At 36.6% G+C, this 139,308-nt stretch overlaps 19 protein-coding genes, 1 long non-coding RNA gene and 1 other non-coding gene across 38 annotated transcripts in view; 6 read left to right on the top strand and 15 right to left on the bottom strand.

Moving 5' to 3' along the window:
- Window positions 1–2,170: 2,170 nt before the first annotated feature.
- LOC113728580 (nudix hydrolase 9-like) lies at window positions 2,171–7,332 on the bottom strand. Of its 5 annotated transcripts, none has more exons than XM_072077612.1 (9): window positions 7,026–7,332; window positions 6,851–6,925; window positions 6,632–6,688; window positions 5,732–5,814; window positions 5,244–5,302; window positions 4,374–4,522; window positions 4,087–4,227; window positions 3,162–3,243; window positions 2,171–2,532 (listed from the first exon to the last, which is right to left on the bottom strand). In XM_072077612.1, exons 1-8 carry the CDS (start codon window positions 7,110–7,112, stop codon window positions 3,208–3,210), a joined length of 687 nt encoding a protein of 228 aa, XP_071933713.1. In that variant the 5' UTR covers window positions 7,113–7,332; the 3' UTR covers window positions 2,171–2,532; window positions 3,162–3,207. The 5 variants fall into 5 exon arrangements, with proteins under 5 accessions (XP_071933713.1, XP_027108774.2, XP_071933700.1 ...); XM_027252973.2 differs by having other exon boundaries at window positions 3,162–3,320; XM_072077599.1 differs by lacking the exon at window positions 2,171–2,532 and adding an exon at window positions 2,551–2,876 and having other exon boundaries at window positions 3,162–3,320.
- Window positions 7,333–11,289: 3,957 nt separating this feature from the next.
- On the bottom strand, window positions 11,290–12,988 carry LOC113728585 (3-ketoacyl-CoA synthase 12-like). The gene has a single exon (XM_027252977.2). The coding sequence runs from the start codon at window positions 12,804–12,806 to the stop codon at window positions 11,397–11,399; it is 1,410 nt and encodes a 469-aa protein (XP_027108778.2). The 5' UTR covers window positions 12,807–12,988; the 3' UTR covers window positions 11,290–11,396.
- Window positions 12,989–16,609: 3,621 nt separating this feature from the next.
- LOC113728595 (exocyst complex component EXO70H1-like) lies at window positions 16,610–19,025 on the bottom strand. Its single transcript, XM_072077616.1, has one exon. The coding sequence runs from the start codon at window positions 18,787–18,789 to the stop codon at window positions 16,825–16,827; it is 1,965 nt and encodes a 654-aa protein (XP_071933717.1). The 5' UTR covers window positions 18,790–19,025; the 3' UTR covers window positions 16,610–16,824.
- Window positions 19,026–22,704: 3,679 nt separating this feature from the next.
- On the bottom strand, window positions 22,705–24,916 carry LOC113728605 (large ribosomal subunit protein uL29-like). The gene is made up of 4 exons (XM_027252995.2): window positions 24,776–24,916; window positions 24,509–24,644; window positions 24,225–24,381; window positions 22,705–22,947 (listed from the first exon to the last, which is right to left on the bottom strand). The coding sequence occupies exons 1-4, from the start codon at window positions 24,777–24,779 to the stop codon at window positions 22,873–22,875; spliced, it is 372 nt and encodes a 123-aa protein (XP_027108796.1). The 5' UTR covers window positions 24,780–24,916; the 3' UTR covers window positions 22,705–22,872.
- A 4,685-nt stretch (window positions 24,917–29,601) lies between these two features.
- On the top strand, window positions 29,602–31,458 carry LOC113728614 (uncharacterized). 2 transcript variants are annotated; one of them, XM_027253010.2, is made up of 3 exons: window positions 29,602–30,558; window positions 30,702–30,777; window positions 30,930–31,068. In XM_027253010.2, exons 1-3 carry the CDS (start codon window positions 29,782–29,784, stop codon window positions 30,998–31,000), a joined length of 924 nt encoding a protein of 307 aa, XP_027108811.1. In that variant the 5' UTR covers window positions 29,602–29,781; the 3' UTR covers window positions 31,001–31,068. The 2 variants fall into 2 exon arrangements, with proteins under 2 accessions (XP_027108811.1, XP_027108804.1); XM_027253003.2 differs by having other exon boundaries at window positions 29,609–30,558; window positions 31,023–31,458.
- Window positions 31,459–41,922: 10,464 nt separating this feature from the next.
- On the bottom strand, window positions 41,923–43,703 carry LOC113728628 (dirigent protein 25-like). The gene has a single exon (XM_027253017.2). The coding sequence runs from the start codon at window positions 42,953–42,955 to the stop codon at window positions 42,035–42,037; it is 921 nt and encodes a 306-aa protein (XP_027108818.1). The 5' UTR covers window positions 42,956–43,703; the 3' UTR covers window positions 41,923–42,034.
- On the bottom strand, window positions 43,583–45,174 carry LOC113728638 (uncharacterized). Its single transcript, XM_027253026.2, has one exon. The coding sequence runs from the start codon at window positions 45,168–45,170 to the stop codon at window positions 43,728–43,730; it is 1,443 nt and encodes a 480-aa protein (XP_027108827.2). The 5' UTR covers window positions 45,171–45,174; the 3' UTR covers window positions 43,583–43,727.
- Window positions 45,175–45,990: 816 nt separating this feature from the next.
- On the bottom strand, window positions 45,991–48,597 carry LOC113727866 (cytochrome P450 93B2-like). The gene is made up of 2 exons (XM_027252281.2): window positions 47,634–48,597; window positions 45,991–46,775 (listed from the first exon to the last, which is right to left on the bottom strand). Exons 1-2 carry the CDS (start codon window positions 48,552–48,554, stop codon window positions 46,083–46,085), a joined length of 1,614 nt encoding a protein of 537 aa, XP_027108082.2. The 5' UTR covers window positions 48,555–48,597; the 3' UTR covers window positions 45,991–46,082.
- Window positions 48,598–51,786: 3,189 nt separating this feature from the next.
- LOC140005977 (uncharacterized) lies at window positions 51,787–53,054 on the top strand. Its single transcript, XM_072047398.1, has 2 exons — window positions 51,787–51,804; window positions 51,987–53,054. Exons 1-2 carry the CDS (start codon window positions 51,787–51,789, stop codon window positions 53,052–53,054), a joined length of 1,086 nt encoding a protein of 361 aa, XP_071903499.1.
- A 4,501-nt stretch (window positions 53,055–57,555) lies between these two features.
- On the bottom strand, window positions 57,556–62,738 carry LOC113728648 (DNA repair protein RAD51 homolog 4). 7 transcript variants are annotated; one of them, XR_011839995.1, is made up of 11 exons: window positions 62,597–62,738; window positions 61,973–62,052; window positions 61,761–61,876; window positions 61,600–61,681; window positions 61,329–61,463; window positions 60,609–60,719; window positions 60,399–60,480; window positions 59,762–59,832; window positions 58,664–58,800; window positions 58,327–58,403; window positions 57,556–58,162 (listed from the first exon to the last, which is right to left on the bottom strand). XR_011839995.1 is itself a non-coding variant. In XM_072077648.1 (11 exons), exons 1-10 carry the CDS (start codon window positions 62,682–62,684, stop codon window positions 58,368–58,370), a joined length of 951 nt encoding a protein of 316 aa, XP_071933749.1. In that variant the 5' UTR covers window positions 62,685–62,738; the 3' UTR covers window positions 57,556–58,162; window positions 58,327–58,367. The 7 variants fall into 7 exon arrangements, 3 of the variants coding, with proteins under 3 accessions (XP_071933749.1, XP_027108835.2, XP_071933746.1); XR_011839993.1 differs by having other exon boundaries at window positions 57,556–58,218; XR_011839994.1 differs by having other exon boundaries at window positions 57,556–58,222.
- Window positions 62,739–63,233: 495 nt separating this feature from the next.
- Window positions 63,234–65,196, bottom strand: LOC113728658 (glutelin type-D 1-like). The gene is made up of 3 exons (XM_072077662.1): window positions 64,824–65,196; window positions 63,744–64,464; window positions 63,234–63,628 (listed from the first exon to the last, which is right to left on the bottom strand). Exons 1-3 carry the CDS (start codon window positions 65,017–65,019, stop codon window positions 63,478–63,480), a joined length of 1,068 nt encoding a protein of 355 aa, XP_071933763.1. The 5' UTR covers window positions 65,020–65,196; the 3' UTR covers window positions 63,234–63,477.
- Window positions 65,197–67,730: 2,534 nt separating this feature from the next.
- On the bottom strand, window positions 67,731–67,802 carry TRNAH-GUG (transfer RNA histidin (anticodon GUG)). The gene has a single exon. It is a non-coding gene; the product is annotated as a tRNA-His (tRNA).
- An 879-nt stretch (window positions 67,803–68,681) lies between these two features.
- Window positions 68,682–76,398, bottom strand: LOC113728667 (UDP-galactose/UDP-glucose transporter 5B-like). 2 transcript variants are annotated; one of them, XM_072077665.1, is made up of 12 exons: window positions 75,986–76,398; window positions 75,748–75,890; window positions 74,910–75,023; window positions 74,512–74,604; window positions 74,274–74,339; window positions 73,505–73,603; window positions 72,589–72,668; window positions 71,387–71,499; window positions 70,333–70,421; window positions 69,591–69,677; window positions 69,371–69,439; window positions 68,682–69,285 (listed from the first exon to the last, which is right to left on the bottom strand). In XM_072077665.1, exons 2-12 carry the CDS (start codon window positions 75,862–75,864, stop codon window positions 69,172–69,174), a joined length of 1,041 nt encoding a protein of 346 aa, XP_071933766.1. In that variant the 5' UTR covers window positions 75,865–75,890; window positions 75,986–76,398; the 3' UTR covers window positions 68,682–69,171. The 2 variants fall into 2 exon arrangements, with proteins under 2 accessions (XP_071933766.1, XP_071933768.1); XM_072077667.1 differs by lacking the exons at window positions 74,274–74,339; window positions 74,512–74,604 and having other exon boundaries at window positions 75,986–76,291.
- Window positions 76,399–78,232: 1,834 nt separating this feature from the next.
- On the top strand, window positions 78,233–81,176 carry LOC113742621 (monofunctional riboflavin biosynthesis protein RIBA 3, chloroplastic-like). Its single transcript, XM_072077670.1, has 6 exons — window positions 78,233–78,867; window positions 78,966–79,184; window positions 79,435–79,760; window positions 80,062–80,191; window positions 80,281–80,577; window positions 80,717–81,176. The coding sequence occupies exons 1-6, from the start codon at window positions 78,493–78,495 to the stop codon at window positions 80,978–80,980; spliced, it is 1,611 nt and encodes a 536-aa protein (XP_071933771.1). The 5' UTR covers window positions 78,233–78,492; the 3' UTR covers window positions 80,981–81,176.
- A 3,424-nt stretch (window positions 81,177–84,600) lies between these two features.
- On the bottom strand, window positions 84,601–86,983 carry LOC113728676 (uncharacterized). 2 transcript variants are annotated; one of them, XM_027253050.2, is made up of 2 exons: window positions 86,825–86,983; window positions 84,601–85,710 (listed from the first exon to the last, which is right to left on the bottom strand). In XM_027253050.2, exons 1-2 carry the CDS (start codon window positions 86,858–86,860, stop codon window positions 84,790–84,792), a joined length of 957 nt encoding a protein of 318 aa, XP_027108851.1. In that variant the 5' UTR covers window positions 86,861–86,983; the 3' UTR covers window positions 84,601–84,789. The 2 variants fall into 2 exon arrangements, with proteins under 2 accessions (XP_027108851.1, XP_027108858.1); XM_027253057.2 differs by lacking the exon at window positions 86,825–86,983 and adding an exon at window positions 86,390–86,667.
- Window positions 86,984–102,947: 15,964 nt separating this feature from the next.
- Window positions 102,948–104,276, top strand: LOC113728692 (aquaporin TIP1-2-like). The gene is made up of 3 exons (XM_072077675.1): window positions 102,948–103,197; window positions 103,342–103,592; window positions 103,709–104,276. The coding sequence occupies exons 1-3, from the start codon at window positions 103,065–103,067 to the stop codon at window positions 104,078–104,080; spliced, it is 756 nt and encodes a 251-aa protein (XP_071933776.1). The 5' UTR covers window positions 102,948–103,064; the 3' UTR covers window positions 104,081–104,276.
- A 542-nt stretch (window positions 104,277–104,818) lies between these two features.
- Window positions 104,819–108,908, bottom strand: LOC113728703 (uncharacterized). Of its 2 annotated transcripts, XM_027253074.2 has the most exons (9): window positions 108,766–108,908; window positions 108,607–108,692; window positions 108,438–108,485; window positions 108,252–108,340; window positions 107,959–108,012; window positions 106,432–106,499; window positions 106,265–106,314; window positions 106,030–106,127; window positions 104,989–105,275 (listed from the first exon to the last, which is right to left on the bottom strand). In XM_027253074.2, the coding sequence occupies exons 1-9, from the start codon at window positions 108,822–108,824 to the stop codon at window positions 105,171–105,173; spliced, it is 657 nt and encodes a 218-aa protein (XP_027108875.1). In that variant the 5' UTR covers window positions 108,825–108,908; the 3' UTR covers window positions 104,989–105,170. The 2 variants fall into 2 exon arrangements, with proteins under 2 accessions (XP_027108882.1, XP_027108875.1); XM_027253081.2 differs by lacking the exon at window positions 107,959–108,012 and having other exon boundaries at window positions 104,819–105,275.
- A 1,393-nt stretch (window positions 108,909–110,301) lies between these two features.
- LOC140036327 (uncharacterized) lies at window positions 110,302–114,679 on the top strand. The gene is made up of 2 exons (XR_011839996.1): window positions 110,302–110,512; window positions 112,240–114,679. It is a non-coding gene; the product is annotated as an uncharacterized lncRNA (long non-coding RNA).
- LOC113728720 (transcription factor MYB48-like) lies at window positions 112,852–114,295 on the bottom strand. Of its 2 annotated transcripts, XM_072077687.1 has the most exons (3): window positions 114,066–114,295; window positions 113,869–113,998; window positions 112,852–113,733 (listed from the first exon to the last, which is right to left on the bottom strand). In XM_072077687.1, the coding sequence occupies exons 2-3, from the start codon at window positions 113,922–113,924 to the stop codon at window positions 113,178–113,180; spliced, it is 612 nt and encodes a 203-aa protein (XP_071933788.1). In that variant the 5' UTR covers window positions 113,925–113,998; window positions 114,066–114,295; the 3' UTR covers window positions 112,852–113,177. The 2 variants fall into 2 exon arrangements, with proteins under 2 accessions (XP_071933788.1, XP_071933787.1); XM_072077686.1 differs by having other exon boundaries at window positions 113,869–114,295.
- Window positions 114,680–129,738: 15,059 nt separating the features above from the next.
- LOC113728730 (protein SOSEKI 5-like) lies at window positions 129,739–133,125 on the top strand. 3 transcript variants are annotated; one of them, XM_072077694.1, is made up of 5 exons: window positions 129,739–130,099; window positions 130,208–130,452; window positions 130,569–130,638; window positions 130,740–131,648; window positions 132,709–133,125. In XM_072077694.1, exons 1-5 carry the CDS (start codon window positions 129,957–129,959, stop codon window positions 132,905–132,907), a joined length of 1,566 nt encoding a protein of 521 aa, XP_071933795.1. In that variant the 5' UTR covers window positions 129,739–129,956; the 3' UTR covers window positions 132,908–133,125. The 3 variants fall into 3 exon arrangements, with proteins under 3 accessions (XP_071933795.1, XP_071933802.1, XP_071933797.1); XM_072077696.1 differs by having other exon boundaries at window positions 129,795–130,099; window positions 130,755–131,648; XM_072077701.1 differs by having other exon boundaries at window positions 129,742–130,452.
- A 3,267-nt stretch (window positions 133,126–136,392) lies between these two features.
- The window catches only part of LOC113742640 (methyl-CpG-binding domain-containing protein 7-like), a 3,463-nt gene continuing 547 nt past the window's right edge, over window positions 136,393–139,308 (bottom strand). The window contains exons 2-7 of the mRNA XM_027270524.2: window positions 138,962–139,084; window positions 138,759–138,797; window positions 137,771–137,917; window positions 137,368–137,532; window positions 137,039–137,268; window positions 136,393–136,585 (exon numbers count right to left, since the gene is read on the bottom strand). Of these exons, the coding sequence (XP_027126325.2) occupies window positions 136,582–136,585; window positions 137,039–137,268; window positions 137,368–137,532; window positions 137,771–137,917; window positions 138,759–138,797; window positions 138,962–139,084 (708 nt within the window). The 3' untranslated portion in view covers window positions 136,393–136,581. The remainder of the gene's footprint in view (window positions 136,586–137,038; window positions 137,269–137,367; window positions 137,533–137,770; window positions 137,918–138,758; window positions 138,798–138,961; window positions 139,085–139,308) is intronic.

Genomic DNA, 139,308 nt, shown 5'->3' on the forward strand with positions numbered 1-139,308 from the left:
GGTAGTAACCGTCCTAACTAGGTACTTCTGTTTAGTAATAACAGTAAAATTAGCATTGACTAAGGTTTCATGTTGACCAATGACTCAACCACTCAAAAGGGATGAGGCTTTCTCGCGCTGGCAGTTTGGCAGTGGGCAATTTCGGCATGTTTGGCCGCCAGTCTCCGTCGTGACTCTGGAGTCAGAGACTGATCGCCGATCCTGCTTTGCAAAGAAGCAAAATTTTCAGTCAAAAAGAAGTAGAATACAGGTCTGATGAGTGATGATGATGAGTCACATCCCTCCGTTTATTATTATGGCTCCTTCTTATCTTTACTTTTTTTTTTCTTTTTTTTTTTTTTTAAAGTGAACGGGTAAGGGAAGTCATTATTGCTTTTCGGACAACACTTGCCATGGTGTTACACGAATCATAATAGTCTAAACAAAATGTATCTGTAATACTTAATTCAGATTATCACTCTTTAGTTATTCTTAATGAGGTTTTATCCTGTCTCTACATCATATTTACTTGTTAAATTTGTAGTGAAATAGAAAATTTGACAAGATTTAATAGAGTGACAGAAAAATGATAACGGATAAAAGATTATTAGTAATCGTAAAACTTTGTAATTCACATTTCTGAAATCAAGGAGGTCTTTATAAATATCAAAGATTGACACTAAATACGAAAATGGGAAACAAATATAACAACTACACTTGTCAATTAGATCATGTAAGTAAGGTTTTGACATGTTCAAACTCACCTCACATAAAAATATCATTTTTTTAAAACCCAAAATTTGTTCAGCTAGCTTCATATTTTTGTAAACCATGCTTGGGCCAAACCCAAAAAAAAAAAAAAAAAAAAAAAAAAAATTCAAACATTGAGCCTAATTCAGGCAAGCCTAAACAATCCATTAATCCATAGTCATTCTACAATATTTTGCCAAAAAAGTTTTAATTTCATGAGAAAAAATAATATGTTTTACCACAACATCCGTAAACCTATCAACTAAAGATTGAAAAAATATATATCATAAAATGAGCCTTCTAAGTTCAATTATTTACTTGGATTTAGATAGATTTTTTTAATTCTCAAATATGACCCTAGTGTGTGTGTATATATATAAATTATTCGAACTGAGCCGTAAGTGAGGTGAACTCAGTGCAACTCAAGTTTAACTCACAGTTAATTCTAATAAAATAGTTTGATCCACACTTATGACTTAACTCAACTCACACTGTATAAGGCTCAATGCACTGGTCCATTTTGAGCCGATCGGGCTGAGCTCAGGTCAATTCAACCCAATTGACAGGTGTAATAACATCTATGCGTTGATACTCGTCCACACGAAGGCAACTACAATACTGGCCGGTTTATAGCCGAACCAAGGTTTAGACTTTTCCATTCGTCCGACCAAAAAAAAAAAAGAAAAAGAGGTTTAGACTTTTCCACTTTGGTTCCTCCGTTTGATACCAACATGTAATGTAAAAAGTTGAGTGCTCCAATTTCATTTTCACTCCACTACTCTCCACCGACTCTTTAGTTGGACTTCTGAGTTGGATGACATCCCATTTCCTGGTTCCCTTTCACCATCAATTATTATCGCAAAGCTGTATATCTTATACACCGGAAAGCAAAAGGACGGCAAACAAAACCCCACCCCAGAGCAAAGCTAGAGACAAAAGGCACAAGCTTGAATTCTCGGGAGAGAAGAGGAAGTTCAAGCAATAGTAATAAGACACTCAACCAGGGTTGGCTCCACCGCACAGCCATCAGCACAAGCTCTTTAGAGGCTTTCACATTTCCATTAACAAACAGCCCCTTGTCAACCTCAAAACGGGGTAATAGCACTGACAACTGACCATGGCTAACAAAGTGCAAATACGACCAATTCCCAAAAACAACACTAGGAACCACCATTATATAACGCGTACGCGGGAAAGAGGCGTATTTCGTGCATGTATTCAATTGATTTTCCATTCCTCAAGAACGCAAACTCCTTGAATTTCCTGTCCGCATTCCCTTCCCCGGGGGGGGGGGGGGGAATGAAATATTGTCTTCTGATGCAACAAGTACGAATAGTTTTCGAAACAGCCAAGCACGATGAATAGCCAAGAGGTATAATCTCAAATCAAAACCAAAAGAGGACCAAGTAAAGAAACAAAACTTTACGCTAACAAGAGCATCTTTGCGTGTAAAATGGATCCTGTTTATTGATTATTACATATTGCTCGTCTTGAAAAGGTTTGACCATCAAGTGCAAGTCACGGAATCAATTGATCCAAATAATTATATTCTCATCACCTATCAAAGTACAACCAACGAGCCACGACCGATAGTCTGACAATTGAAGCATATAATAACATAATAGACTGACCAATAACCATTTCCTTTTCAATTCGATTTCAAAACAACCTGAGGAAAAATCATCAAGAAGCAATCGCATATCACCATTAGGCATCCTTTGCAGCATCTATCATCAACTTAAAAAGTGCAAATCCTCCTTGGTGACAACCAGGCATTTTTTTGGCCATGCTCTCCAGGTCATCCTGGTAGATTGAACAGATAAGTCAAAACTTTGTGATCCCCCTCAAAACAAGAACAAGAAGCAGAAGAATGTTAGAAATACAAGAACAAACAATAAGAAGAAATAATTAGACTAGGTGCTGTCAAACCATTTTGCTTTTAATGGTTTGCATCCTGAACTTCAACTTGTGACTAATCAACACTCAGACATAAAGAATCTTCCAATATGACCAAATTTTAACAAGATCTTCATACTCAAATGTTCCATCTGAAGCCCATTTAGATTGTTTTGTCAAGGCATAACAAAACCAACTGTGGAATGCTAACAAACCAGACAATACTGGACATTTTCACCAAGATCCTGCAACTGCATTTCATATGAAACAAGGTCAACTCCTAGCAAGGACTAGCCACTTGCCATAAGGGGGGACTACAGGTGTTTGAACTGTTTAATATTTATTATTTGCAGTTATAAGATAATGACACTAACACAGATGTAACCACATCTTGTGGTGGGGACAATGGACTTATACAATTACATGATTAAATAGCTTTTGCTGGACAATTAGTATGCAAGGCTGCAAAAATATTGGAACTTTGTAGGACAACATTGAACAGCAATACTTCATGGTTACAATTACGAAAAACGAACCATTGATGCAGCATAAAGCTGGGTCGACTCATAGCCATCTGCTGCACTATGATACAGTTGTTGAATTTCCATAGACTGAAGACTGCATGTCATGAAAAAGAAAGCAGTTGGTCTGACATTCAACACTCTACGGGATATACCAATAAAGGCTGGCTTGGTCTGCATGAACGAAGAGTAAACCATCTTAAACAAACCAGAAGACAACTTTTGGAGGTGACAAAATTCAGCAAAGAAGAAGCAATCAGGGCATGCAATTTTGACACCCCATTTTCCACTACATACATGCAAAACACCAAGAGTATAGAATGAATTATAAATTCAAGAGCTAGGCCTCAGGCCAGTACTTTCAAAGCAAGGGTCCATGTGAAAAAAGATTTACCCTTCATAGACGCCCAGGGAACCGAACACCCATGATGGAACTTAAAGCTCAAGTGAAAAACATATATTGCAATAAGAAGCATTCATTATCATTATTTTCAAACTGGACCTGAAAAACGGTACCTTAAGATAACAGAGTAAAAGTGTTTGCACATACTGCATATGAATGAAGTAAACATGCTTTGAACTGGCATTTTTACCTATAATAAACTCAAAGGGCCATGTCATCTGATGGTTGGTCACATGTCACAAGTTTCTGTTTTCAGTTTCCATTTCATTATGCTGCCTAGACTGGTCAGAGTCACCAGGCTTAGGATATATCTGAACTTTCATTGAGAGAACATTAATCTTTTGAAGATGAGATTTGTTAAGTAAAAAACACGAGGAGATGAACTTCTGACTAAAATACCAACAAATATCTTGTCAATAATTTCTCTAAATCTGTTTTCCACGAAGGAATTAGACAACAAAGGCAAACCAACATTACACCAGCCAAACAATTAGGAAGAAAACCTTCAAGAATAAAAAGGAAACAACAGTCACTTACTAGGCTATCTGCAGGAACTCCAATTTCTTCTACTACTTCACGCGTGATACTGTCAAACATTTCCTGAGAAAGTTTTTCCTTCATTATCTGATGGCTGTTATCATCTCTATTATCATGAGATGATATTCCAATTTCTTCAGGCTGTCGATAATTAAAGATGTATTAAAAATCAGAATGAGTTACCAATGAAAATGTTGAAGCTGGAGTTTGTAAGTATTCATATTTAATCATATCATAGATGTTCATTACTTCCAATTCTACAAATTTGAAGGTTTCCAGGTAAATACCTCTGGATGGCCTCCTGGGAAAACATAATGTCCAGGAAACTCTCCAACATTTTTACTTCTTTGCAGCACTATTATCTTTTTATCAGATGTCTCTATAACTGCACCATTACCGAGAGGGCTGGAAGTATGCTGACATTGCCTAAAATCATCTGAAAAGAATTACATCAGTCATAAGATGGTTAATACAAGGAAATAGTAGAATTCAGAATATCGACCAACACCATTGCTTTCAGCAGTTCAAGTTGGCAAAAATTTTGAAACAATATCATCTCTTAGACATGAATGACTATAGTATTTTAGCCCTCAGACCATTTCCATTGAGAATTCACATTTTCACAGCAAAAACAGTGACAAAAAGTTAAAGACTTAAATAAGAAGTGTTGATCTTTGCATCATCAGGCACTTGTGAACACTGGACAGATCCTGAAAGCAACTATATAGCAAGTGGTGCAATGAAAAAAATGTAATGTCCTAGAGGTGAACAGGCAAGGCCTCTTCCACCTCTGAGTGTCCAAAGCAACTGTTTTATAATTTAAATACAATCTTCCAGATCACAATTTCTGCATGCCATCTAAACATGAAGAAGATCTTCAACTAGTCATCATGATGCCAGCTCATACTCTACATGTTTCAGAACAACAAGTTAAAAAGTATTAAAGAGCAGATACTTAGAAGAAAATATTAGCCAACCCCAATGTTTATTAATGCTAGGCAGACTTTAACCACAGCAAAAGCATAAGTAGGATGAGCCAGGAATCTTGATGTGACCAAAATTTTGATAGAAAATCCAATTGCAGTGGCTTCTTCAAGGATTCGGTAAACAAACAAGATGGCACTTCAGTCACAACTTTGACAAGATAATGACAGCACCTTCAGATGGAAGCAGAAATCTTTCCCACAAAGGATTCAAATTAGTGCCAACAAATGTCCTGAAAAGAAGCCAGGTGGCATGGAACCATCAGCATTTTCTTTGTTACTTTTGACAGGCAAGTGGAAGGGCAAGAGACATGATAAAGGCATATAATACTGTAAGACCTCAAAGATTCCATGATGATTCTCAAAACCTTTAACTCAAGCATGAATGTCATATCATGACTTTTTGGGTTGCATTTAATTTCCCATAACCCCTTTTTTAAAAGTTATCATTGATTTCATGTAAGAAACAGGAATACACAGACAGTAGTGAATTACATCCCCACAGATGCATACTACCAATTGAAGTAAAGTCACTGGTATCAATTTTTAGCAAAGTAACAGAATTTCAGATCTATAATCAATAAGCCTGTAACATCCAAGAAGTTGGTAGTACAAATATATGAGACAGAAATAAGAGAGAGGGAGAGCGTCAAAGAGAAAACCTATAATCTGTCAAACCAAGGTGAAGGCAAACATGGGGCTCTTGATCGGTACCAGCCCCACCAGAAAAACTGTATCCGCCATACTGAAAGTCATCAATTTGATATAACTGTAAGGAACTTAATATTTGAACTGAGTATATTGCATGGCAAAGTAAATAAGCGAGGCAAAACATCAACTATTGTTCTTAAGCTTTCAATTTTTTTTCTCTCTCTACACTGCCGTAAATGCACAAATATTTACATGTAATCATTGCTTTTGCAGAAAATATATACTCTAGACGTAAGCCAAAGAGACATTGTAGTGGACCCAGAAGCATCAATGGAGTTGCCTCAGCACTGCCGAAGTCCTATGGTTTTTAACATGCATCAGATTCATGGTTTGTATTTTATGATCACCTAAGCAGACCTTCCTGGACTTTTTATGAGCTTCATCTCTACAGTTTTCCTAATTCAGGTTGTATTAAAATTATTGTCCAAATTTGCTTCCTCTACATTTGTATCTTAAGCGATTTGTTAAGTCTACCACAAAATATCACTAGAAGTATATGCTATATATTCAAACTCAAAAAACTTAACAACTCAAAATAACATAAAGAGCACAAGTCTTGTGATTCATCAACCAAAAGATTCCACGATCCAATTGTGAAGCCAAAGAAAAAGACTGCATAAAGAACTCATATTGTCCCTGCAACTAGCAAAAAACGTGATCCACCAAAGTCTCTCATTAGTAGCTAGACTTGTTTGTTTTCAGACATCTTAAACTAAAAGGCCCACTATAAATCACAATGCCATAAAACCTGCATAAACGAGGAAATACTACATGAAAAACAACAAGTATTTCAGTAAGAATAGAAAGCTTCTTCATTGGTGACTTTGAAGAAAGCAAGACTGCTGACATACCCTGAACTTTAATCCATTGAACAATGAAGCATTCTTTTGAACTCTTTGATCCCATATCTAACAAAACAGCAGAAAAACAAAAAAAAAAAAACAACGTTCAGACATATATGAGCTGATTGAACCAATATGCCGTATTTTGTATGATTCAAGAAAGAAAACACTTCAGCTAACATACGATGCAAAACTATTTAACTCCACAGGCAAAAATAAGAGTCTGACCTCAGAAATGGAGTTCTCTAAATTGACATCTGGATGAGGAATTCTATCATACACTTGACCAAAATCAACTGACACCTTCAAGTTCAGAGTTCAATTACCAATCAGTCAAATTGAAAAATTACAGAAAATTGAATTATAATATCATAAAATATGTTAGATTCTTGCATTAAGAAACCTGGGAGGAAGAGAGACCGGTGGGACAAGAGAGCAGAATCTTGAATGCAGGCTGATCTTGATTGCCGATTTCCATATTTGCTTTCATTGGTATTGTGTAAAAATGCAATTTTTTTTCAAAAAAAATTCTTGTCTGAGACTAATTTTTTGTAAAGTAAGTTAGACCTGAAAAATGTCCAAAGATGTCCTGAATTGGCGTCCAATTCAATTAACCAACCGTCTTCTGTTTTCCCTCCTCGGCGACTTAATAACTGGCACTTTTCGTCCATTTAACGCCAATCCTTTTCCTATTTGTGAATGGTTTTCTTTTCTTTTTTTTTTAAAGGAAATTTAATCCCAAATGGAGCATTAGGCAAGCTTACTAATAGATGATTGCACGAAGCAAGCCCATTTCGTGGCCCAATTTGAGATACACTAATGTACGGCTAAGTTACTTAGCCGAATCGATATGTCTGGAGAACATGAGATCGTGATCGGGTTGATATCGACCCAAAATTGAAAGTCCAAAAGTAAAAGACCCAATAGCCCAAATTATGTCACACCATTTGTTAAGATGGTTTGGCACAATTTGGCTGATTGGGTATTTGATACCCAAATATCAGTCAAATTAAAACGGTTGCAATTGAAAAACAGTGAACATCTACTCATACTTAAATAGACCGGTCGATCCAAATATGAGTCAAATTAAAACAGCTGCAATTGAAAAATGGTGAACATCTACCCATACTCAAATACAATCTCCCACACACAAAAAAAAAAAAAAGAGAAAAAAAGCTACTCCAAGGTCGATTCGTAAATATTTTTTTTTTTTTGGGTTGCTGGATTCATCAATTGAAGTTTAATAAACAATTAATGTAGGCTAATTTCCTAGATTCAAATCGATATGGGTGATCACGATTTGTTCAGCTTGATATAGAAAATTAAGGCCTTTTTTGTAATGCCATTCGACTCCAAAAAATTTTTCTTTTTCTATGAAATATTTTTGAATCGCTTTTATATTTCATATACATTAAATATCGCTATAGTATATAGTATATTTTTCTACAAAAATTCAATCCAAACGGGCTCCAAGAATGTCATGAATGGGGATTGGCAATATACGCTGAAGGTTCAGCTTCGATCTGTAGCCTGGAATCATGTTTTTCTAGTACTCCCAGGTTCAGTTAAACATTTGTTAGCTACCAATCTCAAAACGATGCGTCCTATAGCAGAGTAGTATCATTCTAGTGCCCTTTCTTGGCCTGCTTTCAGCACTGAGCAACCCCCCCCCCCCCCCAACGAAAACACCCACAACAACAACAAAAACACCCACAACAAAACAAAAAAAAGAAAAAGAAGGGACAAATGGTCGGTTCTTATTTCCCGGTGATGAGTACGTAAAGCAAATACAGAAAATTTACTTCACAGAAGATGAACTTCTCCATATCTTGAGGGAGAGTGGTGTACGTACACCAGGTCGAGTAAGTGGAAAAAATCCTATTGAATGTCACATGTGCCTCTTGATGGTACCGGACCACTGAGACTTCATAACTTAGTACAACAAATGTTTTTAGGGGAAGAGATGCATGAGCAGCCAGGTCTCGGTTTTTGGTTCAACTTTTGATTATTGAGAGTAGCATTTAGTTCAACTTATAAATCTTTGCAGCCTGGCCCTGCATGTCTTCTGCTGTTAATTAGTTCCTGGCTACTTCTGTATCAGAATAGTTGTTGGAGAGACTACTTGGAGCTTATTGGTTTGTCAAATTATTGAGGCCTAGGTTTGCTTTGCATGGTTCTATAACCTTTCTTTTTTTTTTTTTTTTTTTGAGAATTTCAGTTCTTGATTTGGTGAATTTGCTGAAATTGTTCAATATTCTTATGTTGATATGAATGAGTATTTACTATTTAGACATTTAAAGAACAAGTTTGACATAGATTTTATCGAAAAAATCCATTCAATAAAAAATCCATTAATTTTAAGAAAAAATTAATTGGCTCTGGCGTCTGAGTTAGAAATAGAAGAAAATGAAAACAAAAAAACCCATAACAATGTGCGCTTAAGGTAGATGGAAAAAAAGAAAATAACAAAATGCTCGGAATAAAATTCCTTCTATAATACCGCAGATTAAATTTGTCAAAATTCCAAATTTCATTAATCATGGGAAGATTCTTGTCTTTTTTTGTGGTCCTCAGTTGCAACTCCGCAGTTGGAATGATTGTGAAAGGAGATCCATAACAGGTCACTCAAGTCAAACGATTAATTGAAGTTCAATGGCCTCACATTTCAGCCTACAAGTATTCCGTGTATTTACAAGCTCAAAATACATAAAAGGGAAAGAAGAAAAAAAAAAAACCCACGTAATCGTACTTCGGTCTATACAGTTCAAATGTTAAATTATTGATTAGAAAATTTGTACAAATGCACGTACAGAAGGATAATAATTGTCAACTTGTGCGTTCACATAATAGATTAAATGTATAATATAATTAGCAAATATCATTAAGCACTCATAAGAAAAACCCTTGTGCTTTTGTTTCTTTTGCTTAAGATGGATTTGTTTAATTTTCTGTACAACATTTCTTTAGCATTCATTCTTTGCATCCATTCGAACCTAAGTACCTAGGCTTTACTCATTTATTTTGCTTTTCCTACAAGAAAAACTCAATCTTGTCAACCAATATTATTTATTGCTTAGCAAATTATATTAAGAGCTAGCTTTTCTTGATTGCATTTTTACTTCTAATATTAGAGCTTTGAGACATGAAGAGAATTGTGGAGTGCCAAATACAATGAAAATTGGCGAGGACCATTGCATGTTTGCATGGGCCACTGCCGAGAAGAATAGGTCTTATGAGAAACTGAGAAAGTCACAATACCACAGCTTTAGTTATCTTGAACTAGTGAAATCACATGAACAAGACAAATAATAATAATGTTTCGCCGGACACACATATTTTCTCGACACATTCTATTGTTAGCTTTGGTGAGAAATCACGTGGTGAAGACACGTGAGGGGTACGTTTCACATTAATCCTACAGCTAGAAGCGCGACAAAATCATTATGAGATCAAACCTACCATTCTCTGCCAATTTACACCTTTACGGTTCTTCAGCCCCTTTTACACTTTTTTTTAGTTCGAAATCTTTTACCTTAATTTTCTGTTTCTTGTCTTCATACTATGGCCTAGTAATCCGTGCCGTGTTAACTGGAGCCACTAGCTAGTCCATGGAAGAAACATATAATCACGGAGCAAAATCTTGATTACCCGCGACCTAAGTTAAAGTGGCTTTTAGATACTAATATGTGAAGAAGTTGCAGACTGGAGTTCCTGCATGTCTTGCTCACCTGTGATGGTTGTATATATATCAATTGGCAAAACCTATAATTCAAGCCTTTGAGCATTGATCTTTGCTTCGAAAATTATATGTATGTGTATATTCTTTCCAAAGGGAAAAGAAAGCTAAATTTTAGCCAAAGATTAGAAGCATGCGCACAAGTATTTTATCACTTGGCTAGCAAATGTAAGAAATTAATAGGCAGGAAAGTTTATTAAAAAAAGAAAAGAAAACAATAGAGATTAATCATGAATAACAAAAAATTTCAGCTCAGGAAAGACATATCTGTTATGTTCATGAGTAAAGGGTTATGTCCCGCATTGATCCGAGAGATAGAGAAAAAGCGGTTAATATGTAAGAACGAACCCAAGACCTAATAACTCAAATTTTTAGGCCAGAGTTGGGTCCCTAACTCACATATTGATCTTTTTGATGGGTTTTCTGGAGATGTTTCCCCTTATCAATGTCCAAGTAAGTAAACAAGGCATTAATTTGCTTACCAAACAAGGGAAAAAATAGAAATGGCACTCTTAGCTTGTTATTATGAGGGCGTGCAAAGTGCAAGTAACACGGCACACGGGAAGGATAGTTGGCATATTAAAGTTCTCTAGATCGATGTCTTAATTGCCCGCACTGGACAGATACAAGTTCATGACCACAACAGTTCAATTTACACTCAACAATTGACATTCGACCAAATTAAAGGGGTAGCCATAATCAGTAACATGTCGCTTTATTTGCCTCTAAGGACATGATGATCCTCTGGTTCCCTCTTCAATAATACCAAGAACTACATTCCAGCAGAAAATGGAAGCTATATATCTATATTTGTACCACATATACTGTATACAAGTCGAGAAAATATGAAGCAAGAATTATAGCAAGCTTCTTGCCCAAATACAAGGAGCCACATCTCCTACGTACTATTTGATGAGAAAGAATCCGGAAATGAAAATAAAACTGTAAAAGCTTTTTGTTTGACATTCATGCAAAAAATTAAGAAAGGAAAAGGAAAATAATTGAGAAGTGCTAACAATACAATGATCAAAAGAAGAGTCATGGGATGACAAAGTCTTCAGGAACGTAAAAGGTGTCTGGATCCTCATTTTGGAGCCACCCGTACATCTCCAAGAAAGGGTTCGTTAGGGTTTTAGGTGGATAGCTATTAATGCAGTCTTCCCATGCATTTCCACCACCCACATCTCTTACCACCTCCCACAAACAACTGTTACACTTAAATCCAGCTCCAAAGCTAATCATAAAAACTCTATCACCTTTCTTCAGCCTCTTTTTAGCCTCCATGTACCCCAAAACATACCACAAGCTACTAGCAGAAGTATTCCCAAATCGATGGAGAGTCATTCTTGCTGGCTCTAAATCGTACTCGGTCAGATTCAGACTCTGCCCTATCCCATCGATCACCGCCTTTCCTCCGGTGTGAATGCAAAAATGGTCCACACCAGTCTTGAAATTAATAACAGGTCTGCTGCTGCTGCTGCTTCCATCTTTGGTGTTACTTCTCATCCTCTCCCAGATGAAAGAAACTACCGTGAACCGTAGAAGCTCTCTGATAGGCAGCATCTTGGGTGCTATTTCCTTCAAATTATCGACGAAAGCACGTGTGGCTGCCTTTGGCAAATTCTTGCCGAGGTGAAACCCTACGCGGCCTTGATCATCCTCCTTCTGTATGCAACAATCATAGGCTTCATCCCTTGCTCCATGATGAGTTCTCACTAGACATTTCAATTTAAACATGGCTTTGTTCCTCAAAGCCACCTTATTAGTCAAAAGAATCGCACAACCGCCTGATCTGAACAAACAGTTTGCTAGTATCATGGATCTGTCATTTCCTGGATACCAATTAGGACTCAACGACTCTGATGTTATGACAAGGGCATACAAATTCTTTTGTGTCTTGAATATGTTCTGGACAATGTTGACCGATATCAGACTTGCACTGCATCCCATACCAGTGAGATTGTAGGTCTTGATGTTGTCCCTCATCTTATAATGGTTGACAATTCTAGCTGATAGAGATGGGACCGCAGCTAACATGGAAATATTCACCACTAGCACATCAATCTCGGACGGCGAAATGCCGTTCCTCTTCAAAACTTTGTCAATGCAATCATAGAAAAATTCCTCCATCTCTTCGATCCCATCATCTTGAGTAGGGCACTCTTCTCTATTGTGGAAGACCATTCTTGGTGCATATGTTTGTTCACCAATGCCGGAGCTAACAATGGCTTTCAAGAGGAATTTGTACTCGAGGAGGCCGAGGTTCTTGTTTCTTCTTATGAGTTCACCACAGAACCGAGTGCTGAGCATTCTATCATCGGTTGGTTTGTAGCATTCATAGTCTAATATGTAACAAGACTGGTGTCTCATTCGATCAATAATTTTCACGAGAAAGAGGAAGAAATAAAAGAGAGGAAGACAGTATAACAACATGAAGTAAACATCCATGAGAAATATGGGAAAACTAAGGTTAAGTGAAAAAGAGAAAACCAGAGAGAGGAGAAGAGGGGGGGAGGAGGAGGAGGTGTTGAAGTTTAGAAGCTCAGGATTACTGATGAGAAATTTAGATCAAACGCTTGAATAAAAAGGCGTCCAACATGTACACATGTGACTTTGCTTTAAACCACCCTTATCTCTCAACCCCCAACAACACCCGATCGATGCGTGACTTCCCTAACAATCTTTTTGTCATTAAAATGGGCAATAGTCATGCCTTAAGTATGTACTAATCTGAGATTAAGACCCCTATTAGATGTCTTTGCAGTCTCCTAATTAACTTCATCACCATAAATGAAAAGAATTTGCTATGTGACGCAGTCTCTTACATCCACCATGCCTTATGATCATACTTGCAGTGAACTTGATATTTCTTACCATAACTGCAAGCAAGTTCCCCAGGAATTTCTAGCTGTAACCTCAACAGTACGTTGTATTTCTTACGGGTCTACCAGCATTTCCTCAATCAATTTCGTTTTGAAGTTTGGTTGTAAAAGAATAACAAATTTCTTGAAATTAATTGGCCATCCTCCTTTTCTGTACACGACCTTAATGGAGATACCATAATGTTGCAGTACGGTCGGTGTACACTTGCTTACTTTTAAGACTGGCAAGGGCAGGTCGATGGAGCCATAAAGCCAAAAAATTTTGAAGATCACTGTTGACAAATTGACTCAAAGCTCTCTTATCTTAGGAACCCTGAAATTAATTTGCGTGAACAAGAATTAGGAAAAAACCAAGGTATTCCTCTCAAAAAAAAAAACTACCTAGGTATATTTCACTATCCCTATGGAAACTAAAGAGGCAGAAAAGGGTTAGATATGTGACAATATTTTGCAGCCAGATGTGTGAAGGAGAAATTTCCTGATATCAAGAGAGTCTGTGAAAAATATTCACCAAGGACAGCCACTCTCATTGAAGCTGCCACCGAAGTAGATGTACTGATATTATTGAGCGTGTTTGGACAGCCAATTATTTGGCCAAATATATTTGCTGACATCACCATTACAATTTCCAATACACCTTTTTATCTTCTCAATTACCTTTTTATCTCACATACATCACATCACAAAAAGTGCTACAGTAAAAATATTTCACATAACTTACAATCCAAACACACTCATTATATCCTTACATGAAATTTCTGATCATTATTTGCACGCTGGACTGCAGATCCCTCCTTTCATATATACCTCCAACAAGCTAGGATTCGACATGCCTACCGAGAAGTGAATAGATGTCTGACTTTATTTATGTATGCAACTACTATTTTGCACCAAGCAAAGAAAAAGAAAAAACACAAGGTTAGCCACCCTACGGGAGCTCAAGAAGCCAGTTCTTAGCCAAACGCAAACGTCCGTGCGTGTGGACCACTCCCAATCTAATGCTGGTCCCTAGTGGCTACGAGTTGATGTATTAGTCTCATAATGATATGTAGAAGAAATGAAGAGGATTAGGTTTTCCAAGGTCAGCATTTCATTTATAGCGTCCGCGCCACAATCAGCATTGACTTCACTTCTTAACCAACTGAGAGCTCAGTTGGGCGCGTACGATTAGAAGGGACAAAAAAATCCCTCCCTCTTGGGTGCATCCCTATTCCCCTCCCTCCCCTACTCTTATCAGCAGAATGTATCTCAAAGCATATATATAAAAAATAATGTGATTGATGGATGACTGAAGTAATTCACCAATTTGGAAAGCCATATATAGTTGATTAGCATTAGATGTTGATTAGCTTATCCAAAGAGAACACATACAATGTGGCGTCACCCTTAACTTCTAACTAGATTGCCACTTACAGATGAATTAATTGTGATGACTTATGAGGATCTCTAACTAGATTGAACGATAATAATCAAACACACTACTTGTTTTTGGTCGCAGTCCAACCTAGGCCACAGTTGGAGCCGCCCCTTGTGGCTTAATTATTAGTACAGCGGGAGGGAAACCAGTTTCGTTGGCTATTCAATGGCCGAAACTCAATTGGATTGCAGACATGGCTCAAACAACCTTATGCTACTCGATGATCGAAAACCCTTTTATCAATTCAAATGATTAATTTCTTAATTTCTCTACTTCACTAATATTACTTTTTTTATGTTCGTTATCAATGTAAAAAAAAAAAAACGAAATTTCGACATTTTTTTCCCCCACAATGTTTTGCTGCGAAGGTGTAATTTCATTCACAATTCAAATGAAAACGAAAGCGCTAAGAATTATTGCTCATCAAACTTACGTTGACGTGAAGCCCTTAGCCAGCGAAATTTCAGCATTGAAAGTAACAGCCTTCAAGTACATCTGCCGCTTTTGGAAAATAATAATTAATAATAATAATAATAAAGTAGCAACCTTCAAGTCAACTTCGTTTATCAATGTGTAGATATATAATTAAATGCCAGCACTTATTAGCTAGTCCTTAATTTGCCCCAACCATCACTTGAAGTCAATTAAGAGTACGTACTACTTTAGTTCTTCCCCCTCCAACCCCCCAAACCCACAAAAAAAAAAAAAAAACACACACACACACACACACATACAGACACAAATTATGCAAAAGATCCTTCTTGTTGGTTGAGGAGACACACAAGAAATTGGTGCTTATGGTAGAATTAGCTACGTACAAATTTGGTACCGTGTGCGCTTGGATCTATAAATTCTATAATAGCTTTCATCTAAAACGCAGAAAACTTACTATATCAGTCATTACTATCTTTCTGACATTTTCTTACTGAATTAAGAACTTACGTAAATAAACCTAATCCCCACAGTAACTTCAAAAGCCGGTAATTAAGTCTAAATCCCCACAGTAACTTCATTACTAGATGCTCATTTTTCTTACCCCCATTAATTAAGTCTAAATCCACATTTCTTAATTTTGAATTTATACCTTTGTTGAATTCATGATGACCCATATATAGTATTCAAATATGTATAAACTGTGAATTACCTTTGCTGTTACATTTATTGATCAAGTTGACTCCCCTTGTAGAACCCACATATTTAATTCCAGAATAATGCATATATATATAAATATATATATATAATGCCGAGGTGGACACACCCACTGAGTAATTCCTGAAATAATTTCAGATCCGTTGTCATAATTGACTCTGTTAAAAGTTTGTCGTAGTTGAAAATTGTAAGCATAACTTAAAAAAAAAAAAAAAAAACTTAATGCAAGCATCAATTGGGCCGTTGCTCCTCCCAAGTTTCATGTGAGATCGGTGTTGTACCTTTGTTCACCTAACCTAGACCAACGACAACAGCCGACTAGGATCAGCCCACTCTAGAGGTCCTTTAGCCTAGCCCACGTAGTAGTTCAAACCAGGTTTCCGCAAAACGATTGGGCTACCTGCGGATTTGACATTTTCCACCGCTAATATGGGCTCTTTGATTCCCAAATGCAAATTCCTAATATTTGGGAAAAAGAAAATTCAACATGACTTGGTAAGAGTTTTTATTTTATTTTCTTCTTTTTATTTATTTTTTTTAAATAAAGAAACTTGTTCTCCATGCGCATAAATCATCTTATGGTTTTAGAGAAAAAAACATCACCAATTAAGACTCCACATGTTGGCACCGCCTTCAAGTACAACTTTCTGCAAGAGGCATAATTTTAAATTTGTTGATAATTTCAGCTAATGCATACGTAGGGTTGAAAGATAATATAAATCAAATTACCTGACACGAAGTTGAACTCTAATAATTGAACTAAGTTGAGACAGAAAAGGAATACTAAACGACGCAAGACGGCATGAATAAAATGTTTTTTTATTTCCATGTCCCCATAGTATGCGAGCTCAATCAAAAGAATTCTATAAGCAGTTTTCGTTTTGGACATTTCTTTACAATGAAATGGGCCTTTACCATCGTGGGCCGGCCAATACTAAACCTTGCTGTTTCCTTTTTTGCTTTTTGAGGGTATAAGCAGGCCAATAATATGATATCTGACTAACCCCTAATTTGATGGTCAATGCCCGGTCCATGATGATGACGGTGACGTTGAAACGGAAGAAACCCGGTACGACGTCGCTCTCGAACTCCCCATACCTTCACTCCTCCCCTGGAACAAATCACACAAGCAATTCTCCAAGTCATCGGGGGTAAATCTGACAATTGATTCATCTCCAACTTCTTCTCTGTGGTTCTCATAAAATACCCGATAACCCGGAACCATCTTCTCCGACAGAGAAAACTTAATCTGGTCCCGGAGCTTCGAATCCGGTATGACCCACGAACTCTGTACCCGGTATGCCTCTTCAAAACCCGAATTAAATTTTCTGAAAGAATCCTTTATTTCGGGTAAAGAAATCTCCACCGTCGGGTCATCGGGCAATGACGTCAGCACCTTTGCCCAACCCATCCTTTCGTATTTTGCTGAGTACTGTTTGCCCTTTGACTCGTGCTTTGACACCCAATCGGGCCCCATCAAGGGCATCAGATTCGAGGTTTTAACCTTCGAAACGACGTAGTTCAAGTTATTCGCCAGGAACAAATAGGAAAGCGCCACGTGATCCCCGTAGCATCCCGCTTTGCCATCCAGTTTACAGAGGAGAACAAGGATAATCCATGCCAGCCGGACGGAGATCGTCGACGCTGGAGAGTCGTCATCGACGTCGTTAGCCGAAATCGGACTGGACAAGTAAGACTCCGGCAGCGACGTTTGGACCGACGTAGGCCAATCGGCGACGATATCAGCCAACGCACCGCTATAATCTGTGAGGAAAACCAAGTAATTCATGACATAACGAGCGAGCGGGTGGACTCCCCCGCCGGGAACCGCCGTCTTCGAGGAGTCCTTCTCAATCGCCGACTCGAACTGCAAGAGCATCGTCCGGACAGCTTCTCCGAGCTTCAAGAGCGACGTCATCGCTTGAGCTCTAACTCCAGAGAGCGAATCAAAAGAGAAAATCATTCCAATATCAATCCAGAGCTCGGAAACAGCCTCGTAGATATCCAAAAACCTGAACATCTTCTCCGGCGAGAAAATCTTCTTACACCTGGCTACATTTTCGGGAAAGCTGAACAGCGTCAATGCATTACCTCTGGAAATCTCGGTGAAACACGTCTCTCTGATCTTTTCAGAAGCACAGAAGACATGATCGCAGAGAACTCTTTCGCCGTGAAAGAGAGTTTTGACGGCGGTCTTGACGGCAGCCAGCCACTTCTTTATTTTAACTTCTATGTCATCCCACGCCATTTTCTGAAGTTGCGAGGAGCTCAATTGCTCAACTCCCAAGTAATACAGAGTCTCGTCGATTATCGATTTTCGGATAAGATTATAAATATGCGTGCATTCTTTTCCGTATCCGGAACTAATCATGCAATTCGCGATAACTCTGAGGTCGCTCATGACATCTTCGTATACTTTTTCAGTTTTGTTGCTTTTGATATGAATTTGATCGATATCAGTTGTAATTTCATCATCATCATCTTCTCCTTCGGAAGTTTCTCTATTTTGGAAGTCAGAAAAGGCAGACCAAGTGGAGGAGGCCCTCGAACTGGATGACCGGAGGGAGACGGATTCTGGGTGGAGAGCGGTCATGTTGGTTTTGAGAACAGAGTAGAATTCCTTCTCTAATCTTTTCATGGCAATTTGCATCAGGTTCTGAGCCCGGATGAGCATTGGTGAGCCGGGGTCCTCACTGACGAAGAAGTGCATTGCAGATTGCAAGTCGTTGACGGACTTGATGAACTGCTGGGCTTGACTGCGGTGATCTTGCGCGAAAAGAGAAGGGGTGTTGGAAGAATATAAACGAGCGGAATCAGTGGCATTGAGGTCCCATTTTCTGATGATTACTTCTGCGCAGTCGACATTTTCCTCCATGATTGTTGCGGAGAGAGTGTGTGGGGAAGTCTTAGAGCTGTGGGAGGAGCTGTGTGATGATGTCGGGCTTATCAATGGAGACAAGAAAATCTTATTTCTCATCTTCATTTTCCTTTGTACTGATTTCTTTCTTTCTTTTTAATCTAGCTCAGGTTCTTTGTATGTGGACGGTATTCAAGAGGTACAAACGAGTGCAAATTGATGCAATCTTCTTGTTCAAAGAGAACCAGGAAACAGAGATTTGTGAGTTTGAGAAGGTCACTAATACTAGGTTAGTTGAGACTCAGAAGAAGAGTTAGAGAGAGCAAGAAGTTGCATGACCAAGGAGAGGAGGGGAAACACATATGATGATGTATATATAGAGTTGGGTGAACGCGGTTTCTTTCTTGTTTTATCAGGTCCCCAAGCGATGTGGCTTTTTGGGTGATCATTTTCGCTTTCGTTTGTTCCTGAGAAACATCATCGCTAGCTATGTACGTACACCATTCTTTTATTGTACATAAAATTTTTTTTTTTGAAACAAAAATTTTCATTGGATACGCACAATTTATTCTGCATAGGAGATTTATTGGATACGCATTCATTTAAGGAGAAGGGAAGAAAACAACGTTGTCAGTTTGGATCAACCCGCCCATAATTAATGAGAGATTTTATTTTTTTGAAAGACTAGTTTGACAAGTAATTAGTATAACTAGCTTGCTTCTTCCAGAAGTAGCAGAGAGCTTGGGGAGACTTGCAGACCGGTGGAGGGGGAAAAAAAAACAGTGGAGCTTACTGTTTAGTCCAAATTTATATGGATAATTAATCAACACAGTAGATTACTTAAACAGAGGTTGATCCACAAGTAAGAAATGGAGAAAATCGTACTCATGATTGATTGTGACTACAATTTTAACATGATGGTTTTCAGCGTCCAAGACTCGTTCGTCTTGTCCAAGACTTCTTTCCTTTTTTTCTTTTTTCTTTTTTTTCTTTTTGCCTGAATTTTCTGTGGTATAATACGACAATGGCAGGTACCATAGCCAAGCCGACCTGGTGTCCAAGAAACGCGTTCGAATATATCTTTGAGTTTGTGATCGAAGCAAAAACAGGCTAGGAGTCCTCGCTCCCGTAGTTGCCAAGATGAATACATCTTTTGATAAGTCAAAATGATCGCATCAATATGCCAGCTACGAAAGTGTCAAAGTTTTTATAATCTAGTAAGCTTCGAATTATTTATTTATTCATTTATTATACTTGACATGCTTCGGATGGCACTAAATGTTAAAACTCTCGTATTCCCTCCGTCGTTTAACCTTCTCATTTTATTTACTTTTTTTTTTGTTTTTCAGATGGATGGCTGCCGAATTATATTATTGTTGACTAAGTAGCCTTCTTGCCTCTTGCATGAGTCTAATCAAAGCCCCTTTCATGATCAAAGCCAGCAGTAAAAAGCACAAAAGTACGTACTTGGCCTTCTTCATTGAATCAACGCGTCCAAGACCGCAAACGTCTTTATAAGCCGGTGCACGTACTATCGCCCGGCCTGGGAGAATCTAATGCATGGACCACCCTTTTCTTTTGGGGCATCAAAAAATTAACGTCATCTGATCAGAAGACACCCAGAAGGCATATGAATTTGGGAAGGAGAAAAATAAGTATACTTGCATTAATTGCATCTTCTTGTTCAAGCACTGCTTTTGGGAGAAATTTGGCGAGTATTAGATAAAAGTCTGCAAAGGCAACAGATGTGGAAATTTCGCACCATGTCAAAGGAGGGTTTAGTGTGTAATTATGAACCCAGAAAAGAGGGTTTAGCGAGCGATGTATCGCCATCATTTTTTTTATTTATACGCGGAATGGATCTTTCCTTCCCACAATCTCGCATTGGAAAATTTAATAAATTTATGGGGGATGGATCTTTCCTTTTTATTTTTTAATTTTTGGTTCATTTTTTCTTCCTTTTTTGAATGGATTCTTGGACGTTTCTTATTTTCATTTTCAAGCTACATTCATTTAACGCGAAAGAATTATTTTTATGATGTTGACCACCGAGTTACAGAAGAAGAAGAGAAAAGGTCCTGTGTACGTATGTCCATTAAAAGCTTCAGTACCTTTTAACAGTTAAAACTAATATTAATGTTTCGTCCCTCCCTTTTCAGATAAAAAAGAAAGCAAAATTCTCGAAGAATTTTAGTAACATGAGTCATATTTTCAGTTCAATTACTAGTACAAGTATCATGATAGAAGACAATACTGACTAGGGATGAAAAATACGTATATGCATGTGTGTTCATAATCCTTGTGTCTTTTTTCCGACAAATGCAGATATTCTTTACTTAAATTTCGCCCAATTCTTTCAAGTCATCAGGTATAAACTTGGCCGAGTAAGCCATAAAGAAATGGAAAAAATCTATATGTTTTGACCAGTCTTAATCACACAGGTACTAGCCCCCGGGGGTTAGCTCGGCCGGTCCTGTAGTCTCCTCTTTAGGAGCAAGGTCCAGTGTTCGACTCTTCCCCGTAACGTGCTGGAATCCTTGGGGCGGCTCTTCCAGCCTGGGGGATTAGTCTGGTCAGAAATGACTGGGATACTCCCAGTCGACAAAAAAAAAAAAAAAAAAAAAATCACACAGGTACTAGCGTGTTATAATTATCTTAGTTTATTACGTAAAAAAAGAAAAAGAGAGTAAAAAGTAGGCAACCCTGCTGGATCTGGATGAGAGAAACTAGAACCATTCTCATAGATCAACAACTCTTCCGAATTATTTACTTGTGTTTTGAAACAGGAAAAAAAAAACAAAAAAAAAAAAGAAGCTATTTACTTGTGGTTTTCGTTTAATTGAGGCGGTTGCTGAGGAGACATGAGTTGTCCGTTTTAATTGGAGTCAGCAGCTGGAAGAATTTGCCGTCTAATAAACAATCAACAAGCACACCAATTCATTCTTTGGTGAGGAGACATGTGTCTGCTTTTCAAGAAGAGAACGGAGAAAAGGGCAGATTGTATTTCGTCCATTTTAGAAAACAAATTTGTTAACCCACCACCGCCTTTGTTTGAATTGATCTTGGACCCCCCCCCCCCCCCCAAACAAAAAGAAAAAATGTCGACCTTTCCAGGCTCATATAACATTTGGATACTTAGAAGATGAATAATAATAATATTAATGGTATTGAAGAATGCCGACCAAGACTAGATATGGGAAAATCAACGATATAGCTGGATCAGCTGAAGAACTTTACCAAGTTTGGGGCGCGAAAAATCTTTGTACTTTGTGGACATAGGTGCCTCTGGTTTTTGCACCGTGTAAGGTGAGATTGGAATTTATGCTTGCTTTGGAACAGAATTTGGGCTTAGCGTTTGCTTGGACACCGTGTCATCCTCCTCTCATGTATGCAATTCACTTTCTCTAAGACTCTTGACTGCTTTTCTAAGCAAGATCGAATTTTAATTGCGGGTATCTCTTTCTTTTGTCTCATGATTGGAATTTAAGCATGACATATTTAGGACATTTACAGGCCGGGCCAAGTAAACATACGACTCTAACAAGGCCTCTGTGCTCGGTAAAACCAGATGCACAATGGCCCATAGATGAATCTGGTGGACAATAAGCATCAATCCGTACACACACGGAGACAGCAAAACCAATGCCACTTCCGGGGCGCTTGGTAAATGGATTTCAAGCACATTAATGGCTATCTAATGCAATGATACCCACACCGTCTGTTTCGTTAAATGTCTATTGGAATGCGTTAATTGAAATGATTACCCTTTACTGTAGGTTTCTTAATTCCTTTATCAAAATTGGGATCTTTCAAACTCATTCGCCTTACCTTTTCTTCTCCTTTTTTTCCCTAAAAAGAATTTTGAAATTTCTCACTTTTTTTCACACAAAAGAAAATAAATAAAATGAAATAAATTTAGAGAAATTTCAATCTTCCGCATAATCACCAAACGGCTCCTTACCCATCACCACACCACCCACATAAACATGGCTCTTCAGCCGTGCCCCCAAGAAAACTATGAGAAAATGTGACTAAGAAAACTATGAGAAAATGTGTGACTAAATAAACAATGGGCTACCAACATGCTTAAAGCTTTGTTCACAGCGATCCATATATTCCTTAGGCTAGCAACAGAAATGAAGCAAAATATGATTTTTCTTCGTGTTCAGACAGGTTCAAACACCAAAATCAAATCCAAACATGGTCGATCTAAACCTTAATTGCATATTTCCTCAGGGGAAAGTACGTCTCTTTCTTCTTCTGTCTTTCTGTCTTCAAAGAAGCCTGAAAAATAGCAAGCAAGGAGATTTAACAAACTGATTGAAGTACATCAAAATCCAATATAATCAAGTCAGCAAGAAAGAAAATGCATCTGGCGCTTAAGTGCCATAAATGGTGAATTTACATATTTACAACTGGGAAACCACATAAATGTTACACCAAAATGCCAAAAGTAATATTATGCTGAATATTGTCCAAGGTACAGGGGAACAAATGTAATATTATTCAACAGTGGTATGCAGCTTTTGTTGTCCAACCAGAACACGTGATGTATAGAAACTAGAAAGCAAATTTTTGTTTCTCATTTTATGGAGCAACCAGCCCAGATACATCGAGCTAGTAATGGCAGCTGATGTTTTCTCCAAGTCATGGCGGAGACAGAAGGAGGCTCATCTAGACACCACTAAAGTTTCATCTCAATGCCATAACAGACAAAGTGAAGGTTCACCACAGCTAAACAAAAGTAACTGATTGAGAAAATGATGCATATTTATTTCATTTGATTCCACCTTTGTTATGAGATGCACACTCTTTACAATGATGATGCAGTATGCTACATCAGGGGAAAAACCAAAATATGAAGTGAAAACTGGTTAGCAAGAGTATCAAAAGGTTGATGAAGACTGGAGGCATTCAGGTCGCCAGTAGGTTCAGTAATCCAACCGTGCAAATGCATAACATCACCAGATGAGTCGCATTCTGTTTTAACCCATCAATTTCCAGCCTATGACTATTCACGCATAAATTTCAATTTTTGGAGACTTGGAGACGTTTGGCATAAACGAGATCAAAGTATAAAGCACAGGACCAACTCAAGGGACTCAACACTAACGATGGCAATGCATGCAACTCAATGGCATTCCGATTCAAGGCATCTGATGGTTAACAAGATGTTGCTGCAGACTAACACACAGGAGACCATGGATCACTACCTTACATCCTCCTTGGTTGCATCCCACCATTTACGGTCTAATACATTTTCATTATCCCATCTTAGCCAAACCCGCCCCTCATGCCCGGACTTAAAAGAAGGGACATTCTGCCTAATCCTCAGCAAAAATATCCTATCCTTGTTAAATTACCAGGAGCAAAGCCGCAAAATGCAAATTTTTCAAATTTGAGGCAATTATCACACAAAGATTCATTCAGAGAGATTAATCAAACAACAATTAGACATAAAACTAAAATCTAGAAACCCATGAAAATCAACACCAAAGATTCAGATGAGTACACGTTCAGAAAGAAAAAAGGACAAAAATTGAATGAAAACAGTAGCGTACCTGGTGTTTGGTGAGGCGACGGCGGATAGCTCTGGTCTTCTTAGGGCGGAGGTCAAGAGGCAAATACTTCTTGTTCTTGTAAACCTCCCTCAATGCTGCCTTCTGCTTCTGAGAAATCACCGTCAGCACCTGCGCTATTGACAACCTAACTACCTTTCTGCAACAAATTAACAATATTTATCTTTTTCAATACTCTCTTCTCACCTAAACTTCATCACTACATAAAATAAAATGTTGAACAAAAAAAACAAAAAAAGTAGAAGATGAAACTTAAAAGAGCGTACATCTTGGAAAGCTTGTTGGCGGCGCCGCCGGTGACTTTAGCGACTCGGAGGAGAGCCAATTCGGCTTTTAGATCCTTCAACTGAGCCAAAAGCTCGGCTTTGTTTTTCTGCCTCAGCTCATGAACCTTGATCCGGGCTGTTTTCCCATAAACATTTTCGCAAAAAAAATAGATGATATATCAAATTAATTGCGAAATACACAAATAAAATAGTTTTCCGAATAATTGGAACAGAAATACAACAGAATGATTTGGAATCAAAACTTACCCATGGCGCCGTCTCGTATCCCTCACCTCTGTGTGTGTGTGTGTGTGACAGAGAGACAGCAGATATGAGCAAGGCGGAAAAACCCTAGTTCTGTGATGATGATATCCCTCAGCTATGTGACTGACTTTCTGGCTTCCCTGTACGGGCTCACTAATGGCGCACGTGCTAGAGGTACTTGGGATGGGCCAAATTTGGAGAAGTCAGTCTTCGATTGCTCAGGATGTATTGGGTTGGGCCAAGTAGTCCCAGCTTAGCTAAATACGGTTTGAGGTTTCTTTTCCACTTATGATGCTCCTTTTTCGCTTTACTCCTGTAATGCTTGGAATAAAAACTGTTACCGCCCGTTTGGTACAGGGTAATCACCACTATTCAATGGGTTTCAAGCTCTCAAAAACCATATCTGGTGCTTGGTTGGTATCTATAGGTATACAGCTACCACTATGTAAGACCCAAAAGTTGCCAATAGCCATTACCGACTAAATTGTGCACTTTAGCACTAATTTCGGAATTTGAAGCTGGGCTAATTCAAGCCTGACTCACAGCAGATTATTTTTTTTGTTTTGGTTGACTGTGGATTAGATCAAAATAATGAGATTATCTTTCGAAATTTAAGGTTGATCAATGGAGGTTGTTGAGATATCCATCACCAGCAGTTGGTGAGAGCAGACAACGGAACTGAAAGCATGAAAACGATAAGACAAAAAGAAAAAAGAAGAAAAAAAGTTGATTTTTAATCCAATGCAAATACTTCATTCTTTGTCAAAGGGAATCATCCTACACAAACCCATTACTATTGAGGAGTCAAAGTCATTGCGATTCCTTAGCAGGAACCAAACGGGTGGTAAAAGTATGTAAATCCAAAAAAAAAAAAAAAAAAAAAGTGGTACATTACATGTAAAAGTTGATATGTCAAGTCAAATTCGGTTAATTATTTTAAAAATCATTCCAAAAGTTTTTTTAAAAAAAAAAATCACTCTCAAAGTATATGCATCTACCTTAAAATTAAAAAAAAAAAAGAATTATCTGTTAGATTCCCTTAAAAAAAAGGAAAACAACAAAAGTATGCAAGTGAGCATGTAATACATTTTTGTTGCCTAATTAAAAGACAATAATACAACTTATTGCTGTGGTTAATCCAATGTGTTTGTCCTCCCTTTGTTCTACAAGTTGCCACTCTCAAGGTATATGGCATCTACAAGTTGTATTCCATGGTCTCACTTCAGGCCATGCATCATAAATCTTTTCTGCACGAGGAAATATTAGTGAATTTTGGCCCGCATAACTAGAACTTTGTCGTTCTTTCCCTTGATCCGCTCATTGGATTCACCAATAAAGAATACAACAAAACGGAACATCATATTGCCTTAGCAGCAACATAATCTGATGATCACGGTTTAACGCACTGAAAGTAGTTTGAGGTTACAAGCCCAACTAAGGATTAACTTAGTTCTCTGTCATTGGTTGCTTGAACTATATATTACTGGGTTTCAATTCTGAAGCAAGAAAAACGTTTCTTCTCCTAGCTATGAGGACAGGACAATAAGAAGCAGCCAACTTTCCGACGCAGTGCTTTTTATTTGGGATGCACTCTTCAAAATTTGCCCGTGAAAACAGCATATTTATCTGGGGATGAAACACACAAGCCTTTTATTCAAAGCAAAAGCTCCCCCAACATCCGGCAAACAAAAGGGTTTCTTTTTCTCGTAAGATCCAGGATTGACTGAAGGCACAACATGGCACATATATATATACAGACTCAAAATCATCATCAGGGATCAAAGGAATATGAGATGGAAAGTTATCTTCTTTTTATAATGTTGGTTCTCCGAGACATACGCAGGAAAAGAAAAGCTAATTCTGGCACACTGCATTGCAGATCAAGCAAGCACGTAACCAACTCAATAAAATCAATTAGCAAGGAGTACAAAGAAAGCTAGCAGAAGAACTATGTTTAGGCGAAGATAAAAGTGAAAATAACTAAAGCCACCACAATTAAACTAATCCTTCCACTAAAATCAAAGCCCCACCTCTTTAAGCGCATGTCAATAAAACAATAGCTTTGAGTAAGACCCACACAACGAATTCAGGGAACAATGGATAAAGTCGTAACAGGAAAAGATTTTTTTCTTTAAAGGAAAAGTGTAAAATGCATGTGTACTAGAGTTTCTATCGTTTTGGATCCCATGAAATTTAATTTTTCATTTAGAAAGAAAAAACCATTCAGACATGGAACCACTGTAACAAAATTCTTTAAAGCAACTCTCCAGTCTCTATATATGTATAGTGGAAAATTTTTTTTTTTTTTGGCGAAAAATATTCTTCAATAATCATTTCCTTTTCAGCCCAACTGAGTGGAACTGGAAACAAGTACAGACCTTCATTGTAATAATCATGATAAATGGCGCACAGAAAAGTTTAGATCAATTCTAAAGGGCAGTTAAAGGCTGCTTAGTGCTAGTTAGTTAAAATTCTTCACTTTAGTCAACTTGATGCTGTCATTCTAACTAATCAGTAAGCATTATCAGTGAGTAATTATGATAGTATCTGCCTTTAATATCCACTTAACATTTGACAAAAAGGAATTCGACCTGCCAAAAGGGGACTCATTTCAGCCATTTCACGAAAAAGTGTAATCATTGCTCCCATTTGCTCCAACCGTAAAGTGTGGGGGGTTTACATGGCCATTATCTTCTGAGTGCAATTATATGTGAAACCAGCTAGATTCAAGCCTTGTCAGCAGTTTGAAAATTGTAATTTGATTGATTAAAAGACGTAATTAACAAACCAGCACCAGAAAAAGGAAGGAAAAAAGAGAGCGAATTCGAAAGAAAAGTGAACAACAGCAACTTCCTACATGATATGATGCCAAATCTATCTTGAAGCATGCACTGCGTGAGAAGGGGATGATTTTTCCATTGTGGATTGTGATTTCATTTTCCTGTACGTGTGCCGGCTCTCTTTAACGAATCCTAGGTTGTAATTACAGTGGGTGCCATATTCATCATTAACCCTTAATAAGTCCTTGTTAAAAAGCACATTTTATTTTGCCCTTTACTAGAACGAAATGGTCAAAAAAAGAAAAAAAAAAAAAAGAAAAGAAATCAGATCATACTAACGTCTCACTTTCATTTTCTAGTTTTCTTAGGATCACAACTTCAGCAATAGTAAGGAAGAAAATAATGGACTGGCATTACAGAATTAATGGCTCTAATCAACTTTTATTATTTTTTGTTTTGGGGAGCCCTGATTGAATCAACTACTATCATCCTCTAGCACTAAATACTTTTCTTCAATTGAGGAAGCTAACACCAAAATATTCAATGAAAATTAGAGATCGAGTTAATAGCAAATTCAGGTAGGTAGGTAGGCATTTTTATCCAGTAAAATTAATTATTTCCCGGTAAAGAGTAGTTTGGAAGAAATCCTTGGTACAAGTACCCAGAGGTACAATTTCACGTGCTCAACTGTTTAGGAGCAGTATGAGTTTCATTTCATGTCCGGGGGCCCCTTGCCTCATCGTCCTTTGTCTTAATCTTTAGCGATTTGTCACGATTTTGTTGCTAATTTTGACCACGGATTTGCCTCCTCCTATCATATTCCTGAAATTTGGGTCCCCAATCCGGGTCTTAACAACTCTGTTAAAGTCACTTTGGCTTGATTTGTTTAACATAATCAGCGCTAAATTCTAGGAATGCTTGCTAATAGTGCGGTAATACAGTGACAGCCAATCAAATTTGCCTTCCTTGAATTAAGATTCCATTGGATGGATTCTACGTGAAGACAATTTTTCTTTCAGGCTCGTGAACCTTAGATAAATGATAGTAGTATTAATCACTGAATTCCTGTGTTATAATTCTCTTGCAACATGGTATGCGAAAACAAAAAAACTGCTGGCGAGCATCAGAATTAAAAAAGAAAAACAAGGATAGTTTCGCCAAAGCCAAAATGGCCACCAATTTGTGTTGGATCATGCTGGCTGGTTATGCATCGGTGCCACATGTTGCAGTAGTTTTAGCGAGCTTTATTTAACTGAAGGTTATGGTCAAAATTAGAAGGTATAGGAGATTGGCTTGAAAAGGGTTTGTACTAGAATTTTGAAGATTTCATGTACGTTTACTGATTCTAGAACTAAAATTTCTCATTTTCGCAGGTAAAATCTTTATAAACTTGTATCAATTTCGCATCTTTGGTAAATTCAAGACCTAGCCAATAATACGTTTAGCTGGTGATGCTGGCTACTGTTAGTCGCCGGAAGGGGGAAAAAGAAGGGCTCTAGACGAGAAATTTCAGGCACAGTATAACTAGTTACGCTACAGATGAAAGGACTTGTATATCCTACTGATATAAACGAGATCATCCAACGAGGAAGCAAGAAATCAGAAATAAACACACTTCAAACAGACGGGATTTTGTGTTTTTCGCTGCTAGAAAACTTTTTTAGAATCAACCACACTTAGCTAAGGAACGGACATCGAAGAGACTAGAAAAGGCTGCTTTCGGTTAACATGAGATGACTTTGCTGTCTTGTTGCTATGGCCTTATACTGAAATCAGACAAGCTCACGCTAGTTTTTCAACTTTCAGCTATGGAGTAATGATATGGCAATAATAAGGCTAGTAAGTTTTCAAACTTGTAACAGTTTTGCGGCCTACCCTCAATTGCACTCTCACTCTGGGCTTAGTGGTCAGCATTTCCCCTTTTACACCTTGTTCTGACTTCTCACTTCTTACCCTCCCGCTCAAATACAAAAAGCTACCAGACTACCAACTTTTGAAGGTCTAGATAAATCCCGTATCCTCTAAGGTTTGGATTTGTTAATTCGCACAATTCTGCTTGCTGGGGACCCCTGTCCTGCTTCTTTTACTTTTCTATCTCTTCCCCTCTTGCATCTACTACTTTATAACCACATCAATTGGCATCGTTTTGAAGAAATCTTTCTCAGTTCTCATAGTCTCTTCCTCTGTCCATAGCTCACCAGTTTTGACATTTCTGTTCCTGTACAAAAAATGAAGTCTGTAGAACTATTTTGTGCCTCCCCAGCATCCACAGCCATTTGTTCTAGCATGGACCAACGTAGCATGGTCCGGCAAGGAGGGATTAGGCGGATCGATCACCACGGTCACCGCTTTGGTGATCATCACCACAGGCATAAAACCAGAACCCCAATCCCTTGTTCATCTCAAATTCCCATTAGTCCAAGAGCTTATTTTGATAAAACCAGAAAAGGCAATTCTTCTGCTAAGCAAAATCTTGAATCTCTTCGCAGAAAAAGCTCTGCTGATATCAGTGACCTCTCCAGTCCTCCTCCTACTGGTTCCTCTAGACATTTGTTGAGTGATACCCCGTTACTTGAGCTATTATCAGATTCTGAGCATTCCTCCTCTGCACTTGTACCTAGCCAACCTCTTAGGAGTTTAAAGTACCATAAATTCAATGAGTCAACAGTTTTCAGATCTTCAATGTCCAGCACGCACTCATATGACAATCCTGTATATGAATTTTCTTGGGCAGGACGCTCAAATGATGATTTACATGCTTATAAATCTTCCTCACCTCGCTCAAACAATGATTCCAGTGTTCAAAACTCTTCAACACCTCGCAAATATCATGATCTCCATGCTCGAAAATCTTCACTGTCTCGCTTAATTCATGATGATTTCCCAGCTCAGAAATCTTCATTATCTCGGACTGATACTTCACTTTCTAGTAAATCTTCATTAACATGCAGGAATGACGGGCATGCTTACAAATCTCCATCAACTCCTGGCCGACCCCGTCATCAGGTTCATCATCGATATCATTATCCCTTTTCTCTAATTATCATTTCTTTCTCTAACTAACATAGTACTTCACGATCCTTCATCAAAGTATTAGATCATCAGTAATGTAATTTTTTTTTTTTTTTGGTTATTTGCATGGCCTGCAGATTGTAGAATTGAGGGTCTCAATTCACTGCAAGGGTTGTGAAGGAAAAATAAGAAAACACATTGCCAAAATGGAAGGTAAACACTGAACACCCCTAATTTTATTCTTGTGAAACACTACGTATAACTGTTATATAAGTAATTAGATTATTAGGATCATAGCTCAACTCTAGTTAATTTCTTTGGTTATAAGTGAGGGTCTTTTCAATTTTTTTATTTTTATTTTGTAGTGGTACACAAGTTCAAAAGTAACAGTTTCAATTCCCTCCAGTTGCTGATCCAAGCACAAGCAAAAAACTAAGCAAATTTGAAAAATTGTGCAGGAGTGACTTCATTCAGCACAGATCTGGCCACGAAAAAAGTAACTGTAATAGGGAATGTGACACCTCTAGGCGTGCTAACGAGCATTTCCAAGGTCAAGAATGCTGAGTTCTGGTCATCACCAGCTTCATCTTCTTCATCATCATCTCCTACGGTGGACATGAGCCTTGTTTCAGCTTAATATCTTGCGAGGGCCTCTTTAATTTTTTAGCGAAAACTCTTTTGCATAAAGAGTTAATTAACTTGAAATTTAGCATTAATACGGGCTTGCTTGAAATGACAACTTTTAATAGTGAATTGTGTCTGTTTTCATTAGTTAGTACTGTGTGAATATTAGTGTGTTATATCATATCCTATGTGCTGGTAACAAAACCCGGCATGCATGTTAATTTTTCCTGCAATAAATATGTAACACTTGCAAAAGAGTTCGTTTGGTTCTGTCCCCTTCCAATCTTAGCATTAATTTATTTCTCGGATTAAACAACGGCCCATTTGCATGCACCTTTTCCTTTGTTTAATTTGGAACCCCCCTAGGGCTGGAATCTTTGCCCTGAAAATTCCTCCAGTTTTACCACTTTCCAGATGAGACGTACATTCGTGTTTTGTAGGGGTATTTTCCCAACACTTGACTAGTCATTTCCTTCATTATGCTGCTCCTATTATATAGTACTCCTGCAAGCTTACCATCGGCCATCAGGAGTGGCCGGCCACTAATTACCCTTCGAAATCAACCAGGGAGGATTTGTTTCTTATATTTATACCCAATAATTATCAGCATCGTATTCAACTTTACAACAGTTAATAATTTGTCTTTTTCGTTGATACAGCCCGTAATTGTTCTAGTAGTTAGCTTTGTAATAATGACTATCTTTGGTTCTTGTTGAACAAATGATATATACGATCAGAGTTTTCAAATTTGATACAAGTAAACAGACAATTTATTTTACGTACGCTAATCAGTACTATTTATTTTCTGATATAAAGTTACAAGTACTAAATTTAAAAAGAAGAACAAGAAGAAGAAGAAGAAGAAAAATTGCATATCCGACATAAAGGACTTTTTATCAGAGCAACTGGATCAGGGGTCATCATGTTCTCTCATCCATGAGCAAACACACACAGCTTATGATGCATTATTGAGTAGGAAAAGGTGGAGCCATGAGAATGAAATAACATAACCACACCACTCATCATAGCTGATAGAAACTGAGCTTTGCATGCGGTGTCAATGGTCCGCACTCGAGGTTTATGCGGGTTGGGTTGCAGGTACACAGGTATTCTAGAATTCTACTTTTTCCATTTCTTCTGGATATTGTCCAAACCTTTGTCTGTGGATATTCTATCTTTCCCCACCGATAAATGAATTGAATTTTAGTTGTCTACTTCAAGTTGTCACCTATTGTATTATCATTATTACTACGAGTTTAAAGCACATCAGGATCATCTTGATTTAGGCTTTTCAAGCACCCAATAATTTATTGCCATCTAGCCTTCTTTTCATGTATTCTATTCTTTCACAACTACGCCATCACCTACAATATTTGGATACCAATTTGAGTTAAAAGTGTAAAAACAAATGAAGTACTCCTTAAAGCGCCAATTTTTTTTTTGGGCAATCATAATAGCACGATTCCCTGACCCCAAAAAAGAAAGAGTGATGAAGGAAAGAAAAACCCTAGATGAAAGTACAAGGAACAATTTGTTGATCTACCACTCTCTTATATACTTGCTAAGGTATTCACTTGTATAAGCAAATGTGAAGATTGTGTGGGAGGAGGAATGGGTTACTCTATTATTATTATTGCACCCCTTAATTTTGCCTTTAAGACTAGAGACTTCTAAGCTCCAAACCTAAAAGGAAGAATAATTGATGATATATTGATCGGTTTGAAGCAAAGCCAAATCCAATATCAGCTCACGCTAATGCTTTTTATCTAAAGATTTGAAATCCTTGTCTCCTTAATTTGTCTCGACCAATTATAAGTTCAAATATGCAACTTTATATTCTTTGACCAAAACCATGGACGGCTGGAAAGAAATAACACCCCGTAGAAGTTGCAATTTAGTCCCTCTATCAAAGAATTGCCATTTCTTATTTTGATTAATGGACAGATAATCTTTTTCTGCTTTCGGGCGGCGCACCATATATTAGTGGTGTTGGCTTGTTGGCTATAATCGTCTGCTTTTGACCGACTCTTTACTGGGGAAATCTGGCTGAGGATTTATCTCTTTTTTTTTTCTTCAATTTTAATTTTGAGACATGAAGAAGTTAAATAATATTAAGATTGGTGCAGGTAACCCGTAGCTCAGACAAGCTAGGATTTGGAGCATTTCTCGTTTCAAACTTTCAGTGCCTAAAGTAGAGCTGTTAAGTCAATCGAGTAGCTCGAAAACTCGTTAGAACTCGGCTCGTTAATTTTAATTAACGAGTCAAGCTCGAGCTTGAAATATGCTCGTTTAGTTAAACGAGCCGAGCTCGAATAGTTCGTTAGAACTCGTTAATGAAGGGCATATTTGTCATTTTAGAAATCAAAATTATAAAAATTAAAAATTATAGATTTTTATTAAGGTTAATTTGCACGAGCTCGAGCCACATGTACATTTAACGAGTCGAGTTCAAACACATTTTAAAGCTCGTTTTTCTAACGACTCGACTTGAACTCGAGTCGAGCTCGACAGCCAAATACTCGGCTCGATTCGACTCGATTAACAGCTCTAACCTAAAGTTCACATGCCGGAGCTAGTAGATCAAGATCTCGGATGCATTCTTCGTATCAAGAAGTAGAGGTTTCTAATTTCTTGTGGTTCCACACATGGGAGTTTAAAACAGAAGGATAAAAATGACGGTAAACACAAATAAAAAGAGGGAAATACTTCATAGATAAATGAACCCATATAGAGCAACTTCATCAGATTGCTATCCAATTTTGATGTAATAATAGACACAGCAATAATTATGGAGGGCCAGCCAGAAGTTGAAGAACAGCACACGACTTAGAATCGGAACTGTTCCAGCATATGCAGCCAAACGAGCTAGTAAAAACTGAAAATGATGGACGTGATATATGGAATTATGGATGGACCAAGGCATAGAAATGATCAAAGCCCTTTTTGTTTGGTTCTCCCACAGTTCTACTTTGTGGGACATGATCCTTGTTTGTTTGAGGCAAATATTTATTACTTCTTGATTGTTCGAGGAAGTATTCACGAGAGAATAGATCCTGGTGTAAGACTAGAAAAAATTCCATTCATCTTTATTGTCTAGCTAAGCAACTCTTTTGGTCTAAGGAAACTAACTTGAATATTTGTGCAAGTTATACCCCATATGTTACATGTTGGTTGAAATCTGCGGCCGGGAAAGGTATTAACAGCTGCAAACCCTTGGCAATAAAGTACTTTTCAATCATACCAAAGACGGCAAGATGGATGATGCTCTCTGCGTTACTATTTTGTCCGGGTTAATTACATTTACCTCCCTTGAGGTTTGGTCAAACTACAAACTAACTCCTGAGATTTGGCCAAACTACGGAAGAACCCTCTGAATTAACAAAAGCTTAACAAAAAGCCCCCTAATTAGTCAACAAACGTTGACTGCTTGATGTTAGACGAAAAGGTCAGTGAATGTCCTAAACTACCCACAAGCTATTCCCTTTGAAGTCTTCAACTCTTCTCTTTCTCAGGGAGGGACTGAAGCCAATGGAGTTGCAAAATTGTTAGCTGCACAATAGTTCTTCGTTGTTCATGTAGAATGGATTCAAATGGGCACGCATTCACTAGTTGCTTATCAAAATCACTCCTTGCTGCTTCTTTTTTCTTTTTCCTTCTCCTCCTTCCATAAAAACATTATATTATTTCATCACAAATTGCAATACCTTTCAAAATCTAGATCTTGTAATTTCAATACCAAAACCAACTCTTTTTCTCCTCTAGACATGAGATTTGAATGATAAACGCTGTTTATGAGGTGCAGGAGAAGAGATTCTCTGAGCATTGCTCGTGGCTAAGATGGGTTATGGTTTTGCCTGCGATTTTGGTGGCTCTCCCTGTATCAAATTTTGCTACTTTTTTGTTTCTATTTTTCTGGTTTTGCCTCACCTGAATGTGTACAAAGAATTGGGTTGGCACGATTTGGTTTCGTATGCGGCAATTATATGTCTATTTTTGTGGGTTTTTAAAGGGGATGATAGAGAACGCAAGCTATGGTGTTAAAAGATGAATGCATTTGCAATAGTTTGGAATTGGGACTGTGTTAGAGATGGGTGATAGATAACTTGGAAGATGGGAGGAGGAGCAACTAAGGGGCTTGTTTGGCACCCTAGTTTTTTATCAAGTTTTTTAGCTACTAGTTTTTTAACAACTTTTACTACAGGAATCCCAAAAAACTTTTCAAAGTTTTTTACCTACACACTTCAAAAATTATACACAAAAAATTTCTCAAAAAATTTTCTTCCTCCCTCACCCAACCCACCACACCAGACACTGCCTCCACCACCTCTCCCGGCGCCGATCACCTATTCCGGGGCCGCCGGCAACCTCAAAAATTTTTTTTTGAATTTTTGAGTCCCCCACCCTCAAAAATTTATTATATATATTATATATTTATAACATTATATATTTATATATTTATTTAAACATATTATAAATATTTTATTTTATTTAAAATATATTTTTATACATTTATATAAATATTATATACCATATAAATTAATATTAATATAAATATGTAATTATACATTTATATAAATATTATATATTATATATTTAAGATATATAATACATATTATATATATTACACATTTATGTATATTTATATACAATTATATTATGTATTATGTATAACATAATACATTTATACATAATATTAACACACAATATTAATTATACATTTATACATAATACTAATACATTTATACATTTATATTAATTATATTAATACATTTATACATAATATTATATATTTATATATTTATAATATATTAATTTATATATTTATATAATATTCATTTATAATAATATACAATTATTACATTTGTAAATATATTTATATTATGTATTATATATAATATAATACATTTATATATTTTTATATAACCATATAAATATATTTATTTATAAATGTATTATAAATGCATAAATATATATAAATATCTAAACAATATAAATTATAAATTATAAACAATATTAATTATACATTTATACATAATATTAATACATTTATACATTTATATTCATTATATTAATACATTTATACATAATCATCATATACATTTATAAATTATAATTTATACATTTATATAATATTCATTTATAATATATATACATTTATATTAATTATACATTTATAAATATATGTATATTATGTATTATATATAATATAATACATTTATATATTTTTATATAAATATAAAAATATTTTTATTTATAAATATTTATAAATGTATTATAAATGCATAAATGCATATAAATATTTAAACAATAAAAATTATAAATTATAAACAATATTAATTATACATTTATACATAATATTAATACATTTATACATTTATATTAATTATATTAATACATTTATACATAATCATCATATACATTTATAAATTATAAATTATATATTTATATAATATTCATTTATAATTTATACATTTATATTAATTATGCATTTATACATTTATAAATATATGTATATTACGTATTATATATAATATAATACATTTATATATTTTTTATATAAATATATAAATATATTTATTTCTAAATATTTATAAATGTATAATAAATGCATAAATGTTTAAGAATATAAAAGTATAAAAATTATAAATTATAAAATACTCAAAAATATGTTTTAAAAATACCTCTAAAAATAATCCAAAAAACGTCTACAGTAACATTTCAAAAACTTCTACAAAAAAGTTTTTCACCTTACAAAAACTTCTACAAAATTTTTTCAAAAACTTCTACAGTGCACTACAGTAAAGTTTTAGACAAACTCCCAAAAAACTCAGGTTCCAAACAGGCCCAAGGTTTTGAGGCGTACGATTCGTAGACAGCAAGAAATTTTTTTATTCTTTCCCGCCCGTATCTAGTACTAATGAATTTCCTTTTTATTATTTTATGCAATTTCCATAATTATCTTTTCTTTTATCTATCAATTTGTTAACTTTAGGCGTTGGGATAAAGATTTATTTTTTTTTTCAATTGTCTTTATGTTTTCTCTATCAAACTCTCACAATTTTTATTTTTGCAACTTTTTTTTTTGTTTTGTGAAATTTATTTACTGTTGTGAGTAGAGAGTAAATTTGTCATTTTATTTGTTCTATTTATTGGCTCTTGACGGTGTTATTGACAAGGGAGTCAGATGTAATTTAGTTAAACTTCAAGGTTTGATTCGTAGTTTGGTCAAACCTAAGGGGAGGTAAATGTAATTAACCCATTTTGTCTTTCTTCTGTCAGAAGTGATCAAAATCTGTGCTCGCTGTTCGAGTGTGTTCCGCTTCCAACCAGACTTATGTTTCATTTACGGTTAAAGGGTTGGGCACTTTGTTGCTCGAGGAAAGCTCTTCCTGCCGTTTCCACAACATTAATGCTTGTCGTCCTAGTTGTTTATTTCAACGTTAACCAACCAGTCCATTTTCCCCCGAACGAACTATAAGCAAGCTTCGAAGAAAAAAATACATAAGCTTGATCCCTGCTGAGAGTTTTGCACTCTCAACTCTTCTAAGTAGCAGCACTGAGAGTTACCTGTCTGTTCATGGGATCGCGATTGAAGTGATTGATGATACTTTTACTCTCCTTTCATACATCTCTTCCCATATACTATTCAAGAACGCACATCATATAAATTAATCAGAATAGTATCGGTAGACTACGAGCAGTTTGCCATGTGTATCCCTCTGTGTTTACAGTGGAGGGCGTGACTCCTTATTGTTTGTTTGTTTGTTTAAGGTTGTTAAAGTACCGCTTCCTCCTAAACTTATAATCTGGCTGGGGCTCACATCCATGGTAAACACAACCAAGAAATATGTTGAAACTGTAACACCTAACAGACCAATCAAAATCCAAAATTTCGAATCTTCAAGCACCGCGAAGGTAACAACATTAAAATTTAAAGAATTTTGGAGCTATAGGAACTAACATCACAATGTCAAAGATTCTAGTTTGTCAAAGACAAACTACAAATTATTAACATCTCGTTATTTGCCAAAACAAAAAACTAGAACTTCACATGCTCCGAGAGCAGCCTACCTGACCATCTCCTCTTATGTAGGTAGTGTCGTTCACAGTGGGTGAACCTAATTGCAGTAAGTACTCCTCACCGCAGTCTGCAGCCTGCAGACTCCTTACATACATGTTATTGTTTTAAGGTCGTTAAGTTCCTGCCTGGTCGGTCTTATAAATCTGGCAGGATTTTAACATTTCTTTGGGGTTCACCGAGACCACTGGGGATTCCATTGTAAACGATAGCTCGGAAAGTTGTATCTTCAGAATCAGCAGCAGCTCGAAAAGTTGGTTTCCCAGCATCAGCAGCAGCAATGCCAGGATCCGTTGTAGCTGTAAAGGTGATATAATAGTTAAAACCAGCACAGGGGGTCCTATTAACCTTGTCAATATCCCAGGAATAGTAGCAAAACAATGGTTCATCATCACATCTTGATTGAACTTGTCAAGGGCCAATTTTGCCATGTCAACGATCTCAGAGCAAAATCTAGGATTTCTTTTGTGATATGTAACCGGCATTAACGAAGAGCTGACAACAAGGGACCCGGATAAACCTCAGGGTCCACATCAAAACCATCGCAGTCGCGAATCTGTCGAAGGTACTCAATCCATCGGTTTACATTCAGCTCCCGAGAGCCCAAAGGGCAGAAACTTGCAAGGGGATCAATCCCACTAGATGACTTTGCAGGACCGGCAGCCTTCAATTTCTTTTCAATCCGTGCATCTTTCATTCTCGGGCTTTCCGGATACTGAATATCCTACTCCTCCCCTGTCTTATTAACGGCGCTTGGTTGGTTATTGTAAGATGATGGACGGATACAATACCATTCATCAACCGTCAATATGGTCTTCGGAATAGCATCATCCGTTGTCAAAAATTGATATACCATTTTTCAATGGAAGTGTGATAATTCTCTATTGGTGTTTCTTATGATGAATGGCAGTGGGCTTCATGTTGTTGTTGATGAATTCTGTTGTAGTTCGATGAGTGTCTTTCTTATGTAACAGCTCCAGCCATTATCGAACTAGTAAGCTTAATAGTTCCCCAACTAATCCACAGATAGATATATACCAGACCTTGGCTCCAAGTCTCCAACACATGAAGGAAGTTCACCAGAGTAGAAGTTTCATGTTTTCTTGCTCAACTGGGGGGGCCTGATGATTAGCGTTTTTGTTTTTGCTGCAACATGGTTCCGTTTTCTTTCTTTACATATCCCCTTTTTCTTTTCCATTCTTTTTGAAACACCTGTTTTGTATTCCTTTTCTGGTAATAGGGGTGAGCAAACGGTGCATATTCAATAATTCGGTTATATGAATTCGGTAAATTCGATTATTGAATTTACAGAAATCTAAACCGCTTTCAAATTCGAATTGGAGATACCCGAATTCATTCAATTCCGAATAGTGTATACACTGTTATGTATTGTTGTATATTTGTATTAGTATAGTCATATAAAAATTAACAAATATTAAAATAATATATTGTACATTATTATATATTATTATTATCATAAGTACATGATGATACCATATACTAACTATTATTAATAGCATTTATCTATATAATATAATAATATATTAGTAGTATATACTAATACTAAACCAATTCTTTATAAACGAATTCGAAATCGGTTCTTACCAAATTCATAATCTCATTACCTATTTCATATCATATTAGAATTTGGTGAATTCGACAAATACCGCTTTTATACTAAATTACCAAATACCTGATTTCAAATTACCAAATTGCATTTGAATTTGGGTATGAATTTGGTACGTATCGAATTTGCTCACCCTATCTGGTAATACTGAATCTGGGATTTTGAAACTCTTCCTAATAATTTGAATTATTTCCTTGCTAGGTTTCCAGAAAGCGGACAGACTATTTCTCCATATAACTTCAAACTTGTCAACGAACCGCATGTAGCCATGTAGGTGTACTATAGGTATCCTAAAAAAGTCATTTTCTAAAGCCTGTTAAAAAAGTTATTACTTGTTTATACAACTTCACATTGCAACAGCTCCAATCACCTGTAATGCACCAAACAGCCATTATCGAACTACTGTAGTAGTTTATTAGTCCCCTAACTAATCCACAGATGGATATATCGCTGACCTTGGCTCAACCTAACCACCCCAAGATATAAAGGATTTTTTTGTGTGGGTAATATAGTGCATCCGATATTCTGTCCTATCTCTTATTCCACTCCCTATCTTATTTTTATTATATTATCATTTCTCCGCCATAAATATTATGTTTTAATTTTTTTTGTTTTCTTCATATCAAATACTCCCTCCGTCCCACTTTTATAGTCTTGTTTTCCTTTTTCGTCTGTCCCAAATTGTAGTCCACTTTCCCATTAAGGAATGTAGTAATCTTTCAAATTGTCTAAAATACCCTTATTAAATATCTTGTTATTAATACATTGTTATTAAATACTAACTCACTACATTGAATACATTGAGCTTTTCCAATGCACTCTTCGTGATTAGCATAAGGGTATTTTAGAAAATTATTAATCTAAATTTATGTTTCCAACCAAATTAATTACACTTTCTTAATCTGTGTGAAAAAAAAACCAAGACTAAGAAAACGGGACGGAGGGAGTAACTGTTAACTAAGTAATACACTCATAGAGTAATTGGCCACCAAGAAAGCCTTAAAGCTCCATTTGGGTGTAGTTGGCCACCAAGTTTTAACTAACTACTTCTAGAGTAGTTGGTCATCCAGAAAGCCTTAAAGCTCTACTTTGGTGTAGGTCAAAGGTTTCAAATCTCCTGACCTACATTCTGAATCCATGATTCTTGGCTTCTTGCCTTAGTATAGAGTAGGAATAGGTATAGATTAGAATCAATCATGCCCAATAAAAAAAAGAGTAATACATAATATTTAACAAACTCGCAATATCAAAATACACAGAAAAATGAGATTTTTTAATGAATTTTCTACTGTATTTGTGATTTTTATTATATGTTATTGTTTTTGAGACTGTTGTATTTTTTTTATTGTGTTAGTAGTTATTTGATAGTAAGAAAACAAGAAAGAATTAAAACCCACAAATCAAAATACACAGAATGAGATTTTTTATGAATTTTCTACTGTATTTTGTGAATTTTCTATTATATGTTATTATTTTTGAGACTCTTGTATTTATTTATTTTTTATTGTGTTACTAGTTACTTAATAGTAAGAAAACCAAAAAAGATTAAAATGAGATTTATTATATGATGTTTATGATGGAGGTGGAGGAGAAAGTGGGATAAAAGATCCGTTGCGGTAATAAAGGATTTGCATAAATTAAATAGAAATAGCTCTTCTCGGCTAGCGCCACAGAATAATGTGTTTTCTTTGAATTGGGCCTAATTTGTGTTTTATTTTCTTGTGCAACATGGTTCAATTTTCTTTGTTTACATGTCCTTTTTCTTTCGATTAATCTTGTACCTAGTATATGCAGTAGCGAGTATGAATGCAATCGTAAGATTAACCCCTCTCTTTTGCATATACAAGATTAACACCTCTCTTTCTTTTCAATTTTTTTAGGAAACTCATGTTTTCTACTTTTCTTTTTCCTGGTACTGATTCCAGAAATTCAACCCATTAATTCGAATTTCCTTATTAAAACAACAATGACTTGTTTATAATCAAGCATGTATTCAATAGTTATATTTGGAAGCAATTTCACACCACTGTAATCCAAATCAAATATTAAATATTTTTAAGCACAAATTTCAATTTCAGTTTTCAAATTCTCCGACTCATCAGCAAATACACACCAAGCAATCAAACAGAAAAGCTGATACACTAATAAGCAAGATACACAGTGATCTCCAACACAGTCTCCACCCCATCTGTTGAATGTTGGTTGAGATTTGCAGGGAAGGTCTTTACAGTTGCAAGTCCCTTGGCATTTACGTACTTTCCAGTCCCACCCATGATGGCAAGATGGGACTCCGAGACAGCAGTTCTATGGACCCCAAAAAAGCTCAGGCTATCAGCATAGCTGCCACTTGCAAACATCACAGTGAAAGCCATGGTCTGGCTAGTACCGTCCTCTGAACTAGCAATGTAAAACCCTTGTGCTTTGCCTACCAAGCCTGAACCGAGCTCGTGCCCTTCCGTTAGCTCATCATCAAACACTGTCATGGTACCAAACATGAGTGACTGAAATGTAGTTCCTGTAGGGAATTGTGCAGGATTTAGGGCTGGGAAACCAAACCCTCCTCCAATTATTGAGTTTCCATTCTGCTGAACCAAATTAGGTGCAGTTCCGCTGAGGCCAGTGAGGAAGGGGATGTTGTTATTGTTGATAATTCCACTATTCGCATTGTTTACCGGGATGCCGTTATTCACGGGCAGGACTGCACCATTAGGCTTGGCAAAGGGGACTTGGCCGCCCACGGCTGGATTAGTTACCACTCCAGTTACAGCTATTGCCGAAGGGGTTGATCCGCCTAGAATGTCATGCATGAAAAAGGTCAGCATGTGATCGGGACTCTCAGCACCAACTCCACTACTTGCTACTGCAGCTGGAGCAGCAGTACCCCCGGGCGTTACATTAGGAACTGGTGGGTCAACCGTATCAGTGCCTTCGGGTGGAAGTGTGGGGGCAACTACCTCCTCATCAAGGATTCTAGCTGAGGTAGCACATGTGACTGCAAGTGCTAAAATGAGGAGGGAGAGTATTGCTTTGAGCTGGATATTGTTACACTGCACGGGAGCCATGAGTTGGAGACAGGCTACAGGAAAAGTTCAGAAATGTTTGCACACCTTCTTACAGACTCGTTCTGCAGATTGGTGAAAGGATATGTTTTTGAATTGTTGGATGTATCAGGTTAGATGGGAATATATATATATGGTCATTCAAGTGCCAGAGCCAGGTAGAATGGAAATTGGAGTTGATAAGATGGATTAGGTGATTGCTAATTCCACCAATCTAGGTGTATTAGTTGGTGTTTCTAAAGCAAAATGTATTGGGTAGTTAAGTGAGCATTTTGAACCAAATTGCAGATCTTTTGGCAAAATAAATGTCCAATGCATCAATTAAGGGCACCTTATGAAGATAATACTGATCACCACAATGGCTTTCTTAGCTAATGCAGTAAAGTTACTGATCATTACCTATAAGAAGGATTTCCAGCAGAACCTCCAGCCAAATCAGCTTGTAAGCCTTACCTTGTCCGGACATGTCAATGTGATTTTAATCATTGCACTTTTTCATGTTTCACAAAAATATGCAGTTATTGCTCCAGAGGCAATCCATTCATCCACACATTCTCACTTCCCTTGCACTTAAAAAGGTTTCCAGCGGTCTATAAAGAGGATAACTTGTCAGAGATCCTGCAGATAAAATTTCACTAGGCCGCAATATTCTCTTTCATTTCAAATCAAAAGTACAGTGTAAATAAGATCCTCAAAACTAAACGATAACACCGGGAGACCACTTTCAGATTGATCAAGCGATGCTAAAGACAACAATTAGCAAACACTCAATCACTCAATTCAAGACTAAGATTTTGGTCATAATCCTATTAACATCCATTTCCTCCCCACAGGACTCCACAACTAAGGCTTCCCATGACTTCAGGTCAATCATTATCTTTCTTTTCAACATCTCTTCCAAAATAAAGCATGCATTATCCAAATTCCCACTCTTGATTAAGCCCATAAACAAGCAAACAACTGTTTCTGGTCGAGGAAAATGCCTACTCCTTAACATTGCATTTAACACCTTTACACCACTCTCAAATTCACCTGCTCTACAAAACCCATCAACCATCATTCTGTAACTAGCTGCATTCGGTTCGCACCCTCCCACTTGCATTTCAATTAATAACTTATAAGCCTCTGCAGCCCTGCCTACCTTACACAAACAGTTGATTAATATGTTAAACATTACAACATCTGGCCTCATCTTCCTTTTCTTCATTTCAATCAGCAATCCTTTAGCCTTGTCAAACTCACCTCTCTTTCCAAGATCAGTCATCAGAACTCCATAATTCATGGGCCTTGGTTTACAACCTTGATACTCCATATCGAACATCAGCTTCTTGGCCTCTTTAAACTTCCCCACAAAGCAAAGGCCTTCCATCAGCAGAGCATAAGTAACAGCATTTGGTCTTTTCCCCTTCTTCATCATATCCTTAACCAAATCCTTAGCTTTATCAAGCTCGCCCCTTTTACACAAAAACCCAATTAAACTATTATAAGTCACAACACTGGGCTTCACCTCTCTCTCAAGCATTTCATCAAACACTTCCCGAGCTCTATCCCATTCGCCCTTTTGAAGCCACATTTTCATCATAATATTGAACGAAACCGAGTTCAATCGCAAACCCATATTCGCGGACTCCCCAAAAATCTCATTAGCATCAGACAAACAATCATCATCAACCAAAGCATTAAGAATCGCATTAAAAGACTGAAGTGTACGGACACAATTGAATGACGTCATGTTCCTAAAAAGTTCAATGGCCTTGCAAGACAACTTGGCTTTGCAATAAACCTGAAATAAGGCAATAAAAAGAGTTTCTTTGCATCGAATATTGTAATTCTTGAGGGAATCCAAAAGGGTTTCGACGGCTTCAAAGTTTCGAGCTTTGGCAAGCTTGTACATGAGGGCGGAGTAGGAAGGATAGTCATGTTTGAAGCCCTTTTCTTTGTACTGATAGAAGATACTAAGGGCTTCCTCTGTATCCCCGCAACGTTTGATTTCATCCAGGTATGGTATGGGTTTACGAATTCTTGAGTTGGAATTTGAAAAACGATGATGGTGAGTGCGGAAGGATCGTGTCTGACAGTGATAGTGAAGCTTGAATTTTGAGAGCGCAAGATGTATTGATTTTGATGATCTTAAGTTCTGCATGGAAGAAACGAAAACGGACATGCAGAGAATATCTGTGAAGTTGAGTCCTTTATTTAACACTTCTGATGAGCTCATTACTTTCTTGTTTTCCGTTTTGTCAGTTCGATATGATACTTGAAATTTAAATTGATTCCATTTCCCTTGGATATGTTTTTTTTTTTTTTGGCATTTTTGTCTTTTCCCGGAAAATTTCATGATACAACAACTGAAGGTATTTCTTCCCTCAGCTACTTCGGAGTAGAAAATTATCTCTCTGTTTATTTTGTAACTTCTTCGAATCATAGGGAGTTTCAAACAAATTAGAAGACTCGCATATAAGTTCATGTAGGATGTTCAATGTTTCTCCTGGCTTATGGGGAAAATTTGAACCCCCTACAAAAAAAAAAAATTATGACATTCAGAATTGGGACTTCCCGTGATGAACTGATTGTTTTTAAGACATATAATAGTTCTTGATATGAATAAAGAATATTCACCGATGTTGGATTCGCCTATGAGCAAAATATATTGAATATTATAAGGCTTTACTGTGTTTAATTATAGCCAAGAATGTATCAATTGATTAAAGTAGTGAAGGTTATCATGTTCAAGCTCTGTTTAAATTCTTACAAGCTCAAAACCTTGTGTTTGCACTGGACTTTTCGAATAAATTTCGGCTTTTATACTCATTGATTCTTGTTCGAAATGAGATAAAGTGACTTTAATTTCATTGAGACATAAGCAAATTCGTGCCAAGTTAATTTTCAAGTAATATCTACCCAGACAAACTCGAGCCTAACGCTAAAGTAGCTCTTTTCCCCGTTTGCCCTGTTTGACAATCAAAATTAGACCGAAAATAAATGCGGCATTCTTATTCATTATAATAGGAGACAACTTGGAAAATTATGCTGGCGTTACATTTACTCTCTTCTCAAACAAATCTCATGATGCTTAGAAACAAGCTATGCTAAATGATTGACGAGTCCAAAGCTCTGGCACAGATTTTAATTAGAACATGTCTTGACTTTGAGGACTGGAGAGGATATTAAGGGGATGATCAATTCGTGATCTAAGGCGGCAAATTAGATCATTTGCCCTTGGAGCTGTTAATCCTGGTCGTTCAGCCATATCAAGAACAGCACCCTCTGTTTTCCCTGCATGCAAAGTTGGCACCTCGAAGTCGAAGCACTGTAAAATAAGTGCAAGAATGTTTGGCAGCTCCAGAATAGCCAAGGACATCCCAGGACAGCCTCTTCTTCCAGTCCCAAAGGGCAAAAGCTCAAAATGATGCCCCTTGATGTCCCTAATGCGTGATGGATCGCCGTCACCATTAGGCTCCAGGAATCGCTCAGGCCGGAATTCCAGCGGATTTTCCCAGTATTTTTCATTTCTTCCGATGGACCAAATGTTCACAAAAAGCAAGGCATGAGCAGGGATTTTGGATCCGGCTACATTGCATTCATTCACCGATTTTCTTATGAGCATTGGGATTGGTGGATGAAGTCGTAAAGTCTCCTTTATAATTGCCTGAATATAGGGCAAATGAGGAGTGTCTGATTCTTCTGCAAGCCTTTGATTTCCTTCCACTACTTTATTGATCTCCTCTTGCGCTTTCTCGAGCACTCTTGGATTGTTGATGAGTTCAACTAACGCCCATTCTATGGCAATGGATGTCGTATCCGTGGCGGCAGTGAAAAAGTCCTAAATGTTTTGCGTACAACTTTGTGTGTTAGTCAAACCACTGTCTCTCATAAGCTACTTGTTGAGTAAATAGCCAATTAATTCACCTAATAACTGATGTGAACAGCAACTCGTTACGAAGTTAACAGTAGCTTTTACTTTGCCTACGGATATTTTCACCTACCACGCTAACCCTCCGGTGACAGCTGAAATTTTAAGATGATGAAAGCATGGATTTGGTTCGGTTTTTTAAGTTTAAGCGGCAAGTCATGAATAGCTAAGCAAGCAACCATGTTGCTCCTTGGTCAATGTGGATGGCCTTGCTTGTTCAAATATTTTCAAGTTCAGATATTAGTATATGCAACTAACTGTGTGCGTGCAAGAACCAACCAGACAAAGTGAAAATGTCTGACAATATGATAATGGGTCAATTTTTGAGATCCAAGGTATGCTCGTACTTGTGCAAGTTTTAAAGACTCCTATGATGTTTGAGTAATTTCGACAGTCTAGAAAGTGGTGTTTACCAGCAATAAAATCAAAAGGAAAAAAAAATGTAATATTTACTTAGAAAAAACACTACTATTTTGGACAAATTTCCACTAAAACTATAATCCCTGATATGGTTAGTTAGTTGCAAGAGCTTTCTGAGGAAGATGTGGTGTAACCAATTCCAAAAGCCATGTGAATTTTGTATCAAAGTTCAAAAATAGTAACAAGTCCTAATATATATGGATGCATTGAAAAATCTAGTGAGGTAGACAGTGTGTGTGTGTGTGTGTGTATATATTTGCTTGTTAGTTATCCACACTTTCTAACAAGTTTTGCATTTACGAGAAATCTGCAAGAACGTGATTAATGGTATAGTTTCAAAACACTTACCAAGATTACGGCCTTGATATTATTTCTTGTCACTTTCACTTCGCTAGTCTGATTCTCCATCGTGTCAAGCAACATGTCAAGAAAATCATTTGCCTCATTGCTTCCTCCATCTTCTCTGTTTTGCAGTCTTTTAGCACTCCTCAGTATTTCTCTATCTGAGATGATCTTCTCCAGCAAAGTATCGTACCTTGTGTGAATGTTCTTGGCTCTCTTCCTTATTCCCTGCAAATCGAGGCTTCCACCAAACCCTATGATATCCGAGACATCAAATTCCCCAAAAATTTCTGTCACCTCGCGAATGACGGTCCTAGCCTGCTGAGCCTGATCACTTTCTCCATCCGAGCACCTTAAACTGAACATCATTTGGGAGATAATATTGTTGGCCAAATTCATTATTTCTTCAGTCACATTGACTTCCTCGCCGACTTTTGCTTTTCTCATTAGATCAGAGAGAAATGCATGCACCTCCATTTTCCTTATTTTTTCAAAATTACGTAGGTTCGTCGAGCCCAGGAGCTCCTGAGTGGCCAATTTCTTGATGAATTTCCAGAACGGACCGTAGGGTGCAAAAGCGAAGGAAGCATCATATGTAACTAGTTTAATTGCAGGGGTAAGCTTGCGGGACGAAAACGAAAGTTCATTAGTTTTGAGAAACTCTCTAGCTAGCTCGGGAGTGGATGCTACCACACAAGGGACAGAACCAAGGCGGAGATGAAGTAAAGGACCATAGTGGAGTGAAAGTTGGTGAAAAGAGCGGTGAAGATTGGGGCCAAGGAGATGAAGATGGCCAATGATGGGTAAGGCCGAAGGGCCCCGTGGCACCTGCTGGTCTTTGGAGGAAAATATCCATCGATATACAAGGGTTGAGAGAAAGACGAAGATGGTCGTCCATAATAGAACTACAACCAGCATAAACTCCATTATTGTCTTACAAAAGCCAGAAAAATTATACAAGAACGAGGATGGTGAGTTTGTGAAGTGGTGAAGAAACGCCTGAATTCTTCACAGCTTACTCGAGCTTCATATTTTGATCTGAATAAGAAGACGCACATCTCCCCCCGGTCAATATACGCTTTGGAGAAGCTTTTATAAATAGCATACGAGCTTGAAATTTTAATCAATGTTATATTAGCCAGGGCGGACAGTGGAAATCGAGGGGCAACAGGCCAGTAGCCTCGCCTGCAACAGCAACTTCCAAAAACAAAAAGACAAAAAATATTAAAAGGAGTTTCGTGGGCACTTGGATCTAGGGATGTAATTGAGCCAAGTCAAGCTCGAGTATTGTTATACTCGAGTTCGACTCGACTCATATATATCTAGGTTCGAGCTCGACCGAGTATAAAAAGGGCAAATTATCCAATTGGCCCTTTAACTCTTTGTTTAGGTAAAATTAAGCCCCTCATCTATTTTTTTCTGACTTTAAGCCCTTGAACTTGTAAAACTGGTAAAACGTGGCCCTTTTAGCCAGTTTCTCCGGTTTTGCAACCGGAGAACCAATTCACACGAATGCAACTTTAGTTCTTCAAAGGGCATTTTTGTCCGCATATTGTAAACAAAAAGCGCACAACTCCTTCACCTTCCCTCCATTTTCCTAACCCAACCCAACTGCAAACTTCACAGCAACAGCCTTACCCATTTTCATCTTCTCCATTTTCATCTTCTCTTGAGGATCTTTGCGGAGGGAGAAGAGCAAGAGAGTTAATTCCTACTTGTCGGGTTTGGGTATCATCGACATTGAAGCAACAATGGAGGGGTGGCAAATCAGGCCAGAAAATGAATACTTTGATCCTGTCCTCGCTTATGGTATGTATATTTGTTGGAACCTTTAAATGTGAAATAGGTAGCATATTTAGTGGTCAGATGGGTGAAAAGAGTAAAATTTTGGTGGTGGGGGTTACTGAAAGTGACGTGCCAGTGGTCCTAGATGTGGGGGTATGGTGGTGGGCACCAAAGTTTGTTGTTTAGATGTTCAAAAAGTGTAGGGATTGATGAATAATTAGCATTTCATTAAAAGTTGGAACTTTTGTATTGTTTAACTTCGATTTAAGCATTACATTAGGGTTTCCCCTTGATAAAAAGCATGTGAAAAAGAAATTGAAATTTTAATTAATTATATTTGAATTTGAATAGTATATTTATCTGCATTTGTTGTAGCCCAACTTGTATTGAAACAATATATTCATATTGATATGCAGATCCAGAATGTGAAATATTTAGCATAAGATTACACCATGGGGGAAGAATAAATTGGGAAAATTATGTCAGTTATGAGAATGGAGAAGTGGCCTACATAGATATGTGTGATGCTGAACGTATGTCAATGCATGAGTTGAATAAAATGGTTGGAAAAGTTGGTCATCGTAATGCAACCATTTTATACTATTACCTTGAACCAGTTGCAGACATGAGAACTGGTTTGAGAGAATTGTCTACTGATACCCATGTTAGGACATTCTGTGACTGGGCATATAAATTCAAGGTGATGGAAGTGTATTGCCATCATCTGACAGACCCAGAAATTGAAGAATTGAAAAATGCTGTAATAATAGAGTCACCAGACAAGGGGAAAAAGAAAACTGGAGTTGTCATAGAGGAAGTAGATGAGGAAGAATGCATAACTAGATATGTAGGTACTGGGAAGAGTAGTAGAAGGGATTGTATGGTTGGGAATGTAGGGGGTGAAAAAAGAACAAAAAACAGTCAAAGGGATAGTAATGTTAGGCCAGTAGAAGGTGTAGATACGGTTGAAAAGGTAGGGGGTGCAAAAACAGCAAAAAGCACTCATGCAGCTAGTAATGTTGGGACAGAAGAGGGTGTTCATGAAGCTGACTATGGTGGTGGTGAACACGAAGGTGAACATGAAGCTGATGGTGAACATGAAGCTGACTATGGTGGTAAACAGCAAGGTGAACATGAAGCAGAGGGTGAAAACATAGATGATGAATCTGAATCACAAGTAGAGGAAGAAAATGATAGATTCAGTGGTGCCAATGACTATGGTGGTGAAGAGATTATGCTGCACATTTTGAATTCGAATGCTGATGGTTGTGGTGAAACTTCACAGCAACAGCAGAGAGATGAAACAATTGACCAGACGCAATATTCAGAACAGGAGAATGTTTGTGGAAGGCAAACAGAAACTGACTTGGAAACACAACAGCAAGGTGCGAGAAAGAAACAAGTTAGGAGAAAGAGAACCAGATCAGCAGAACAAACTAGCCAGGCACCAGAGGATATAGATTCACTCCAACAAGATTACATCCCTGATCACCTGAGCAGTGACAATGACTCTTCAGATGATGAATTCAAAGGGAGATACAAGGACTTTGTCCTAGAGAAATTCCTCAGGGATCCCAAATTCGAGATTGGGATGAAGTTTGAGTCAAGAGCACAATTCAAATCTGCTGTGACCGAGTATGGGATTAGGATGGGTAAACCTGTTTGGACTAGTAAAAATGAGCCCACCAGGGTGAGGGCCAAGTGCAGGGAACCATGTAAATGGTTTGTATTTGCTTCAATAGAAAAGGCTCTGGGCACAAAGGACTTGGTAGTAAAGAGTCTGCATGATGTCCATGAAACATGCACCCATGCATGGAAAAATAAGAATATTACAGCCAAGTGGCTGTCTGACAGGTATGTAGAGAGGATAAGATCAAATAACAATCTGCCAACAAGAGAGTTAAGGCAAACAGTCCATGAAGACTACCAGGCAGAAGTATCTAAGCATGTTGCAGCTAAGGCGAAGACACTAGCTATAGAGAAGATCAAGGGGTCAGCTGAGTCACAATACAAGAAAATATGGCAATATTGTGAAGAAATTAAAAGGACTCATCCTGGCAGTACAATGGAGGTTATGTTCACTCCATTTAGAGAACCTGGATGTAATCCAAGGTTCATGAGGATGTACTGCTGCCTTGGCCCACTGAAGAAAGGCTTTAAAGATGGGTGCAGACCTATTTTGTGTTTGGATGGATGTCATATTAAAGGTAGGTACCCAGGCCAGCTGTTGACAGCTATTGCAGTGGATCCCAACAACGGCTTTTGGCCAGTTGCATGGGCAGCTGTTGAAAAAGAGGCCACGGAACAATGGAGATAGTTCCTAACCCTCTTGAGTGGCGACCTGGAAATACAGAACCAGGGACATTATACTTTCATGTCCGACCAGCAGAAGGTAAAAGTTTAATGAGAGATCTAAAACTTTTATTCTATGGTTTTATAGCAGATTTTAAGCCCCTGAACTTTTAGTGTAGGTAAAAACAAGCCCCTCAACTTTTAATATAGCATACTTGTTGCCCTCAAACTAACCACTTGGCTGGTATATCTAACTTATACCTGTTGTGATATTTTTTGTAGGGACTAGACAGAGCACTCGCAGAGGTTCTACCAAATTCTGAACACAGATACTGTGTTCAACACATGTATAGGAATTTCAAAAAGAAACATCCAGGATTAGGTTTAAAGGATCGATTGTGGCATATAGCAAGCACCACAACAGTGGAACATTTCAACCAAGCCTTGGATGACCTTGAAACCTATGACCAAGAAGCACATGCATGGGTGAAGAAGGGACCACACCCTCAACATTGGTGTAAGGCCTTTTTTTCCAAACATACACAGTGTGATATGTTGGTTAATAACCTGTGTGAATCATTTAATGCCCATATTTTAGAGGCTAGGGACCAGCCTATTATTTCTATGATGGAGGCTATTAGGGAATACCTCATGGAAAGGATCCAAAAGAGAAGGGCAGCAATGGAAAAATACAAGTTAGATGGTGGACCACTCATTAGATCGATTGTGGAAGAAAGGGTCAAACATGCAGCACAATGGGAAATAACATGGAATTCAAGCTCAGGTTATCAAGCAAAAGGGCCACGGGGAGCCCAATTTGCTGTTGACCTTGACAAAAATGAGTGCACCTGCAATCTGTGGGCATTGAGTGGCATTCCATGTTCCCATGCAATTGCTGCTCTACATAGAGCTAAAAAGGATCCCTACAAAATGTTGGCTAATTGCTATCATAGGGAGGTATTTTTTACCATCTATGATAATGTGTTGCAGCCTATTAATGGAGATATTCAGTGGCCACAGTCAGACATGCTGGAGTTGGATCCACCAGCAAGTGTCACTCAACCTGGTAGGCCAAAGAAAGCTAGAAAGAGAGATGTTACAGAAGGAAAAGATCATGGCAAAAGGTTACGAAAGAGGGTTGTAATCCACTGTAGAAAGTGTGGAGGGATTGGACATAATGCTAAAACTTGCAAGAATCCTCCTAAGTCATCTACTGAACAGCAACCTTCTCAACAACCAGCACCTACTGGACAACCTTCTCAACAGCAGCAGCATGAAGCACCAACAAAAAGACGACGTGTGCGTTTGCACTTCATTATAACTTTCAGCCTGTTTGTGACCTTTTTTTGAGATCTGAAATGCTTTCTTTAATTTGTAGGTAAGCAAGAATCAGGGACAAAGAAATCAGTCCCAGCCTTCTCAGCAGCCACCAACACAGCAACCTCAGTCCCAGCCTTCTCAACAGCAGCCAACACAGCAACCTCAGTCCCATCCTTCTCAACAGCAGCCAACACATCAACCTCAGTCCCAACAATCCACCTCAAGGCCAGCAGTTCATAGGAACAAGAGAAGTACATCAAAAAGGCCACTGACAGAAGCAGACAAAGGTTTTATTAATCTCAACTATGCTTATTTGGGTAAAGATCCACCTTTCAATGTTGGAAACTGGCAGGGAAGAGGTGGAGGAAGAGGAAGAGGCAGGGGAAGGGGAAGAGGAAAGGGTCCATCTGGAACAAGTTCTTGAAGTATTCTTGGACCTGCAAATATTTTTGTGTGATTTTGTTGACTATAAATGGATGAAACTAGAATGTTGAAACTATAAATGATATTTTTTTGAATAGACTTTTGTGGGGAATCAAAGCATGTGCCTGTGCTTGGTATCTAGTAAGATGGACACAGGTCACTGCTTTTTGTGTATTTGTCTGTTTCCTATGACAGTGATTGTTGACTGTATTTACAGGCAAACACCATTGTAATTTCCTTTTGCTAATTATATTCTAATGTTATGCAGTTGCTCTCTTATATTTGTATGGTTTGGTATAGTAGTTTTTGTTGACTAGATAAATCAAATAAATCCAACAAAGCCCATGACATGCGAATTGGGATAAATAATTCTCATCACATTACTTGCCGAAAATTACAGTTAGCATTGATTGGGTTCAACCATACTTTCACACTAATCTGTGGGTACAACAAAGACTTATTTAAGCTAAACAATACAATATACTTCTCCCTAACCATATGCATCATACACCATAGATCCATTTGCTCCATCCATGGTTCTCAAAACTGACAGTTCCCCTATCCAATATGTTACACTTACACACTGCCCTTCATGTATCCTCTTCAATTTGCATAATCCCATTACATTTATTCCCAATTTGGAGCATCCCAAGAGAGACTCCACCTGCAATTTTTTTCTCTGTAAGCACCATTATTACAGCAACCAACCAACTTACCACAAAAACCCTTACAAGCAACTTGTTCAACCATTTTTGCCACCGCAGCTGCTTCTCTGTTTCTCTCAATTTTGCCTTCAACTTGGCAGCTTTTGCCTCGGATCTCGCGGCTGCAGTTTCAAATTCGTCTTTTTGCTTTTCTGTTGCATTGATCCTCCTTAGAAGGCCTGGTATCACCTCAATAGAACGACGGCACATCTCGTCGTCAATCCAATTCCAATACCCGCAGCCACCAATTTCTTCTGAGCAAACGGCGTACCTTCTTCCTGGATTTCTATCAGTCCAAGAAGTAATCATCTTCGTGACTTTACCGCAACGACAAGTAGGAAGCAGAGGGCCGCGATATTTGCGCATTTTTTCCTTCCCTTCACAAAGCTTTTACCTTCTCCCCCTTTTTTTTCCTTTCAGCCTGCTCTCTTGCTTCAATGTCGATGATTTTCCGGCCTGATTTGTCACTCCTTGTTGCTTCAATGTCGATGATACTCAAAGCCGACAGTGCTGATTCTCTCTTGCTCTTCTCCCTCCGCAAAGATCCTTAAGGGAAGATGAAAATGGATAAGCAAAATGTAGGAAACCTTTTCTCTTGCCACTCCATTGTTGCTTCCATTGTTGCTGTGAAGTAGGGTTGGGATAGAAAAATGGAGGGAGGGAGGAGTTGTGCGCTTTTTGTTTACAATATGCGGACAAAAATGCCCTTTGAAGAACTAAAGTTGCATTCGTGTGAATTGGTTCTCCGGTTGCAAAACCGGAGAAACTGGCTAAAAGGGCCACGTTTTACCAGTTTTACAAGTTCAAGGGCTTAAAGTCAGAAAAAAATAGATGGGGGGCTTAATTTTACCTAAACAAAGAGTTAAAGGGCCAATTGGATAGTTTGCCCCTCGCGAGTTACTCGATTATGACTCGTCTCGCGTACATCCCTACTTGGATCCATGGGCGGAGGTAAGAGTCAATTGCAACCCTTCGAAAAATCTCGAGGGAGGAGCTAAATTCACGCCCTCCGTACTCAATTCACACCCTATATATTTATTAGATGCTAATGCCCTTAGTTTTATACGTTAAATCACAACTTTTTGTAGCATTTTAATTCTCTTTCTACATAATAAAAACAAGAACAATAATATATCTTTTCTGAAGAGAAAAAAATTATATACCCTAATCTTTATGTTAGTTCTATAGAGAAATTTCTTTTTTCTTTATATCATTCCAATATTATGTTTCTTGGAAGTTGCTTTAAAATAATTTTTTCTCCTTTTCTTTTATGAACCCACTACCCTACTACCTTTATTTTATAGAACTGTTTTTAATACAAATTTACACATAATCAAAGGATAAATATTTGTATGAAAAGTTATTATGATTTCATGTTCCATCTTGAAAGCGACTGAGATTTTAAGTTTAGAGACTTGAAACGCGTAGATATTGCAATGTACATGCTCATTTGTAATTGACAAACCTTGATTGCTAAATTAAATTTTAAATTAAAAATTAATATTCTTAAGCACTTGTAAGATGTTTGAAAAAATTATCTTCTAAATGGAAATTTCCACCTATTTTTTGCTATCAATATATGTTACGTAAAAGTGACGATAAGAAGCATCAAATAAACTTAATAGATGAGGACATTGTTGTCCAATAAGTATCTGTGGTTGTGGACTTACTATGGAGGAGTGTGGAATTAACACCTCCCAAATTGTATAATGTAACCTATAAAAATTTATCCTTTTTACCATTGTCCCTTTTGCATCTTCCTGAAAATAATTTTCAAAATATTTCATCTAGACCTCCAATTGCGCCCCAAAAGTGTTGTTGTTGTTGTTGTTTTTTTTTTTTTCTACAGTTTTCCTTACCATTTTTGCTATGGAATTTTGAAATCAAACATGTTGCCTTTTTTCTATTTTCTTTCTAATAAACTTTTGTTTTCAGAAAATTAAACTTTACTTATACGTCCAGCCGTTTGAATTAGAAGCAAATCAAATATTCATTTGACAATATGACTGTGTACATATTATTTGCATATATATATATATGTAATTTTAGCAATGCTACAGTTTTATAGTATTAGATGATATGATAACTATTGCATGTCATAAATAACAAACTTTAGGCAATTTTCTAATTCTATTTTTGTAACATTGAATAAAACTTAACCAAATATTATTGATTTGACAATATGACTGTATACATATTATTTGCACATATGCGTAATTTTAGCAAATCTACAGTTTTATACTATTAGATGATATGGTAACTACTGCATATGATAAATAACAAACTATAGATAATTTTCTAATTCTATTTTTGTAACATTGAATGAATATTTTCATGCCTATTAAGCGTATAATAAACACTGAATTGCATCAAAACCACATGTTTAAGTTTAATTTAAAGTTGCTGCACTCCCTGAACAAAGCTCTTAACTCCGTCACTGGAATCTTGATTACTTTAAATATCACAGTTAATGAGGAGTTACCATACCATATGGGAAGTCGCTTATCTTTTAGCTAATAATCATATTTTAACACAGAGAGGAAGGCTTTTTTCTTTTCTCAATCTAAAATCCATTTGAACAGGAGGAAAGTTGCATGGGAAAGTGAAGTGAAGTGAAGTGAAGGAAAATGAAAATGAGCTTTTTTTATGCATTTGGGTACTAACAGAAATATTGAGAGAAAATAGGAAGTTAATAGCTGTTAGTATCAGTTATTGAAACATCTATGAGTAACCAACTATTTTCCTCCAAAATCCTGCAAATTTACAAAACACAAAATGCAAGAAAGTGCGGGAAAATGCAAGAAAACTTTTCAACATTCCTGCAAACCAGCCAAACACGCATGAAGGAAAAAATAGCTAACTTTGCTTCACTTTTTCATATTTTTCCCTGCAAACGAACACTACTACCTTAGGGAATCCTCAGAAATAAGTCGGCATCAAATAGCACATTTTTATCCGGTAGAAATCAAAATGTAGCCATAGGTCGGCACCAAATGGAGCATGACTTTTCAGCGTTTTAAGTCAGGCCAACAAACATTTATTTGCTTACAGGACTCTCAAGTCCTAACCCATTGCCAACAATGCTCTTGGATGCTGGACGATGATGTTTAGTTGTGCCTCTCTCTCTCTCTCTCTTCTTTATTGTTTCTCGTTTTCCAAAAGAAAAAGTTGGTTTTTTATGTTTTAAATACGGGGTTAAACAATAAAAATCTGTACCATTCGACAGTAACATTTTTTTTTTTTTTTGGTTGCAAAAATCGATAGTAAAGCTTGAATTTGTGAAATGATGGGAAATAAATCTTTTTTTTTTTTTGGACCTATTCTACTCTTACTGATATCTTGCCTTGATTAATAGAATACTTAGGTTGGAAAAGCACAAAGGTTGAAGATGTACAAACTGAATCGAAGTACAAACAAAATTTCAAGACAATTTTAATAGAATTCTAAACTTTTGATCAAGTCTTTTGGAACTTGATCATCAAGTCTAAACTAACCTTATTTAATTCACTCCTGGTAGAGCACTGAGTTTTGACTACGCCATATGAACAGTACTTCTATAATATATGCCAGCATTAAACATAAACTGTGATTTAGGTATCTATTCAGGAAGTCTACCGTGGACTAGGTCGGAGTCGATGGATGTTAGCAAGGCCGGGGGTTAGGGTAGGGCTATGGATTAATACATATTGGACCAACATGAACATTGACCTGAGAAATGCATTATTTATTTAGCTGTGTATATTCATTAACCACCAACCAGTACCGCCACGCAAGGAGAAAAGCTTTGGCACCATTCTACAGCGCCGCCAGCCAGCGGCCGGAGCATCAAGATCCAATCAGCCAGTGCTCCACTCCGGGGATTTCTATTTGCATTATTCAATCTCAATCAATCAAAACTCTTCTGAGGTGATGTGTTCAAAATCTAGTCCAGGCTAAATATTGATGTTGAAGCAATGGTTGAGGCCCTCCCCCGCAGTGACATGCACATCCGATACACCTACATGTCTCACACTGAAGGTGTAGACAAAAGCAAGAGTATGGAATCCATATCATCACTCAAAAAGTTCCTGTCTTTCCAAATGAAAAAGAACAAAAGCAAAAGCCCCCTGAGGATTAGAACTCTTCTTGAGTTACATCATTAAATAGCTTTCTCCATATAAACGACCTAAGCTTACCTGTCTTGTGCAATTCCCAGGCACTATGCATGTACCACCCGTCACAAAATTGCAAATTCCACTCTTTCTCCTATAGCCTGAAGGGTCAAGAAAAAATGGTGCATAATAAGCAAAAGGCATGGCATGCATCTTTTTTCATTTTAATTTTTCCTTTTCTTTTTCCCCCAAATGTGTTACAAAGAAACAGATAAAGTCCTTCAAACTATGTTACTTGGACTCGGCTATGACCATTATAGATATCTTAGAGAAAATATAAACGTCTAATGAGAAATTGACTACCGCAATACTGAGACACCAACAGAATCAGTAAATGAAGGGGCAAACCATAGAGGGGTGCCTTAATATGGACATGCTACAGATGTTGTTTAAGACGCCTCGGGATAGCAGAAGCCTAATGTGTGGAATGCTCTTCCAACTCTCACCCAGCGCTGGCTTAATCATACCACCATCACCAGCCACCATGTGATTGGTCATCTAAACCAACAAGAATTAACCATTCAAGAATAGTAAAATATACATTAGTTTCTATGATAATTTTTAATAAACCAGTTTTGGATTAAACATCCATTTATAACTAATATAATAAGTTTGACCTATTTGATACTGTCACATACTGATCTAAGGACAAAAAGAGTTATGACAATATCCCAGGTCGACAAATAATGTAGCATTTGCTGTATGTAAGCCAAATAGAAAAAGATAATACCATTTGCAGATAGCATAATTAAAAATCTCTATAAACAAATTAGTACAATGGTATGAGCTCTCGACCAGTCTACTAAAACAACAAAATAGAACCAATCTTGTAGGCACTTGTCTTTGAGTCCACATTTTGATAAGAATGCAAATCGCATGCTTGACCTGTTGACTACTCATGGCATTTCATACTATTCACAATCCTGACACAACCAACTGATCTTAACCTCAACGAAAACTCTGTGACATTTCATGTGGAGTAGTGGTTTTTGTCACGATTTACCACCTATATATATAGGTAATATGTCCATAGAAGATGACAAAGATATTGTAATTAAGGGCATCTCTATGCCTGGGATTGAACAGGTTCAAGAATATTTTCATAACACTACAAAGTAGATAGCTTCAGCAAAAGACAAGTGATTGGATGGGTTGGTGGTTTGGGGGGAGGAAATATCAGTGAGAGGTCCCAGCTTCGAGCCTCCCATTTACACTATCAAAAAAAAAAAGTGATTGGAATTGCAAAGCAGCATCATGCTTTGATCCCTGAAAACTGTAAAAACAAGAATACAGGACCAAATTTTTTGCAAACTGGTGCTGTATTTTTGGAGAAAGCACCAACTAACACAAGACATAAGTTGTTTAGCAGAATTCATCAGATGAAACAAACCTAGTACATTATGAGAACCACAGAGAGGATTCATACAAGAGTTTCATTACCAACAAGTTTACCACGTACCAAAACAGACAAGTTATACTCGTATGCTAGCTTCTTCAACATAAATCCTGCAGAAGCCATCAAAGCGTGACCTGTGTTTCCCACGAGATGTGACCCATTTAGTTTCAACACCAGCATCAAGTCAAATTAATATGGTTTACTACGTGAAGAGACTTAAACTCATGAATTCACCAAATGATGAAAAGTAATTAAACTTCACATTTGTTGGTTTAAGAATTCTTTTTCCTACATTATTTCCAAGAAAACGAGAATAGGAATACCAATTGTTTCAAACAGAAGTCCATCTAGTTGGTGGAACACACCGATAACATATGGAGTGGGGTATCACTGTGTCCTTTCTACTTTTGCAAACTAGTCCAGATCATGCAAGCTGCTCAGATACTGATCATACAGTAAATTAACACGGAACTACAGAGGACAAGGATTTTTTCCTTCCTTTTACCTTACAAACTCTATGAACCAAAGTTAGAGAGCAATAAACGAGCAAGTCATAAAAGGTGGGACAATTCTAGACACTCAGAAAACGTATGCCACTTTGATTCTCCCTTGATAACTAGACATCCAAATACAGACAAAGAAAATTTGAAGAACAATCACAATTATATTTGAAAAGCTCACTTGTCTCGAGAAAACATACCATGTGTGCCAGCCCCTCCAAGAACTGGAGTAATAAGAGATGATACCGAGTCAATGATAAGCATCCTTAAGTTCTGACCAACCTGCATTTTTTTTTAAAAGTGAATATATAAGCACTAATAAGTACAGCCCGAAGCAAACACATCAAAGAACAAGGAAAATGAAGATGAGAATAATGAAAAAAAAAATACAAGAACCAAAAATTAGCAACCTGATATCTAAGATTTTGCAATAGCTGATGAAGCACATCCAACAGGGTAAAGATGTCAAACACAGAGCGGCATTCTATATTGTCCAAAACTTGAGGGAGAATTTTGCTGGACTGTAACATTAAGAAAGCCACTGATAATGGATGAAAATGGCAATAAACATCCAGGAAAGGTCCTTGGAAAATCTTTAATGGGAACAAAATATTACGGCACTACCTGAAACATGCAACCACCTGAAACCAACTTCAAAATGGTCATCATTCCCTCTTTAGTCACAGTCATCACTCCTCTACCTCTTACAACAAGTGTATGAACCTCACTCCTCTCATGCCTCTGATCCCTCCACTCCCCAGATCCCTCCAACTAGTCACAGGCACTAGGAATGGTGGTGGCAGATGAACACAAATATCCAAAGGACAATTTAAAGCAATCAGAGATTTTTCTAGTTGAGTACTATGCAAGCAGCATAACTACTCACACTGAAATGTAGCCTAACAAGCAAAGATTGATTCATAGACCAGAAAGCGTATCATTTTTTTTTTAAAAGCACCAGAAAGCCTACATAGATCCAGACATCCAAATGGTCAAATAAACATTACCCAGCAAACAGTTGGACTTAGCTGCAAAAATGACCAAACTAACCCAATGGTCCACTAAAACTGTGACAATGCAGCATGCACAGGCAATGCAAAGACCAGATGCCAATGAAGTATAGATCTGACCTCAGTGTCAGCAAGCTCCGAACTACTACTGACAAACTGTGCAACACGTGTTGGTGAAAAAGAGTTGCCCGTATCTAAGAACAGGACTCTGCCCAAACCACTTTTTGTTACATTTGATGCAGCTAGTAAGCAAACCTGAGGAGATATGAAATGAAATTCAACGATATCAACAAACGGTAAGCCAATCATGCTTACACAGCTCACTCATGAAATATATAAATATATAAAAGTAAAACTAAGAAAATAAAAAAGGTTATGGGATTGTGGATACTTGTGTTTTACCAGAGGATGATGGCCCAACTAGCTCTGTCAGAATTCCTTCTTGAAATCCACCACGTAGAAATGCATCAATCCTAATCAAACAACTGATAGCTTAATTTCTAGGTACCAAGATACGTCAAAGGAATGATGGGTTTCTCAGCCATTGGATACCTTTCACATCCAGTAGACAGAATACTTTTACTCTTCTGAGAATATCCCAACAACTGAAGACCATCTAGCCACGGCTGATGTTGAGCATCAATGATGGAAAGAACCTGCGTGATGGCCTATATAGTTGAACAAAAGCGAACACGCATGAAATACAGACATTAGCATAACAAAAGTTGCAAATGGGAAAGTAATAGAGTTCAAGTAAAGCCAACCTGCTTCAGTCTATCTGAAGTGTCGTGTTCCTCTGCCAGAGCCATTAACACGTAAATATCATGCACCAGAAAATCTTCCACTGCTTAAAGAAAGGGGAACACAATGAGAAAGGCAGAGGCAGTTTTTGTACGAATGCGGGTTGCCCTTGCTTTTAAAGTGAACCCATCAATCTCCACAGCTCAATCAATAAACACGTTGATTGATGGAGCAGGGCAAAGGGCAGGGTGTTGCCAATTAACTTAGCTCATAGCTGCAGCAGATTTCCCCAAAATTCTACTCCCTATCATAATTACACGTCCACTTTACATCTTAAATTCAGCATTTGCAGGGGATTAAATTTTTTTTTTTAAAAAAAAATGTATATACGATAAACGAACAATTAATTCAGCTAAAAAGCCAGCCCAAGTGAGGTTTCGCAATATTATGTTTCCCTTAGTACATATAATGCAGGAGAATATCGTTAATCATCAATTCTAAGGTTTCTATTTCAACCAAAAAAAAAAATAGAAATCCGAGGATTATTATTATTACGGTCATTATTTGTTTTGGGCAGTAATAAATCGAACAAAGTAAATAAACCATAAATCGGAGGGAAGAAAATGAGGGAAGAGTGAGAAGAGGACCTGAGAAAATGGCGTGGGAGGCACAGAATTGCCGGAAATCGGAGTCAATAATCGGATACTCCGATTCTAAGGATTTCAGTGGTGCCATCTCTCCCCCTCTCTCTTTCCCGCTTTCCCTCTTTAACTATGGATTTTCTTTCCTTTTTTTTTTTTTTTTGTTTTTTCCCTCCCTTTTGGTTCCTTTGATGAAGGTGAGGGAAAGCCCATGGGCCAAGTGCATATGGGCCCAAAGGGCCGGTAGCGAGGGGCAACCAAAAAATTCAGATCGCGTTCACTCCAAAAAGAGTTTTAAACCCACATCGTCGTTGGAAGCTATAAATACGGGATATGATATTTTTTTTTTTGGAAGCAGCCACAAATATGGGGTTGAAACTTGTTGGAAGCCAATGATTAGCTCAGTGTACTAAAATTGGATTCTTAATGCAAATCCTTAATTTTTGGATGATTTGATTCAGCAAGCTGGAAAGGGACTGGGCGCCGGCGGGTATTACTGTAGTCGTTAATCATATACTATAACACTACTGCGTGATTGATTTTAGTCTAAAGCGTGTGTTTAGCTCGCTCAGCTTCTTGCAGTTTTCCCCTAATTTGCCAGACCCCAGAGACGTAATTAATAGCAGAGCCAGAGAAGTTGAAATGACGGCATAAGTAAAGTTGAAATGTATGTATAAGACACTTCCAAGAGGGATGGCACTTGGGATCATAAAACCAATATATGTTTACTCGTATCAAATGAAAAAAGAGCAAGAAAAGGAAGCATTCATATCAAGCTTTTCTGTGTCCAGTGTTAAAGCACCGGAAAACCACCTAATACGGTACTGAGACATCCGACCTCGTTATACTTGAGACTAGACTTATTTGAAGAACTGGGGAAACCCGCTTTAATTTGGTGGAAAGAAGATTTCTTCTGCAGTCCTCTTTGAGCGGAATTGTTGCTCCACTTCCGGGGACACCTTGAAGGAAGCCTGCAGCACTTCCGGGGATAAGGCCTTCCAGACCGATGTTCTTCCAGCCATGTGAGTGAAAATGGGACTGCCATACCACAGCAAAAAATTAAAAAAAAAAAAAAAAAACACGGCCAGAATGAATTTACAAGATAGAGAAAAAAAAACAAAACAAACAAGCATTGAATTTGAGGAGTACTGACTCTGGAGTTGTGACGATAGAGAACCACTCGAGACCATCAGCATCAGCAATTTTCGAGACGACGAAAAACCGGGGAACTATGAACAGATTACCAGCCTTAACAGTTGTTTCTAGGACCCGCTTGCCATCAACGCCAACAATCTGGGCACGGCCGCTGCCCCTGATAATGTAAGTAACCTGCAGAGCTGAATCGCAAGAGAAGCCGGGCGAACACATGGAGTGGCCATAGATTCTAACGAGATCTGCGCCGAAACCAACCTCACCAACCAAGGGCAAGTTTTTGGTGTTCAAAACCACAACCTTTCCACCGTCTTTAATGTCAACATCCAGCGGAGCTTCCTCGCAGTTCAGGGCAAGGCCATTTCGATGCTCGCTCTTGGGCTCAGGCAGCTTAAACCCTGCGTCGAGCTTGACTATTCCCTTGGCGGTTTGGCTTTCAACAAGGGTTTTCACAACACTTTCTTCTAAGTTCCAGGCTCTGCTTGCAAACTCGGTCGTGAACCCGGTGAAGATGCCATTGCTGCCCGTCAAGTAAAAGTCGGTGAATGAACCGGCTTTGTGACCTGTTTTCGTATCGCCTAAAAAGAGGACGACGAGCTCTGTGTCCTCTTTGTTGTACCACCATGTAACAACACCAAACGGAAGCGCAATAGCATCACCCTTTTTAATTGCAACAACCTTTTCTTCTTTCTCAGGCAGGACAACTCCAGCTACTCCAGAACCTAAGTACAAGAGCCATTAATTCCATAGACTGTTGAAATTACATAGAGAATTCCCAAAATCAATGAGTTACAATCATTTCAAACCATAGGCACAAATCGACAAGTTGCATCAGAATCCTTTTTGAGTAAAGGATGCGAGAACCTCATTCCCATTAACAAATCCATGAATTGATCGTTGATCAAAAGCAGGGCAGCAAAATACTCGATTTAATAAATAAATAAATAAATAAAACCCACCCCCAAAAAAAAAAAAGTAAAAACTGAGTGTTATACTGCTCATACCACCCCAAAAAAGGAAAAACAAAAGAACATAAGAAGATTCAAGTCATACTCAAATTAAAAGGAAAGACCGCGGTTACCTTGAAGAACATAAGCAACCTTAGCAGAATCAGAGTAACGGGGGAGGGCAAATCCATTCTTCTCGAGAGCAAGCTTGGCTGCACCAATATTGCCTTGACGCAGCATGGGGAGTTCATCCGGGCACCATGCATAGTAGGCCCCACCATCTCCTCCATAAGCCTTCTTCGCCAACTTTGGTGATAGGTCAATCTCCATCTCCTTTATAACCCACAACAAAAACAAACAACTTTTCTTTTATGGCGAAGAAAACAGCTGAAAATAACGAGAACTGGCGAAAAGGATAGTGGAGGGGCTTGGTATTTATAGGGGAAACACTGGAGTTTGGTGAGGATAAGGATTGAGATAATTTGTAACGGAAAAGATACCGATAGTAACACGTTAGGATTTTGTGGATTAATTTGTGATAGACTACAATTTTGAGTGTTGTGCTAATCGAATTAATTTGTTTTATATATTAGTAAATGCAATTAAGTTTTTGCAAGGTTGATTGACCTAATGGCCAAGCATTAATTCATTGAGGGAGAATTGGAAATTGGAAAACGAAGGGTGGGAAAAGTAAATACCATAATATTACGTCCCAACTTATAATTTTTTTTCCCTTCAAAATAAAGGTGAAGATTTTGAATGCCATATTTAGTTGTTATCCATTGAGGACAATCCTCTTATTGTTAGGATATCTTAATGGATTAGACTGGATAATGATTAAATTGTATAATATATAACATATGACAATCCTCTTATTTTGGAAAAGTAGATCGTTCTCATCTCTACTAATTGATTTTTTTTCCCCCTTTTTTTGTTTGTTCTTTTTTCTTTATTTTTTTTTTTTTTTTTGCAACAACCCAAGATTGACCTTTAAGGCAAAAAAAAAAAAAAAAACCTAAACTAAATTCCATTATATTCTCATAAAATGTATATGCGAAGAGCTTACTTCTCCTCAATAAATAAAACTCATTTATACCTGTTACCTAATTATGATCCATCCAAACCCGCTCAAATCACACATTTTGATACCTCTACTTATCCTTAACTACTTCATATCAATAGCAATGTCTAATGTAATGACAACCCAATCATCCAAGGTTATTCCATGCAAGTTGCAACAAGTGCGAGAAAGATATAAAACAAGAAAAGCAAGCCACTGGCAGCAAACTTAAACTAGAGTAGGCTTTCAACTTTGTCTCTGAAATAAACTGGACCAAAAAGGATTATTTGAAAAACATTCTGTTTGTATTATTTGAAATGATTGGTAACACCACAAGAACGTCCTAGGACTTAAAATCGGGGGCGGTCCCTGGGCAAAAGGGAAACAATATGTTGAAATAAGTTTTTCTTTTTTGAACAAAAATGTTGAATTAAGTTTAAATTTTATAAGTATACAATTGAAACAACAACTAGATACAACAATAATTTTAGCAACTAGCACTCCTCCATTATGTTTACCAAAGAATATTAGCCAAAAAAAATTTGTGATTCTCTTAAGTGATTTGAACCTCCATCCAATTTCCTAAAAACATTTTTATTTTCAAAAGTAGAAGATTTTGAATCCAAATCAAATTTCTAATGACAGTAATCTATATCTATGTCTATATGTATTAGAGGGGCGGGTTTTTGATGAGGAGCTTTTTAATTTAGTAATCTATATCTATATGTATATCTAAATCCAAATCCTTTTTTACTACAATTTTGTTTTTTTTTTAATTTAGTAATTTTTATCTCTAAACTAACGGATAATAACCGCCCCTGTAAATAACTCACAAACCAGATTGACACTTTATTTTTACTACAATTTTAGATTTTTTAATTTAATAATGTTTATCTCTTAGCCAACGGATAATAACCACCCCTACAAATCATGCCTACGGTAAAATTACTCCAATTTAATTAATTACTGAACAAATTTTTCAATTCATAATCATAACCTATATTTTTTTCATTCTTGCTAGGTTAAATATTTTCAAATACTTGCTCGTATTCAAAGCATTAATATAGAAAACATGTTCTATGAGCTATGCAAAAATTATACTCAACTATGTGAAAGTCATTTTGCAAAAACAACGTGTATGCATTATAATGATATGGTCGACACTATTGTCAGATAATTAATTTCATGTACCTTTAATTTCAACATATTTTTCTATATTGTATATAACATTTTTTTTTTTTCAAACAGGTGCAATGTTAATATACAAATTAGAGATTCCAGTGGTAACTTACATCTTAATCTATAAAACAGACATGAACTATTTGTATTTCATTGTGATGCTTCTTATATTAGAGAATTGCAAATGAAAATAGAATTTCTTAATATATATTTATTTTTTTATAATATTATTTATAAACTATATAAAAAATACACTAATTTTGAATTCCGCATGCTTTTAATTCTGAGAAAAATGGAGATAGATAGTTGTTGAATAATATACACATTTTATTATACATCAAATTATTGTTAAACAAATCTTATATTTTAATTATGTTGGTACGATTTTTTAATTATTATTTTTTGATTCACCCCCTCTTTTAATTTTTTTTCAATAATGTCAGCACCGTGCATAGCACGGGTATTCAAACTAGTTCTTTTACTATTTATGAGCTGGTTGTAAATGGTAAAATAATGAGTCATGGTCCGAAGACGACTTATTAATTATCACACCATTGTAGTAACTATAGATAAAACAAAACCAAGAAAAAAATAAAATTCAAATTCAAATTGTGCCTAGCTTAATCAAAAGATCCAGAACCTTGTACAGTTTGATTGAATTATATGATTTGATCAAATTGTTTGGGAACATCTTTAAATAGTTTAAGGCCCAGTATTTTTTGGGTGGTTTTTCCGGGGGTGGGGAACACAACCTCATTGGTTCTCAGCGACAGCTTACTTTTGCTGCCAAAAATGAAATTCCTGTGGCTGCTGGGATTCGAGCCCAGGTCTCTACGGCCACAACGTAGAATTCTAACCACTAAACTACAGCCACAAGTTGTGGGACAAAACCAAATAGGCAGGTTTATGCGTAGAATAGCTGGAATGAATCAAAATTTACACTAGATAGTTTAGTGGGTAAACAACTTACTGTTAAAAGTTGAGTGGTTAAAATTTTAGTATTTGAAAAGTTTAGCAGCTACTTGAATAATTTGCTCGTTTTCTTTTCTCCCAATAGAATCGCAATCGAAAATTCGAATACAAAAAATACTTGAGAACACTAGAAAGCAGTTTTTGGAAATCAGAAGCTAAAACCAGATTTTTAAAATCAATTTAAAACAAAGCCCGTGTGAAGAAGGAGAAGGATAGAGGCAATGAGGCACGCTAATCTTCTTCTTTTTCCTGGGACTATTATCTGTTGTGTGTTTTGCTCGGTCACATTAGCACGATGTCCTTAAAGTTGGTGAATGTACTTAGCACCCCATAATGTTAATACAAGGAAAATGCCTTTGCTTTGCTTCCAATTTCCATTCGGATACATGTCATTCCTTGAGGTTATTTGTTCCTTTAATCGATTAAATGAATTCGTTCGAACCTGATAAATAATAACATTAAAAACTATTTCCTCAAAGAGAAAATAGTTATTTTGGAATTTGCAAGTTTTAAATCCTCTAAATTAGGCTAGAGCTGTTCCTTGTCACCAATCGTGAAATATATACCACTAGCTTTTCAGAAGATGATTGCACCATATACCTTCGGGCCATTTCCACCATGTTAAATACTAGCAATTCCTACGCGTTTCATTGGAAAGGAAAAACGAAAATGAACAAGGAGGGCGAGAAGATGATGTCGCTCAATTTAGCAGGTTTATATTTCTAATTTGTAAAGTTTAAGAATTGAAAATAGGAATATACAGGTCATTCAAGGCAGCAACTCGAATAATCAACTCGTGCATTATAAAACAAAAGCTTTGTGTTTGAGAAAAAACAACATACATTTTTCCCCCCTTCTTCGGGAGGTTAGCTCTAGGTGCAGCCAAAACTACAAACCAAGTTACCTGAACTTCGCATTGCCCACTTTCTGCAGGCTTCAAAACCGAATCAGGGGGAAGAAAATTATATATATATAAATAAGGGGCCGTAGAAAAGACAGAAAATACAAACTTAAACTACAAGACTGCATTCTCATTTCTTTACTAGCTGTAACCTAACCCAGTGAAAAATCGGGCATAGGGGTGTCAAAATCTGAACGGCTGTTAGAATCTAACATCTAATGCAACTGACCAGCAAGTTGTGCCATCTCGAGAGCAAGTCTCCAATCCAAGCCCTTGGCAGTCAATGTTTCTGATTGAAGCTTCACAATTGAAAATAGATGCATGTTTCAGAGGGGATCTATAAACAAAGTCGCAAAATAATTTGTTCCAGTTACGGATTAGCTTTCAATGGAGAGGAAGCTCCATTTTCTTGAGGATTAGACGGTGAAGTTCTTGGTCTCTCTCTTAGAAAGCTTTTTCCATACAGGGACCCAAAGACAATAACCTGACATTGAATTTGAACAGCCAATCATTTAGCATTCCACAAAACATGTAGACATAGAGCAAAAATTGCGATTCATGATGCTTACAGCTCCAATACACTGTTCCCAGCTGAGTGGGTGGGCAAACCATACACAGGACAGCAGAATGCTCACCAACTACAACAACAGATGGATAGGGAATCATTACTATTTCTTTATAGGTGCCGCCAAAATAACAGAATCACTAAAATTTCTTTCTATTCAAATGATTTTGTTTCACGGGGCAGTTTATGACAGCTGCTAGAATTTAAGGAAACTATTAACATACCTGTCTTGTGGTCATTATGGTCGCAAACGTCAGAGCACCAAACGTGCGGATTGTATAAGAAATAAAGAATTGGCTAACTGTTGCTACCTGCATGCAAATGAATGTAGCATTTTATATGTGTTTGTGAAAAAAGAGTATCTAATGTGCTTGCAATTAAGAAAAGTATTTCTAGGCACAATACAAGTCGCCACACCACCAAGTCCTTTAATCTTTCACTTGGACTTAAAATTCTAATTTCACAACTGACCCCCTCAACTTGTGCACATTTGTTTATAGCAAATAGAACTTGATCAAAACTCGACTCCTTGTGCACGTAAAAAATAAAAAAAAGGTTACCACAAAAGAAATGTCCTCATAACTTTTGAACGCGTTTTAATTACAACTCCTCACAAATACTTTTCAACATAACATGATCAAATTGTACATGCATTACTTCATGTAATCATTTTTTAACAATCTATTGTAAGATATTCAGGGTATGTACAAGTTTATGCCTTTATACACATATTCTGACTGCGAGAGAGATCACACAGTCTTCTTCAAGTGACGTCATCTTGTCATGTATAAATGGTCAATTTTCTGTGAAGTACCATTCAATGAAAGCAAATTTAGAAGTTGCAGAGGCAACTGGTCCAATCAGAAGCATGAAGGGGAATGATTGTGCTAGTTTGAGAGAGGAGTTTGTGTTCTAGCCCATGTAGCAATAGACATGAATATTAATTCAGAGTACGCGTTTACTTACAGTTGATAGCAATATAATATCAAAAAAGCAATCATGGTGCCGAGATACAAAATCTATTGCCATCAGCAGATTGCCCTGTAAGATTAGACCTACAAGGAAAATGTTAAAATAAATATCAATGATTGGGCATTCAACTGAGAAAAAAGAGTTTCAAGGAAATACAAAAAGAAGTGCAACATAAACAGAGTTTCAATAATAGTGCCTTTTGCTTGCATTAATTGTTTTAGTAGTAATACATGTATGTATATGTAAATAGAAACAAAAAGGAAATCCAACATGTAAATTCTATTGAGCTTCTTATTTTCCGAGAAACTAACTCAAAACTGTCACATAGCATACACCCAAAATTTTGGGGCAAAACTTCGTCCAATTGCAAGCATTGTGCAACTAACCGAACGTTCAAAAAAGAAAACCAACAAAAAAGGGATAATTTTTTCAGCTTAACCTCCTTTGCTTTATCTTATCATTGTTTATTTCCTCAGAAACTTTAAGTTATAAAGATCCTCCCAAACTTTAGAAAAAAATTGATTGCCAAATTATTGGAAGAAACTAAGAACACATTTCACACGATTCCAAACACTGACAACAAAGAAAGAAAATGCTGGCGCAGTGGGAGATGCTGTCGATGTTTGTCAAAAGGCCTTTAGGAATTATTTGCCCCTTTCATCAAGTTAAAGATAGAGCCTAAGAGATGCAGAGCAAACATGAATTTAATAACAAGAATTTTCCATAAAATTGGACGAATTTGGTTCAACTTCCAAGTTTTGAAACTTGTAAGCAATTAACAGAACTGTTGGAAGCAGATTTGGTCTAAACGTGAAGAAATTTAGGTAGCATATTTACAGGTAAAAACATGCCTGGATAACTCTACATACTGACATATCACAAAGCAGGATCAACTTTCTCCAGCCATGGAAAATAACTTGAACTATTATAAGCCATTTATGTCTTGTAACCTAAAAACAGAATTCTGGGAATCAAATAACTCAAGATTCCCTTAAGAAGTGAGATTAGATGCCAATGATTTAGGGGATTTGGATAATATAAGCCATACCAGTAAAACTCAGCATACAAGAGCAAAGGGTTGTGTAGAAGATCTGATTGTGTATGTCCATATCATATCCTTTAAAAAGTTTATCCTGGAACGTGCTTGTAAACCCATCAAACCTGGAATTACAAGTGATAAGTTACACGCTGGTGGAAAATAAAATTGCAATTGCTAACTTCTTCAATGAATTATTTAGGATGTAAAACCGCATCAGACATTCAACAGGTTGAATAATATAACTCAAAAACAGCAAATCATTAAATTAAAACAATACAGAAGCAAAAGATTGGTGTGCTATAATTTTCTATACACCATTATCAATAATATCAATCTGATGGGACATGTAGTATGCAATGGCAGTCTGCAGTTGCATGTGTGTTCAACATGACTGCTTGGGACAACTAGTTTCAACAGAAACAGAGCATATGCACACAAACAACATCCAGTCTTTGGCGATTGTACTAGATTTGCTCCTACTAAATACCCAAACAGTATAGAAGAAACTGGGATAGCCAGGACTATTACTTGTCATGAGAAAAGTGATCAGAACTTTGAGCTCAGCAGACAAATTGAGTTGCAGCCAATGCCCATCTTTCAGAAAGGAGGGAAAAAAGGAAGCGAAGAGGCAGATGGAGGGTGAAATTGGTAGCAATGGACTGAGCTCTGATTTTCATGAGAGAGAGAGAGAGAGAGAGAGAGCAACCCACTTCTAGCGTGCCACATTTCATCTAATTTTCTTGGGCATATCAGCAAATGGTCAATCCATTGCTATCAAAAAACTTCTTAAAAAGCAAACAGACTTTCTTCTCTGAGTTAACTATGCCTCTCTCCCACTAAAACCAAATTTGAACAAAACAGTGCACTAGATTAATCTCAGTCCAAGTGTTTTAAAAATTCTTCTTTTGAACATGTTGAATGACACTTGCTGCATTCTAAGCTCCACTACAAAGCAGAACTATAGGAAAAAGGAAAGTAATACATGATCATTGACATACAAAAAAAGCCATTAACCTGCCTATTAAGCTGAAGTAGGTCACTGACAGACCCACTCCTCACATGCTCACGCACATGGCATCCAGCATAAATTCAAAAATAAAAATCAATCTCCAGAGGCCACTTGACAACTTTATTTCAATTGAAAACTTATGCTTATGAAAAAGCCTAAGGCCCCTTTTTGGAATGGATAATGTAAGTTTAGAATTACATACCCCAAATAACCAATCATCAGGGAGACACCCCAAACTGTGCTTTCCCTTCCTCTACTGTAAGGACTAATATCGCCTGCTGCCTACAACAAAAAGAACAACATTTTTAAATAGCTGCATCACACAATCAATACAACGTTAGCACCTAGGATCCTCTGGATAATATATGATACTAAAAACCTGGTATATTATTCATCAAATGAAGGTATCGTGGTTTTTCTACAGCCAATACTTAGCCTTCACAAGTTCGTTATGAATAGAACTTAAAGCCCAAGAGAAAGAATCTGTATGCTTCAAGCATGACAAACAGCAATATATTAAGAACCACCTATTACAGCCAAATATCCTGTAGGCTTCCACATGAATCTCACATTACTATTAGTAATGAGTAATTTTATAGCTAACATAATGTGATGGAGTGCTGGCAACATATAAGACTGTTTTGCCTATGCATGAACAAGTTTTCAGTAAGTTTAAGTTGATTTTCTCCCTAATGCAATTGTTTCCTTGCAACACTTTCCTTGAAGCCATGAGAACAGACATGTTTAAATTGTGTACAAATATAACTTAAGTAAAGATTCAAAAGCTAAAATCCTTCAGGTAAATTTAAGACCTGATTGGACAACCCGGTACTTGACAGGTTCCTAACACAGATTCAATGATGTAATAGCAACTGCTTTCAGTCAAGTAGAAATAAAATCCAAGGATCTTTAACTGAACATTCGGGTATCGTTAATGCTACTTCATTTAAATTGGCAGGATAAAGGAGAGCTGAAGTGTTAACATTCATTAGCTTCTCTGGTAGGGTGGTTTATGATGTTGAGCTCATATTGCATTTATCCTGCATATGCAAGGATAAAATAATACACCAAAAGATGATACACCAAAAGATGATTAGGGATTTGGCAATAGTTGTTACCGGAAACAGAATAAATATTGAACACCCAACTGTCACCAAGAATGCCAATGCATAATCTTTGATATAGTACTTCTTTTGCATTATGATAGAGCCCCAAAGCTGCACAGTAACACGAGGAAATGCAAAGAGAAAGGGAAAACGTTAAGCAAAATTTTAGAACAGATAATGTCAAAAGCCAAATATTACTACAAGAACTGCAATACAAAGAAGCAGAGAAATAATGAATTTACATGCAAGGATATTATGAAGTTAGCCCAAACCAGCAACTTAATATTACCAAGGAAACACATTTTGCCTTGATTGAACCATCCATATAAGAGTCTTACATTAGAAGCCAAAGAAATATCGATATACAAGACGTCATAACAATCTATCAAAATCAGCAGGTACAAAAAGAATACAAAATCAGCTGCCAAGCTAAAGCAGAAAACCAATGCTCTATGATGGACATTAAGCTGGAAAAATGGTTGATGACAACTTTTGAAGTGTATTTGCTTGTGAAGAAAATGAAACTAAACCACAGGATTCATGTGGTCAAGATTGACTAGACAAGAATCAAACTATAACTTAAATTCTGCCAACGTGGAAGAAGAAAATATTTGCCACTAGCAGAGATAAGGTGCCAGCTCAATTTCACCACCACCAAGAAAACCAAGAAGAAATGACAAAGGATCAACAAAGCCAAAGAATATAGTACCACAGAGAAGTTTTAAATTCTAGAAAATATGATAAAGATGCCAAACTGATACAACACGTAGGATTAACTTACCATGACAGGTATCATTTTAGCACATTTAGCCAGAGTCTGAACAGGAAAACTGACGTATTTAAGGGCCTGGAGTGAGCATATATCAGAAACACTTACAAGCATTAGATACCTCTGATGTATTTAGACTGTATTAATTTAATTTAAATCTATAGGTAGAAGAATGCATTCTTTACTTTTTCTCTTCAGAATAAAAAATTCAGTATGCGAGGATACTTGTGCCAAGAATGAAATGACTTACCTCATACTGACATGTTGTTGTGAGTATGTTAGACACAGAAACAACACAATACTTGTATAACGGAGCCACAGGGTCCAAAAATTTTTTACTTACCTGAGAGGAGATAAAATACAGAGTGATTTTTCAGCAAAGAAAAAACAAAAACACCACAAAAAGGAGGTCTCAAGGATGTGCATCACTTCTCAGACAACACGTGTCAGAAATTCTTGCATAACTTGGTAAATAACATGTATCTTAAGCTTCGGAAACTTGCACTGCATGCTTTTCCTCACAGCAGGCAAATAAGGTAACAGAAAATGATGGAACAATGTTGCAACTGCAGGGTTCAATTTGAACACTTCTATTTTCCAGTCAGGCATTAAGCAAACAAATCACTCGAGCACTAGATGGGCTCTTACTAATAAAACTCCAGCTGAAACAGCAGAAGTTGAAATTCGATTGCAGAAGACAAGAAACAAGGAATATCTGAAATATTCTTTGTGAGGCCCATAAGGAACTCTCATGATCTTTTCCTGCATGCACAAAAAACCAGAATAACATTATTGAAACACAATGAAACAATGAACGCATAACAGTTACATTTCAAACAAATCTCAAATAAAGAAGGCAAACCATATTTGCAATCATCGTCAGCAAAACATGACCAAATAACATTCTGCAAGGTGACACTTTATTCAGAAATGTTCCTAGCCACAGAGGATTACTATCCCCAATAGCTCTCATTGCCACATGTCTTGATTACATTTCTCTAATTTCCAATGAAATATATTAAAGTAGGTAAAGACATCAATAAATTGACAAAGCAACGACCTGTCATGGAAAGGATTTGATTCCAAATCTGCATCTTTCTAAAGCAAGGTGATCAAAAGACTGTAAAGTGCTTCACACTCCCATTTCACAAAATAAAACACAGTGACTGTAAAATTTTTTGAGCTTTCGGCCAACCTTGACAAAGAAAAACAACACAGTCTACGAGTGCTCCATGTATTGCCTACCAGCACCTCATGTCTAATTCTATCCAATCAGGAAAAACAGCTCAAAAGCACCTATTTTTCCCATAAGAATACCATGTAACTAATTCTAACCAACTTCGCCTTCTCATTTCCACCTCAAAGACGCACATATGCACACACACAGAATTAAATCCAAGAACATTTGAACAAAATCAAATTTAAAAAAACATTTGAATCGAATACGAAAGCTGGGAAGATAAACTAATCACTAAAAAGCCGATACCTGTAAAACACCATAAATAACGAGCGTCGACATGATTCCAGTTACGGCGAATATTCCTTTCAACAGCTTGTTATCTTTCGCCGGTAGCGGTGACGAAAGTGACGGCGGCTCCGCCATATCCCATCCACTCCCTCCTCCACCTCCTATTCACCAAATCACACATAAAAAAGGATTAAAATTATCATTTCAATAAACTGCAAGAGTATAGGAGAGCGTGCAGAACGTCGTCGCAGCTCACCGGAGGCTAATTAATAAGCGGAAGCACAAACGTAGAAAGCGTGGGGCTGTTACTTGTCCCTGAGCTCAGAATTCGAAAATCGTGCCGAGCAAGAATCGGAGATGATTAAATGAAAGATAACACCCCGTTACGGTTACGTTTTGGTCTTCGATTTTGCTTCCGATCCGTCGGTGAGTTTGAGCTGGCTCTCGCCTCCTCTCACTTGCTCGATTTCCTTTTCTTCCGTTCCCGTTCCCGTTCCCGTCCTTTTGAAATTCTTACTTAGTTAGAAGCCAGGAAGCCTTGCCACGTCAGCATGAAATGGGTAATGGAGCCCGCTGGTCCGATCCAGACCTCACAAAAAGTGGAAGAAATGGGTAACGAGGCTGCTTTATTTTTTCCGGATAAAATAGTTCTACTTCGGATTATGGGCTCAGGTGAGATTATAAAAAGATACTACTATTATTCATTCTTGACTGTTGCGTGATTTAACAGGAACCATTCCCGGCCGTTGGATTCAGCGACAAAAAGTCAACCATCTTTTATTGGAGTATGGAATTTGCGGTTTATCGCTACACTAGTAGTACAAATACGGGCCGGGCCACATATAATTTTTGTTGTGACATGCTTAGGAAATAAGAAACTGTTCAGTTAATTGGGACATGGGGTAAGCTATTTATCTCCATTTGTATTTTCCTCTCAATTTTGGTCAATGCTTTACAGTTCTATAGTTTGAAGTAGGACCCCCCCCCCTTTTTTTTTTGTTATGATTGGTGAAGAACGAAGATTTATCATATTATTGTTATACTTGTCTAGTAACTACATGTTCTTGCTTCCCAGATTTTGCAGGATTAGCTGACAAACACAGAAGTAAAAGCAGCAGCACCAACCGAATATGGGGCCAATTAAACAACCAATGAAATTGGTTAGTGAAAACAGTTGATGGCATGTTCTTGCAGCTTGAAGCTCTGATTTTCTGTGCATTGAGTCCATCATGATAGATTAAGGTTCCGTTTGATAAAACTGAATCTGAATTTTGAAGTCTGAATTCTGAAATCTGAATACTGAAACAATTAATTTGCTAAATTTTAAATACTGAAAAAATGTATGAATGTCTGAATTTTAATGTTAAACCTATTTATACTATTTGGTAAACATTTATAATTGAATGTTTAATAAGTTAAATTTGACAATTTTGCCCTTATATCTTTTCATCCAAAAAAAAAAATAGAACCTATGATTTAATTAGCTAAAAATGTTAGGTATGAAAATGATAATATTTATTTTTAAATCAAATTAATATAAAAGATGAATTATATTATATGAGGAGTATGGAGAATAAGTGAAAGTCATTCAAAAGAGAGAACAGAGAAATAAAAAATCATTAGATAGAAAATATTAGGCTGTTTAATTATATAATAATTTTGAACATAATTAATAAACAAGGGTAGATTTGGTAGATAAGATAAGGTAGTTGAAGTAATTCTATTGATTATTATCAGAATTAAGCATTCAGTTAGGATTCTTGTGCTGAAAAAAATACACATAAATTCAGCACTACTTAACAAGTTCAGCAAATGAATTTTCATTTATCAAACACTCAAAACATCTGAATGTTTAAAAAAATTCAAATTCAGCACTCTTTTATATTATTAAACAGACCCTAAGAGCACATTGAGAAGACAAAAAATCCAGAGGCTCACCAGAGGGTGCAGTGGTGTAGTTCCTGGTCTGCAGCGTCACTGTCATAGTGTCATCCCCTCGTACAAGTCTAATTGAGTTTTCCCTCCCTCACGGCATATGATAGAGTAGATTGTTGACATATTGGACAAATTTTTGATGTCCATTAATGTATCAATTTTTTTTTTTTTAATACAAGAGTGTCATGAACTCGTGGATCAGATTAATCTCCTACGACTAGCAGAGCCCTGCCCAAGGATGCCAGCACGCTACCAACAAGGGTCAAATTGAAGGCTTACCGCTAAAGAGCGGATGACAGAACCAGACGAGCTATCCGCTGGGGGATATGTCCATTAATGTATCAACACAAATCAAATGTTGTATGAGTAGATGAAAGGTAGACTCAATAATGAGAGTGAATGGGATAAATAATACTTCAATTTTCAAAATCCCTACTCTTGGTTTTTATTAATCTTGTAAACCAAATATATGTATTTATAACCAAAGAATTAAAAAAAAAAAAAAATTTTGCTCATCACAGAACGACGTTCACTTCATATATTCCTTAGTCCACTTTCCTTCTTCTTAGTAAGAATTTCAGAAGCTCACAATTAAACTCGCACAATACAAACTTTGATGATTAAGTGTCACTTCATTCCTCTATCAATGGATCAAGACAAATACTTAAATAGCCGGTATTGGATAATGCTAAAGAAAATTAGAGGTCTGGAGGTGGTGGTCTTTCTTTTCTGCTGGCAGAAGCACGCCTCATGCAATAGACGATGGAACCAAAGAAACCAAGAACAAGATAACGAGAGTTGCAGCTATTTTTATTGGCCCAAAACTTTATGGATTGTATAGTTGTGTTTCACCATCAATTGGTTCCTCGTATTTCAGTCGGCCAACGTTATAGCTTCAGAACTGTTGGTGCAGGAGTAGGACTAGGGATATACGGGAAGAGACCATGCGTTTCCACTTGCTGGGCTGTTGGGGTGCCTGGAGGCTTGTCTGATGAGAGCTCTAGTTCATCGCAGATTAATCCAAATGGCTCTCTCTTTAGTGCCTCGGATGAGCCTTCTTCAACAACTTTCGGCGCCTTGGATGCTGAGATAACACCTGAAACAATTGATTTCTTTGTCAGTGATGCTGAGGGCGATCCTGATTGCCCCACTGCAGGCTATTCTTCGATTGAACAAGCCCTGAATATGTTGCGCAAAGGAAAGGTTGGTAGCATCGTTTGGATGGTCTAATAAACATCAAACTGATGAGGTTGAGATTTTCTTCTGTTTCTTGTACTTTTCTCGCTGTAAAACTGTTTCAGTCTGTGATAGTTGTAGACGATGAAAATGAAGAGATTGAAGGAAATCTTGTGATGGCTGCATCTTATGCGAATCCACAAGCTGTTGCATTTTTGTTAAAACATGGATCTGGAATTGTTTCAGTAGGAATGAAAAGTGACGATCTTGAGAGGTTACAGCTCCCTTTGATGTCACCTGAAAACGAAGATGATTCTTCTGCTCCATCTTTCACGATTACAGTGGTATGGCAACATTTTTATATCTATTTTAGTTCACTTACTGCCATTTTATTAGGTTTCCATTTCACCAGGAGATGATGAACTCAAATTTAGAGAACAGGAATAAAAAAAATTCATGAATAAGGCAAGGAATGTGACAACAATTATAGGGACCGGGCAACTTAAAACACCCTTGTTTAGTCCTGCCAGACACTTCCTATTGTTCTTTTTCTTTATTTCTTTGTTTTTATTTAATCTGTTTGAACACAATTAGGATGCCAGAGTGGGCACTACTACTGGTGTATCAGCTTCAGACCGGGCTAAGACAGTCCTTGCACTCTCATCTCCTAGTTCCAGGCCCGAAGATTTTAGAAGGCCAGGCCATGTCTTTCCCCTCAAGCATCGGAATGGTGGGGTTTTGAGGAGAGCTGGACATACTGAGGCTTCTGTTGATTTGGTTATGCTGGCTGGCCTGCGGCCTACATCTGTACTTTCTGCAGTTGTTGATGGAGAGGATGGCTCCATCGCATCCTTGCCTTGTTTAAGAAAGTTAGCCCTGGAGCAGAACATCCCAATTGTCTCAATTACGGACTTGATCAGGTAAGCTACTGCCAACTTACTGCAGTGGATTCCCTTCATAGAAGCTATTGCCAACTTACTTCATTAGAAAGTTTCAGAAGAGCTCTGATTTTCATTACTGGCTGCATTATCAAGTTAACCTTTATCTAGTAGATATGCCCGAGCTTGAGTATGTTACAACAAGTGACATGTAAAAGAGAACCCTCAGGCATATGATATTCTCTCTTCCTGCTGTAATGCATACTGTGTTTTTTCTTCCTTCAGTCAGTTATGACCAATCCACAATGCGTCTCCATAACAACGGGTGTTCAATTACTTGTAGGTATAGGAGAAAGAGGGAAAATCTGGTTGAAAGGACAGCAATTTCTCGTTTGCCGACTAAATGGGGTTTATTTCAGGCTTACTGTTATCGCTCAAAGCTTGATGGAACAGAACATATAGCAGTTGTAAAGGTAAACGAACTACGATTTGCAGAAGAAGGAATCCCAGTTTGATCATCATAGTTTGTTTAAAGCCTCCTTTGTCCTTTAAAAATTTACAGGGGGAAATTGGAAATGGTCAAGAAGTCCTAGTAAGGGTTCACTCTGAATGTTTGACAGGGGATATTTTTGGGTCAAGGCGATGTGATTGTGGAAATCAGTTGGATCTGGCAATGCAGTTAATTGAGAAAGCCGGCAGGGGAGTTGTTCTCTATCTCCGGGGCCACGAAGGGAGGGGTATTGGCCTAGGTCACAAGCTTCAGGCCTATAACTTGCAAGACCAAGGCCATGACACTGTGGAAGCCAATCTTGAGCTTGGTTTTGCAGCAGATGTACGCGAATATGGGATAGGTGCACAGGTCAGCTCAATACTTAATGATCTCTTCTCAAACAGATGGTTGTTTCTTGAGGCTAAATTCTACAAGGCTTTGGTTTCAAATACTCCCAGTTTCATTAGCACTAATAACGATGAAGCTTTTTGACAAATGATTGCAACAGATACTACGTGACATCGGAATTCGTACCATGCGCCTAATGACTAACAACCCGGCCAAGTTCATCGGTCTGAAGGGCTATGGTTTGGCAGTTGTTGGACGGGTTCCAGTTTTGACTCCCATCACCGAGGAAAACAAGAGGTATTTGGAAACTAAGAGAGCAAAGATGGGGCATATCTATGAATCCGGCGAACGAGGACTATTGGATGCATTTATTAACCCAGATATTGATGAAAATGATCCTCCTGAGGAAATCCAGAGAAAATGAATGATCACTTTGGTTTCATATAGAAGCTCTTCTCTCCACTTTGTGGTTTCTGGGTCCATTTTTTCGTTTTTATGAAATAGTCATTGTTGAAAATCATTGATCTTCTGTATGTATTCAGTGCAGAAATTTATTTGATCACTTCAGGTTCACAGATACAAAAGAGATAATAAAACCTCTCGGGGAATGTTACCACGAATTTACTTCTTTATGATCATTTTCCTGCTTGAAATCTTGGAAGCTTTCTGATTCAGTAAACTTCAGAAGTACGAACTTTCAATCTGTCAAGCACTCAGAAATAAAAAATAGCCCACACTGTACTTGAGAGCCAGCCAAGGCAAGTTATAGGCATAACTTTCAAGTTTAAAGCCCTGTTTCCCGGAAAGATAGAAGCATGCAAGTGATTGAAACAGCGCTAAACTAGAAGAAAAATGTTCTAACATATCCTTTTCATACAGTGGCGAGAGTAGACGTGCAAAATCCTGTCTAAGGATCATGTCGTTCAAGAAGCAATATCACTGTGCAGCGAGAGAGTTACGGCAGTTACCGAAACAAAAAGTTGAAACCCATTGATCTACAACCAATAGTGGATTTAAGATGCAATCTAAATTCTCGACGTGTCATATTACAAGACAAATTGGTCTTGATTTTCTTGGTGGTTTCGGCGTTTTCTTTTGGCAGCTTCTTCCTGTATCAATTCAGCTTTTGAGACAGGCGTGTATGTACAACACTACAGGCTGATCTTACAAGATCATCAGAAAGAATTGACATCCTTTTTGTTTTGACTATCAGCACACGGGACTAGTGGGGAGGCCCGCTAGTGATTTTCTGTATACTTCGGTGTATTCAACAAACTTTGGCCACAAAAATGTTTCTGATCCCATTCTGATGCTATGTCTTTTTCTCGAAAGATTGTCATATGTCATTTAACAGTTCGTCTCACCTTCTCGTATCAAAAAAGAATATCCATGTACTATCATCCCACCGGGTGCTACTTTCAATCATGATGGTTCATTCCCTTGGATGACCAACATCAATGGCTATTTGAGTTTCCATCCTCTGTAGAAGTTTGCAATACGTGGGATCGAAGAATTTGGTAGTTTTCTGCTCTTTCTTGACTGAATTCTTCCCTCCTCAAAGTTTCTAGCAACGTGTACACGGATACCGAGTGTTCCTGGTGCATTGTTAGATTAAAGACGTATGATCTGCATAGTGGGCAGCTGGAATGAGTCTGAAACCAAGCATCAATGCAGGAGACATGAAATACATGAGAACAATGTGGTAAATGCTTCAGCCATTCACCTTCTTCAAACTCCCCCAAACAAACTGCACAATCTGTAATTCCTTTACAGGTTTCTTCTTCATTATTCTTCTTGAATTGCGTAATGGGCAGCGAGTGCATAACAAAGGAATCTAGTCCACGGCTTTGGAGCTGTAGAGAAGGATCATCAGCGACAGCGTCATGCAGACGTCGACTTTGGCCTTGATTCCGGGAGTTTGTTATTGAACCAAAGTGACTGCAATGACGTTGAAGAATCTTCTGATAGCTGAACAAAAGGAAGATGCAACAAACGACAACAACCAATGCAATCACCATGGGATTCCATTGTGAATGTTCAAAGCCTGAAGTTGGGGGCGGGCTTGGTGGCATACTGCTGCTGAGTGCAGAGTAGTATGAAGCTTTTTTGCTTGGCTGATACCCTTCAACGAATTAAATCTGCATGCAGAATATCTTGCTAGAACCAAACTCTTGGAATGGATATCTTGCTAGAACCAAACTCTTGGAATGGAGTAGGTCTAAAATCTAAATAGTACTACTACCTGTGTATTTTTGGAGTAATGAAGTAGAGTGCATTTTTTGACCGAGAAAAAAGTTAAGAGAAGCCTTATTCTTGGAAAGAACCAAACTCTTGCTAGAAATTTTGAAATTAATGGTAACGATCAGCACAATGCAATTAGAGTTGTGACCAACAAAATTTTGTTTGATGATTTTGAGGATAAAGACTTGCATTAAAACTTCCAAATGGCATTGCATGTCTACTCATTGTTGTTGTCTTCTTGGTTAACAATGCAAACAAACAACTCCATTAGGCCATTCAGGAAGGTGAAAAACGCCAGCTTGCTCTTACTTAGTGTCAATGATTCCAATCTTCTTTGGACAAGTAGCGAACAATGCTAATTTTTGTCTTTTTTGTTCTCATCACCATTCTCCAAGATTCCGTGGCTGCAGAAGGGATGGTCATTATTATTAGGCTAAACTTTTGCTGTGGTCTTGAAGTTGGGACATTGGAATTTGTACAAAAATTTCCCAGACAAACCTCGTCAGGGGACCTCACCTTCGCATAACACAATCCACTATTGAAATGCTTTAGTAGGAAGACGATGATGATATGGAATGCATCCCCAGCCTCAGCTTGACAGCTTGTGCACTGGCACCTCATAACTGCAGCATTGGTAAATTCTCACACACGTATGTGAATTCTAAGTTTTCTGGCTGTGCACTGGTAAATGCTTGTCAATATACACAAACAGAACACGAAGGACGTAAGTTGTCTGCAATCGAGCAGGTCAGTTTTTATATCGTCACCCACCGTCTATGGCTTGATGTGCTTTACTTAGTTTTCTCCATTTGTCATTTTTTTTACGTTAGTTTATAATCGGCAATACCTCTGATAATCTTCGCCATTGCATATTGCTCCCTATCGTCCAATGGCTGATTGATACAACAGAATGGAACTAAACGAAGCGCGATGAAGGACATAGCATGTAGTAGTTTTATTGGAAAAATTGAAATCGCCGCCGCGTGGCCCACATACACATCTTTTATGTATAAAAAGATCAAATTTCACTTTTTAAAAACAAAAATAAATGTGATTTATGCAGGATCCTACCTTTTTTTTTAGAGAAAAAAAATGAATATAGATCAGTCATTTGTTTAACTACAAATGGGATCATACTTTTTTGCCCTAAAAAAATGATCATGCGGGATTATGTGTTATTTCAAACAAAAAAATTAGTTAAAAACTTTGATTGTGACCAAATTTTATTAACTCAAATTTATAAGGTACATAAAGTGAATTATTTTTAAAAATTCATTTGGCAGAAGAATATGGAGATCTTTTTGAATGATTTTTTTAAAAAAAAAAAATTTATTCAGCACATCGACAATTAAGTACTTTTGACTTAAATTGCAACTCTAATATACTATGTCGGAGAGTTGCATGTGTTCATTCTCTGACGGTTTATTCTTCTTCACAAGTTGTCTTGTTTGATCGTCTACTTTTTCACCGGACAATCACTGACAGGCTGTCAACTACAGAAAAAAGGCCAAGCTAACCAAACTCTTTCTGATTGGTTCAACATTGAGAAAATGATCAAAGAATTTCTGCGTACAAATATTACTTGGGTTTAACACAATAATGACAAGATATATATATATATTACTAAAAGTTTCATAGCACCATAAAAATTTGCATTTAAATGCATTCATGTAGACAAATCCTTAAAAAGATTTCAAGTCCAATGCAAAATCTCATGAGGAGAAACTCATCATTTGAAAGGTTTTCAAGACTTTCGAGAGGAAAAACTACGCAGTGGATATAAAGTATATACCAGTAATTGGATTATGACAACCAAATTTCCAATTGCCCAATCAAATTGGATCAAATGAGTTTGAGACAAACACAAAAAAGGAAGAGGAATATCAATCAAAAGCTAAAAAGCTATGTCATTCGAACTAATCAATTGTATCGCATTTACACCACCAGCAATCTCATTTATACAAAATTGGAATGATAGCATCCTCCAAATCCTCAATAGAGCCTCTGCCTCTTACCCAGTGAAACATAAGTGTTTGCATTTGCTCCAGCTGATATCAACCTATCACTTCCCAGACAGGATCCAACAGGTCCGTTGGTAAAATTCAACATGGACGATGACAAAATTTGGGAAGAGGCACACGACATTTCAGCATAAGGTCGTGAAGTAAGTGATCTTGAAGCAAGAAGGCTCATATTTGTAGCACTTTTCATATTGAGCATATCAGCATCACAACCTCTGATTGAAACCGGGGGAATGTGAAATGTCTGGAGCTGAGGAGGATTACGCCACCTAGGAAGTGGCCCGGCAACAAGAAGATTCTGCAGAAGTGGCCCTGCATCAAGGACAGCCTTAAGGAACTTCCCTTTCTGGGGCAAATTTTTCCCTTGGGCAAGATTGTCAATCACCAAAGAGGCATGGTCAACTTTTGGAATTCCTGAAGGGAGCATGTTGTTGGAAATGATCCCCTTACAGTCTTGAATCAAGGGTGGGTTCACAAATGCAATGCTGCCCGAATCACCCATGTTGATGTTCGAGAGTTCCGGGGATGAGACAGCATCGAGAAAGGATTCACCTGGGGATGAACCGTGTGAAGGATAGTTATGTGTTTCAGAGAAACTGTTTGACTCAGTTATGCTTGAATTTGCTTTTGCAGGCTTTACAAGAGGACTATCTGGTTGAAATTGAGGCAAGCCTGAGAGGAGCTCAGTTGAATTCGTTGAAGGGATGACTTTGTTCAGCATCTTTTGAAGTTGATCTCTTGCTTCATCTCTTTCTTGGCAAGCCATCTTCAAGAGTTGGATAAGTTGCTTCACATATTCCTTGTTTTTTCTCATTTCCTCATTTGCTTCCACCTTCAGTTGTTCAAGTTCAAGAGCGGTGCATAGCAGCTTCTGTTTCAAATCATCAACGCTCTGCAGACACAGCCAAATGCGTAAGATATGGTAAAATTCTCGGGTAATGAGCAGTCAAGTTTCTGAACACAATTCTGTTTGTCCACTTTAAAGATTGAATTCAGACGGCACATAGGTTCCAATGAATGTATCAATCAACACAAACCAAGTGCAACATATTCATTTTCAAAAGTAGACCCTTTGCTCAAAGCCTTCATTTGAGAAAAAGTAGATGATCAACTTCAAACTACAATAACAAGGGACGTTGAGATCAGGCTAAACAACTTTGAAAATTTACTAGTTATTCAATGAACATAAAATTCGAACGTAGGGGCTAGGCATGGGGACCATGCATATCACAGGGCATCTCAGTCCCCCCAAAAAATATGATGATTGAAAAAAAGAAAGAACAGAACACAATGATTTTTACCATTGGATGCCTAGCGTAAGAATAAACGTACATTAGACCGATAATGATTCTGTCTTGAATTGTCAAAAGATATTGATCAACACCCAAAAATCGACATTAAAAGTCTGTTTAGCACAAAAAAATTGTTTCTTTTCAGCAAATATGGGGAGCGCGTCACTTCAACAAACAAGAAACGTGCAAAGCACATGGACATTGACTCTGTCGAATATAGAAAACTGGAAACAGCCCAAAAGAAAAAACACAGAGTCACACCCACTCATATACACGTACAGTAGAGAAAGACTCGTGGTCTGGAAAAATAGATCAAGCCTTGTAAAAGACAGGTACACTGAACAAAAGACATCAGTTGTATTGAGAAGCACGGAGCTCTTTTAAGCAATTGTTTACTCCTTCAAAAGCAATACTTGGTCGAATCAATCAATGTTCAGAAACAGAGAAGAAGAGGAGATTGAACTGAACAGAAATACAAAAACTGAGTTCGACCCTCCGGAAAACTGATGTCGAAGCAAAATGGGATTAAACAGATTTTGAAAAACTCACAGAAAGATTCTAAATAAATGAAGTTTTGATGGCCGGTTTTAGAAGAGGAAATGGATACACTTCCCCCTGAACAAGTTAAATTGAATTCTCTTTCATTCGTACATAAACTGAAAGAAGCCTTAAATGCCAGACCCCAAAACTAGCAAGAACGTGAAGAGAGCCCACCTCTTGATAACTCCATAAAGAAGGAAATTCTTCCATTTTCTCTCTCAATCTCTGCACTGCTACTGACAAACTTGTATGAAGAAACAGAAAAGAGAGAAATCTTGAATGTATTGTTTGCTAAGGGGGAGGGAGTTTTTGAGAAGGGTGGGTTGTGTCTTTTATAGAAGAAATGTTGGCAATAGAAAAGAAAGGGAAAAATTGTGATTGGCTGTTGGGTTCTTCACAAAACTTGCACAAGAGAACAACCCGTCGACATCATCACGGATGGAAAGATTAGAAAAAAAAGGAGCAAAACATTTTTTAAATATGGAATCCATAAAAAAAAACAATTAGAAAAAAAGAAACTCCACTTTTTTCTCTGTTTTCCTTTTGTTTCCTTTCTCCCCATTTCGCTTTGGTAGATTTATATTGAACGCTTCTTTACTGATGTAAATAAATAAGCAAAGTTGTAGTTTCAAAGAAAAAGGTCCTAAAAGGCCCTTAGTGTGTTTGGACAGAGTATTATTTGAAATATTTTTTGTAATGTGATATATATAAAATTTTTTAAAAAATTGAGAATATAAAAATATAAATTTAAAAAATATATTTATAATACAAACGAAATATTGCGCGAAAAAAATTTAACTATCCAAACATTATTGTTTGACAATGATAGGGTCTACTTGAAATGTGTGTTTTTTTCAAGTACCTTACTCTGAAAAGGCATTAATTGGTTAATAATAATTTATCATATTCCCCAGTGTAGTCTACTAAATAATAAGTTCACTTTAATATCTACTTATTTCTACCTCTCGCATTCATTTACCAAATATCCCCTTAATCTATACATACAAGATACTCCATTATTTAAATGTACAATCATATGAAGCACCCGATCGATGCCCCCTCTTACTCACAAACTCAATGCAGATTATTGCATGTGCAACTATTTTTTATATTCTAGACAAAACACGAACTTATGTGATACTATAGAAATAAAGCAAAAGATTGTCCATCTATTACCTCTATTTATTGCAGAAATCTCGTTTCACCAAGTTATTGACTTGTTATTCTGAAAAAAAAAAAAAAAAAAAAACTTTCGATATTTGTAAAACTCATGTTCGGAAAACAAGGGTTTGTTTGGATTGAGCATTATTTCTCCAATTTTATTTGTTTACATCATCATTACAATTTCCAATACACATTTTTATCTTTCCAATTAACTTTTTATCTCACATACATTACGTCACAAAAAATGCTACAGTAAAAATATCCCAAATAACTTACAATCCAAACAAACCCGGACCTTTATTTCAAATGGTTAATATTTGCCAAAACCACCTAGAAATATTCTTCTCTCTCACACGGTCCGTGGGAACTTTGCGTGTGAGAGAGTGGGGTGTGGGAAAAAAGAAAGTAAATAGTATAAAAGCAAGCTGTTGTTAACGCGGTTTTGTTAGTTAAAAAAGGAAAGGCAACTTTTCTGTAGCACTCGAGCACATTTTTATTAAGTATTTCTCATTATTTTCATACTTGGAAACTTTTTGAATTTCTTTCACACCTCCGAAAGAATTCCAAACCGAAAACGACGGAATATTAGAAAAACTAAATATCATTTTGGCGCATTCGGAAAAGAGGATCGCAAGAAGGTGCAATTGATGCGGCGAATGTCTACAAGGAATGCTGACAGGTCCTTCACCTCCGCCATAATTATTTTTTTAACTAATAATCGGCACCGTCAAATAAATTATTATTCTTTTTTTTTTCAACAAACGTTAATATCTTTTTTCCTCTCCTTCTGATTTCGTGTGCGAGTCAAATTTTCTCCTTCTGGTTCCAAATCCAAGATTATATATATCTTCCTTTCATTTGACAAGATCGATGCATTGTTGACTATTGATATCAGTTTCTATAAATATAAAATTGAATCTTGGTTCTAAACTTTGTTTTGAAAATTGAATAAGTAAATGAATTAGGATCCTTTGAATTTTTTTATTTCATTAGTTTTGAAGTTTAATTGGTGTAATTACATTTGGCATCCTTTTTTCTGTTTGTATTTTTCTTTTTTTTTTTAAAAATAAGTGCCCAATAAGCATTGGAATACACCTAATTTACACCAAATTTAGCATTCAAATATATAGACTCATTTATTATCTTTCCTTACATGTAATTATATAAACACTTCACTAATTTTACTTTACATTTTTTTCCAAAAAAAAAAAAAAAACGCCTAAACACACTCGCTGGACAAACCTATCTAACTGTTACAAAAAATTCCATATCAACATGTTTAACTAAAATTTGGAGGACAGGTAATTAATTATAATCAATGGCGACAATTAATTGTTCACCACAGTTGTCCTCAACTCTTTGTCTAGTACTCCACTCACAAGTAAAAATCTGAGGGTGCGTTTAACAAAATTGAAGTCTAAAATTTGAATTTGAAGTCTAAATCCATTAATTTATTGAATTGTTAACTATTAAATCTAATACATTTGAATGCATATCACATTCAGTGATAAGCGAATAGATTATCACTTAATTAATTTTGGGAGCAAATTTTGCTTAAGAAATTCAGTGTCACTTAATTAATTCAGATGTTCAATTTTTTGTTATTAAACGATCTGAATCCATTAATTTTAAATACTGAATTGATTTATTGGACAAAGCCGTAGTCTTGTTTCCTTGTCAACTAATTTTCCTCTTCTTAAACGAGGAAAAGGAAAAAAACTTATTTTCTTTACTTTCTTTACATTATGTCTGTATTCATGCAAAGCATGAGATTAAAAGCATTCATCTTGATCTATGATAAATTTTGAAAAAGTAAAGAAAATTAAGAAAAATGTGTAAGTATAAAGGAATATAATAATTGTTAGCGTGTTCGTTCAGATGATAGGATGTGTGTGATTTAGGTTTGTTAACAGCAATAGTTATTGTTAGAAAAACCCCATTAATTAAAACTTGTCTACTTTCTTTGGAATTTGAATTAAATAGCAACAGACGAACTCTTTCTTTTGGGTGGGAATTATATGATGTATCATATTCTCATAACATAATGCCAAAAAAAAAAAAAAAAGACCGAGAGAGAGAGATGAAAGGTTGCACTATCTTCAGGTTTTTATAAATCCACTGCATTGCTAGATTTCGTTGTTGGGGCACTCGGTATCTAAAGTTAACCCAGATTAGCTACAAATCGCCTAATTGTTATTGACAGCCAATGTAAGTGCCTCGCAAAACACGAACATAACAAGCTCATATTTTCCCTTTTAATCTAATTTTTCAGTTTTTAACCTTTAAATTCTAAAGTTAACAGGGCGCAAATGGTAATATTCTACTTATATATGTTGATAACAACGAGGTATATATACTTTCTTCAATTAATTGCTTACAGTAAGAAGTTTAACAATTACACACCTCAAAATCCTCGGTGGCGGTGCTCAGGGTTTCCTTGTTAACTGCCCAAGAAAACTGAAAGTAAACTACGTAGCGGTTGACAATTAATATTCTTTTGGCTTATTTTCTTATTATAATGACTGGAGTAACATTTTTGTTTTCTTTCTTTCTCTTTTTTTCTTCTTGCCACCCTTGTAAATTGATGTTCTTCAAAACATCCATTTTGTTTTCTTGCCTCGAGACCTTCTTTCGTGTGTTTGGAAGAAATCTTTCCAACAGTCACCAAATTGATGTTCTTATAAGCCATCTTCCTTCTTAAAAAAAAAAAAAAAAAAAAGTAAAGTTACGCACAGTTTGGAAAGAAAATCATCGGTCCGTTTCGTAAGCATAATTTTCAAAAAAAAAAAAAAGAAAAAAATTCAAATATCATAGTTATATGATAGAAGTTTAAAAATATATACTCACAAATTTTTCACATCAAATAATTAACACCTTAACTCATTACTTACATGTCAATGTGAAATGGAAAAATGGAGAAATCAATTAAATTGCTTACGAAAGTGTGTACTACTGGTTATTAAACTATAAAAAAAATAAAAAAAGTAAATCTTATACGCACTGACAGTATATATACTATCATCGTTAGATTCATGAAATGTGTGTAAAAGTTGAATTTCAAATTTAAATTTTGCATAGTTATCATTCATCCAACGCTAATAGTGTATACACTAGCTGTCAATGTAGGAAAAATTAATTCAATTTTTTTTTTTTTTGAATTGGCAATAGGTCTTCTATTACTCATTATAGTATAACTTTCGTGTTACACATTTTAGTTGGTTAATAACTGTACTTCTCAAACTATCACAATAATAATATCTCTAATTAGATTTAACTCTTAAAAGAAATTCATGTCAATATATGGAAGTGTGTAACGTGAATGTCACACAATGTGTTAGTAGAAAACTCGAATTGGCAATGAATGGTCCCACTCCTCCCCACGAGAAAACGCCAAGGTTTTTTTTTCTAATCGAACGAAAATTTTTTTCCTCTCTTGTTGAAAAGGAGATTTTCTTCTCTTCTAGCTAAGCCAGCACATGTATTGAGTTGTCGCGGCCCAATTTTTGGTCGGCAGATAATTTTTTGTCAAGTTTATCTGCTATAAATTTTTTAAAAACTTTAGCTACAATAATCTCAAAAAACTTCTCAAAATTTTTAAACTATACACTTCAAAATATTCAAAAAAAAAACACACTTCAAAAATTTTTTTAAAAAATTCTACAGTAAGCTACAGTAAAATATTAGATAAACACCCAAAAAACTCACTTGTCAAACGAGCCTTTATTCTTCTGCACAGTACAGTTGGAGCTGATGACCGTGCGATCTCTCCTCCATTTTATACGTGTCTCATGAAATTTAAAAAAAAAAAAAACATGCATCCATGGCATTTAATCCCAAATAGAATCCAGAATTCAGAAAGAAACATATACGTATAGCTAGTAATAATCAGACTAATATAAACTAGCTAGTTTATCAGAAAACGAAGGATAATTGGATAAATTAATCCCAGGTCTAAGCCTCTGACACAAGACAATGAACATGGATGAGGCATTTTGATCGAGAAACAGGCATTTTGATCGAGAAACCGGAATACTTTATCCCCGACAAGCTAGCGGCTTCTTCACTCCTTCATCGGTTTTTCTTTCTAAGTAGTAATAAATTCAGGGATTTGCTTAATTAATTGTTCTCAGAAATACTACTAATTATTATTATCTGTAGCGGTGTGGAAAATGCATGCAACCTTAATAGTAACACGCAGCCGCTGGATGATGCCATTTCATTGTCGTTTTGGAAGCATATTTTGTCGTCTTGCAACAAGTAACATGGTTGTATCGTATAACTAGGGGCTTCTTATTAGTATCACAAAGCTCTTTGGAAATAATACTCTTTAATTAATTATTTGTGTTTTGGACTGCTAATTGTTTATGCCAGTTCTGCGTTTGTTTAAATGCTGGGGTTTAGATTAGTTTGAGCGGCTGGGAAGGCGACAAAAGGTGGCTTAAAAAGAATAAGCAAATTCTAATACAAAGCTGCTGCTGCTGCTGCTGCTTAAAGTTTTTTTTTTTAAAAAAAAGGGTTCACCTCATGCAATGAATCTATACCCCCAAATACAACGCAACAAATACGTCCAAACACATACACACGCACTCGCATTACCATTAATTATGTATATTAATTCATCACTTCCTAGGTTTCCTGCGAAAAGTTGACCCTTCAATCTATATTTTAAGTGATCCTAAAATCTGCGCAGTTCTTTTAAGTGCGTTTGATTTGAACCAATTAACTTGATCAAGCTGCAACTCATGAAATACCTAAAACATTAAGAAAATCAACTCAATTTATGGTGTAAATTATAATTGCCTTATGGACTTGCCAAACTTAGATGTAAATAAATATGGTACTTACAGTGTATCTTATATACACTGACAGTTTATATACACCAGCTATCACCGTTGGATTCATGACATGCGCGCAAATGTCGAATTTCAAATTCAAATTTTACATAGCTGCCATTCATCTAACGCTGACAGTGTACACACTGTCGGTGTAGAAAAGATTAATCCTTTATATATTTAGTAAAATTCATTCAATTAAGGGGATTGCTAAAGGAAAAGATGGGGTAGACAATTTTTAGACAGTTAAGCCGACCAGCAGAATGTCATGGACTCATCTACTTCTACTACCTTTTGGCTTCCCAACCCAAACAAATACAATTGAGTTTTTTTTTTTTAAAAAAAAAGAAAAAGAAAAAAGGGGGATTAGTGATAGATTAATTATCTATAGCTACCCTAGATTTAAGGGTCTGAATCTTGACGTACGTTATCCACATTGCCTACAGTGGTTTTCTTCTCCATACTCTAGACTTTAATCAACGTGCCTACAGTGGGCTCTATAGCTTTTTTCTGGTATTTAGGGGCTACGAACCATATTTAAATTGCTACAAAGATGCAGTTCTTTGAATCGATGCATTGAAACCCTTTGATTTGATGCCTGACTATAAAGGACTTTGATATAGATCATGTCTGTAATGTGCGGCTAAACGTTTTAGCCATCAGATTCAGATGGTTGTACTTGTACACCGTCCATGTATATAAACTCCATCAACAAATACTTGCAAGTCTTCCTAAACCAAGAAAGAATTTGACAGATAATCAGCAATTGCATGTGCGGCTCGAACTAAACAAAAAAGCTAGATAGGGGGCGGGCGGGTTAGGTTCATTAATTTAAACATTTGCCATTAGGAGAATCATTCGAGTCACACGACAAAGAAATTGTCATAGATTATTCTTTTTCTCACGTAGCTGGTCACAACATTTGATCATATAATGTAATACTACTACTAGAACATTGATGTGATCGTGAAGCCAAGACAGAGCTTTGGTGGATACATAATAGAAACGTACGACAAACACAGAAAAGAGTTGTTGATGTTGCGCTGCTGCTATGCTATGGCTATGGGAGGAGGTGCTTAACTAGCAGGAGTTTTAGCTACAAAAAATGGATAAACACAAGAAGCCAAAGATGGTTGGTTATATTGTCAAAAAAAAAAAAAAAAAAATTAACACTCCCTACTATACATTTAATATAGGTTATTGCTTCTTCAGATTTAAAAAACTTTTTAATGCTCAGGCTATTGCTTTACAGGTGAAATAACCATGGATGATGAATTTTTTTTTTTTTTTTAAAAAAAAAAAAAAAAACTTCTTTAAGCCGCGTTATCGCGCGCGGTAGGGTGGTCATGGAAGCGGTTTTAAAAACTTCTTTTGAGCCCACCGAAGCAACGGTCTGAAAAAGCAGCGACCACTGCGCCTTTTACCTCCTTTTGCTTCCCAACGAGTAACGACTTTACCTGTCGACCTAATAATGTGAAACCAATGTCAAGGCTTGTATCATCATTCTCATTCATTAACGACATCATCAAAAATAGATTTACACTAACAAAACTATGATAACCAATAATCATAAAAGGTGCGCCATACATTTTTTGCTTTCTCTTTATTTATTTTTTTAGAATGTAAGTTTTATATTCTCATACAAAAATTGCACATTATGCTCTTCCACTCCTAAAGTCTAAGCACATGAAATGTAATTATAAGTCTTCCGTCAAGGATGTTGAATACAACAACTTCCAAATCCTTAACAGCTAAAACTTTTTTTTTTTTTTACATGACATTATTATTTGGAAGGAAAAAAAGATTGATTACGTTATAAATACGTCTTCTCAATCACTCTTTTGTTTTGCCAATCACTTTTTCTTTTTTATTTCACATTTAGTATAAAAAATGTTATTCCAAACAATCTTCTATCCAAGCGGGCTCTTTTTTTTTTTTTAATCTCTTCGATGAATTATAATATCTTCTCAATCACTTTTTTATTTTACCAGCCATTTTTTGTTTTAAATTCAGTACAAAATATATTATTCTAAACAATCTTTCATCCGAACACACACTTTTTTTTTTCTCTCTCTGGTACATTCTAAACGGACGTAGAACGTATAAAAAGAGCTTGCCCAAATAATTTTCCTCGTTTTGGAAAAAGAAAATACAAAAATTTGACCCCATTAATGAAGGTGCCACGTGTCAAAGTGCCCTTGACGAATCCTTATCTATTCGAAGAACTCCTGTCCGTTGTTTTGTGCTAATTTTTAACGAGCCACGGAGATTGTTAAATGGGGCGTCCTTATCATTGGTGGGTCTTAACTTGGAATTCTCGAGTAAGAATTCAGGTAAAAATGGGACATTAGCTTTTGTCCTGTTGTGCGGCGGCACATGGCCATTAGGTAAGCAAAGTCCAACGGCAGCCACCCGCGTGTGGACAGGTGTGCAACAATACAAGCACGATTAGTCACCACACGCGCCGCCGTGCCTCTCATCGCACGACACTTGGTGTGACGTCCGGGTCGCATGGCATATGCGCTTCTTCGGCTCATTAGCAGCAGAGTACCCTGCACGTGCCTCAGGCTGCCTGCCACCCACAAGCCTTCTACGGCTGTCTCTACATCTCAGAGTCTGGAAGATTCTATGATACCTTTGGGTTTTTGAAGAATTTACTAGAAGAATTAGGATTAAAATCAAGTTGTGGAGGAAAATTCTGGAGATGATGCGGTTGGCACGTAAGTAAGTCTGGATTAGGTTAGTGTGAGAGTTGATCATGTCACTTTTAGCCCGGAAGTAGAAACTCAGCCTGCTTTGGGAAGGTACTTTTTTGGCGTGGGTTTGGTTAATTAAGCACGATTTTCTGTTGGTTAGCTTTATCTTCAGATTGATAAATCCTTTGATGAGTGGATACATAACTTGGAGTTCTTGATCTCGTGACATGAAGAAAATAAAATTTCGTGCTTGCACTGGCGAGTCCTACAAGGAAACCGGTCTACAAACGGCAGTCTGATCTTCGGGAACAGGAGAAATGGCCATCTAGGTGTTCTAATCCTCGATGCAGCATACATCAATAAACAGATGATAGATGATATATAGGAACTGCACTTGCATTAATTTTTCTTTGCCCTCATTCCCTAGCTGTCTGATTTACTTGACTTCAAAGTTCATGGTTGTTCGATCATATTCATGATGGTGACAAATTTGAAATTTGTTACGTCATTGGTCCTTCCATCTTCTAATTCTACGTATCAGCATTAATCTAAACATGGATGGAATCAGGAATTTGAGTTTGAAGAGGCAAAATACTTATGCATATAAATTTTTAAAATCATCATAATATATATATATATATATATATATTTTTTTTTTTAAATTTGGGGGGAGACAAATACCTTAAAATACTACTAGGAGTCTAAATATTTTCTTCCTTCCCCTTCCTCAAGTTCGAAAATCGTGACAATGAAGCATAGCCTAGTTGATAAAACGTTTTACCTAAAACTGACAAGTCGAATATGAATTCGAGTAGTCAAAAAAGCAAGTGGGAAATCGCATTTGATCCTCTTTTAAATGAAATGAAGAAAAAATTTTTTTTTTGAACGTGGACTATACAGCAAATACGTTTCTAACATAAACATTGAAACCTTAGATCACATGGTTGTTACTGTACATGAAAATATTTTGATTCATGTGATCGAACAGTATGTTAAGATAAACTCATCCACCTGCACAATCAAAGATATATATACTTAACAAGCGTCCAAGAAAATGGCATCTTTGAATCCTGTGCATAGCAGCCATATGTAAGAAATATAAACCAATTATGCTCAAAAAATCTGAAGGCTTCTCGAGGCACATAAATATGATGATGAGTTCAGTTGGAACAGTACTGAAAAGGATGCTCTGTTACTTGCGTGTACAGATGGCATGAGCAATTATACGGTAATGAAATGTAAAGAGCTAGCTCCTGGTCTTTGCCAAAGCCATCACTTTTACGGTCGTCCAGGGGAAGAAGAGATTGCATTTTCGTCATGACCAGATACAGATTACGGCCAAGGGAGGGGGCTGCGACGTACTGTATGCGTCTAGTAGTATTTGACTGACTTTGTATTCCATTTTGCTGAAAAAAGCCGGCAGCTTAGCACTACTGTTACTTACTGAACAAGACAGCGTTAATCACAAGAAGCCCCAATAATAGCAAAAGCTGAAGGATCATGCATGCTCAAGTATCAATTACTGGGAATAGACTCAGATGAAAATACTCTACTTTCTGGATTGTCAACACGAGTGTGCGTTTGCATAATTCCCTTCTCTTTTATTAAATTTCTTGTAATTAATGAGGTGTTGTTTTTGGAAGGGGGCGGAGGACGTCAAGTAGGAGGGCCATGATGAAGACGGGAAAAGCACGAGTAGCTCATCAATCTATTCCATCACAAACTAATAATGTCCCGTCCATCCGTTGATTCTAGAAATGCATGCACTCTCTCTCTGTCGATCATAATGTCTCGTACAAGTGCATGATAGCTTCATTGGAATGTTTAATTTGTTCCACTTGGTTGGTTCAAAAGAATTTTTTTTTTTTTTGGCTTTTTAACCAAGAAAAAACATGGGCACAGGGTGTACAGGTAGGTATAAATGCATCTTGCGCTTGCTGGTGCTGCCAATTTGTTGTAAATTTGCCTATACAGGGAAAAAAATGCTCAAGTTTAATAGAAGTAATTTTGTTAAGGATACCACGTAAAAATGGTTGGACAAGATCGATACAAACTCAATCTTAAAACATTACATCGAATTAATTGAGATTATAAGGAGCTGATAGCAAGTAAGCGAAATTACATTGGAGGCTTTCCCGAGAAATTTTGTAAGGTTCACCCTCGGAACCACAATTGCAGCAGCATCCCCTCTCTTTCCGTTCAAGATATATAGTAAAATGTTGTATCCATGATTCAAAGTCGCGATCGCGGTCACAATTGTGGCTCGGACCGTTCCACATCGATTCAGCATATCTTGTAGGTTACGTGCACAAACCTAAGGTAGGTTGTAATCGGGGGTGGCCATCCTTGTATGCTAACTTCATTGCTAGATCAATAGAACAGCTCTAATTTTTTTTCGCTGTGTCACTTTTTCGATATGATGTACATAAGATAAAAATGTAATTGAAAAATACGTTAACGATGTAAGTAAATAAATTTTGACAAATAATCATCTATCGAAACAAACAACTAGGTGAGCATAACGTGAGGATTGATTGAGAAAAATGTGAAGGGGCATTGAAGTACGTAGCTAGCGTATTGAACTAGTAGTCTGGACTTTTGGAGTACTCTCATTTGGAACTGTCCCGAAAATAAATTAGATTTTTTTAAAAATCCGTTGAGTTGATTAGTTCAAAATAAAGACCTGCACAGAATATTGGTTTAGGTAAACCCATAAAGTAAAACGATAAAGAAACAACAAAGGACAGAAAATCGGGCACATTGTCCTACGTTCCTAATGTCCAACATGTCTTGCGGTAGGATCAGCAGCGAGTGAACTTGGAGAAGACAAGAGCAAAAGGTTGCTAAGGGTTCAGTCAACTTAGAGAAGACAAAAGCAAAAAGTTTAAACTTTCACCTGTCTGGACTCTGGAGTCAAGCAGCATCATGTAAAGCAAGTCTTTGCATGCAGCATGCAGCATTATTGTTCAGTTCAAGTCATTGGATTCCCATTTCCTAAATATATATATATATATCTCTATCGACTTGAGCTAAAAGATGTTCCTGGGACACCAACCGATCGATATTTGACTTCTGAAAAACTATGGCCCAAGAAGCTAGACCTTTAAAGCCTGGAGACCTCCTTCTTCAAGCTTCCTCTGCGTTCTTTGTGATCCCAGGACCGCCAAACTTGCCCATTGTTCGTCTTGTCTTAGTCAATATATAAATCTGATATTTATTCTATTAGAAAAGAGATGAGATCGCTGTCGTTAGTCTGAGCGTGTATTCCAGGCAAGAGTTCCACGCTAGCATATATTCTATCCACGTTAAGGGCAACACTAATCTGAGCTTAAGTCACGCCACTACTAATAGCAATATGGAATGGGCACCGGGAAATTTGACGAGTAGCTACTACAAATGATGATAGTTTTGTAAGCAGTATTTTCCATAAACAACTTTACTCCTCCTTGGCCACTACTAGCTTAAACTAAGTTTCTCGACGCAAAGTTGCCCATTAATTAAGTCAAAAATTGCTCTAAACTCCTTGTTTTGCTTTGACAATAAACATCACCGGCTATTAAGATGTTGCTAGAGGAGAAGTTTTAATGAATCCCACGTATCAATATCAATTAGTGTTTTTCCTTTTATATATTTGAAAATCTAAACGAGACTCGTTGAAATTTTAAACACCAACATTTTATAAAAAAAAAAAAAATCAGTAGGTTATTGCCTTAACTTTTTGACAACAAAAAAGAAAAGAAAAGAAAAGAAAAACAGATATCAGTACATCATAGTATATGCTTATTTAATGAGCTGATATCATCACATATTCTTAATCTAGCAAGAAATGCTTGACTTATACAAGGATCATCGACATTATTCTTGAACCATACTGATCTAGCACAAAATCATGAACATTCATTAACATCTTTCCTCCGTTGGCCACCTCTTACTCTTAGACTGATATTGCTACTACACATGGAGCGTCTTATCGGACATTGATTGTATGGGGAAGTTGGGTGTGCGAGTAGGTGCTTGACGGCAGGAGGGGTAAGAGCCCCATTGCAGGGTTCGGTCAAAGAACCGACTTTTGCAGGAAAGAGTCTTCTGTCTCTGTCTCGATAACAAACTAAAACCAGCCAATAAGATGAAGTAGCAGATTCTTTAGGGGCAATCAGCAATGGGATGTTGGGATTGAAACGAAAAGATATTTTTTGTCATGCCCCACATGAAACAACTTTATGAGGAAGACCACCTAACAATACCAAGGAGGGAGGCATTATGACGAGAGATTTCTAGTCAGAAAAAGTCAAATGCGTTTGATCATTAGCCCCCTTCAATGAAATCATGCCACTTGCGCTAACAATAATAATAATAGGAATTTTTTCCTTTAGTAATCATATAAAAATTAAAATTAATCTTTCCTATGCCGTCAATGTATCCACACAGACGAATTTAATTAGATGCATACCACATCATCTAAATTTAAATTTAAACACCAAACTTTCATGTTTGACATGCATTTAGATCTGCAAATATATACAATATTGTCAGTGCATAAAAAAAAAAGTCAAAAAGATTTGCTCTAAAAGTAATGCTCTTAATTTGTGAGTTAAAAGTCCAATCTAATGAATGTGGGTGGGTTGCCCTATGTGAAAGGCCTAATATCGTGCACATCGCCAAATTCATATGAGTATGTTAGAATGCTGTGTCTCGGATGGTGAGATTTATTATATTTATATTTTTGGATTTGTCTATATCGGCGTTGCGGACATTTTTGTGGATATTTTAATTTGGTCGAGCATTGATCTCTACGCTGGCATATGGGCTAGGCCCACTTTGTAGCACGTCTTGGTTCTCTTGAGAAAAAGTTCTTTATTTTCGATGCCGCCTAATTTAGCACATCCAGTGGACTTCTCTTCTACTGGACAAGGCCCACGGGGCAATCTCTCACCAATAGTTTCACTTTTTAAGACCAAATTTGTAACCCCAATAGTTACATTGATACCTCGTAAAGTTTGTAATTGAACTCTCATGTACTCCTCCCTTTGTTAGGCAAGGCATCGAGTTTTTTCTCCTCACCCCCCCCCCCCTTTTTTTTTAACAAAGTAAAAAATTGCAGAGAAAGATTTTGAAATTGAAACTCTGCATGAAACAAATATATTTTTTTTTTTGGATATTCGCGTATTTTAGTGCGAATGTGAGAATATACTCAAGAAAAAAATATTCAAACAGTCTAGCAACTCTCATTTCTCATCCTATATACAATGAAAGTATTTATTAAAAGGGTATCTGCTGTCATGGATTTCTTACCAAAAGCGGATAGAACTAGCAGTAGTACCTTATACAACGAGTGTGAGCCAATGCTACGTGTGTGCACAATTGAATTACTTTTACAAGATCCAGACAACAGAAGATAAGAAATGAATCATTTTTTTTGTGTTTTCAAGCTATGATCTGGTCCATGTCCAAATAATTAATCATTTTTTGCGTTTTCAATTTAGCCGCCCAAAATTAATTGACTAGGAGATAAGATAAGAAATGAACTAGATATTAGACTAAGAGCTTTTAATGATGTCAGGAAAGATGTATGATGATTAAAGTGCAGTTTAGGCCTTTAAGTCATTAGTTTGGGAAGGAGATTAGCTTTTATGTGTATCATGAGATTTAGGGTGGATAAGTTGGACTGAGAGCTGCTTGCCTAGCTCAGCTCCCTTGTTGGTTTGTTAATAGTAGTGTCTTTCATTGGATTAAAGAAAAGTCCACTATCTTCCACAATACCTACTAAATATTCTTTGATCAGCAACAGCTCACTTAAGCATTTGTTTGATTGTGGCATTCTAGACCATTCATCATTTGGACTCTAATATACTAACGTATTTAGAGAATCATAGACTTAGTTTATTATGTTCAAAAAGAGTCTTAGTTTATTATGTTCAAAAAGAGTACTTGTGGCCCTGGTTTTTCCGGCATTTTGATTTTATTTTGGCTATTATTTTGAACGATCAGCTAACCCGTGACCTAGCAAACGTGATAGAGATGTCAGGTGTGTTTCGGCTCTGGTTGGATTAACTATTTTTTGGGGTGTTTTTGAAAAATTTTATTGTAACAGAGTTTTTAGAGTATATTATGGAATATTTTTAAAAAATATTTTGAAATATTTAAGAGTAATAGAGTTTTTAAAATAAATTTTGGGATTCAAACAGAGATGCTCATTCAGTGGTTAAGAGTAAGTTAAGCACAAGATCAAGGGGAATATATCTTTTAAAGGTATAGGATTTGTCCTTTATTTGATACATACGTGCCTTGTTCTTAATGGAAAAATCTTCAGGCAATCTATTGCGATTGATAGTTGAGGTCAAAATCATATGAAACAAGAGGAGGTAGTATGCATCTTAACCTTTCTTTTAGATAATTTTAGTTTTCGCACTAAACTTGGATGCGATTCTCTTCTCTCTCTCTCCTCTTTTTTATTTTTTTTTAATAGTTGCTCATGTAAGAACTCTAGTAGAAGAAAAATGAGAGAGCTTGAGCGTCAAATTCAAAATTTCCCAATCACTTGATCAATATCTCTATTAATTGAATTGGGTCTCACTTGATCAATTTCTCGATTAGTTGAAGTGAGTCTTGAAGACGACGCAATTTCTTTTCCCATATCATATGGACTCCTTTTTTGTTTTTGCCGACTGACTGCTTATTGCAACATTAGGTGTGAATTGACAGGATCTGGGGTTTGGACGGTTCTCAGTAATAATCGTTCGGAACAATGTAATATTTTTTGAATAAGATGTAACTCTGCGTGAACTATTTATAAAATTTAATAACAGAAACGCAATTATTACACATGAGATTTAAATGAACAGTAACAGAATATCACACATTTGTTGTAAAATGTACAAAAAATTTACATAAAACTGCAAAACATTCCAGAAATGTTACACTGTTCAAGAACGTTTGTCAGCCGCCCCGCGTCCGAATTGACATAGCTTTGGACTAGAAAAAAATTTGAGTAATAAAAGCTTGGAATGCCACTAACACCGAGTAGTGATTGACGTCTTAACCAGTGAATATTTTGACCGCTTGAATATTGATTATTTGGCTAATGACGTTTTCAACAACAAGAAAGGTCCCAGTCTCAAAATTTGGCACTCATAGAAATTCCAAATCTCAACAAATACGTAATTTAATTAATATCCGTGCTGATCTCGTGAATAATGAGGAGGTAAGAGGGTCGGAGCCAAACCCGGCCTGTCCCCATCAACCTTCCAAGCCTTTAGCGATGGTCGGCCAATCAAAACAGTATGCACAATCATTGGCGGAGCCCATGACCAACTTTTGGGCGGTTCTCTGAAATGAATTTGAGTGGCCAGCATGATTCATCACTGACACGTGTCGGCACCAGATCAATTTGGAGGCCCGCCTCATGGACATTGACAAGTGGCTTTCAACATTTGCCTTCTTTTGCTCGTGCTATTTGCTGATGCCTGCGGGCTTGCGTTTTCAAATTAATCATCCTTCCCACTACAATTTAGCCCCACATGAAAATTCAAAAAAAAAAAAAAAAGGAATAATCTTTTTCCGCTGTTTGGTCTCACTCGCTATTATATATAAGTGCCACATTTATTAAGCTTCGCGTGCAGTAGAGTAGACTAGAGAGAAAAAGTGCCAAAAGGCAAGAGCAGAAATAGAAAACAGCTAAAAAGGCCTCTTCCTGTTAGTGCCATTAAATTTGAGAAACAAAGAATGCCAATTTCAAGAATTGCTGTCGGATCCCCAGCTGAGGCCAGCCAGCCTGATGCCCTTAAGGCGGCCTTGGCAGAGTTCATCTCGATGCTCATTTTTGTTTTTGCTGGTGAAGGCTCTGGCATGGCTTTCAGTAAGTGTTTCATGATCACCAAGTCTCTGCCACATGGAATTCATCTTTTATGTACACCAATGGACAACACACACACAAAACTATACGATTATTGAGGGACTAACACAAAAAAATTTTTTTTTTTTTTTTTTGTTTTTGGTTCAGGCAAACTCACAGATAATGGATCAACCACGCCAGCTGGGCTTGTTGCTGCAGCAATTGCCCATGCCTTCGCCCTGTTTGTGGCCGTTTCAGTGGCTGCTAACATTTCAGGGGGCCACGTTAACCCCGCTGTTACGTTCGGCGCCTTTCTGGGCGGTCACATTACTTTGCTAAGGAGTGTTCTGTACTGGATTGCCCAATTGCTTGGCGCTGTGGTTGCCTGTTTGCTTCTGAAGTTTTCCACTGGTGGACTGGTAATTACCTGATGCAACCACTTAAAAAGACCTTCTTCTTATTACCGATCAAGATCACCAGCTAATAAGCAAGACTATGCTTTTTTACTAATAATAATCAAGACTTAATCATGCAGGAAACAGCAGCATTTTCCCTTTCATCCGGTGTGAGCGTTTGGAATGCACTAGTTTTCGAGATAGTGATGACTTTTGGACTGGTGTACACAGTTTATGCAACTGCCCTGGATCCAAAGAAGGGGGACCTTGGAATCATTGCCCCCATTGCAATTGGTTTCATTGTAGGTGCTAACATCTTGGCTGGTGGCGCCTTCGATGGCGCATCCATGAACCCTGCTGTGTCCTTTGGACCCGCTGTTGTCAGCTGGACATGGACAGGCCACTGGGTCTACTGGCTCGGCCCCTTTGTCGGTGCTGCCATTGCTGCTATTGTGTATGAGCTCTTCTTTATCCACCAAACTCATGAGCAGCTCCCCGTCGCAGAGTACTGAGTAGGGTTCGTTGTTGTTTTTCTCAAAGTACCATTCATGGTGAAAGAAGTGGTTAGGTTTTAGATTGCCACAACGCCGTCAAGGTTTCTTTATCTTTTCAAATTTGTCATGAAATATCTTTTGCCTTCTGTTTGCTGTGTAATTCATGTGAGAAAAGCTCGTCCTACTGTTTCCAATGGAATCATCTGTTGAACTACGTATTAGTGTTCTGTCCAAACAACCTACTCCCATTATTTATTGAAGTGCGATTTAAAGACTAACTAACGCTAACATCACCCAGTTTCACGGGAACTATGCAACATTAACCAAAAGGTTATTGATTGACAAAGTGGTTAAGTTGTACAGAGTGACATAATGAGATTATTGTAGGAGACTTACAGGTCGTGGGTTTGAGTCACCAACCCACTCTTGATCCTATAAAGGCAGAAAAAACTACAAGGGTAACAAATTTAATGCTGAACTCTGAGCAAGTGCATGCTAACCAACCAATATCATTTGATGCTAACCAAGGTAGAGAAGAAGTAGCTCCTTTTTGTTCAGTTTTCTATTGTTGTTTAAAATGTAGTAGTTGGGCAAAACAATAGCATACTGAGGAAAAAAGAAGAATTATCGATTTTGCTTGCCCACTAAACAACTCTGAATGAAATCAGGAACAAGCAAATTTAATAACCTCTTCGACACTGGTTCAAATATATGTATGTTACCTGGAATCTTGAAACGGAAAGTTATGCTGCTAAATTTGTCAAGTAAAGCAAGCGTCCACTTATCATGGAAGAACCTATGTTGGACATCCATTACATCTGCTTCATATATGTACAACATAGATGCAAAGGGAACGACAGAAATTTAAAATTCATAAACACAAACACAAAAAGATTGACATAAGCTAAAAAACTGTAAGAGAAAACTTAGAAAGATAAACATGAATAGAGGCAATAGCCAGTATAATGCATTCTTCAGGAATGCAAATACAAGGAAGCAGGAGCCTTTTAACTCTAGAAAAATGCGTATGCATTCTGCTGATTCAGTTTTCCATGCTTTAGCAGTCAAGCTTAACAACCTTCATTGTAGCTTGTAGGCATTCAAATTTTCAATTTTTCTTCTTTTTATGCTGGTTAAGGAGTTTTGACGATCTCTGCTTGAACAAGTGAAGGTACAGTTTCAGCCACAGAAATGGATAGAAGATCAGCAGAATCTGGTCCAAAGTGTAGAGAAACAAATTGATCAATAATCTTGTGAAGATACGAATTAAATGAGCATAGATAACATCAAAATGCAGCCAAATTCTTGGCCGAATCCCCTCTCCAACCCTGCCTTCCCAATACAACTGTTTATTCTGAAAATTGAAAATTGATTACAGAAAAAAAAAATAATGGTGACAACTTATTCTCAAATGAAGAATTGCCAAAAAAAAAAAAAAAAAAAAAAAAAAAAGAATAAATCTGATCTATGTGGAAGAATGTTAGTGGAATTTTTCAAGGTTTCCAAGCACGTGATCTTATATTACAAGAAAAGGAGTTCAAAATCCAAAAGGGGCAGCTAATACTTTTACGTTTTAAACTTTCTGAACAGTTTTTAAGTATGGACAACTGAGATAATTGCCCGACTATCTCAAATTGGAGAAGTATTCCTGTCTAAATCATAATTAAAAGCACCAGGATGTACTTTAAACCTAAGACAGGTTTCCCATAAAATCTAAATCCAATCACATCAAACACACCCATACACGCTCTTTGAGGACTGTATGCTAATTGAAATGCCTATACGTCATATCCGCTCAACAAAGCAGCTAAACTTCAGCCATGGAATTATTAACAAAGTCCTACAGATAAAACCATGCAAAGTCCAAACTCATCTGACGTTTAATACTCCTATATACTTTGTGAATCATAAAGAAGCAGGTAGAAAAAATATCAGAAAGGGGAGCACATCCCCAGGTAAACACATACCACAACAAATGTGTAGTTGCTGAAAGGGAGGAAAGCAAAGAAATCTGCATATAAATTTTTTGCCTTTATGAAAGGAAGTGCTTGGTACATGAGCCACACTGCAAGGATTAGAGGCCATACATCTCTTATAAGCACATCATACTGACAGTAAACATATTAAAGTATTGAATGAATTAAAGGGCAAAATAAATAAATAAATAAATAAATGTTAAACTTAGATGATTTCATGGCTTACTTTCGCCCGGAGCAACTCCAATGGGATACAACACAATGAATGCAGTGTACCTAACAGACAAATGATACATTCAAGTTCACTAATCATCTAAGTGATTGCATGCAATTCTCTAAATGTTTTGACAATTGCATGCAATCTCTATGTTTAAGTGATCAAAACAAATGAACCTGAGGTAAGTGATCCAATAAGGAGGATTTCCAGTGCTATTAATGGCATAATGTAAGTATCTGATCACCTGCATTGGGTTAGAAACGATTATGAAATTCACTTACACCATAAGACAAAATATGAAATTCACTTACACCATAATTCACTTACATGGAAAAGAAAGAAATTAGTGATGACCAGACCTTGTTTAAGCTACTGAAACATCCAATCTTATGCCCTAGACAAGTTGTGAGATTGTATAATGCTTCAAAGTTTGATTTTCAGATATGGATGATATTAGCAGAGACATCAAAACTTGACTTCATATCAGTAATGTGACGCAGAGACTCCAAAAATTGCAAAGACGAGAACAGATCAGATGACACAAATGCACAATCACAATGTACTCTTTATTTGCGTCTGAAATAAAGCTCAACAGGTAAATTTGACACATTGATGAGATAGCCTTGATTTGCTTTCAGAAGGTTTGGAATATCAAGGACGGCCAAACAAGTGTGATATCCAAGAAGATAAGCACAATGACTGGACAAAACCAAAGAAAATGAAACTTTGAAGGAGGTGCACAGAATGGTCAGAATGACCAGATTCAAGTCTTTATAATTTCTAAGCTGCAATTTCTGCTTTAGGCTTATAAGAGTTTCATGACAAATCAATGTGTTCCATTTTTCAGATATAAATATCGGAGTAGCAGCCTAAAAATTTGTTCTGTTCAAGCTAACAAGAGTTTTCTGACAAACTAATGCATTCTAAGCCTCAGATATAAACATCAAGAGAGCATACCGAAGTGACAGCTTCCGTTAAACATCTATTTATGGAAGCAAGGGGTATTTCCAAAAAATTCTAAAACATATTCTGCCTATGATGATATTTATTAACATTTGTCTGGAGATCAGCCACTCATGCTCAACCAGCAGCTATGCAAGGCTATCAATGTAATTTTCTGCCTTTAGATAGAAAAAGGAAAACAAAATATGCTGATTTCTATACTCTTCTTTCTGCAGAAAACCAGCCAAACAACAAAGAATAGTCATATTCCATGGTCAAATCCATCCTCCTGAGAACTGTTTTCAAATGTTACAGATACACTATATAACTAACATAAGAACATCAAGCAAACTTAGGTTCTAGATTCTCAGTTACGCATGTATCAAATATTCAATGCCTGAACGTTGGCACTTTAGTGAGATATCTCTCACTATATCATACATTAAAAAAATAATAAAAAAAAGCCGCACCATTGATTTACATGCAGTCAGAGAATTAATGAGAAGCTTTCAAATTGTCGGAGCTGCTATCATCAATACTTAATCTATTTACATAATCAAATCTCAAAAAATTAATGAGAAATTAACATTGGTGTAAAATTTCTTTAAAGTGGTATGTGTTATCCATTCTAATCAATTCCAGAATAGATAAAAAGAAGCTTGATGCCACTATCTATCGAAAAGCATTAACCTGTCAGTTTACATATAATTGATATCTACAACAAAGCTAATCAGGCAATTGAAAAGTAGTAACCAACTCACCTCAGATAAACTCCAAGCAACAAAAGTAATGAAAACAGATGGCAGTTTCTGGACCTACAATGAGAAGCATAACAAATTGTCTTTATATCCACTAAATTGACTAATGCCATTACTAGGTGCTGTCTTCTTCCACGTGTACACAAACAAGGAGCCCCAAGACACAATCTCTTTTATAAAGCATGCAACAATCTCTTCTCATCACTCACTCTACTAATGCATCAACAATGTGATTAAACATCATAAATTTCAAGAACTCATAAACCTACATCATGACAATTACAGACTGCAAATACCTCGTTAATACCTCGAACAACGGCTAACAGAAAATGAGTCCTTCCACCCCACTGCATCAGAGGAAATAGTACTCCACTAGGAACAATCCCTTAAATTTTGAATGAAAAAACCCACTTTATTCACTTCTATGTCAGCTACAACCAATGAAAAAGACGAGAGTTGAAAAACCCACAAAACGTTATTACCTATAGCTCCATGAATAACCTCCAAGAATGCAATTGTTTGCAGGAAACCTTGACATCGCATTAAAGAAGACCATGTCATGATATTGAAGAAGTAAATTTAAAATCGTATCATTTACAAGGAACTACTAAGAAGGCAGAATTTTTGTCTCTTGAACATGTTCATCCGCACATATTAATTCTCCAGCAGAAGCATAAGTTCCACTGACTGATTTAGTTAAGCTAAAGTTGCTCAAAATTTTGAAGAGAGATAATGTCCTGCATAAAATTCAAACAAAAATAATTAGCGTGCATGTATGAAAATGTTGAGAGAGAGGTGAAAAGGGGATACCATCCGAGAGCTAGAAGAGAATTGTAGGAGAGGAGATAGAGCTTGAACGGCCGAGACATTTGGGCGTGGACTCCAATGATGCAGTAACCCAGCTCTGTGGCGTATATGTACTGCAGTTTGAAGACTGTGAATAAAAATCTTTAATCTTTTTTCCATTTTCTTTACAGAAATGTAAACCAGATTATTTTTTCCCAATAGTTCTGTAATTAGAAAAGAATAAATAATTACTCATGAATGTGTATTTTAAAATTGAGATAATTCAAAAAATTTATCCAAATAATTTATTATCCAAACACGCTACATTAGTAAGCGTACTTGAATGCTAGGTGGTGCCCATTTAAGATTGCAATAACGTTATAAAAAATATTTAATAGTTTTCGACGAAAACACTTATTAGATATATATATATATATATATTTGAACGCCTATTTGCATGAGTATTATTTTTATCTTTGCTAATGCATAATTTTAAAATGTTGATATGTATTTAGTTCTAAGATTACAATCAAAATTATCAAAGTTTGTTTCTCTCACTCAATAACCTAAAGAAAACGGTCTAGATTGGAGACTTTCCTTTGATTCACTTCATGAGTACAACCCCAAGTTTGGTATGTGGAAATGGCTAGAATGGAAATATATTTCAACCAAAAATACCTTTCTACCCAAAATACTAGGGAAAGAAATTTATTATTTCAGTGTTTAGTATACAAAGTCAGAATGAAATATTCATTCATTTTTTGGTGTTTGATAAAATCCATATTTAAATGTCAGAATAGAATATAATTAATACAAAATTGACTTAATTGCCTAGATTAGTTTATAAGACATAACATGTTTTATTTGTTATACTATGATGTTTGTTTGTTTACATGAAATTTTGGCATTTTATGCTTCAAAAATAATTCATGGTTAATGTTAAAAATTTTCAATTGTAATATTTAATTCGTTCTAGCATATAGATTTTTGTGTTAAAATTTTACATCTGCTAACAAAATAGTTAATTAATTAGCAAATTAAAATATAAATTACATGAATTCAAACAAATTTAATTTAATTTAAATTTTATTAAGTTTTCATTTTTTATATAAAATACAAAATCACCAAAATTATTCAAAATTCAAAGAATAAAGTATCTTAAATATTTGTTTGCAACTAAAAAAGAAAAAATATTTTAAATACAAGAAAAATTATTTATTAAGAAAAATTGCCTTTAACTATTAATTAAGCTCACAAATGTTCTAATATATGGTGACAGAGAAAATATTTATAAGAATAAATTTAGTATCCTGCTAATTTGGGCAAATTAGGGGTGAAGTTGAATAGAGTTTTCCTAAAATCTTTTTGAGGAATGGAATTCCAGAAAAAAAAAAAAAAAGTTACAATGAACATTTCAAGACTTTCCCACCTAAATAATCCATACCAAAACATATAGAATGGAATAAATAAGTTGAATGATGTATGTAGTGTTTTTAACTGGTAACTATTTTAATAGTCAAAAAACTAACTTGAAACTTCGAGAAAGTGAAAAGGGTTCAAATTAGTTCGCGGGGAGCAAAGGTGCAATTAGACTTTTTTCAGAAAATGATTTAAAACACAACCCGCCGTCCCGCCGGCGGCAGCGGTGGAGCAATACTCGTCATTTATCATCACAATTTAAACACCTTCGCACTATCCACACATCCCTTTCAGTTCTGGAGTTTGGTTCTTCCACTTTCAATCATCAAAATTTGCTCATCCTTTCTTCCTGGTAAGTGCTACCTAATCAACCACAATTTTCTATTCCATTTCTTAACACTACCTGTCCATAATTTTTTGCTCTATTTAAATTCAAACCTTTTTTTCCTAATGAATTTGTGAACCACGAACGTCCAATGAATTAGCCAGTTGAATTAGGTCAACCGCATTAGGTGGTGACCATTGATATTCGAAGCGTGCGAGCTTGACAATGGAGATTGTGAACGTAGCCATGGTGTTTCAGATAATTTTCTATATTTGAGATGTTGCCTGTGCATTTGTTATTTAATGTGGATTTCGAGTCAAATGATAAACCAATTGCATCAATGTGGGAATTTGACTGAGCTCTGACTGGCTTCTTCTTGTTTATTGTCTCCCTTCTTTTGCTCAGTGGATTCTAGAAAAGCCCGAGAGCATTAAATTATTACATTGAGATTTCTACCTAATATACATATTTTTAATCGAACATTGATCAGAGCTATGAACAGCGCCTTATCAATTCCACTTTTCATCGTTTATTGTTAACCCGTGCTCGGTACTTTTTTTTCCCCCCTTTTGATGGGGGAATTAGCAGTTTCATTGGATTTCGGTCTGATCAAACGTTGTATTTTGACTGCTTGGCATTGTTGTCTTGATGCAGTAAGTAGGATTCTTTGGTATATTTAGTGTTTAAAGAAATTATTGATAAATTCTAAAAGAGAATAGAATTTCAGGCAAAGCGGAATCTGATTACGGCTAGAATTATTAGCATAAGAAAAGCTTGATCGGTTTTCTTTTTTTCGATTGGTTTAGTCAATCCTGGACAGATGGAATAAGACATTGCTTTCGATCTTCATCGTTGTTAATGCATAGCCAAAAGTCACAAATCTTGACTGGCTTTGTGAAGTAAATTCAAAGGAGACATACAAGGTGTTTCATTTACACATTAGAAATAGGCTAATATCCCAGGCCTTCTTCTTTGGTATAACCACTGGATTTATTTTTTCTTTTATCTCGCTTCTGCCTAGCTTGGGTGCTGAATTCATCAGCAATGATTTGCTCCATTCCCCAAATATCTCTGCAGTGTAAGAATGATGGCGAGACAACGAGTTAGGATTCCGCCTTGATTTTTCAAAATCGTTAGTTTCTTGTCTGTCTCCTTTCTGCTTATCAAGATCGAAAAGCTTGAAATTTTGACCAAGTGGTAAGTCAATAATGTGTACCTGGTTCAAGTGATGATTCTGTCTAGATACTAAACAAGCGCATACTAGCCACAGACAAATAAAAGCATATATCAGCCATAGGGTCCCTTAGCTCATATTCTATTGTCCTCCATTGTATTTCTTTTCATCATCCCTGTCCCAATAACGAAACTACCACAAGTCCATCACTTTCTTTTTGCCATCCCCCCAGTACCGTCCAGAAGTTAATTTATTGTGCCTTGGGGACCCCATCTTTATGCTTATCACTTATAAAGCTGAATTTGAATTTTTAACTCAAAATCTGATGTGTCTTGTGTGATAATGGTTGCAGCAACGTATTCATTTTGGATTAGAATTCTCATGTGTAATACTCCATACTAGATTGCAGGATATATTATAGTCCTAGCTGAGAATATACTTTGGACAGTGTAGATATAGTTCCTCAAGACATTTTTGTGGCGGAAGCGCGAGTAAATAAGATTACTGCAGAAAACATTCTGGTTTGTCTATGAATAATTTTTATACACTACTTATTTTCTGCTTGATGTACAACTTGCAGAACCACACACAGAAGAGACAAGTATAAATGCTAGATAGAAGTTACCGTGATCTAATGGTAATAAGGGAAAAGGCAAATAAAGCAGATGAATTGAAACTACCTCATGCTCGAATTTTATTGCCCGGACAGGAGTTAAAGAGATCCTGTTTTTCTCTTGTATGTATGCTAACTAAACTAGGCTTTCTTTGAAATAGTATTGGTGTACCTAAAACAGATGAAATCGAAACAAAAAATTTGTCTTAGAATCATGATAAATTGCATGTAATCATGTATTTGACCTCTGATACTAAAATGATAATCTAGTTTGACATGTATTTAGCCCTTGGGTTGTTTCTATTTGGACATGAAAACCTTGTGACTGCTAGAGACTGGTAAGGAAAATTAGTTTTGACATCAATATTTGTGCATATTTCGTAAATGTTCTAAATCACGAAATTCTGTTGCCCCTACCAAGTTAAAAAGACAAAAGAAGATTCGGGAGGACAGAACAAGGAGGCGACGAAAGGATTGCCTTTAAGTTCCTTTCATTGGGGGCATTGGACGGAAGGGTGTTGGGGAGAGGGGTTCTCAGAGTGGAGTTGCTGTTTGTGTTGTTCATTTAACATCAACTGCTTTAAAAGGAAACTTATATTTTACATTCATAGAGTAACAAAATTTAAGCACCCCTATCTTACATTAGGCAATATGCTGAAATCTGAGTCCCCTGAAGAGCTTCTTATGAACTCTTCCCATTGGTACATAGTAAAAAACGCAGAACAGCAGACACTGACCCATGACTATGGTTCCCATCAGATGTTAACATTGACTGGGAGATCAATGAGGAGAACCACATCAAGTAGTTTGGACAGACAACCCCATGCTATACAAATACAGGTTAGGCTTCCATATAGCAGCTAAAATTGTATCAACAAATACCTAGGGAATAAATCAACATCTAGCTAGCCAGTTAAAATCGTGCTCTCTTGGTTGTAAAAAGAATAAAATTGATCGCTTATGGGAGGAAACATCTTACTCTCGTCTTCATCCATCATCCACAACGAGACAGGGCAATAATCCCACACAGGAGAAGCCATTGTTTGACTGGAGAAGTTGCAGCCTCCTTCGCCGTAACCGTCATACACAGGTTGAATAGCATCACTGTCAGAAAACTCAATATCTTTCCATATTTCGTCCATGGAATACACCTTCTGCAACCTTTCTTCCTCTGCTTGACCAGTCTTGTTTCCCTTGGCAGTGAGCATTTCAAGACCTCCAGTGTCATAAAAGCTTCGCTCCTTTGTCTCAGTGATTGGCCCAGATTCCATACTTGGGCTGTTACCGTTGGATATTGAGGAGGAACAGTTGGAGAATGATGGTGAGGATGATGATGATGATGATGAGGGAGATATGGCAGCCTTTTTCCTCTCTTGAGCCTTCTTCCTCATATGGGTTCTCCAGTAATTCTTGATCTCGTTATCAGTCCTCCCAGGTAATTTACGGGCAATCCTTGACCATCTGCGAATGATTTATCCATGTGTTACATTGAAATAACTGGGATGACAACCCAATAACAAAAAATAGAATCCAAATAGAAGTAAGATTATGTCGTTATGTTGTCAAATAACATTAAATTAACCAATAATCGCCAACCTATTTCCCCACTTGGAGTGAAGCTCAAGGACAAGGCGCTCTTCATGAGGAGTCATCTTGCCTCGTTTCAGACCAGGGTGCAGGTAATTAACCCAACGTAACCTGCAACTTTTACCTGTTCTTTTCAAACCTACAACAAAGTACGTGGTTAAACTTTGCTCCTTGCAATTACCATGCCATGCCCAAAATAAGCATACCTATTTTATTTGTCTCCCTCCACCCAAACCTGAAACCTTAGAGATGAAATCCCATCGGCGATCACCGTACACGTTCACACATAAAACCAGTTGGACATCTTCTTGTTCTGTCCAAGGGCCCTTTCTGATTTCCTCTTGCACCATTTCCAGAGTGTTCCGTTTCCTTTTCTGCCTTCACTTCTTTTGATTAACTCCTTGAGTTGCTTGCCTGCTCACTGGTACAAGGAACTTGTGTGCACGCTAGTGATATTTATACTGGCCACTTTTCCTTGTAGGCAAGCTACGTGATTTATTTTTAATTCTGTGATTCCATCCTCACCGTCCGTGCTGTGGCTTGCGTATGCTGATTAGGTGATCGCGTTGATGGGGAACGCATTGCATATGATGAAAGCCATTATCAACAATTTCTAGATAAGAAGTTGATATGCTGATGTGACGTTCATAACTTGCAGTCCACATTTCTCAGTAGGATTGCTCGGTTTCTGTACAACTTCCTGCAAAATCTATATGTGCACTATAAATTCACCAAAAGTTGAACCAAAGAATTGCACTTTTTCTTTCCTTTCTTGTTTTCTAAAGTGAAATTTACATAAACTTCGAGATTGTCTTTGTTCTTTTGCTTTTGCCGATATTGATAAGCGTCTGCTATGCGCTTACACAGCGAAGTTTTCACCACAGAAAATACTAGGGCAAAATACACTTTACCCTTTGCTATAGCTATTTTTCACATAATACCTTTATAATTTTAAAAATTATATATAACCCCTTCATAATTTAAATTAAAATATCAAAGTATTGGAAATGATCATTCGTATCAAAACTTACAAAAATGTTGAAATTACCCATATTTAAAAACTAAAATGGTTGAAATAACAAAAAATATATAAACATAATATGCATGAAACATTCTAACCTTGTATAATTTTATGTTTCACTAAATAACCCTATTATGATTTAGTGTTTTATTATATAACCTATTTATAGTTTTCAAAAAATATATATATATACATAATTTCTCTGTGGTTAATAAATAATTTTTAACTTTACATAGGGATATTTTTGACATTTTAGTTGACTTCATTATGAAATGCAAATTTCATTGTCTTGACACTTTAATTCAAATCATGAAAGGGGTTATTTATGGGTTTTGAAATAAGAGGGGGTATGTAAAAAACTAAATTACAAGGAGGTAAAGTGTAATTTGTCCAAAATACTAACATTTATTTCCTAGAATACTTGAGCTTTGTTTGGATTGCATTTTTCTGAACTTTTTGTAGAAAAATTATTGTAGCTATCTAATATATGGAAGGTAAAAAGATGTTTGAAAAATGTATCCACAAAAAATTTAGCAATTTGTCTTTAGAAAATTACAATCCAAACACACCCGGTTTCCATATAGTGTGTGAGGAGTAGGGGTGTTTCGCGAATCGAGCCGATCGCGAGCGGCTCGAATACGAGCTCGACTCGATCTCGTCAATATCGAGTTCGAGTCGAGCTCGAGCCAATTAAGTCGATCTTGAACTCGAGCTCGAGCTCAAAAACATTAAACTCGTTGGCTCGCGAGCGGCTCGCGAGCTCAATTATATATTTATTTTTTATTTTTTATTTTTTATTTAATAGTAAAATTACATATATATCCCTAATATTTTATTATTTGTTAAAAATTTATTATTTTATTCATTTTTAAAAATAAATATTTATTTTTTATTTTTTAAAAAATAAAATAATAATAATTATTTTTTTATTTTTTAAGCTCGAGTTCGACTCGAATTTGACTCGAGCTCGAGCTCGAGCTTGATATTTTGAGCTCGTCGAGCTCGAGTTCGGCTCGTTTGCACCCCTAGTGAAGAGCTAGCGGTTGCTCAGTGTTTAGGGGATTAAGAGGGGGGATTAAGAGTTTGGACCAAGCAGATCAATTCGTCCCGTCCTTTTCCTAATATTTGTTCCGCATTGCTTTGTTCGCGTAAGAGCGGAATTATATGTTGTCAACCAAGAGGTAAACAAGTGTTAGTAAGTAATTAGCGAATTCATTTAGCCTATGATGGTACGCCATCCTACACAAGTGACTCGGCTTTAACAAATAGTCTTCAACGGTTAAACTGAAATCTGAGTTGTGTCATGCAATTCAGTTGCTCAATTGGACGTCCACCATCCACAGTAAAATAATCTGCGAGGAATTTTGATCCCCATTTATTCGTTTTCTTATATTATCAGACAGGGTATGTAGAAAAGCTTTGTCGGTTTATCTTTCATCTTCAGCTAACGTGCCCCGGTAACAATTGAAAAGGATGGACATAATAATACACCATTGGAAGGTAAAAGCAAAACAGGAAAATTTTCTTAACCAAATGAAGGAAAAGGTGTACTTGAATTGCGTGGAACCAAAAGTTTAGTAAAGTTGGTAGTTATTTCCTCCTGTGCGCGGCATGCGAGGTAGGGGCGCTGTCCCTTTGACTTCAGCAAAAGCCATTTTAAGTATTAAGGTACCAAAAGAGGAAAAGAAAGGGACCGTCGCAAAGATATCTGGAAATATGATGGAAGTGCTCTTTCAAGTTGAGTCCTGTACCTTGACTTTCTTTACGGAAGTCTGTCGGAAGATAGAGCCGACAATTGAAAACAAAATTAATAAACCACTGGCCAATGGCTCAGTGACCACCAGGGAGGGACTTAAATCTCTCTTTGAGCTGTTGGCGAGGGTTCAAACTCATCAGCAGTGAAGGTTGTATCATAGCATTTTTTTAATCTAATTGGATCTGTATACCCACTAGTCCCTGCAACAGCCTCCTTAGGCTCTCCCTTTCCCTGGATTAAAATAGAGTAAGTTATACAAATGTAGTTGCTGACAAAAAAAAAAAAAAAAGAAAACAAAATTAATACGGTAGAAGAAATAAAGGAAAATATTTTTGTTTTCACTCCATTTCTTTGTTTGTTTTATCATATAGTCTAATAAATGAAAATTATATGATTAAAATAATAATGAGAGTGTAAATAACATTTCTCAAAATAAATTAGAAAAGTTATATTAACCGAAAAGAGAAGACAAACTTGATATTCTTAAGAGATAAATGAGCTTCATATATGTAGAAAGCAAGCTGGAGCTATGACCAGAGATGATTAGCGATGGTATTGTGATTTGGGATGCCAATTCAGAAATTGCTTAGTTTTAATTAGCCTACCACTCGATATCTGTAGGACGTTACGTAAGAGTTCAAAGTGATAATTCAGCATCTCTCTATCTGATCTATGTAAATGCAAGAAAAAGAAAAAGTTAAAATTAGCACCCTTTTACGCGACGTACAAATTCTAACGAAGTTTGTGATGAATATAGTTCGAGCAACATAAGTTTAAACGGCTACAAACAAAGCCAAACCAAAAGGAAAAGCAAAACAATATCTTCCTCCTTGCTCTGCGCTCCAAAACAAAAACAAAAAAAAAAACAAAAAAAAAATCCTCCGGCTTATCAGATGGTTACCCGGTACGCTATTTGCGTTGTTTCTACTTCTTCAGTTCTTGATATGCTATTACTGGTCCCTTCTCTTCCTAAACCATTCGTTTTTGATTGTTATAATTCGTAATACTTCTTCAGTTCTTGATATGCTATTACTGGTCCCTTCTCTTCCTAAACCATTCGTTTTTGATTGTTATAATTCGTAATACTTTTTTTTATTGAAGCTAAAAGCCTACTTTATGCGGATTCGTGCATGATGATGATGATGATTATTATTATTGTTGTTGTTAGTGTCTTTAGTGCTTTATCTAATATCATATTGTTTCGACGGAAGGTAGATGTGACTTCCAATTTTGCTAGAGGCTATAGCTAATGACAATGAGTTGTCTCCCTTCTTAGCTAGCTCCTTTTAATTTCTTTTATTTTTTTTTTTTGTTTTGAACTAGCATAACAGATATACAGCTTATAAAGCTCAAACAAAAAATAAAAAAGAAAGGAAAACAACTCTGGAATCCATATTTACTCATGAGAGCAGACAATAATCCAAGATTCTCAGCTAAATTCTCACGATGATGATCTTATAATCAAAAAGTAAATTCTTTAAGTGATGTTTCTTGTCACTTGAAGAATAGGAAATGCCTCAAGACTAAATTTAGTTAGTAGGAATATTAGTCCAGTGATTTTGAGATTCCTAATTTGACCTTCAAACCCTTTTCTTTCTCTTCTTCTCTAAGGTTTAGAGTTTTCCTTTAAAAAATAAATAAAGACAAGGTCTTATTTTGGAAATTTAGTTTGACAGAGAGTCATCCCTGACGCTGGTAAGAAAACGTGACAATTACTGTCTCAATTCCATTTAATATGATAGATATTTTTATTGCCACTAAGGGTGATTAAGTGGGAAGACTCAAATTTGCAACTTCTCATTTATACTCTTTTCCTGCGAACCACCCAATCCATCCCCTCATTTATACTCTTTTCCTGCAAACCACCCCCTGATAAGGGTTGAATTGAATATGAAGATAAGAAAATGCAACATTTAGTCGTTTTTTAGTTCATAGAAAGTTATGAACTCCAGGCATGGTACTTACCCTATATGCGTGTGTGTGGGGGTAAAACAGCAATGAAAGTTTAGTTTACAAAACCAACCCCCAAAAACAAATAAGAGGTGACATTGAATTTGATTATTGTGCCCGGATTATTGCTCTTATTAAAAAGAACTTCTAGAGGATCGTCTACACCACTGGTTAACTCTTACGTACAAACTGTTGCAGATGTGCATATATAATATAGTAATTGTATTTGTCCTGAACAGACAACCAAAGTTGGCAAAATGACAAATGCCACATAGCACTAAGATACAACGTGTAAGATAAGAGATATTTAAAAGTGGGAAATGGCATCATGCATGTAAGCCATTAATCTGCAGTATTACTAAAATGACTAAGCGATGGGGGTTTGTGGCGATGATGTTACTACTGTATCCAGCACTGTGACGGAGAGGGCCATCTTATCATCACATATACATAAGAAGAAAAAGGAAAAAAAGTAGAAAACAAAAACAAAAACAAAGTCATCACAAAGTATGAAGGAATTGGATTGAAATGGCGGTTCCTTGCTTCAGGGGCTCTTTGTAGTGGGAGTGGGGTTAGATAGAGTAACCAAAAAGACGAACCAACATGACGTGGACACCACCATTTTGATGGTCGCTCCACTTAAAAAATTCATCAACTTCTCAATTCCATTCGATTCCATAAGTGTATTTGTAGACTGAGGAGGCTGTGAGCTGTGACACATGGGCAAATGCTTTCCATGAGAAGCATCTTTTTCTCAAGATACGTTTTGAGACACGGAATTTATAAATTACGATAATGGTATTAAGTCTTCTCCACTTATCTTTTGAATGTCTTTCGGCCGAAACAACATTAGCCCAATCAACTTAAAAGTTCATGTTCATCTGGTTAAAAAAGATACTGGATATTCGTTTCCTTGTATATCTTTTGCTGAGTTTGAGCATGTTACCAATTATGCCATGTTCCATGCATCTTTAACCTGATGCATAGATACTGAGCTCTTTGCTTTAATGAAATGTTGTCTTGACTGGTTTCAGATGCATCCCTCATGAAAGGTTGACGCACTCTCCCTATACGAGCAAGTGCATCACTGCTTTTTATCAAAAGATGACTGATCAAGTATCTAGCTACCACAGGTTCCAAAAATTTCAGACCAAGCCAATATCATCACTTTGTAGTGTATATAGTACTAGAAATCTCCATGTAACTTTCATCAGGATTTGTTTTGTTAATTCATGTGTGGTGCACTTGGAAGATAGATTGTGAACATCACAATCATTGTGGGCGTCGTTTACTGGGAAGCACTGTAAAAGAGAAGAAAATTGAAATCCCAAAAAAGAGAGGCAATGATCGTGATAAGCTATACACTAGATGACATGAAGTGATAAGATATAAAATTCTGGAATTGCATGGTGTCAATTTGCTTTATCAAGAATTCAGTGGAAAGGAATGGTATAGAAACGAGGAGTCATTTGTTAGTGGTGGTGGAGAAGAAGATTGCTCATAAGTGACATCAAAGGTGAGGCCCTCCAATTTCTTCTTGGCTAGTGACAAGTTTCTAGTTTTGAAAATTGAGTAGTCTAAGCTACGGTTCGTCAAAATATTGTGGTTTTAGCTCTTCTTGTCTCAATGACAATCATTGTAATCACTAGATGTTTAGGAGTCACATACATGGCAAGCTATTGGTCCTGCTGCTTTGAGCCTCCCTTGCAAATTTGGGCTCAGAACAAGAGCATTCTTACACAATGAAATGGGAGTCGGGATGAGTGCAACATGATCTAGCCAAGCCAACGGTATGCTGAAATCTGGTCCTTGCTGTTTGAGATAGAATTTGCGTAATGGCTATACAGCTGGTATATTTTGAGCAAACTTTTAGGGTTTGGTAACCTGTAAAACTCAGCCTGACATCGGCCTGATGAGTATTAAAGTCAGATAATTATGCAGAAAAGCAACTGAAGATACTTGAACTTGAGGCTCAATGGACACAAGTTTGTTTGAGCTCGATTTGACAAACTAATTAATCAAACGAGAGTGCAAATTTCAATCTGGTTAAAAGTTAAGGATAACATGATTAGATTACATGAATTTAGCTTTGCTCAAATTACTTGCACCCTTTCTGAAGAGAGGTCCTTAATATCATTCAGCCCTTGCTTGTCTATCAGAATGAAGAAGTTTCTTTTTCACCACCTAGGCCCCTTCTAGATTCACTAAACACTAGAGCTGTTAAACGAATCGAACTGTTCGGTAGGTCGGTTCGTTTCGACACGTTCGTGTTCGTGAAAGACTCGTTCGAAATCTTAAACGAACCGAATTCGAACGAATGTTTTTGTTCGATTAATAATCGAGCGAACACGAGCATGTTCGCGAGTTTTAATGAATGTTCGCGAACATGAACATAATTATCATTTGACAAATTTTACGGTTAATTTTATGGCTGGACTTTTATATTTGGAGGGTTTTATTTGTTATTTTTATGTTAATCTTAGTTATATAGTTAATGAATAATAGAATTTAGTCACTTAGTGCTTTAATTATTTTTTGGAATAATTAATGATTTGTATGGCAAATTTAAGACTTAAAATAATTTGGATTCGAGCATTTCGAAAATGTTCGCAAACGGCTTGTTTGTGTTAAACAAGCTGAATACGAACTTGAATTCGAACATGAATTTTGCTTAACGAGTCAAATACGAACACAGGTTTGGAGTTCGAAAATTAACGAACGAACATGAACGTTGTTCGAATCGTTTATCGAACAGAGCTCAAACATGAGATACTCGGTTCGATTTGGCTCGTTTATAGCTCTACTAAACATTGATTGTTATACTTCTTAGTAAATTATGAAACGAATATACTCATTTTCCTTTCACTTGTCGTTGTTTACCTGTACTGATTTATCTTCTTCTTAAATGCCATTCAGCATAAATGATGAAAATCCACCGTAGGATGAGGGGTAACCTCCCCGGAAAAAAGAATGGATTACTGGTGGTTTTGGATTTTGATATACATAAATGATTTTTTTTTATCAACAAAAAATGAGTAAGCAATTAAGTGAATATCGAAAAATAGCGAGCTTTAATCATGGAAATTTTTAGAATATGGTATACATAAAATTTAAAAAAAAAAGTAATTGAAAGATGTGTAAGAAGAATAATCATGAAAAGCCAAAAAAAAAAAAAATTTAGCAATCAAAACAATAATATTATTGAAATCTAAAATTGATTGGGCTGGCTGTTGTGAAAAGAACCGGATAGAGTGTTATTTGAAATATTATTTAGAATAATTATTGTAGCACTTTTTATGATGTGATGTATGTAAAATAAAAAGGTGATTGAGAATATAAAAATGTAGGTTGAAAAATGTGTTTATGATAGAAGCGAAATATTATTTGGAGAAATCTGCTATCCAAACACTCCCATCTGCTATATATCCCATTTGATCTTGGTGCAACGTAGCCTTTGTCACGTAGGATCACAATCTTAGTGCGCAGACAGGAAGAACTGTGGGTAAATAAAATGTGATTAAGATTAGGATAATTGATACTGCACGGGATTGATGTTGGCCACCTTCATTTGCTCTTGGTCGGGATCCACAATTACAACTGGGGATAGAGTGAGACAACTGGAACAAAATGTCCAGTCACTGTTTACTTTTTTTTTTTTTGGAGGGAAATGTCCAGTCACATTAATTTATTTTCTTCTTGTCCGTTCATAGCCTCATAGGTATCATTGATGAAGTTTTAACATTAGAAAGACAGACCCAATTTCTCAAAAAAAAAAAAAAAAAGAAAAAGAAAAAGAAAGTTAGACCCGAAATAGCTAATAGCTTGCTTTAAAAAGTATCAAAATTTATTTCTTTCTTCCTTTCCTTTCTTTTCCTCTTTTTTTTTTTTTTTTTTTGAAGTACAGGAGGAGTAGAATTTAAAAAGTGAAAAAAGATGAGGAAATTCCATAATCTCCCAATTCTGAAATCTCAACTTTAACTAATAGATCAAGAACTCATCAACTTTTTCTTACTTTCTTTATTTGGACTTGACAATTACTTTTTCGTGCTATTAATTCATCTGAAATCCAAGAGTAAAAGTTGAATATAAAGCCCTTTAAATTTGATATTAATTTACATGAAAAAGATTGAATCTAGTTGTATTGCTTTTCTTTAGAAAAGAAGGAAAAAAAAAAAAAAAAAAAAAGCAAGACGTAGTGAGATGGTGTGTGGTCGTCATTAGTCGTCTGTTTCCTGTGTAAATGCGAGAGTGATGGCATGCGTAAACTTTTTTTTGCAGGGATGAGAATTATCATCATCATCTTTTCGAGAGTAGGATTGAATAGTTACGCAGATGTAATGTGTTCATTGTTTGTATATGTTTTGTTGAAGGTGCAGTATAAAGTACTAACAATTGTTTCTTGCCAAATGGCTGTGTTATTGATCCACGATCGTGATCTGACTTCCTACCAGAAAGGGTATGTATGAAGTGTGGTATTATCAAAGTGAGAAAGGAGACAAAAATGCCTTTTAAATGGCCATTTGAAACCCTCCAAAAAAAAAAAAAAAATTGGGTTCTTTTTTTTTTTATTATTGAAATTAACTGTTGATGGCATATACAAATCAAAATCAAATAGAATGCCTAACTAGGTCTATGTTTCGTTACTTTCGTTCACAAATTCATATGAAATTAAATTTAGATGTTGTGCTGAAGTAAACCCGAAAGATGTTTCTAAGAGGATGAATTGATTCTACTGAGAAATTCTAGGTGACGGGCGTAGGCACCTTGGGCACCACGGCGTGGAGAAACACCTCCGTTAGCCCAGCCTTGTGGATACATCGCCTCAACAAACCTCTCAAAAGAAGTCCTCCTGGCATGATCGCGCACCTGATGTACCAAAAGTAACCTCTAGGGACGTTTCTACGACATGACTGGTGATTGATAAGGTAATTAACTATCCTATAATTTAGTCCTCTGCCGGATATTATCGCCATATCTTGTCCGAAGACATCAAACTACTGATAGATCTCATCATTTTCCTACTTATTTCTTCTAATATAAATAATAATAGCACCTTATTCTTTCTTTTTTTTTTTCTGACGAAATGGGTGTTCGGATCAATTTTTACGGGGACGAGATTAATTGTAAATTACCGCACGAATCTTTTCTTCCTTTTTTTTTTTGGAGGGGGGGGGGGGGCGAGATGTCGAGCAGATAGGATGATCTTAATAGGTAATAATTGATGAGTGTTTGAAAGTCTAGAAATCACAATAACATGTCCCTAACTTTGCTACTTTACATTACTTTCTTTTGAACAATGATATGTGGGCTAACTCATTATTAAACCGTTAATCACGAGTTGAGTTGGGTTCCCTCTGAAACTTGGAACCACTAAGTGTGGACTGTGGAGTAGTACCACATCCTCTAGCTGCGTCTCTCCAAATCATTCCTACGCCGATCGAGTTGCTTATATCCAGTTTCCTGGAATCTCATGATCCCTTCAGCTGTCAAGAATATTCTCAAAAACTTTCGAGCGTGGAATATCCCTTCCCTTCGATCGATGTTTGACAGATGGGTTCGTTCTTGAATGACGACATGTATGAGCATGAGATATGGATTAAGAATTTTATGAAACCTCCCTTCATAACCCTAACCCTAACCCTAACCCTCCTGTTAGATGAACTTGCAGGCTGTACGAGTATGAAGCACAAGAATTTGTTCCTTCGCTTTTCTGTCATCGGTTTCTGTCTTGCTTGATTTTGGAGGCATAACAACGTGCTCTGGGTTCTGCCGCATTTTCTCCATTTTTTTTTTTTATTTCCATTGATTAGGCATCTTAAACAAATCATCTCATCGACAACGAAGTCAAAAGTTTTCATTTTCATGGTTCCCATGACATAATTTGGCTGACCAAATAACATATTATTGCAGCGTGCATTGCATTTTCAAATTTCGAAAACGAGCAGATTGATCATGATGAAAGTCCTTGGTTTTAAATAAGACCCTGATCAGTGCTCATTAAAAAAATCTAATCTGACAACTTTGTTTTGATTGCTTCTTTCTCAAATAACTCTTTTAATACATTACCATATGCTGCATCATTTTATTATACACTATACAGACACACTTCACTCTTTTAAACCAATTGCTATAGTACTAGTTTAATTAAAACTTTCTGAAAAAATGCAATTCAATAGCAGCTGTTGTTAAAAAGATGCTTTTTTTTGGGGGGGGGGGGGGGGTCAAAGGATGCTCTAAACCTTACAAAGAGAAAGGAGAGGAGAGGACTCGAGAGTTAGACCTCACAATTACTCGGTTAATGTCCTATAACTAGGTTTTGGGGACAAAAATATATTATGTTATATACATATACTTGCCAGATATTTGTTTCCTTGCCAAAGGTAATAATAAAAAATATATATATTTCTTCTATATATAAAGCATGAGGAGCGGTTTTGGTGTTAAAATTTTGTGTGATTTTTTAATTTTACTTCTATAAAAAAAAAAAGTAAAGATTCACTAAGGATAACTACTTAATTTAGTTAACTTCTAATAACTTCCACGCCCAATAACTTCATTTTGTTTTTTCTTTATTTGTCAAAAAAAATCTTAACTTCTTTTTTTTTTTTGGGAAAAAAAAAATTCTATTGCTTTTAATAAAAACAACCTCATTTTTCTGAGTTTGCATGCCCATAAAGTGTGCTTCTCCTACTAATGTGTGTATATATATATATATATATATATATATATATATATATATTTTACAACACAGGGGTGTCCGGATCAAGACCCGAAGGCGGCCCGACTAATCCCCTGCGCCTGGACTACAGCGCCACTCCAACCGCACCCAGGCGTTAAGTGAGGTTCGACCTCACGACCTGCGAGTATATATGCTTGCCAGATATTTATCCTTTTTTCAACATGGGCTGCGCGGTCAAACACCACGTGAACATGGGCTGGGGCCATTTGGGCCCCTATAGCGTCCGTACATGGGTCTAAGCCTTCGATATTCTTGCCCATTTTGCGGACTAAAACCTCGTCCTCTTGTTTGTCTCTTCTTGTTGTCCTCCTCTCCTTTCAAGTGCAGGCGCGCGTGGTCTTAAATCTTTTGAAATTCCCTAACTCTCTAGCCAAAGACGCAATTTATGAAACCTCATATAGGTTGCCTTTGGTCCTCGGATTTCATGGTGTTATCGTACAAATAAGGAACATTATTGTCATTTATTAAAAAAAAAAAAAAAGGATAATGTGATTAAGGTAAAATCGTTTCACAGCACGAACTCATGCAGAGCACATGAAAAGGTAAAATTATACTACTACTACAACTACTGTTTTACGATCCTCATGTCCCAATAAACAGTAAAATAACTAGTTAATTACCATGTTATATCATCTTTGCTTTGGCCATAACTGCAACACAAAAAAAAATAAATTTCAAATATTATGATGAAAAAAAAAGATTAATCTTATATACACTGTCACTGTATACACTATCACCATTAGATATATGATGCATGTGTAAAATTTGTTTATATCTCATCCATTCAATTATAATAATGTATACAGTGTGACAGTGTATATAAAATTTATTAAAAAAAGAAATAGCATAATATTATTGGATGATGAACATATCATCCAGTTACGGGTCGATGCTCTTGGCCCGTTAGAAGCGTAATTTGATCAATCACTCACAGAACGAAACATGACTGGGCTCGGGTCTATTTCTGCCGCACGAACAATCCGGGCCCGTGTCATTCCCGCAAAGCAAATAATACAAAAAGTCTAGCATTGCTCGTGGATTATTTAATTCATTCACGTATAGTAAATGGACAGCAAGCTATAGCGGTCAACGAGGGCCCACATTTCAATTCTGTGGAAAGTAGCAGCAGTGGTACAACAACCAGTAGTAATGTGAGATTTTAATAACGCAATCACCGGTGGCGCCAAGTCAAATCACAAACGCTTGGTAGGAGCCACGTTCATTAAGAGACTAATAACATTCCCGAAAAAGATCCAACTGGGGAGAGTCAAACTTGTTCGACGTCACGGACTGCAACTTCTTCTGCGAAATGGCCAACCTGTACTAGATTTTATGGTACGTCTTATGTCGGCTTTGTAAAGACTAGAGCCTAGTTGTACATAACCAATCAGTAAATGAAGAAGATGTGGAGAAATATCCATGAAACTTGCTTGAATCATAATAGCGGCAAGGGAAAAAAAATATTTTTTTTTTAAGTTCATCATTTGTTGATTTTGGCTGTAATAATCAAAGAGTAACTTTTGTGATACTACATGTTATTTCCAACAGCTAGCTTGGAAGTAGTAGTAGTAGTAGTGTTCCTTGCATTTGAAGAATTACTACTGATTTCTGTACTTCCGGTAGCTTTAGGATGTATACTTCTACTTGAGCACTTGTTTGATTCTTTCGCTAGAACAAACATATGATTGTGATATCTATTGCATTTCCAAAACTTAGGAAAACACGTCAAGTATAAGGAACATAGGCTGTGTTGGGGGTGAATAACTGAATATTATTGTTAGAAGTCCCGTGCTCGTCAAGTAGAAGCTACAATTATTCTAACACAATAGGCAATAAGCGTGGAAATAAAAAGTTATTAAGAAAAACTAATATTGTTGTTATTACCACTAACAATAGGTTAACCCAACATAATGTGAAAAAAACAAATGTACTACTAATTTATTTATTTTCATTTAATAAATATGGGGATTGACATGGTGCCATGCTCCGCTCTCCGTCTCGTCCCATGGATACTCGACCTTGTTCCCACAACTATATATGACTCTTCAATGGTGCTAGTTTAGTTCCTTTCGGATTATCTATTTGTGTGTCTCCCTTTTGTTTAGTATAGAGTGTATAGAATAGAGTTTTGTTTAGTATAGAGTGTATAAAATAGAGTTTATCGTGTTTAAAAAAAGATAAAATAATCCCCCCAATAATGTACGAAATGTGGGGTAGTGCAGTAGCAGCACCAGCTTCGGACTCGTTGGGATTAAACATCGTTGATTCCCAAGGCTTTTTGAAGAACTACTCCCTCCCTTTTTTTATAACTGACGTTTAAGAAATTTGCCCTAGTGTACTTAATCTGTCGTTTTATTATCTCCATACAGTATTAATTATTTTTTTCATAATTTTACCCTTTTATCTCTCTTTTCCAATACAGGGTTTTTAATTACTACTCCTAGTAATTATTGCATTGCTTTTGGCCTAGTAAAACAGCACCATTTAGTATTCTAGTTGGAGAAAATATGGATGAATTGGACAATTAATGAGGGTATAAAAGGAAAGTAGTGTACAGATTTAAGCAATGAAAAACTTTTATTAATTAGTGTGCAAAACCTTAAATGTCAGTTATAAAAAAAAAGGGAGGAAGTATCTCGTTATTGAAGCATCTTTTACTGTAACAATTAAAGTCTAAAAAATTGTCTCTCTTTTTCATTCGGCAATTGGGATAAGAATAGTGATTCAAAATGTTAAAAAGTCGAGCTTGATCAGAAGCTAGTCCTATCATCCAGCTTTTGTTAGGCAAAATGTTACGTCAAAATGGCATAAAGATTTTGAGGAATCGTGTCATCTTAAAGTTGTACATTCATCCATATGACTCATATGTGCTTGGCCGCAGGCTTCAATGATCAGTCAGACTTGGGAATTTTATTAAGAGGATGAATGTCTTTTCACTTTCCTGCGAACCGCGCAGGGGAAATTAGAGCATTACAGGGCCCTCGTTCTTTTGTTTTTTCGGTCCTTGCGTCTTGGTTTTTGTTTCTTATATATTTCTTCTCCGTAACGCTAAATCCTGACATGCATCGTCGTGCTCATCAAACATTTTAATCTTTGTAGGAGGGTTTAATTTGCGTTTGTTGTATTTGGAAAAATGTTATAATCATCAGAAGGTTTAAATTAGTCTTATCATGACCGTCCAAAAGCCCATATATTTTTAATTTTTTATAAGAGTAAATCTTATATATACAAACTGTATATACACCATCACCGTTTGATTTATGGCATGTGTGTAAAAGTTGAATTTCAAATTTAAATTTTGTATAGTTGTCATTTATTCAACACTGACAGTGTATACTGTCATTTATTAGTACTTTTTATAAACACACGTTTTAACTCTTTTTTTTAAAAGAAAAAAAAAATTCACATGCACTACACGTCCCGGATACTAAATATTTTTAAATTTTTATAAGAGTAAATCTTATATGCACAAACTGTATATACACTATCACCGTCTGATTCATGACATGTGTGCAAAAGTTAAATTTTAAATTTAAATTTTATATAATTATCATTTATCAAACGCTGACTGACAGTACAGTATATACTGTCAGTGTAGCAAAGATGTATACCGTCATTTATTAGTACTTTTTATAAACACACGTTTTAACTCTTTTTTAAAAAAAAAAAAAATTCATATGCACTACACGTTCCGGATGCTAGGCGGAATAGTATAAATAATTTTCAAATAATCTTCACTCCAAGCACGCTCAATTTCTCTCCACAAATGAGTTATTGTACAATTCAAGCACGCTGCAGTTCATGGATCTCCTAAACTCTCTAAAATTTTCTGGTTTTTAGCATCTAACATTCTTATGGTTTAGACTATAGCTGAGTAATTACCTCAGAAATGAAAATGGACTTTGGTCGCCAAAGTAAAGAAAAATTTGAAGTGGATGTGGTTCCACTTCAACATGGTGCTACTGATTTGCAAGCAATGGAACTCCAATTAGCCACTGCCGCTGAATCCAAAGACAGATTAATGACATGAATTTTAACTCAATCTCCATAGCCGTCTGCTCTCCTGTCTCTGTGATCAACAATAACCTAAAAGGACCTTCCACCATCCTCTACGTTCAAATTACCCCTCAATTTGTCTCCTACCGCCATCATCGACAAATTAAAGCAACCTTTCTAAATCCTTCCGGAAAAGACAGTTTGCATGAGACTAAAACTCAATCCACAGCTTGAAACAAAGAAATGTTTGGTTAATCCCAACTTGTCATGAAGTTTAAGTTTGAAACTGTCCTTTCCTGGCTTTCTAAGCCAGATCCTACTATATATCCAACTGAAATTATCCTTATAATATCCATCCAGCTAAAAAGACTCTTTTTCACATCAAAGTTCAAACTAGTCAAATAATTCCACACTCTTATGATGCTTGTGATTAAGTTACAAAAGAAACCAGGGATTGTAAAAGTCTTAAAAAGTAAAGAGGACAAGATTTTAAGAGCGGTGGACAGGAGACAACTATTAGTCACACTTGGTAACAGTTCTTCTGGTAGTGCAGAAGTCCCAGCAAGTACTGAAACCAAAAAAGAAAAAAAGGGCGAAAAATAAAAATAAAAATAAAAACAAAAACACGAGGGTTGATGATGTTTCATGTTTTGTTTGGTAGCTCTTGTCTGCCGCATCCTATTTTGAATCTTTGCTCCCTCCATCTCTCTGTCCACACTCTGCAGTTTTCACACCGCCGAACGCCACCCCATTCTTTAAACCAGACGACCATCTCCCTGTACTCTCAAATCTCAACACATTTCTTCTTTAAAATAAATTCAATTCTTCCGATGTATATGTAGACTACTTACTACTATAGCTTTTCAACTTGCATATCATCCTCCAGCACTCCGACAATGGATGGGACGTCAAGGCCGGCCAGGCCGACCGAGCTTCAAATGCCCAAGAGATGGAAAGATAGAGACACCAGCCCTGAACGGACCAAAGTCTGGACCGAGCCGCCCAACTCCAAGCTCAAGTCCTCCGACAGAAGAGTCCCCGTTATCTATTATCTTTCCCGAAACGGCCAGCTCGAACATCCCCATTTCATGGAGGTTCCTCTTTCCTCCCCCGATGCCCTCTATCTAAAAGGTTACAAATTTTTTTTTTATTTTATTTGTAGAAACTAAATTGCCAAATTGAATTTACATTAGCTTTCTTCTTCATCATCTTTTCCCACTAAATCTTACTATTTACTTATTGTACAGATGTAATCAATCGCTTGAATTCCCTCCGTGGGAAAGGAATGGCTTCATTGTATTCCTGGTCTTGCAAAAGGTTTGCATGCGACCTTTGATCTCATTTTTGTACAATTTATCTAGCGATTTTCAATTCATAACATGAATTGATTTGCTTTAGATATAATTTTTTTTTTTGAGCTTTTGCAAATTCAGGAGTTATAAGAATGGATATGTGTGGCACGATTTATCGGAGAACGATTTTATATATCCAGCTCATGGACAAGAGTATATTCTCAAAGGATCGGAGATTCTGGACGGTGCATTTATAACGAAATCCGATGAAACAGTAATGTGTTCGACTGCGAAATTACCGGCGCCGCCGGAGGGTCCACTGCGAGTCCACAGCGAGGAATTCCCGCCGGTTAAAGCTCCGCGGAGGCGGAACCAGTCCTGGAGCTCCTTCGACCTCCACGAGTACAAGGTTTACACCGGCGAGTCCGCGTCACGCGCCGCAGCTGACGCCTCTACTCAAACCGACGACAAGCGACGTCGCCGGCGGGCAGTCAGAGAGATAGAAGAAGTTCACGAAGGAGAAAATGAGGAGAAAAGCAGAGAAGAGTCCCAGAGGATCGTCAGCTCTGATGAGATCACCGAGATCTCACCTCCGCCGTCGGATTCGAGTCCTGAAACGTTGGAGACATTGATGAAAGCGGACGGCAGGATAATCCTACGGTCGGGGGCGGCAAATGAGGATCCGACGGCGCCTGCTTCCAATAGTAATTATCCTCCTAGCGGGAGGAGCAAAGCGTCGTCGGTTTTGATGCAGCTGGTATCCTGCGGTTCGATTGGGTTTAAAGCCTGCGGGCCCGGCCAGGGAAAGGATCATGGATTTTCTCTAATTTCTCACTACAAGGTGAGGTTGCCACGTGGTGGGGGATCGAATCACGTGGGGAAGGACGCAGAGACGGAAAGCGTAGGGAGCTTGGCGTCCGGGTTTGGGGGGAGGGTAAAGTTGGAAGAAAAAGAGTATTTCAGTGGCAGCTTGATAGAGACAAAGAAGGACAAATTTCCAGCTCTGAAGAGATCTTCTTCCTTCAATGCAGATCGGTGAGTTGTTGTAGGGCTATTTTGTAATTTTCGTGTAGAATTTTGTGCAAATGACGTACTTGTTTGTCAGCATTGCTGTTAATTAATTGGTCTTTTTGTTGTTGTAAGTATGAGATGTTTTTGTCTTTTAGAGGGCTCATGGTTGTGTCTTTGGTACCAGCAGTTTTGATTAGTTCTAGGGAAGACATATATTTTGACTTGCATTATATTTATGTACACTCACACTCGCAGCTCACATGCGTGTACATTTTCTCCTTCTTCCCCCATTGGAAATCGAAATTGAAATTGAAAAATTGGAATATATTCCATGGTGGTACAACTTTGTTATTAGCACTTCCAATCAAAAGAAGTGTCTTTGTTCACTTGAGCAAGGAAACTGAAAAGAGTACTCCCCTATTGAAGTGAAGTGTTAGCATGTGAAGATTTTGAAATTAATAAGTTTCTTGCTTGCATCTGCAAGATTCTCAGTCAATGAATTGGATTCTCTGAGAGAGCCATTATGAGCCTGCGAGTTGATTTTGCAATCATGCTCTGTTCTGATCTTTCTCACAATTGAATGAATTTCTGTACTGGAAATAAAGCTCGTTTTCCTTCCATGATCTGGTCTTCGTTATACTAGTATCAACCCGTAGCTGTCACTCATTGCATTTATTCCTCACCACCAATACCAACAAACAGGGTAGCTTCCATTTCTGTACCATGCGAGGAGATTTTATTATTGTTGGAAATTGTCATGGCCTTATCTTCTTTTAAAGAGAAAGAGAACAATCAAGAAAAGGTCCCTCATACCTCACTCGGTCCGGACTCCCGCTTCTAAATCCTTTTTCACATGGCTTTCTGGGGGTTGATCCTTGCTGTCTTGAACACCCCAAAAATTGAATTGTCACTACATATAAATTTTTGCCGGACTGCGTGCTTTTCTGAGGCTAATTGATGCTACTGTCACAGTAAAGAAGAGAGCAACAGACATAAGCTAAAAAATCATTTGCAATTAAGTTGGAGGACATGCGACATTCTATGGTTAACTAGCTTCTTAACTGCATAATACTTTGGCCTGCAGGAGCTCTAAATTGGATCTGGGAGGAGTACAAGAAATGGAGGGAAGCAGAGAAAATTGCAAACCAATGAAGCAAAAGGAAAAGGGTACTATTCTATCCCGGAGAAGGGAAAGCAGCCATGACCTCTCTTGCAGTAGTGGCGGTAGCAGTACTACTAGTACCCTCACTTCTTGTGGTCAACATGGTACAGAAGAACCTTAGAATTCAGGAACAGAGCTTTAAACTTGTGCATTTGTAGCTTTTTTTCTGCCTATTATCGGTCCACTCATCATAGTAGGTTGTAAATTTCTTAATTTTAATTTGTGTTCTAGAATAGAATTGACTCGTACTCCTAGATTACTTGGTAGTGGATACCAATTGAAGGCAAAGAAAAATGTGTTACTCCGTGCAGCACAAATCATCAATTCTTTCATAGCATATTGATGTGATAGCTTGAGACAATGAAGTGAATGAACAAGTTGATAGACCGAGTGTATGTGTTGACTTGCAAGTCACGTCGCGGTCAATTTTGCATATGGGACCGAGTAAATGTGGTGCAAGTTCGTGTAATTAACATAAAGAATGGCGTAACAAATTTTAAAATTATCAATTTACTTCGGAACAGAGTAAAATAAAACTTGTGAGGCCTAGATTCAGGGTGTGCATCGAATTCGAAATCGATAATTCGAAAGTTTGAATTCGAAATTTTGGTATCTGATAATTCGATCGAATTCGATTTCGAATTCACCACCGAATTCAATTTGGAATTCGGTAAATTTCGATTTCACCGAGTTCGGAAAAATTTATATATTATTATATAATATAAAATTTATAATATTATATTATATAAATTTTATATAATATTATAAATTTTATATTATATGTATAAAAAATATATTTATATATTAAAAACGAATTTGAAATCGAAATCGGAATTCGAATTCGGATTTGAAAAACTCCATTACCGAATTCGAACCAAATTCGAAATATATGAATTCGGAAAACCCGAATTCGATTCCGATTTCCGATTTACCGATTTCGAAAATTCCGAATTCAATTCGAATTCGGTAAATCCAAAATTTTCGATTTTGCAGACCCCTACCTAGATCCATTAGACTTGGGGACCCACTTTGAAAATTAAAAGACAGAATAATATAAAAATAAATTTCTAGAACCTCTTCGCTTCAAGAATATTTGTTGTTGGTGACCGGGGGCGGGGGGGAATTTGAAGGAGTTCTGAGTTTCAATGGAGTTTCGAAAACTTAAAAATTTTTGCATTGGGAGTGAGCCTACTTTTGACTTTTTATTTTTTTCAGCTTTTGAAAAATAAAAAATAAAAAAAATTCGTCCGGACTTTGACTTCTCATAAACCGATGTTCGACATTGACTCCTTCTGCCCCTGCAATCGGTGAACTCGTTAACGTCAATTAACAACAATGAATTTTCTAATCATAAGACTCGGACCATGGAAAATCACGAATTGTTGAAAATGGGGAGGAAATGAGGTGTGAAAGTTGGAACCGGTCAATGCAACTCGTTATCCAAAATGTTCTTTTTCTTTTTTTTTTTCACCCATTGCTACTATTAGTACTACTGTTTGACTTTCGATACAAATGCCGTTCCAGACATTCAGATTCAGTTCACTCTTCTTTCATTTCATTGCTTCCAAGTTCCAAATATTTCCATACGAGGGTTCAGCATGAAACCCCCCCTCCTCTCCTCAAGCCACCAAAAAAAAAATAAAAGGTAAAATATTCAAAATGTAAAGGAAAATAAAAAAAAAATAAAGGAGAGAGATAAAGAGAGAAGGATTAAAAAGACAACAGGAAAAAGTAACAAGCATTGCTTAACACATACTGTACCATGAAAAGGAACCATAATGGGGTTAAATATGTGTTTCAATCTGGCCGCCTTTCTTGGTGTTGGGCTGATATAAATGGGACCTCGACTCAAGCGCGCTTTTCATCCAATGAACCCCGCCTCAGAAATTTTTACTAGTCTAACAAAGGTACTTTTCAGTAAATACCAGCATTATTATTCCTGACTCTCTACAAAAACAGTGGTCATACTCTGCATTTTCTGGGTTGGATTCGGCCTTTCTTTTTGGTCTCATTGGTTTTTGGCGAATATTAATGTATTCATTTTCTTTGAATTTGTCCAAGGTATAGTTATGATAGTCTGATAGGACTTACAAGCATTGTTAACATTTTCTTTTTCTTTTTTTTTTTGTGTTAGGTTCACGAGCAAGGAATTATGTTCCACGTTAATTCGAAATATGCAAAAAAGAGTAATTAATATGTAAGGGCTCGAGATCTAATTGTTTAAGTTTTTTAATCAAAATTAAATTTTTAACTTATATATTGAGTTCTCTTTCTTCCTAACACCTTGCTTTTTCTTTTTTCTGATAAAAGCTTAATATGTTTTTCATCCTAATGTTTTTCCCGATAAGCGCATGTTTTTTAGCCTTTTTGAGATCGCACATGCGTTCAGCGAACCATATTTCAATGGGCTTTGAGTTCCTTTTATTTGGGCCCGCCCAGATAAGTTTAAGTGGGCAATTGGTGCCTTGTCTGCCACCGCCCGTAAATATTCTACAATGAGCTCATCTAATAGCTTCGGGCCTATGATGTAGCGTTCCAAACTATGTTGAGACCGTATTCCAAATCCCGCCTAAAGTTCTGCACTACACCAAACCCAAAACGAATGTATGTAGTTGAGATATGTCACTTGATTCGGTGGTTTATGTTTATTTATGCCATTCATTTGCTACAGTATTGAATTGCTAGTATCATGCAGGCACGTATAATTATGCCGGTCATCTTAATATATAGGTCGAGTCACATGATCAGAGCTTGAATAAAGCTTTCTTCATATAATGAAATCCCAAATTCTAATTCATTGGAAAAGGCTAAGAAAAATCAATGATAACAAGGGGGGCAAAAAAGGAAAAACAGGTAAAGCATGCTTTAGTGTTTCTTATGAAACATGTGGTTTTATGCTTACTAGTATTTAGCATTTCAGTGGCGGAACAATTTGTGCTGCAATCTTACACTTAGGGTGCGTTTAATAAAATTGAAATCTGAAATTTAAAATCTGAAATCTGAAATTTAAAATCTGAATTCATTAAGTTATTGAATTGTTAAATATTAAATCTAACATATTTGAATTCTGAATCCATTAAGTTATTAAATTGTTAAATATTAAATCTAACATATTTGAATGCATATCACATTTAGTGATAAGTGAATACTATATCACTTAATTTTGAGAACAAATTTTACCTAAGAAATTCAGTGCCACTTAATTAATTCAGATGTTCAATTTTTGGTTACCAAACGATCTGAATATGTTAAGATCTGAATTTATTAAATTTAAGTACTGGACTGGATTATCAAATAAGGCCTTAAACATCAACACTTACCTTTTCCCCCACAAAGGTCTTTAAATTGTTGTACTTAAAGCCATAACTGTATTTAAGCAATAGTGGAAGGCATATCTTCAGAAACTGTTGTTCCTTTAGAATACTTGGACCTTAACTACTCCTCTCACAATGTCATTGTAATTTGATATTTCCTAAGACAATTAATTCGTAGAATTCAATTGTTTATGAAAAATGTTTAAGACTCTTGACTAAAAGATCTTTACATTCCACAGGTGATAGTAGAAAGCATAAACCACTTTCACATGCCAGTATTTTAACATCGTAGTAGAAAAGTTCTTTTTTTTTTTTTTTTTTTTAGTTTTTCTTCAAAATTTTATAACAAGAACTCATTAGTATATACAGAGTAATCATTTAGTTGAACTATACAACGGCTGCTTTCCGGGGAGGCTTACAAGCAACATGAAATCACCGCAATTATGTCTTCTTCTGGGGACTGTCTCCAGCCCGTCCTTCATCAACTACAAAGCAAATACAGGCAAATAAGTAAATAGCGTTTTGCTAATTGGCAATCCCAGCTAGATGGACTATATGAACACCAAATTCGAATATTAGATTTGCCCAGAATGATGCATATTTGTCATTTCTTTAGATTTTACATGGATCTAATATGAGAAACTGCAGGGTTGTTCTTTTAAACCCATAGGGTTTTGATACAATGGTATTACCATACCGTCGAATATTGAGTGCGACCATCAAGGATTTGAGGTACCAGTACTTCGATTTTGAGAATAATGGTTAGTCCATGTTAGTTGGATGGCATGCTTTCAAGATAGAAACAAAATGTGAGCAACATAATGCCTACTGACCAGATCATTGACTCACCGGATGCTGAGGTTGTGAACCAAACCCTTATGTGACAATAAATGTAGCATAAATTACAAAAAATTGGGCATCTAAACACAGCAAAATACCTTGGTTTACCACTATTTGGTGTGCTGTGATTCTCCACATTCAAGGCTAACCTGAATCTTTCATTCCACTGCTGCTTTACGGAAACCGGAATCTTGATATTGAAGATAAATGGGTTCCACACGTCCCCTTGAGGACTGGCAAGAACCCAATTTACCTTCACTGGTACACTAACAAGTGACGAAGTTTGAGTTTTGCTTCTAGCACACTGTTTCTTACATGAAATGGAGTTCTTCAATCATGAAAGAAAGCAATGGTCAGCTAACTCGAGCAATATGACAGATTCTCAAAATTTAAAGCCTGACCTTGAGCTTATAAAAGAAGCACTTACCTTTACAAGACGGCCCAGTTTAAATGCCTTGGAGAGTGGTCTATTCATCTCCTTAATCTCCGCAAGAGCAGCAGATAATGGAATATCTTCTTTTAGTTCGGCTATGTACCTCTTAGCACCTATGCAGGATCGAAACTTTCGCCCACTTCCTGGTTCGTAGTAATACTGCACAATATAAATGTAATTACATATGTAGTAATACAGCACCATGAAGTTTTTTAACTTGTTATGAGCTTTAGCTTACAAAATTTTCCAAGACATGCATTTTTCAAGAGCTTTTGACTCCTAAAAGACTGACACAACCTAATTCTTCTCAAGTAAAACTGGATTGTTCCTTGAAAAAAAAAAACCTAAAGAACAGAAACAAAAGGAATTTTGGCTTAATGGAAAAAAGAAGGAGAACCTTGTCCGTTTGGGAGTCATTTTTCCGAGGAACCTCCTCAACAACCCAACCATCTGGAAGATCATAGGGTGACATGGCCGCAGTTTCTCTAGAAGCCGCAATTGCTAAGTGATTTCCACTCAATGGCTCTTCATTAAGTCTCATCATCTGGGGGAAAAACAATTAAATATGAAAATTATTATCTGAAAGAAAAGTTCTTCATCTGCATCCTGCAGTCCATCTAACATCAGTAGTGCATTTTAAATTCCCGCATATCTACTTGTAATAACTTACAACAGCACTTCTTGGAGACCTATAATAATGATTTACTTTAAATATCTGTCTCCACTTTTTCCTGTTAACCTGTGGATATATTGTACAATGTTGACCTCCATAACAATGTTTTCACCATGAAAGATACACCGACAAATGGAAAGAGAATGAAAATATTAGTCACTTCTGTCCCAGCTAAGCCAACAGGTAAAAAGAAAATGAATCTCTGTCCTTCATTTCCACAAGAAAAATGGCATTACTGTTATATGAGTTCAATTGGCCGTCATAATCACAAAACTGTGCCTTTGCAAATTAAGTAAACTGGATTACATATGTTGGAAATGACAGCACTCTACAACTAATCTTATTAATTTGTTCTGTAATACAACCCGAAACCCAATCGTTTGACGATAATAAAGTTCAAAATCCAGAGAGTGTACATGATACTAGATGATAACTACTCTCAAGGATAGGGAAGGGGAGCATTTGCAATCAGAACTTAGATGCACAAACAAAACTCCCATGTCTAATGCAGCAAAATTCTCTGCGTTAACCACACACAGACTTTTTGAATAGTGAGAGATATTAGACCATGGTCAGATACTACCACAATGAAAAAAGTTTGCGCCCTCATTTAAAATTGCCGGGATTTTGTTTAAACCTATTCCACCACGTCAAGTGTAACATCCAAGTAGAAGTTATGTTCAATGAAAATCTAAATTGAAGCGTACCGTACCTTTCCACCGCAAATAATCATCTTCCTATGCTCAGAACACTGTAATTACAAAAACCACATGCAAACCACATATGATTGAGTACAAAAAGGAAAAAAAAAAAAATTAAATGACTTTGGAGCTGGAGCAAAGATGCAACTTCTTTAAATAGTGTATTAAGTGAAAAGAAAATAAGTGGTGGGTTGGGAAAACCATGAGAACTTGCCTTGTAGTGATTGTCATGCCACGTCAAAGCCCCGGGTCTTGGAGTATATTCTTCACCATTGACATATCTCTCAATTGCTCTCAAAGATCGGAATTTCAGTCCAGTCCCTGGCTCATAGTAGTACTGCAACAGATCACCACCCAATTAACTAGCAACAGAATACCCAATTTGCCACTAATCGTGCAGCAGAAATTGATCAAACCAACAATAATGACTACATAATAAACATGATACATACTTACCAATAGATTAATGACTACTTATCGTGACTCATGAGTCATGACTACTTTAATCTTTCTATGATTGCGATTCTAATAATGCAGCAGAAAACTAAAAATCAACACGTC

Source organism: Coffea arabica, chromosome 1c (assembly GCF_036785885.1).
Source record: "Coffea arabica cultivar ET-39 chromosome 1c, Coffea Arabica ET-39 HiFi, whole genome shotgun sequence".
NCBI classification, from domain to species: Eukaryota; Viridiplantae; Streptophyta; class Magnoliopsida; order Gentianales; family Rubiaceae; genus Coffea; species Coffea arabica.

Coding starts and splice junctions, on each gene's coding strand:
- LOC113728703 (XM_027253074.2), bottom strand. CDS start 108,824: ATGTCTCGGCCGTTCAAGCTCTATCTCCTCTCCTACAATTCTCTTCTA. Junction 108,486..108,606: donor TTCTGCTGGAGAATTAATAT/GTGCGGATGAAC, acceptor TGCGATGTCAAG/GTTTCCTGCAAACAATTGCA. Junction 108,341..108,437: donor GGTTATTCATGGAGCTATAG/GTAATAACGTTT, acceptor TCAAAATTTAAG/GGATTGTTCCTAGTGGAGTA.
- LOC113728628 (XM_027253017.2), bottom strand. CDS start 42,955: ATGGCTCCCGTGCAGTGTAACAATATCCAGCTCAAAGCAATACTCTCC.
- LOC113728614 (XM_027253003.2), top strand. CDS start 29,782: ATGAAGTCTGTAGAACTATTTTGTGCCTCCCCAGCATCCACAGCCATT. Junction 30,559..30,701: donor CTGGCCGACCCCGTCATCAG/GTTCATCATCGA, acceptor CATGGCCTGCAG/ATTGTAGAATTGAGGGTCTC. Junction 30,778..31,022: donor ACACATTGCCAAAATGGAAG/GTAAACACTGAA, acceptor AAAATTGTGCAG/GAGTGACTTCATTCAGCACA.
- LOC113728638 (XM_027253026.2), bottom strand. CDS start 45,170: ATGAGCTCATCAGAAGTGTTAAATAAAGGACTCAACTTCACAGATATT.
- LOC113728720 (XM_072077687.1), bottom strand. CDS start 113,924: ATGACTCCTCATGAAGAGCGCCTTGTCCTTGAGCTTCACTCCAAGTGG. Junction 113,734..113,868: donor CACTCCAAGTGGGGAAATAG/GTTGGCGATTAT, acceptor AATCATTCGCAG/ATGGTCAAGGATTGCCCGTA.
- LOC113728648 (XM_072077648.1), bottom strand. CDS start 62,684: ATGGCACCACTGAAATCCTTAGAATCGGAGTATCCGATTATTGACTCC. Junction 60,481..60,608: donor TGCAAAATCTTAGATATCAG/GTTGCTAATTTT, acceptor AAAAAAATGCAG/GTTGGTCAGAACTTAAGGAT. Junction 58,801..59,761: donor AGTATAACTTGTCTGTTTTG/GTACGTGGTAAA, acceptor TTGTTGGTTTAG/ATGACCAATCACATGGTGGC.
- LOC113728667 (XM_072077665.1), bottom strand. CDS start 75,864: ATGGCGGAGCCGCCGTCACTTTCGTCACCGCTACCGGCGAAAGATAAC. Junction 73,604..74,273: donor CTAAAATGATACCTGTCATG/GTAAGTTAATCC, acceptor GTTACTGTGCAG/CTTTGGGGCTCTATCATAAT. Junction 69,286..69,370: donor GGGAACAGTGTATTGGAGCT/GTAAGCATCATG, acceptor ATTCAATGTCAG/GTTATTGTCTTTGGGTCCCT.
- LOC113727866 (XM_027252281.2), bottom strand. CDS start 48,554: ATGGAGTTTATGCTGGTTGTAGTTCTATTATGGACGACCATCTTCGTC. Junction 46,776..47,633: donor ATATCAAGGCCGTAATCTTG/GTAAGTGTTTTG, acceptor CAAAACATTTAG/GACTTTTTCACTGCCGCCAC.
- LOC113728692 (XM_072077675.1), top strand. CDS start 103,065: ATGCCAATTTCAAGAATTGCTGTCGGATCCCCAGCTGAGGCCAGCCAG. Junction 103,198..103,341: donor AGGCTCTGGCATGGCTTTCA/GTAAGTGTTTCA, acceptor TTTTTGGTTCAG/GCAAACTCACAGATAATGGA. Junction 103,593..103,708: donor AGTTTTCCACTGGTGGACTG/GTAATTACCTGA, acceptor TTAATCATGCAG/GAAACAGCAGCATTTTCCCT.
- LOC113728658 (XM_072077662.1), bottom strand. CDS start 65,019: ATGGAGATTGACCTATCACCAAAGTTGGCGAAGAAGGCTTATGGAGGA. Junction 64,465..64,823: donor GGTTGCTTATGTTCTTCAAG/GTAACCGCGGTC, acceptor TCTTGTACTTAG/GTTCTGGAGTAGCTGGAGTT. Junction 63,629..63,743: donor TCTATCGTCACAACTCCAGA/GTCAGTACTCCT, acceptor GTGGTATGGCAG/TCCCATTTTCACTCACATGG.
- LOC113728595 (XM_072077616.1), bottom strand. CDS start 18,789: ATGAAGATGAGAAATAAGATTTTCTTGTCTCCATTGATAAGCCCGACA.
- LOC113728605 (XM_027252995.2), bottom strand. Junction 24,382..24,508: donor GCCAACAAGCTTTCCAAGAT/GTACGCTCTTTT, acceptor AATTTGTTGCAG/AAAGGTAGTTAGGTTGTCAA. Junction 22,948..24,224: donor GTCGCCTCACCAAACACCAG/GTACGCTACTGT, acceptor GCTATTTTTCAG/GCTTCTTTGAAGACAGAAAG.
- LOC113728676 (XM_027253050.2), bottom strand. CDS start 86,860: ATGGAAGAATTTCCTTCTTTATGGAGTTATCAAGAG. Junction 85,711..86,824: donor CTTTATGGAGTTATCAAGAG/GTGGGCTCTCTT, acceptor CTGTGTCTGCAG/AGCGTTGATGATTTGAAACA.
- LOC113728730 (XM_072077694.1), top strand. CDS start 129,957: ATGATGTTTCATGTTTTGTTTGGTAGCTCTTGTCTGCCGCATCCTATT. Junction 130,100..130,207: donor AACCAGACGACCATCTCCCT/GTACTCTCAAAT, acceptor ATCATCCTCCAG/CACTCCGACAATGGATGGGA. Junction 131,649..132,708: donor TCTTCCTTCAATGCAGATCG/GTGAGTTGTTGT, acceptor TTTGGCCTGCAG/GAGCTCTAAATTGGATCTGG.
- LOC113742621 (XM_072077670.1), top strand. CDS start 78,493: ATGGATTGTATAGTTGTGTTTCACCATCAATTGGTTCCTCGTATTTCA. Junction 79,185..79,434: donor CATCTTTCACGATTACAGTG/GTATGGCAACAT, acceptor GAACACAATTAG/GATGCCAGAGTGGGCACTAC. Junction 79,761..80,061: donor TCAATTACGGACTTGATCAG/GTAAGCTACTGC, acceptor AATTACTTGTAG/GTATAGGAGAAAGAGGGAAA.
- LOC113728580 (XM_027252973.2), bottom strand. CDS start 7,112: ATGAAAGCAAATATGGAAATCGGCAATCAAGATCAGCCTGCATTCAAG. Junction 6,689..6,850: donor TAGAGAACTCCATTTCTGAG/GTCAGACTCTTA, acceptor CTGTTTTGTTAG/ATATGGGATCAAAGAGTTCA. Junction 4,523..5,243: donor ATTTCTGCTTCCATCTGAAG/GTGCTGTCATTA, acceptor AATTCTTTTCAG/ATGATTTTAGGCAATGTCAG.
- LOC113728585 (XM_027252977.2), bottom strand. CDS start 12,806: ATGGATGTTTACTTCATGTTGTTATACTGTCTTCCTCTCTTTTATTTC.